General features: G+C 44.0%; 1 protein-coding gene across 1 annotated transcript; it reads right to left on the reverse strand.

Moving 5' to 3' along the window:
• Nucleotides 1-61,315: 61,315 nt before the first annotated feature.
• Nucleotides 61,316-97,899, reverse strand: LOC130362130 (cystatin-like). Its single transcript, XM_056566145.1, has 3 exons — nucleotides 97,447-97,899; nucleotides 65,287-65,400; nucleotides 61,316-61,839 (listed from the first exon to the last, which is right to left on the reverse strand). Exons 1-3 carry the CDS (start codon nucleotides 97,651-97,653, stop codon nucleotides 61,762-61,764), a joined length of 399 nt encoding a protein of 132 aa, XP_056422120.1. The 5' UTR covers nucleotides 97,654-97,899; the 3' UTR covers nucleotides 61,316-61,761.
• Nucleotides 97,900-124,093: the final 26,194 nt, after the last annotated feature.

A 124,093-nucleotide genomic window follows, 5' to 3' on the forward strand; every position in this document is an offset into this window, starting at 1 on the left:
GAAAAAATACAAATGTTATTGTATATTTAAGACCTGGATACAAATTTTATTTCTATAATTTTATTTGCCTATTCTTTCTTTTTTTTTTTTGCCTTTTTCATTAGGTTGCATGTAAGCTCTGAAACAGGAGCAGGAATTGTGTGTCTGTTGTATGTTAAATAAGTGAAATTTATGGAGGAAGTGGTAAGTTTTAGCCCATTGCATGGTTAAGAGAGGTGCGGCTAACCGGTTAGTCGAGAGATACTGTAGGGCCTCCTTTTGTTGGCCCTTTTAGAGCACTCTGGTAGTATATTTCTCAATGCTCTTCGAATAAAATGGTGTATGTGTGATTTTTTTGTTTTGTTTTTGACAATATTACAAATATCACACAAGAAATAAATAACATTATGCCCCACTCCCTATTAGCGTAGGTGTCAGAAAAAATGGTGAGGGCATTTGATAAATATGGTGGTCCATAATTCTCTTCAATACAATTACACTAGATGACTGGTAAAAATATCATTGACTACCCACTATAGGCTTCCCCTGGAATACACATTTAAGATATAAAAGCTTAGATGCAATTTCGTATTCAGTTGTTTCTACCAGGACTATCCTCCTTTAGGACTATCTGTCAAAGACCTGACCCACTACGGGAACTAAAAACGACACAAACAATGTGCATTTATTCATTCAGTTTGATATGAACATTTCTCCTGCACCGTAATCATCTGGATTCTTTTACACAGAAGGGGTGTTACATACACAACATACTGCATGTCATACTTAATATTAAACATTACAGGAAAAGTAAATTGCAGATATGTTGACAGTAGAATAAAGAAAGACACATAAGAAAATACAGTATTTATTTAAAGGTCAGTCTGCCAGAGTAAGTTCCACTCTTTGTTAGTGGCACTCCACTCTGATTAAAAAGGGGGTCCACAGGACACATGAAGAATGATTTACTGAATCAGAAATCTTATTATGGCTAGTTTTGCACATAGCAGAGGAAATCTAAGAATAGTGTTTCATATGCCAGCTGTAAGGAAAATTCCACTGGAGTAAGATGAGCAAATATGCACCAAAAAGGCAAATCTAGTATATTTTAAGCAGCATACAAAATTAGTGTTGCCTCAGCTTTTCCTAGGTTGTAGTGTGGCCAGAAACATTACATCACTAGTCAGGAGTTGAAAGGGAGCAATTCTGAGTTTCAATGGGTGGAGAAACTGCTGGGTGGGAGTGAGATCATTCTCCAAAGGGCTGCAGGGGATTGTAGTTTCAAACAGATCACAGCATGTAAGGCAGCTCCAGCTGTGCTGCAATGGGTAGGGTGGCTGATGTGTGAGAGAAAGAAAAGTGACCTCACACTTACAAGAAAGGTATCTTGGAAATTGTACTTTGAGGGAGGGAACTTCGACAGGAAATAGTCATTTCACAAAAAGAAAGCAGCAGCGATACGGTGGACTCATATCACAGCTATTTATCCCCAAGACCTACCTAAGCATGTCCATTACTGTCTGGCAGGTAAGTACTAAAGGCACCTTATTGTGGATAAGCCCTTTAAATGCTTACATAATTGACAGCCACGTACGAGCACTAACGGACAGGATTGTAGAACTCAGATCATTGCCAATTAAATTATTGGCATTTTAACCCCTTAACGACGCAGGACGTATATTTACTTCCTGCGCCGGCTCCCGCGATATGAAGCGGGATTGCGCCGCGATCCCGCATCATATCGCGTCGGTCCCGACGCTCATCAACGGCTGGGACCTGCGGCTAATACCACACATCGCTGATCGCGGCGATGTGTGGTATTAACCCTAAAGAGAAAGTGAAAGTGACCCGGCTGCTCAGTCGGCAGGAGCAGTCAAGCGCCGATAACACTGATCACAGGCGTGTTAATACACGCCTGTGATCTGTGTAAAAGATCAGTGTGTGCAGTGTTTCATATGCCAGCTGTAAGGAAAATTCCACTGGAGTAAGATGAGCAAATATGCACCAAAAAGGCAAATCTAGTATATTTTAAGCAGCATACAAAATGAGTGTTGCCTCAGCTTTTCCTAGGTTGTAGTGTGGCCAGAAACATTACATCACTAGTCAGGGGTTGAAAGGGAGCAATTCTGAGTTTCAATGGGTGGAGAAACTGCTGGGTGGGAGTGAGATCATTCTCCAAAGGGCTGCAGGGGATTGTAGTTTCAAACAGATCACAGCATGTAAGGCAGCTCCAGCTGTGCTGCAATGGGTAGGGTGGCTGATGTGTGAGAGAAAGAAAAGTGACCTCACACTTACAAGAAAGGTATCTTGGAAATTGTACTTTGAGGGAGGGAACTTCGACAGGAAATAGTCATTTCACAAAAAGAAAGCAGCAGCGTTATGGTGGACTCATATCACAGCTATTTATCCCCAAGACCTACCTAAGCATGTCCATTACTGTCTGTCAGGTAAGTACTAAAGGTACCTTATTGTGGATAAGCCCTTTAAATGCTTACATAATTGACAGCCACGTACCAGCACTAACGGACAGGATTGTAGAACTCAGATCATAGCCAATTAAATTATTGGCATTTAAAAAAAGTTTTTTTTCATGCATTTTTTTTATCTCCAGCAAAGGTGTGAAGGGAACTTTAACATTTTTCAAGAATTAAGTTGAGAAACAAGCTCCAGCATTTCAATTGGTTACGTTTTTGCATCAATACAGAAGGAACATAGCAGACTTTACCTTTACAACTTTCCAATTCTTCCTGATCTCATGAATATATTCATTTCGTGGAACAATCTACAGCACCATTTTATACAGAGTTGGGCTTCTCTGCTGCTTTATTAAGTAGAAAACTTGCTTCTCATTAAAGAAATATTTTATTGTAAGTGGTAGTAAATATTATAGTAGAATTGAACAGTGCTGCTCTTTGCTATGATCAAGTTCACTTCTGCTCAACTATCTGTGTTATTCTGACTTGATTACTATGACCTATTTTACATATTCAATGTAGGCAAGACTGTAAAATAGTAATGCTACCTTACAGTAATAAATAGTTTAAAGGAATGACTAGAAATATAAGTAGCAGAAGATTATGCATTTTCTATCATAGCCTTAACATAGAAAATATATGCCATGGTTACAGATATTTAAGGGGTACTCCACTGCCCCAGTATTCTGAACACTTTGTTCCAAATGCTGGGTGCGCGCTGCGGGGGTCGTGATGTCATGGCCCTGCCCCTTGTGGTGTCATGCCCCACCCCCTTAATGCAAGTCTATGGGAGTGGCGTAGCAGATTAGAAAGACAGAAGAAGATGCATATATAGTACATAACTGGCTAAAAACAGCATCAAGAATGGTTAAAACACTGCATATATATAATATAAAGTAAAGGTTAAGGAAACCATTGAATGTATTTTCTTAGTTATCACATTAGGGTACGTTCACACATACAGGATCCTGCGCAGATTTGATGCGCAGGATTTGTAACTGCAGATTAGAAGTTGTGCTCAGTCATTTAGTTTACATTGAAATCTGCAGCAGAAAATCCTGTGCATCAAATTCTACGCAGAAAATCTGCGTACGTGTGAACGTACCCTTATACTTCATAAATGGGCAATACATTAAACATAATAAATGGGCAATACATTTTTCCCATAGGTCTTTGCAAAAAAAAAAAAAAAAAAATGGCCACAGTTTCTCTCCTGCCACCTGAAGTTTTTATATACATACTGCAGGCTATTTAGAGGAAAATATATCCATCAGGAATCGAGGGTACATTATACTTGCGCTGTGAGGGGGGCACATTATACATGCACTGCGGGGGGTATATATTTATTAATACGCCGGTGGGGGGTATATATTTATTAATCCGCCGGCGGGGGGGTATGTATTTATTAATGCACCAGCGGAGGGTATATTTATAAATGCGCCGTGGGGGGTATAAAAGTATAAATGCGCCGGCGGGGGTCATATCTTTATTGATGCGCTGCAGGGGACATATTATAAATGCACTGGGGGGCTAGATATATAGGCTATATGTCTGCCCCCCGCTGCAGCGCTATATATCTTGCCCCCCAAAGCGCTTTTAATATACATATGGCCCCCCTGCTACTCATAATGTTCATTTTTAAATCTCCCGCTGAGAGCCCTCAATGGCTCCTCAGTACCGTCCATTCAGGGCTCCCCGCAGGGGATTCAAATTTGAAAGTTAAAACACACTATACATCGCAGGGTTGCGGAGCATGCCGCCCGCTCCCCTGCTTAATAACTTCGGATCGCATCATGTCTCAGCAGTGAAACCCGGAGTCTGCTGATGTCACCTCTTCTGAGCATGCTCAGAAGTAATAATGGATATTATAAACCGGGTGCAAACGGATGAAATAAAGGCTCATCCGCCAGCCATAGACTTCAATGTTAAATATACGGACATTAATTTACCTGTTTCTTGTGACGGAAGAAAAATTTGTGGTTGTGCCGTTATTTCTTCCGTCACAACTAACGGCCGTTATTCATGACGGACTATAACAGTTCATAATGGGTAATTAAAAAATACCATAGAATTGAATGGGATTGTTTAACGGCCATTTAACATGCCTTTTCTAACTGACATTTGTAACGGATGAATTTTTATAGTGTGAAAACAGCCTAAAAGTAAAGTATTTTTCTAGTTTTCTTCAGTTTTCTTAAGCTAAACCAACAAAAGGAACAGGAATTCACAATTGTTGATTGCATGATTGTAATAGGTGTTAAAGCAGAGTCCCCTTCCTTTTTCACATTATGCAATACAGGTAAAATATATAAAAAATCCAGATTTCAGGTTAATATGCACTCTTTTTACAATTATATAAAAAGTAAAAACACCTTTTATGTATTACATAACAACATTTTGATATTTGCTCTTTCTTCAAACAGTATATAAACATAAAGGAGTTGTAACTGAATAAAAACACTAATAAATAGACCTCACAACACTTTCTTGAATCCAAATTGTTCATAGATATGCCATTGTGCCAGTGTGAAATTGGACTAGGAGTTTGGAAAGAGATTATGAAAGGATTGCCAAACAATTGGACATAAATAATGTCATCAACATACGGCAAGCATTGCTGCCAGTTTGCACCTCAGCCAGGCCAGCAAGTTCAGTCTGACAGTAAAAAACAAGATACTAAGAGTCTTTAAGGGAAATATATCGTCTAAAATGTATTTTACTGATAAGAGCCAGATATTGAAATATGTTCTTTTTTCTAATGTGTTTCTATTTCTGGTTGTAAGAAATTTTTTAATTCATACTTAGCCCCATGGACATAGACAACAATAGACAGAAGCTGTTTTAATGATCTGAATTGGAAAATGTGTCTGGGTGTGCTGGAAAGCGATCAGTGCACCTTTCACTGTAACGCTGCACTGATCGCTTTCCAGCAGTCTCCTTCTTATCATCAAAGACAAAACAGAAAGTCTCAGCTAAGTTGTAGGCCTTGAGGACAAAATGAAAACTGGAAGATTCCAGGATTATTTTACAATACAGATGCTAAAATGGAATCATGTAGATAGAGGATAAGATGTTCTGTACTGGAGTTCCCCTTTAATCAATAAACTGTATCACCTTAATCGCATTAACACTGCATTTACAGGGGTAAAAATACATACATATACTTTTACCAGTTAGGTTTACACTATACGGTACAGGAAATGCTCCTGAATCCTGATGTATACACAGTTCACCTTTATAGCCTTGAATGCATAGCCAACTACACTCCTGCTAAAAAAAGACAAACAAAGTGGTATATGGTTTTTACAATGGAGATCCGTGGGTGAAATATAGAATATCAGGAATTCAATATGAATTCATATACTTTCAATAAGTGCTTTGTATCTGTTTCCTCTCTAAAATAAAGAAAAATGACGTCATGTGAATGGCCCATGTAAATTGAGAATTTCAATGAGGATTTTTGGTCTGGATTGAGCAGTGTCCCAGATGAGCTGTGGGGGATGGAGTGGATGTCTAGCGGGTTGAGGAAAGCCATCTGCAGAGACTGAGAGTTAAAGAGGTACTCCCCTGGAATACATTTTTTTTTTAAATCAACTGGTGCCAGAAAGTTAAACAGATTTGTAAATGACTTCTATTTAAAAATCTTAATCCTTCTAGTACTTATCAGCTTCTTTTCTTTTTTAATTTCATTTCTGTCTGACCACAGTGCTCTCTGTTGACATCAACTGTCTAGAGAAGAAGCAAATCCCCATAGCAAACCTATCCTGCTCCAGACAGTTCCTAAAATGGACAGAGGTGTCAGCACTGAGCACTGTGGTCAGACTGAAAAGGAAGTTGAAAAAGAAAATAACTTCCTGTGGGGCAAATAGAAGCTGATAAGTACTAGAAGTATTACGATTGTTAAATAGAAGTAATTTACTAATTTGTTTAACTTTCTGGCACAAGTTGATAAAAAAAAAAAGTTTTCCAGTGGAGTACCCCTTTAATCAGATAAGTCATCAGGGCCACAACTACAGTATAAACACTGAAAGTGCAACTGGAACATGTGAGAAAGTCACAAAATCTGCAGCGTTCATTTTTAACCCTATTGAGTTAAGTTGGTATTGCAAATTGTGCAAATCACCAATGAGCTATGACCTGTTTCTCCAGAGAGAAAGAGTAACGTAAACCAGTTGAAGACAACTCGTGAGGACTGAATCTGGACCAGCTACACCATCCCTCACCATGTCTAAGGGTTCTTCACATACCCAGATTTTAAAAGAGCATCAACTCCTCTAGTTTAAACCTACTTGATGTATTTTGCTAACATTTACTTACATATTCATATCAAAATAGTTGTGCTTAGAATGCAGTAATAAAGTATTTTAGCACTAGTTGTATAAGTGTTATGAATATTCACAAAAAGTACAATATGAATCTATGCAAATATACCCTTAAAATACTCAACAGAACCTGTCATGTCCTGACACAGAGGAGTACTATCAGACAGGGGAGAGCACAGAGGAGTCCTATCAGACAGGAGAGAGCACAGAGGAGTCCTATCAGACAGGAGAGAGCACAGAGGAGTCCTATCAGACAGGAGAGAGCACAGAGGAGTACTATCAGACAGGAGAGAGCACAGAGGAGTCCTATCAGACAGGAGAGAGCACAGAGAAGTGCTATCAGACAGGAGAGATCACAGAGAAGTCCTATCAGGCAGGGGAGAGCACAGAGGAGTATTATCAGACAGGAGAGAGCACAGAGGAGTACTATAAGACAGGAGAGAGCACAGAGGAGTCCTATCAGACATGAGAGAGCAAAGAGGAGTCCTATCAGACAGGAGAGAGCAAAGAGGAGTACTATCAGACAGGAGAGAGCACAGAGGAGTCCTATCAGACAGGGGAAAGCCCAGAGGAGTGCTATCAGACATGGGAGAGCACAGAGGAGTCATATCAGACAGGAGAGAGCACATGGGAGTCCTATCAGACAGGAGAGAGCACAGAGGAGTCCTATCAGACAGGAGAGAGCACAGAGGAGTCCTATCTGACAGGAGAGAGCACAGAGTAGTGCTATCAGACAGGAGAGAGCACAGAGGAGTCCTATCAGACAGGAGAGAGCACAGAGGAGTACTATCAGACAGGAGAGAGCACAGAGGAGTCCTATCAGACAGGAGAGAGTACAGAGGAGTGCAATCAGAAAGGAGAGAACACAGAGGAGTACTATCAGACAGGAGAAAGCACAGAGGAGTACTATCAGACAGGAGAGAGCACAGAGGAGTATTATCAGACAGGAGAGAGCACAGAGGAGTGCTATCAGACAGGATAGAGCACAGAGGAGTCCTATCAGACAGGAGAGAGAGCACAGAGGAGTATTATCAGACAGGAGAAAGCACAAAGGAGTACTACAAGATAGGAGAGAGCACAGAGGAGTACTATCAGACAGGAGAGAGCACAGAGGAGCACTATCAGACAGGAGAGAGCACAGAGGAGTCCTATCAGACAGGAGATAGCACAGCGGAGTACTACCAGATAGAAGAGAGCACAGAGGAGTGCTATCAGACAGGAGAGAGCACAGAGGAGTACTATCAGACAGGATAGAACACAGAGGAGTACTATCCGACAGGAGAGAGCACAGAGGAGTGCTATCAGACAGGGGAGAGCCCAGAGGAGTGCTATCAGACATGGGAGAGCACAGAGGAGTCCTATCAGACAGGAGAGAGCACGTAGGAGTCCTATCAGACAGGAGAGAGCACAGAGTAGTGCTATCAGACAGGAGAGAGCCCAGAGGAGTGCTATCAGACATGGGAGAGCACAGAGGAGTCCTATCAGACAGGAGAGAGCACATAGGAGTCCTATCAGACAGGAGAGAGCACAGAGTAGTGCTATCAGACAGGAGAGAGCACAGAGGAGTCCTATCAGACAGGAGAGAGCACAGAGGAGTCCTATCAGACAGGAGAGAGCACAGAGGAGTCCTATCAGACAGGAGAGAGCACAGAGGAGTCCTATCAGACAGGAGAGAGCACAGAGGAGTCCTATCAGACAGGAGAGAGCACATAGGAGTCCTATCAGACAGGAGAGAGCACAGAGTAGTGCTATCAGACAGGAGAGAGCACAGAGGAGTCCTATCAGACAGGAGAGAGCACAGAGGAGTACTATCAGACAGGAGAGAGCACAGAGGAGTCCTATCAGACAGGAGAGAGCACAGAGGAGTCCTATCAGACAGGAGAGAGAACAGACAGGAGAGAGCACAGAGGAGTGCAATCAGACAGGAGAGAGCACAGAGGAGTACTATCAGATAGGAGAAAGCACAGAGGTGTACTATCAGACAGGAGAGAGCACAGAGGAGTATTATCAGACAGGAGAAAGCACAGAGGAGTGCTATCAGACAGGATAGAGCACAGAGGAGTCCTATCAGACAGGAGAGAGAGCACAGAGGAGTATTATCAGACAGGAGAAAGCACAAAGGAGTACTATAAGATAGGAAAGAGCATAGAGGAGTACTATCAGATAGGAGAGAGCACAGAGAAGTACTATCAGACAGGAGATAGCACAGAGGAGTACTACCAGACAGAAGAGAGCACAGAGGAGTGCTATCAGACAGGAGAGAGCACAGAGGAGTACTATCAGACAGGATAGAACACAGAGGAGTACTTTCAGACTGGAGAGAACACAGAGGAGTCCTATCAGACAGGAGAGAGTACAGAGGAGTACTATCAGACAGGAGAAAGCACAAAGGAGTACTATAAGATAGGAGAGAGCACAGAGGAGTACTATCAGACAGGAGAGAGCACATGGGAGTCGTATCAGACAGGAGAGAGCACAGAGGAGTCCTATCAGACAGGAGAGAGCACAGAGGAGTCCTATCAGGCAGGAGAGAGCACAGAGGAGTACTATCAGACAGGAGAGAGCACAGAGGAGTACTATCAGACTGGAGAGAGCACAGAGGAGTCCTATCATACTAGCTCACCCTCACTTACTGGACACATGCCTGTGCTTCAGCTTGGACAAAGCCATGATTTTATAAGCCATGATTTCTATTAAAAGGAAATAACATTTTCTTATTAAAGGGGTTCTCCGGTGCTTACACATCTTTTCCCCTATCCAAAGGATAGGGGATAAGATGCCTGATCGCGGGAGTCCCGCCGCTGGGGACCTCCGGGATCATGCACGCGGCACTCCGTTTGTAATCAGTCCCCGGAGCATGTTCGCTCAGGGACTGATTACAGGCGACCCTCGGGCCGGCGGCGTGTGACGTCACGCCTCCGCCCCCGTGTGACGTCACGCTCGGCCCCAGCTATCACGCCCCCTCCCGTAGGCTTGCATTGAGGGGCGGAGCGTGACGTCACATGGGGGCGGAGGCGTGACGTCACACGCCGCCGGCCCGGTGGTCGTCTGTAATCAGTCCCGGAGCGAACACGCTCCTGGGACTGATTACAAACAGGGTGCCACGTGCATGATCCCGGGGGTCCCCAGCGGCGACATTTCTTTTTAACGTAGGATTTCAGTATATTACGTTTTTTTTTTTTGTTTTTTTTTTAACTACTGATAAGTCACATGATCATTTCTCTTTTTAATGTTCTCTTAAAGTCTCTGTGCACACTATATAGATGGATACCAATTTCACACCGCCACTTGCTGTATATTAGGATGATAATCACATAACCATAAACAGTATAAATCAACCGCTATCTTGACCATGTGGTATCCTATGTGTCCTAGGTTCACAGGTGTAATTTCGTTTTAATATTTACACCTCTCAGCTATTGTTTATTTGCAATGTATCCCATATTGGTAATAACATTATAGGCAAAACTAATTTCTAGTGTGCAGAGATTTATAGTTCCAAGAAGGTTCATATACATGGGGAATTGATGACTTTAAAACATTCTATCCATGTTAGGTAACAGTTCACATGGGATATCGTGTGCAGAGTAGAATGTTGTTATTTTGAAAAACCTGTGATCCGAAACTTGCTTCCGCCTCGGCAGGTCCGGATTGCGTAGCAGTCCAGGGCAGTAGTTCTGGTCCTCTCCGGTATTTGTATTCAGGTACCCTCGATACCCCGGCTATAGAGGTAAGCGTCAGGGTGTTGCTCCTATCAAATAGTCACCATGTTCCTGGTGATACCCCAGTCCTTCATGCGATTCAACGCTTTTCACACTGTAAATTTCATCAGGAATCAATGTACCGTATATACTCGAGTATAAGCCGAGTTTTTCAGCACGATTTTTCGTGCTGAAAACACCCCCCTCGGCTTATACTCGAGTGAACTCTCCACCCGCAGTGGCCATCGGCTGTCCGGGCTTGCTGGGAGTTGTAGTTTTGAAACCTCCGGAGGTCCGCAGGTTGAAGACCACTGCGGCCTTCGACATCATCCAGCCCCCTCTCACCCCCCTTTAGTTCTGTACAGTACTCACCTCCGCTCGGCGCTGGTCCGGTCCTGCAGGGCTGTCCAGTGGGGAGGTCGTCCGGTGGGATAGTGGTTCCAGGCTGCTATCTTCACCGGGGAGGCCTCTTCTAAGCGCTTCGGGCCCGGCCTCAGAATAGTCACGTTGCCTTGACAACGACGCAGTCACGTTGCATTGCCAACGTACTTCTGCGTCGTTGTCAAGGCAACGCCTCTATTCCGGGCCGGAAGCGCGGAGAAGAGGCGCCTCCGGGGAAGATAGCAGCCCGGAACCACTATCCCACCGGACCACCTCCTCTCCGGACAGCCCTGCAGCACCGGACCAGCGCCGAGCGGAGGTGAGTACTCAGAACTAAAGGGGGTGAGAGGGGGCTGGATGATGTTGAAGGCCGCAGTGGTCTTCAACCTGCGGACCTCCGGAGGTTTCAAAACTACAACTCCCAGCAAGCCCGGACAGCCGATGGCTGCCCGGGCTTGCTGGGAGTTGTAGTTTTGAAACCTCTGGAGGTCCGCAGGTTGAAGACCACTGAGGGCGGATGATGAGAAGAGGATGATGAAGGGGGGGGTGTGGGATGATGACAAGAGGATGATGAAGGGGGGGTGGGATGATTAAGGGGTGTGTGGGATGATGACAAGGGGATGATGAAGGGGGGTGGGGATGATGACAAGGGGATGATGAAGGGGGGTGTGTGGGATGATGACAAGGGGATGATGAAGGGGGGTGGGGATGATGACAAGGGGATGATGAAGGGGGGATGTGTGGGATGATGACAAGGGGATGATGAAGGGGGGATGTGTGGGATGATGACAAGGGGATGATGAAGGGGGGATGTGTGGGATGATGACAAGGGGATGATGAAGGGGGGATGTGTGGGATGATGACAAGGGGATGATGAAGGGGGGATGTGTGCGATGATGACAAGGGGATGATGACAGGTGATGATGATGAGGGTCTGGATGATGACAGGCGGTGATGATGATGAAGATGTTAATGACGGGTCTGGATGATGACAGGGGGGGATGATGTATTTCCCACCCTAGGCTTATACTCGAGTCAATAACTTTTCCTGGGATTTAGGGTTGAAATTAGGGGTCTCGGCTTATACTCGGGTCGGCTTATACTCGAGTATATACGGTAGTACAGATTCTGTTAAGCAAAAATGTTTTTGTCTGTATTATTCCATGTAGCCGATACAGCTCTGATGGGTGCAACCTACTCCTGGCAAGAGACATTTGTGTTGATACCGCATATCATAACACTTTCAGCTCATAAAGGTGGCGGCCGAAACCTTTTTTGCACTATTTATTAATAATTTTTTGTTCACAATTTTATGGGAAATAATAAAAGTGAAGTTTAAAATTTCTCACAATCCATCAGTGCATATTGAATTTGAGTGAGAAACTATCTCTACATACCGTGGGAATACACGGATCAGTGCAACATACACATGTTACTTATATGTCAAGAACAAACATAGGATAGGTATTTAACCCTTACTCATCCCATTTGCCAGGGTCGGGGTTTTCATTAAAAGTCCCATACAAGTCTATGGGAAATATATGTTACTGCATAACTTCCAAACAGCTGGAGAGATTTTGATAATACTCGGTCACATGTTACTTATATGTCCACTAAAAATAAAGGATAGTTAATTTAACCCTAACCTACCCTCATTTGCGAGGGTTGGGGTTTTTGTTTAAAGTCCAATGCAAATCAATGGGAAATATGTGTGTTCAGCATAACTTCCATACGGTTGGTGATATTTTGATAATACTTGGTCACATGCTACTTATATGTCAAATAAAAATATATACTAGTTAAATTAACCCCTAACCTACCCCCATATATGAAGGATGGTATTTTTGTTTCAAGTTCCATGCAAGAATATAGGACTTCCAGTACATAACTCCACAAGCTCCGCTCTGCATCTCCTGGTGAATGTGTCAGTCCGGCTGGCAAGCCACACCTTCCCTGCATTCCATGCCCCATCTTGCAAAGACACACCCACCATTTAAGCCACACCCCTTTTATTTTCAGCTAACAATATCTTTACAACAATGCATCCCCACCTGAGGACGGAATATGAGGATTAGAAATGAGGATTAGATATGGGGATGGCATATGAGGAAGGGATATGAGGATGGGATATGAGGTTGGGATGTGATAATGGGATATGGGAACGGGATATGGGGATGGGATATGAGGACAGGATATGAGGTTGGGATATGGGGACTGGCTGTGAGGATGGGATATGAAGTTGAGATATGAGGACAAAATATAAGGACAGGATATAAGGTCGGAATATGAGGAGGGGATTTGGAGTCAGGAAGTCAAGAATGAACCTAGCTGCCAATATTTATATGTTGGGAAATTCAAACACTTTACCAATAGTCTTAATTAAAGGGGCACTCCGGTGGAAAACTATTTTTTTTTTTTTTTTTTAATCAACTGGTGCAAGAAAGTTAAACACATTTGTAAATTACTTCTATTTAAAAACCCTTTGCTTATGTTCCACAGGAAGTTCTTTTCTGTCTGACCACAGTTCTCTCTGCTGACACCACTGTCCATGTCAGGTACTGTTCAGAGCAGGATATCATAGCAAATCCCCATAGCAAACCTATCCTGCTCTGGACAGTTCCTGACATGGACAGAGGTGTCAGCAGAGAGCACTGTGGTCAGACAGAAAAGAAATTCAAAAAGAAAACTTCCTCTGGAACATAAAGCAGCTGAGAAGTACTGGAAGGATTAAGATTTTTTAATAGAAGTCATTTACAATTCTGTTTAACTTCCTGGCACCAGTTGATTAAAAAAAAAGTGGAAGGAGTACAATAGTACAGGAGTACTATAGTTTTGTGTATACAGTACAATACAATACAGAACTATGTCCCTCAATAGTTACAGACTATGTACAAATGTGTGTGTAGTCTGATTCCCTACTTCAATAAGCCCTCTCTGATACTATCTGTAGGTCAGTAAGATGAGGGGTTGATGGCAGATTTTGAATAGCCGAAATGTAATACAAAATTTTCCTTACAGTGGTGTCTGCAAGAAATGTATTGCCAGCTATAGTCACTATTAGGTCAGCACAAACAGAAGGTCCAGACAGCACAATAAGCAAGACTTATAATACTAGCAAACAGTTTTCCTTTATGTAGAACAGGTCCAGAAAGGTTAATGATCATTAAAAGAGCGACCTCCATCTACTCCGCATAATGTTTAGAAAATGTTAATGTCAATTCTTCACCTTGAACCTCTGTAAAGCTATATTGGCGTGAAGAAATGCAGACATAGACTGCTGACAGATGGTCTGGTGTCACCATGAGACAGTGCCTAGACATATTCATGAGATCTTGAATTACCTGACACTTTACAAATATAAAATGATACCTTTTATTCACTTCTCACTGTTACTGTGACATTTATCAATTTCTAACAAGTCTTCTTGCAAAGAGACTAGTAAAATGAAAGTAACAAGAAAACATGGCTGGGCAGAAAGAAAGGCTGTAATGAAATCCATTCTGCACACAACATTGTAGATCAAAGCACATTAAAGGGAGAGGATGAATCCCTCTTTTTGTGCCACATGACAAATATATTGCTCTCACTAAGTATTCATTTATTACGGCTGGAATGTGAAAGGGTTTTGTTCTGATGAAACAGCAAAGTGTATCAGTTACACAGCCATTGTATCTCTGCAGCCATCTAAATGCCTTCTGACAGCATTCATATTGTTGTATATGAGGGCAGTCACCTTTAATTGGATGTGTAGTAAATCTCATCATCCAGGGACAATATTTGCAATATCCCACATTTCTGAGACGGTAGATGAATTAAGCTATTTTTTCAGCCATTTGGAACATAGAACTAGTGTCATTGCTCGTTGTGGCATTCAGATTATTCGGTCATCTCTTATATTATATCATTTTAAGGTGGAGTTTGAAGCCTACTTATTGGCATATCTTGTTAGGTGAAAAAAACATTTTCCAAGAACCTGCAAACCAGTTTTTTTTATTTAATTATTTATTTATTTATTTATTTAATTGTCTGCAGAAAAGTTCACACTCAGTAAGGCTGGGTCCACACTACGTTTTGTCCCATACGGGAGCGCATACGGCAGGGGGGAGCTAAAAGCTCGCGCTCCCGTATGTTACCGTATGCGCTCCCGTATGCCATTCATTTCAATGAGCCGACCGGAGTGAAACGTTCGGTCCGGTCGGCTCATTTTTGCGCCGTATGCGCTTTTACAACCGGACCTAAAACTGTGGTCAACCACGGTTTTAGGTCCGGTTGTAAAAGCGCATACGGCGCAAAAATGAGCCGACCGGACCGAACGTTTCACTCCGGTTGGCTCATTGAAATGAATGACATACGGGAGCGCATACGGTCACATACGGGAGCGCGAGCTTTTAGCTCCCCCCTGCCGTATGCGCTCCCGTATGGGACAAAACGTAGTGTGGACCCAGCCTCATAAATTTGTGGTGGGAGCAGTGGTGTTTTTACAAATAGGCCCCGAGGTAATGGCCTAAGGTGGCAGCCTAAGGGAAGGGGGGGGGGGGCTACAGAAATGTTGCCCCATTATACCCCACTGAGCTGCCTGTCTGGCAGTTGACACTGTGAAGTTGTAATCGTGGGCCAAAAGTGGAGCCACAGTTGCAAAGATGTGTGCAGCTTATGTTACAGGAAGATAGAGGGCTGCTGATCCTTTGCTACATAAACATATGGTGTCCTAGCACCAAAGGCTGTCCTGTGGCTTCAGACTGCCTCAGACGGACCTGCAGCACCGGTGTTGGACCCACTGAGAGATTATTGCTCTGTTTATTATGTCCCAGCACCTTGCTAAGAGTTAATATATTTTTTATAATTATTCTGTTGTGTTATTGTTATATGTGTTATTTAAATGTGTTATTGTACCTTTAAGCAGAGGAGCAGTGCACCCCATGTGACCCTGCCTGCCAATGGGAACTACTAAACTGTTAGCTGTATAGAATAGTGGGGGGATGAGTTGCCCAAGTTCAGCCTAGAGCAGAGAGCAGAGCACAAGTGTGGTAAAGGTGTGAGGTGTGTGGAGAAGCCTCAAGGGAAGGAACAGATCAAATCTATCTTATCCGGTCATTCTGCAAGGATCACCCACACAGTGGAAGTTCAAGCCCTGGCGGAAAAAGCTACAGGACCTTGACAGACCCTAGCTACCAGGATCAATCTTCAATTCTCTAAAGTCAGTATCAATTTATTGGGTGAAAGCAACACAAGTCCCAGCAAGGCGACAGGGCTCCCAAGGGGTTGCACTGCATCTTCTCACTCTGCACGATACTGTCTGTAATACCATCTGCACCCTGCTCAGCAAAGACAGTTATCCATAACTTGACGTCGATGTGTTCCCTTACTCCTCATGTCTGGCCCAGGAGAAACTGTGTCCAACCTCGGACCATGTATAACGGTGCCCTGGCGTCATAAAGTGATAAGGTATTTTTCCTACACCACCCATAGTACCTCAACTTTATATACAGTGGGGCAAGAAAGTATTTAGTCAGGCACCAATTGTGCAAGTTCTCCAACTTAAAAAGATTAGATAGGCCTGTAATTTTCATCATAGGTATATCTCAACTATGAGAGACATAATGAGAAAATATCCATTAAATCACATTGTCTGATTTTTAAAGAATTTATTTGCAAACTATGGTGTAAAAAAGTATTTGGCCAATAACAAAAGTTCATCTCAATACTTTGTTATATACCCTTTGTTGGCAATGACAGATACAACATTTTCTGTAAGTCTTCACAAGGTTTTCACACACTGTTACTAGCATTTGGCCCATTCCTCCATGCAGATCTACTCTAGAGCAGCGATGTTTTGGGGCTGTCGCTGGGCAACATGTACTTTCAACTCCCTCCAAAGGTTTTCTATGGGGTTGAGATATGGAGACTGGCTAGGCCACTCCAGGACCTTGAAATGCTTCTTACGAAGCCACTCCTTTGTTGCCCGGGGCAGTGTGTTTGGGATCATTGTCATGCTGAAAGACCCAGCAACCGTTCATCTTCAATGCCCTTGCTGCTGGAAGGAGGTTATCGCTCAAAATCTCATGATACATTGGCCTATTCATTCTTTCCTTTACACGGATCAGTCGGTCTGGTCCCTTAGTATAAAAACAGCCCCAAAGCACAATGTTTCCACCCCCCATGCTTCACAGTAGGTATGGTGTTCTTTGGATGCAACTCAGCATTCTTTCTCCTCTAAACACGACAAGTTTAGATTTTACCAAAAAGTTCTACTTAGGTTTTATCTGACCATATGACATTCTCCCAATCCTCTTCTGGATCATCCAAATGCTCTCTAGCAAACTTCAGATGGGCCCGGACATGTACTGGCTTAAGCAGGGGTACACTTCTGGCACTGCATGATTTGAGACCCTGGCGGAGTAGTGTGTTACTGATGGTAGCCTTTGTTACTTTGGTCCCAGCTTTCCGCAGGTCATTCCCTAGGTCTCCCCGTGTGGTTCTGGGATTTTTGCTCACTGTTCTTGTGATCATTTTGACACCAAGGGGTGAAATCTTGCATGGAGCCCCAGATTGAGGAAGATTATCAGTGGTCTTGTATATCTTCCATTTTCTAATAATTGCTCCCACAGTTGATTTCTTCGCACCAAGCTGCTTGCCTATTGCAGATTCAGTCTTACTAGCCTGGTGCAGGTCTACAATTTTGTTTCTGGTGCCCTACGACAGCTCTTTGGTCTTGGCCATAGTGGAGTTATGAGTGCGACTGCTTGAGGTTGTGGATAGGTGTCTTTTATACTGATAACAAGTTCAAACAGGTGCTATTAATACAGATAATGAGTGGAGGACAGAGGAGATTCTTAAAGAAGAAGTTACAGGTCTGTGAGAGCCAGAAATGTTGCTTATTTGTAGGTGACCAAATACTTATTTTCCACCATAATTTGTAAATAAATTCTTTAAAAATCAGACAATGTGATTTCATGGATTTTTTTCTCATTATGTATCTCATAGTTGAGGTATACCTATGATGAAAATTACAGGCCTCTCTCATCTTTTAAGTGGGAGAATACGCACAATTGGTGGCTGACTAAATACTTTTTTGCCCTACAGTGTGTATATATATATATATATATATATATATATATATATATATATATTGTGAAAGGGACAGCATCAAATGTCACAGGCAGAGACAGGGACACTAGGAAAAGTCCAAGTTCAGGCTGTGCCTGGGTTTATTTTAAGTGTCAACACAATAATACGGCCTTAACATCAGGCCAAACATACAAAATAAATACCTGCTCGGCTGAGCTCTGACAAAACAAGGTATGACCCTAACTATACTAGAGACACACTAGGTGCCCCCGAACGTGAAACAAAACAGTAGAACACGGCCACTTACATCACGGTTCTTAGCATTTCAGCAGCACCACACAGTTCTGCAGACCCAGGTTTATGGAGCCTGCAATCAGCCTCACCTTGTATGTGGGAGTGACCTCCCACCCGGCACTTCCAGGAAAAATTTAGGAAATTCCAGGAAAAATCGACCCGGATTAAGCGGGTTGGATCCGGTATACTACAACTAGAATGTGCCAGTAACATAGTATCACTGACACACATAACTTCGGTTTTCCTTCACCGAAACCCAGGCATTTCGGTGACACGTATCTGTCCACAAGCTGCCTAAAGCAGCATAGGAGAGCATCCTAGGAGAAATATAGATTCCCTCAATAACTCTGCCTGTCACTGTCTCACAATATATATATATATATATATATATATATATATATATATATTGCACCATATGGGTGAATAAAGGAATTTTTTTTCTTCTTGAAACTGCTGGAGTGCGGCTGTTTGCTTCCTATTGGATTCCTGCTGTTCTTATACCTGTGGTCGAGGTTGGAGCTGGCTGAGCACCCGCATTGATATTTTATAGGCTTTAAGCCTTGTTACGGTGCTCCATCATATTATTATATATATATATATATATATATATATATATATATATACACACACAGTACAGACCAAAAGTTTGGACACACATTCTCATGCAAAGAGTTTTCTTTATTTTCATGACTATGAAAATTGTAGATTCACACAGAAGGCATCAAAACTATGAATTAACACGTGGAATTATAGACATAACAAAAAAGTGTGAAACAACTAAAGATATGTCATATTCTAGGTGGAAAGTGTCCCCAAGTGCAGTCACAAAAACCATCAAGAGCTACAAAGAAACTGGCTCACATGCTTTGCTGTAGAGGATAAGTTCATCCAGCCTCAGAAATCGCAGGTTAACAGCAGCTCAGATTAGAGACCAGGTCTATGCCACACAGAGTTGTAGCAGCAGACACATCTCTAGAACAACTGTTAAGAGGAGACTGTGTGAATCAGGCCTTCATGGTAGAATATCTGTTAGGAAGCCACTGCTAAGGACAGGCAACAAGCAGAAGAGACTTGTTTGGGCTAAAGAACACAAGGAATGGACTTTAGACCAGTGGAAATCTGTGCTGTGGTCTGATGAGTCCAAATTTGAGATCTTTGGTTCCAACCACCGTGTCTTTGTGCGACGCAGAAAAGGTGAACGGATGGACTCTACATGCCTGATTCCCACCGTGAAGCATGGAGGAGGAGGTGTGATGGTGTGGGGGTGCTTTGCTGGTGACATTGTTGGGGATTTATTCAAAATTGAAGGCATACTGAACCAGCATGACTACCACAACATCTTGCAGCGGCATGCTATTCCATCCGGTTTGCGATTAGTTGGACCATCATTTATTTTTCAACAGGACAATGCCCCTAAACACACCTCCAGGCTGTGTAAGGGCTATTTGACCAAGAAGGAGAGTGATAGGGTGCTGCGCCAGATGACCTGGCCTCCACAGTCACCAGACCTGAACCCAATGAAGGCAAAAGGGCCAAGTGCTAAGCATCTCTGGGAACTCCTTCAAGACTGTTGGAAGACCATTTCAGGTGACTACCTCTTGAATCTCAACAAGAGAATGCCAAGAGTGTGCAAAGCAGTAATCAAAGCAAAAGGTGGCTACTTTGAAGAACCTAGAATATGAAATATTTTCAGTTGTTTCACACTTTTTTGTGATGTCTATAATTCCACATCTGTTAATTCATAGTTTTGATGCCTTCAGTCATGAAAATAAAGAAAACTCTTTGAATGAGAAGGTGTGTCCAAACTTTTGGTCTGTACTGTATATAGTTAAAATGCATCTTTTTGAAATCAGGAAATAAGGAAATGTCTCTAATTAAGTCACATATTATTATGAAATTATTAAAAGGTATGGGGGTCTTTTCTTTTTTATAAGTATATTTGTAGGTAAGGGGCTAAAGAAAGTCAATTTAAGAGTTAAGGGCTGAAGAATGAAGCTCAATGGAGAAAGTCCTACTATGGTGTCATCAACAAAAAATTATACTAGTGACTAGTGCAGTTCAGGATCATTCAAAGGCTATATTATACTCCTAGATGTTTGTTTAACACACCTCGGCCTGTCCCCATTGTGGGTCAGTCAATTCAGATTTCATACATATGATCTGGTTATGTAAGGATGTTAGACCTTTTTGAGAAGGTCAATCTGGGCTGTTTACAGTATGAAATCCTGTTTATAATAAATGTAGTTACCCTAGGGGGAATGTTGGGGGTCACTTTTTCTATAAGATAGTTATCTTGAAGTTTCTATTTTATGGTAGATTGATGATTTTAAGATCATGGTTCACTGATCTGGTTCCTTCATTGACAGCTTGGGTAAATCTGATAGACAAGATAAGAAGATATGAATTACTCTTTATAAAGAAAAGAAATAGGATAGATTGGCCCTCATTTACTATTCTAAACCCGACTTGTTTTGTTGGTTCTTTTTTGGCGCATCTTTGTCTGCGACATGTCGCAGACATCGTGCGCCAGTCTGCAACACGATGCGACATTTTTTCCCGACAGACCCGATGTGGATTCTCCCAAACCCGAAAAAGGGGCGTAACCCGACATTTCTGAGCTTTCCCACGTATTTATAAAGGTTTCCAACCAGAATTTATTGAATTGTTGTGGATTTTTTCCCGACAACTCAGAGGAGTTGGAAACCAAAACCTACAAAACCCACGTGCGACAAACAGGATGCGACATAATAAATACCAGGGGAAAAAAGCAGTCGGGTAAGAAAGCAAGATAGACTTACAACCCGATTTTCTAAGTAAATGAGGGCCATTGTCTTTTTTCTCTTTTTGTTTGTATGCTCAGGGGTTGGTGGAGATTTATTATTTGGAAGTAATGATAAACGTATGTTTCTGTGAGCTTAATTTTTTATGTATATTGTGTGTAATGGAAAAGGTAAAAAAAAAAGTTGAAAAAAAAAGAGAAAGCAGGATCACATGAGAGAGACATAGGACAAAGCAAGCTGGTATGCTGAAACATTGCCTAACTTCCTTACTACTATCACAGAATAATTTCACAGATAATTTACATATCCAACTTTAACGAAAAGTCGTCAAACACCTTGTTACGTTCCTTGAGGGTGCCGTTTCCAAAATAGCATGCCATGTGTTTTTTTTTTTTTTTTTGCTGTTCTGGCACCATAGGGGCTTCCTAAATGCGACATGCCCCCCAAAAAACATTTCAGCAAAATTTGCTTTCCAAAAGCCAAATGTGACTCCTTCTCTTCTGAGCAGTGTAGTGCGCCAGCAGAGCACTTGACGTCCACACATGGGGTATTTCCATACTCAGAAGAGATGGGGTTACAAATTTTGGAGGGCATTTTCTCCTATTACCCCTTGTAAACATTTTGGGGAAAACCAGCATTTTAGTGGAAAAAAAAAATAATTTACACATCCAACTTTAACAAAAGGCTTAGCAAACTTTCTGAATGTTTTGAATACTTTGAGGGGTGCAGTTGTTATAATGGGGCCATTTATGGGGTATTTCTAATATGAAGGCCCTTCAACTCCACTTCAAAACTGAACTGATCCTGGAAAAATTCCAATTTAGAAAATTTTGTGAAAAATTTGAAAATTGCTGCTGAACTTTGAAGCCCTCTGATGTTTTCCAAATGTAAACCATGTCAACTTTATGATGCAAACATAAAGAAGACATATTGTATATGTGAATCAATGTATATTTTTTGGGGATGTCCATTTTCCTTATAAGCAGAGAGCTTCAAAGTAAAAAAAAAAAATGCTAAATTTTCAATTTTGTTCATCAAATTTGGGAATTTTTCACCAAGAAATTATACAAGTATCGACGAAAATTTACCACAATGTTATAGTATAATATGTAACGAAAAAACGTTCTCGGAATCAGAATGAAAAGTAAAAGCATTCCGGAGTTATTAATGCTTAAAGTGACAGTGGTCAGATGTTCAAAAAATGCTCTGGCCCTTAAGGGGTTAAACATTATTATCTTTTGCTGCATTCGGAGTGATTGTCAATATTGTTTGTTGACTGCTAGGATATAACTCTGCTAGAATTCCTCATATTAATAGGTTGGCTTTGGGTGCTTCTGAATACATTTAGGCTCCATTAATGCTTAGTTAAAGGGGTACTCCACTGTTGCCAGAAAGTTAGATTTGTAAATTACTTCTATTAAAAAGTCTTAATCCTTCCAGTACTTATCAGCTCCTGTATGCTCCACAGGAAGTTATTTTCTTTTTGAATTTCCTTTCTGTCTGTCCACAGTGCTCTCTGCTGACACTCTTTTTATTATAAAAATACAAGACTTATCCAATACAACAACAACAAAAAAAAAAACAAGCTTAACCAGCTATAATATAAATCAAAAACAAAACCCTGCTTAACCGGCCAGCCCAGCTTTACAAAGCAAAAAGAAAACAACAAAACCACACTGACACACATACCGAAAATGAACATAAAAACAGCATAACTTGGCTTATCAAAATATAAACATAAAATTAGCACTACCTGGCTGTAACTCAAACCATCCATACTCGGGAAAAAATAAATAAATAAAATAAATAAATAAATAAATATAAAAAAAACAAAAAAGTAAATAAATAAATAAAAAACAGCCCAACTTGGCTTATCAACACATAAAATTAGCACTACCTGGCTGTAACTCAAAACCATCCATACTCGGGAAACAAAACTAAGGAAAATATTTTTTTTTAAATAAATAAACAAAAACACATATCAACACAACAACTGGTCCCACTGCCATGACTATAATATGAGACAATATAAAACAATATAGATACAAAACCATATAGATACAAAATCCCATTAATAGAAATAAATAAAATATAGTATATAAACATAAATATATGCACCCTATTTACAGAAACCTACAAAATCAACAAAAATCCCTAGGAAAATCCTTACACTAGAACTGTGCCTGTCACGATCCCGGCTGGTAGGAGGTGGATCCTCTGTGCCAGAGAGGGATTGGCGAGGACCGTGCTAGTGGACCGGTTCTAAGTCACTACAGGTTTTCACCAGAGCCCGCCGCAAAGCGGGATGGTCTTGCTGCGGCGGTAGTGACCAGGTCGTATCCACTAGCAACGGCTCAACCTCTCTGACTGCTGAAGATAGGCGCGGTACAAGGGAGTAGACAAAGGCAAGGTCGGACGTAGCAGAAGGTCGGGGCAGGCAGCAAGGATCGTAGTCAGGGGCAACGGCAGGAGGTCTGGAACACGGGCTAGGAACAAACAAGGGAACGCTTTCACTAGGCACAAGGGCAACAAGATCCGGCAAGGGAGTGCAGGGGAAGTGAGGTATAAGTAGGAAGTGCACAAGTGGAAACTAATCAAGGTAATTGGGAAGATTGGACCAGGCACCATCATTGGTGCACTGGCCCTTTAAATCGCAGAGACCCGGCGCGCGCGCGCCCTAGGGAGCGGGGCCGCGCGCGCCGGGACAGGACCGACGGAGAGCGAGTCAGGTACGGGAGCCGGGGTGCGCATCGCGAGCGGGCGCCACCCGCATAGCGAATCGCATCCCGGCTGGAGGCGGTACCGCAGCGCACCCGGTCAGTGGATCTGACCGGGGCGCTGCAGCAACGAGGATGAGGCGAGCGCTCCGGGGAGGAACGGGGACCCGGAGCGCTCGGCGTAACAGTACCCCCCCCCTTGGGTCTCCCCCTCTTCTTGGGGCCAAAGAACCTGAGGACAAAAAACTCAATTTTTCCGTGATGAGGTCCGAGGCACATTCGGAGGGGTTCCGTGCGGTAACGCACGGCACAGTCCAATCTTTCATTGTTAACACAATTGATGTAGAGGGGTCTGGCGAGACTGGTCACAGGGACGTTGAACCTGTTGATAAGAGAGGCCAAAAAAAAATTTCCTGCAGATCCGGAATCCAAGAAGGCCATAGTAGAGAAGGAGAAGGTAGAGGCAGAAATCCGCACAGGCACAGTAAGGCGTGGAGAAGCAGAGTTGACATCAAGAACTGTGTCACCTTTGTGCGGAGTCAGCGTACGTCTTTCCAGGCGGGGAGGACGGATAGGACAATCCTTCAGGAAGTGTTCGGTACCGGCATAGTACAGGAAAAGATTCTCCATGCGGCGTCGTGTCCTCTCTTGAGGTGTCAAGCGAGACCGGTCAACTTGCATAGCCTCCACGGCGGGAGGCACAGGAACGGTTTGCAGAGGACCAGAGGAGAGAGGAGCCGGGGAGAAAAAACGCCTCGTGCGAACAAAGTCCATATCCAGGCGGAGCTCCAGACGCCATCCGGAAAAACGCATGTCAATGCGAGTGGCAAGATGAATGAGTTCATGTAGGTTAGCAGGAGTTTCTCGTGCGGCCAGAACATCTTTAATGTTGCTGGATAGGCCTTTTTTAAAGGTCGCGCAGAGAGCCTCACTATTCCAGGACAACTCGGAAGCAAGAGCACGGAACTGAATGGCGTACTCGCCAACGGAAGAAACACCCTGGGCCAGGTTCAGCAGGGCAGTCTCGGCAGAAGAAGCTCGGGCAGGCTCCTCGAAGACACCACGGACCTCAGCGAAGAAGGACTGGACTGTGGCTGTGGCAGGATCATTGCGGTCCCAGAGTGGTGTGGCCCCAGACAAGGCCTTTCCAGAAAGGAGACCACGGCAGAGTCTAGAGTCCTCATCAAATTTGTCCGGCAGGGACAAGCAGGGGTTAGGAGCGGCCGGTTGCTGCGGAGGAGTTGCAGGAGCCGGCGGAGGAGATGGTTGTTGCAGCTGCTGTGTCGGTGACTGAAGTTGCTGTATCTGCGGCAGCAGCTGCTGTATCTGTGACTGAAGTTGCAGTGTCACGGTGGTCAAGTATGCCAGCTGGTGATTTCGTTGGGCAATCTGTCGGGCTTGCTGGGCGACCAGTCGGGCTTGCTGGGCGACCAGTGTGGGGAGGTCGGCGACAACTGGCAGAGGAACTTCAGCGGAATCCATGGCCGGATCTACTGTCACGATCCCGGCTGGTAGGAGGTGGATCCTCTGTGCCAGAGAGGGATTGGCGAGGACCGTGCTAGTGGACCGGTTCTAAGTCACTACAGGTTTTCACCAGAGCCCGCCGCAAAGCGGGATGGTCTTGCTGCGGCGGTAGTGACCAGGTCGTATCCACTAGCAACGGCTCAACCTCTCTGACTGCTGAAGATAGGCGCGGTACAAGGGAGTAGACAAAGGCAAGGTCGGACGTAGCAGAAGGTCGGGGCAGGCAGCAAGGATCGTAGTCAGGGGCAACGGCAGGAGGTCTGGAACACGGGCTAGGAACAAACAAGGGAACGCTTTCACTAGGCACAAGGGCAACAAGATCCGGCAAGGGAGTGCAGGGGAAGTGAGGTATAAGTAGGAAGTGCACAAGTGGAAACTAATCAAGGTAATTGGGAAGATTGGACCAGGCACCATCATTGGTGCACTGGCCCTTTAAATCGCAGAGACCCGGCGCGCGCGCGCCCTAGGGAGCGGGGCCGCGCGCGCCGGGACAGGACCGACGGAGAGCGAGTCAGGTACGGGAGCCGGGGTGCGCATCGCGAGCGGGCGCCACCCGCATAGCGAATCGCATCCCGGCTGGAGGCGGTACCGCAGCGCACCCGGTCAGTGGATCTGACCGGGGCGCTGCAGCAACGAGGATGAGGCGAGCGCTCCGGGGAGGAACGGGGACCCGGAGCGCTCGGCGTAACAGTGCCCTCACCCACACCACCCCTCCGGCACATGGATCAGAGTCCATACCGTTCCTCTACAGTTTGCAAAGTCCTGTCCTTAACTGACCCATGTCAGGTCCCCCAAAAACACAAAAACACACCACCACCCACAAATACACCCTCCCCACCTAGCATTCCACCCAACCAACTTATACACAAACGTATACATACTAACATACACACACACTAAACCACAACCCAATTTAGGCCCAAGTTTGGTCGCCTGTAAGCCCTTCATGCCATATCAGCTTAAAACAAAACAAAAATCTAGCGTGTGCATGCATTAGCCCACCACCAGGAAGAAGGATGACTTGATACATCAAAATAATTTTAAACTCTTTTTCTAACTCCCCTTACAATTCTCCCTAATTCTATCCCTCCATTAAAACTAACCCTACTCTCACCCTATCTCTATCCCTATAACACTTCCCTTATCCAAAATAAAGGTACTCTACCCAAAAGATCTAGTACCTAGGGCACATCAAAAGAAAACCTTCTCCACAGGAGAGAAGCCCTACTGGTACCAATAAAAACAAGCAATCTCCAGGTAGCAGAGCGAGATCAATGGAAGCACTGAGACCAGATAAGAAGTTAAAAGGATTTATTTCCCATAATGCAACGCGTTTCACGGTCACCCGCTTCCTGAGGAAGCAGGTGACCGTGAAACGCGTTGCATTATGGGAAATAAATCCTTTTAACTTCTTTATCTTGTCTCAGCGCTTCCATTGATCCCGCTCTGCTACCTGGAGATTGCTTGTTTTTATCGTGATCTTGTTTCAGCAGGACGAAGCTGCAGAGACCCTTTGATGATACGCCCTGTTCCATTGTTGTACTTGGTTGGAGTACAACTTCATGTGGTAAGCGCAATTCACACTTAACGTTACAAACTCACCTTTGGTGTTACACTACGGAGCGCATCCTTTTGTGCTTTTTTATTTCAGTCTACTGATACCAAGACTGCCATACTCCAAAGACCTGATCTTCCCGAGGTCACCAGTGATATTCCTACAGACCTCTACCTCGGAGGGGATCTTCTGCTGGGTCGACAATAAACACTGTGCGTTCCACATGTAGTACCTAACCACAAAGCTAACTAAGAATAAAGTGCCCTGGTCTTGGCCACCCAAGTTCCTAAATGCCCCATAAGCCCATTCCGTGTAGGTAAGGCCGGCAAGTTGACTCCAGCCGATGGAAGCGCCCACCCGGTTGTAGACCCCTATATTAAAGGGACAATGAAGCAGGAAGTGGTCCATGTTTTCCAGCGTGTCCCCACACTCTTCTCTGGGACATCCCCGGTCATCAGAGTTCCTGTACTTCAGGTTGTCCCTTACATATAGCTTCCCCTGAAAGCAGCACCAGGCCAAGTCCCAAAACTTCTGGGGGATCCTTTTCATGTTTAAAAGGTACAATCCCACCCTCAGATCCCGACCTGGGCAGTCCCTGAGCGCCAGAGGCTTCTGGAAGTGGGTCAACAGAACCCGTTTGTCAAGGAACTGCCTTGACTGGGTCCTGATCTCCCACACTCCCAGACCCCACCGACGTATCGCCTTCAGAGTCGGGGTAGCGTAAGCCGGAAGATATCCATGGGGTGTATGGAGGTCCTTCACTCGCCCTCCTCTCTCCCATTCCTGGAAGAAAGGCCGAAACCATTCCCTGCAGGAGAGTACCCACGGAGGAGCCCTCTCTTTCCAGAGGTTTGCGATGTTAGCATTCAAGAAGGTGTTCGTAGAGAACACCACCGGGTTTACCATAGATAAACCCCCTAGTCTCCTCGTGCGGTACGTAACCTCCCTCTTGACTAGGTTCATTCTGTTCCCCCATAACATCTGGAAAAACAGGCTGTAGATCCTAGTGTAGTAGGCCTCTGGCAAGATACATACACTGCCCAGATAGATAAACAAGGGGAGCAGGTACGATTTGATCAGGTGTACCCTCTTCCTGAGGGTCAAAGACCAACCCTTCCACTGGTCCACCATCTGAGTGGCATCCTGGAGCTTACCATCCCAGTTTTTGGTGGAATAATCATCCTGGCCGAATGTGATGTCTAAGACTTTTGCTGATTCTTGGGGCCCTGGAAGGGTGTCCGGGAGATCAAACGTGGGATCTCCCCCTCCCAGCCAGAGATTCTCACACTTATCCCGGTTGATCTTAGACCCGGATGCCTCCGAATAGCGTTCCACCTCCGACATCACCATATCGACCTCCTCTCTCTCTCAAAAATACATGACATCGTCAGCGTACGCCACTACCCTCTAGATGGCCTCCGGCTCCGCCAGACTCATCCTGACTCCCGCCAATGGTCCGCGACTCACCCTCCTAAGGAAGGGATCGATCGCAAACACATATAACAGCGGGCTCAAAGGACAACCCTGACAGACTCCGGAGACCACCCGTTCACCAGTGGGAAACTCTCTGCCCCTGCATACAAGATCTTAAGCCAATTAACAAAAGTACTCGGTAAGCCATATCTCAGGAGGACGGACCAGAGGTACTCGTGGTTCACCCGATCAAATGCTTTGGCCTGATCCAAGGACAGCAAGTACCACGAGAAGTTCGAGTTTCCTCCTCAGACCCTGATACAGGTGATACCTGTTCAGGGACCTTAGGCTCGAGAGCTGGCGGAAGAACCCCGCAATCCGCTTCTTGAATATCTCCCACCACTCTGACTTAAGAAAAGGTACCTGACTCTGAAGAAAATCCTCAAAGGACTGTCTTATCTCTGCTTCCTCCAGGAGGGAGGAATTCAGCTTCCAATAACCTTTTCCCATCCGGGGGGGTCTCTGAAACATTCAGGGAAAGCAAAATCATACAGTGATCGGAAAACTCCACCTCAACAACGGACACCGCGGAAGAGACGGCTTCCTCCTTTAGATAAAACCTATCTATCCTAGACCTGCGACTACCTTGATGATAGGTGACCCCCGCGTGGCCCGAGGGGCTCCGGATATGGGCGTCCTCTAGGCGAGCTTCTCTAGCTATGCTAATCAGTGCCACACTATCGCAAGTCAGCGGACCATTGGAGCCTCTCCGATCTTGGGACCTCGTGACATTATTAAAGTCCCCTCCAAAGATCACTTGCTGCGAATCTAGCCATATCAGACTTTATGCTGGCACAATTAATAGATGCCAGCGTCAATGGGGTGAGTGCTGCCATACAGGGTGATTGAATTAGATGGCCTCACCCTTTATTTCTTTTTCCCCTTCTTTTTCGCCCCCTCATTCCCCAAAGAAGACGAGAGGGCTGGACCACACTTAGACCTTTTTTTGGATTCCGATTGATCCATTTGATCCCCGTCTCCATCGGGCCCCAGTCTAGCCCTGCCCTCCGAGGAAGGTGCCTTGACAGGACAGGGCCCAGTTCCCCCCAGAGGCTCTTTCTTCCTAGGCACCCTGCCCTCACCTTCCCCCTCCAAGGAGGGGGAGGAGATGGTATCAAGGACGAGGTACCGGTTTGACAGGTCAATAAGAGGGGGGGGCAGTCAGGCTTTCGTTTTGGACCTGGCCCGTAGTACAAGGAACAGAGGATTCTGACCTCTTTCTCCCTTTCCTTTTGCCCTTATCTTTCTTTTTAGGCCTCTCCCCACTCTCCTCATCCACACTTTCATAGTGGGAGGAATCAGAAGCGTCGACCATATTGCCTTCCTCTTTGCGCAGCCTCCTGATCTCCTCATCCAGCACGTTCTCCTCCAGGGCTTCAGCGGTTACAGGGCCAGCTTCAGGAGCAGGGGCTGAAGCTACCCCCGCCACCTGGGCACTCTCCAGCTCCCTACTCCTTCTACGATTTTCCTCCCACCTTAGTTTGGCAGGGCCCTTTTTCCTCCTCACAAGCCCTGTTGCGCCCCCATCCCTGCCCATACGCTCCCCAGCCGAGGCAACTTCCCAGCTCTCCTCAGGCGGAGCGGCCGCTGCACGGACGAAGGCGCTAGGACAACGGCTGAAAGGGTGTCCAAGGACACCACACAGGTGGCACCGGATCTGCCGACAGGATGCGGCCAGATGACCCACCCCACCACACAAAGCGCAGACCTGCACAGTACAGGCTGCGCTAAAGTGGGTGGTGCTGCTACACCTGTGACAGACCTTAGGCTGCCCCTGGTAGAAGACCTGAATCCTATCACGTCCAAGGAAGGTGGCTGATGGAATGTGGGCAACTGTACTGCCTGAACGTTTGAGTTTGATGGAAAACGTCCAGGCCCCAGACCAGATCCCATGCTCATCAAAGTTTTTCTTGGGCATGTCCATCACATCCCCATACCGTCCGAGCCAGGTCATGATGTCATAACAAGAAAGCGACTCGTTACAGGTCAAAATGGTCACTTTCTTGACAGAGTTCTGATGGGAAATCGACTTTACGGCAAAATCCTGCCAGCCGGGCTCATTCTTCGCCACTTCGTAGTTTGACCTGAAGAGTTCAAGACCCTCTGGCCGAACGAAACTGACGTCAAACTCAAACGAACCGTAGGGGTGAAACAGGGCAAAGATGTCACTCGCCCTGAATTCCATCTGAAGGAGGAGCTCAACCACTTTAGCGCGAGGTGGACATGCATCCTCGCCCCTCCAAATCAGACGGACCACATTCCTACGATTATTGTCCTGCCCGGGTGTCGGGAGGGATCAGACCACCTCCCCATTCCGCTCTCGGAAAGCCCCCAAACCGTGCCTCTCTATCCAGAAAGACAGGTTGACCTCACCCCTTCCCTCTACCTGGATCGACCTGTCACCCCTGCGTATAGCCTCCAGGAGGCGCTGTTGCAAATGGCCCCTAGGGCTGGACGGAGACTGGGACCCCCTGAACTCTCTGCCACTGGTGCCCTGCCACTCCCCCCCCCCCCCCTCAGGGAAGTTCCCCGCAGCACCGTTAATGCCCACAGCACTCGGGGAACCGCTCCCCGAGCACACGGCGGCATAACTCTCCTCTGGCACTTGGACACGCCCCCTGCCACCCTGGGGCGGTCCTGTAGTGCCAGGGCTGCCCACCATGAGCCCATCCTTACTGGCAGGATGGGTGGGCTTTACATTTATTGCGTCTGCAGCCATTTCTGATGCCATGCTGTACCCCCATGCTGGCTCCGTTCCACCACAGAAACGGGGCCTGGCAGTCTGGAGGTCCAGCAGCTTGAACCAGCTTTGCAGCTGGTTTAGATTGCTGGAAAGGAACAAACACATACTGCACAGATTCTTGTGTCTTCTGTTTCTTTACTTTCCTCTTCACTGCCACATCCTCACATAGGTCATCACCAAAGGTAAAATTTTGGAGGTGGGCTGGGGACTCCTGCATGACTATAGCCCTCAATAAGCCCCCAGCCTCACTCTCCACATCCTCCTCCTCACTCTCACTCGAAGGAAGTGTGGTGTCCCAGTACCGCATTCTATACAGTACTTGTTTATTTATGGGTCCCCATAGCCAGAGTCCCTAGGACTTAGGGATCCCTGTTAGCCAGTCTACCCCTAGTCGCCTCTATTCTAGTGTATGAATCTATAATTTATGCATAGGTTAATGTAAATAGTATAGTATATGTAGATAAATGGTTAATTACTTGTTTCCATTAGCGTTGCAGGACCTGCGGGTCATGTGACAAGGTGAACTCTATGGTATTTGGCTTAAGGACCTTAGGAGGCCCTGTGACGTAAGCAATCCCATCACACCATGTAAGGTGAATGGCAGACGTTCGGACCAATCAGATCCGCCACGCCCCTGCCCATATAAGGGAGCGGCGGCCATGTTTCTCTCTCTTACCTCGTGGGCTGTCAAGCAAGCAAGACCTGTACAGCAGTAATCGCAGTGAGTTAGGCCCAAGCCTTGCAGCAACGGCTGAACAATTATAATTATAGAGTGTATCACCACCCAAACACTCTGCAGCATCTCCGGACCTAATACCTCCTCTAAATACGGACGGATCTGCAAATCTCTTCCTAAATTACGAGACTCATTGTCTAGCTCAAGGTCCGCAAATACTGCCAATCGCTAAGTAACCAAAGGACTGTTTGTACGAGACTGTTACTGTGCCGTGAATATTGCAAGCACTTCAGTAAACGTTATTCAAGTTCAAGTTCAAATCTCCTTGTGGACCTTCAGTTATTTTATGCACTTATCGTTATTGGGAAGGGCGGCGATAGGTCGGAACACTGATTCAGCATACCAGCCCTCAGCCTGGCGTCACAAACTCTTCTAGGGTTAACATTAACCCCTTATATACCTATACCATACCACCACTACCATACACCCCCCAAGGGCTACCACAGAAGCGTCACCTGTGCAGGTTCAATGTAGCTGTCCTGGGTGGTCTGGATGTCACAGGGTGCAGCCACAGGCACAGCATCTTCCTCCACCCTCTCCTCCTCCTTTTCTTCTTCACCACCATCATCACTATCTTCACCGCCACTACTCTCCCCATCATCCACCTCCACCTTACCTGAGGATTTCATGGCGGCAAACCGATCTTCATTCACAAGCATCTCCTGGAAGACACTGCTCCCCTCCAGGATTTCTGCCATCCTCTCCACCAGCTTTACAATCTCAGCTTTCAGGGCTGTGACTCTTTTCTTCAGCTCTGGCTTATTCCTCCTGGACCCAGAGCTTGTCAGATTCTGGGCCCCACGCAACTCCTCTCTCGCTAGCTTGAGCTCCTTACTGCAGCGGTCATATTCCGCAAACCTTGCGGCCATGCGGGAGCAGTAAGTGGAGCTGGACTCTTCGGGCCCTCTTTCAGCCCACATCTCTGGTTGGCACCCATTGCCGGGGGATCAGAGCCTGCATTACTGCAGACTCTGCCAGATCTTCTCCCCTGGCCTAGAATGGCTGTTGCTGTTTGCTCTCCACCCCCTGCCAGCCTTGAAGAACGGGAGGTGGAGTCCAGGGACGCCATGCAGGGAGGCTCCCCCGAGGAGGCTGCCACACTCCTTGGGAGGCTGATGAAACACCTGCTCTGGTCTGCTGGAAGTCTCTGGAGCACACAAAGAGACACACCCGAATGAGCTGCACACCAAACTGCTCTGGACTACAGGATGTGCTCTCTGCTGACACCTCTGTCCATGTCAGAAACTGTCCAGAGCAGGATAAGTTTTCTATGGGGATTTGCTCCTACTCTGGACAGTTCCTAAAATGGACAGAGGTGTCAGCAGAGAGCACTGTGGTCAGACAGAAAGGAAATTCAAAAAGAAAAGAAATTCCTGTGGATCATACAGCAGCTAATAAGTACTGGAAGGATTAAGATTTTTTAATAGAAGTAATTTACAAATCTGTTTAACTTTCTGGCACCAATTTATTTAAAAAAAAAAATTCCCAGTGGAGTACCCCTTTAAAGTTCTAATGTACCTGGGCTTTGTGAATATATTGTATGCACTGACCACATGGTTTGGTCAGACATTTTGGGTCTACAGTTACCAGGTGGTTGGCAGCCATTTTATTAACCCCTGAGGCACATGGCTTACCTCAAGCCATGAACCAAAACAGATGCCCATCAGTCTGTCTAGATGAATCAACATCTTTTAGGGGGAATTTATTATTTACGTTAAAATTTTCACAGTTTTTCTTTTCACAGTCTTCCCCAAATTACATTCTTCACTAAGAAACTAAACTGTTTTTAAACTCATATTAGTAGGAAAAACTTTAAAAACAGTAGCTTCTAAGTAAATTACAACAAAGGGCTCCCTTCTGAGAATACACTAGTCATAGAATTTAATTTGCTCTGTTTTCTTGAAATGCAACATTTAGCAATTTTCTCATTGATTTTAATGGAGTATAACCACAAAGTCATTTAGATGGGTACATTGGAGCTGGCATAAAGTTAAACAGCCATTGCAGTTACACATATCATGCTGCATTTAACAACAGTTTCAAAATGTAAATATGTTTTAAAATACTTCAAATTTAGAGTGAAAAATTATCACTGCCACAATAAAATAAATACATTAAAGTGTTATTTAGAATACTATTAACATTTATATTAAAAACATCTATTCAACGAAGTTATAATAAAGGCAAAATTCTAAGCTATTCAATCAGGGATAATGCTTGAAGTCATTCTGAGGGATGATTAAGATAAAGGAGAGATTGTCTCTATGGATGCTATGGTAGTAAGCGGAATGAAGATGGTGAGGTTTACCAGGGTGATTCCAATTCAGCGTGTCTCCTCATAGGTATGAGAGGAAATCCTGCACAACTATAACTCTGAATCATGTACATGCAGTATGAACCTAGCCTTTGCCAAAGAGAACATATGGAAAGTTGGATCGGCTATTACATATTAAAATAAAAAGTAAATACCTATATTGTGGATTAGTGTTCAGCGGGTAGGTGTAAGGTATACAGTGGAATAACAGCAAAAAGGTATGTGACCCATATTGCAGCATACTTGTAGCAAGCCCCTTGATCTTAAAAGGAATATGTCATCCCTATCATGCTGCCTGTCTGCTGCCTGTCACCCGGGCAGCCCTAGGTGGCTTATAACTGCCCAGCCATCTCAATAGATAGGTCTCTGCATATACCCAGACAGGGAGAGATCTACCAACCCAGGATGGTGTGGTGGGGAGAATGTACCTAAAGCTGCCCTGATCGCTGGTGGTTCAGGCAGCTCCTTTTAATTGACCGAATATAGTTTACTAGTAACTAAATTCAATCAATTTTCCCAAGTTATATTTTTTATTTTGTGGGAGTTCTGTAGTGAAATACAACTTATAATAAATCCTATATACACACTAGAACACCAATTTTATACATAAATAGTAAACTTTATTGAGAACATCATTTAATAAAAACAGTTAAAAAGGGACAGTATAGCCAGACAAAAAGGAGTTGGTAAGGCAGGTAGTATATTGTTGGTTAGTATAAATGCAAAAATGCAAAACATGACATAGTTATTCCTAACTACAGAGTAGGGCCACCAGTATAACAATAATTATAAGTTACACATAACAGTCATGTAAAAAATTGCACCAAAAAACTAAGCTAACCTAAATAAGGAGGTCACTGCATAAATAGCCTCCAGCGAGTGGTCAGGAGAAAGGGGAAAGGCAAGTAATGGTGTGCAATTAGAGCACAGAATATCAGCATTACCATAAGGCTTCCCCACTCACAAAGCACAGGCTGGGAGACATAGACAGTGTACCTACCTACACAACACCAGTACCCCAACGTCGTTTCGCCGTTTGGCTTCCTCAGGGAGTTGTGAAATACAACTTATGCCATATCCAAAGGATAGGGAATAAGTTATAGATTGCGAGGGGTCCAACTGCTGGGACCCCCTGCGATCTCCTGAATGGGGCCCCGACAGTCTGCTGGAGGGGGGTGCGCATGGAACGGCGGTCAACACGCCCCCTCCATAGAGATACATGAGATACATGAGATATCCCATAGAGATACATGGAGGGGGCGTGTCGGACGCAGCTTCCTGCAGGGGTCGGAATGGCCGCAGACTGCCAGGAGATAGCGGGAGGTCCCAACGGTCCGTGATCTATAACTTATCCCCTATCCTTATCCCCTATTTTACTGCACTACGCCTTTAATAACTGGAGTATCCCTTTAATAATACACTTTACCAGACATGATGTTTAATCTGCTTTATATAGATGATAGATATGCTTGAAAAAGGTGGCGAGAGGCCGCTAAAACGTTGCACTTGGTTTTTTTTGAGGATGGAATAAACACTGCACTTTATTTGAATCTTCTGCTGTGTGCTGCGATCCTTTCCCATGAATTGATGTTGGATTCCCTAACCAGGAACCATATGATGGCGTGCACCTTACTACTCTTAACACGAGGGCGAATGTGCTGTTCTTTGGACTTTTAGATAGATAGATAGTTAAATAGATACATAGATGTGGAAATTTTATATGAGGCAATTATCAGCCAAACATGCCGATTATTTCCCTATGTAAGAGACTCAGCAAACCGCTGATAAAAGAGTAAAGAGGTGTTGATAAAAGTGCCGTCGCTGCCAGACATTACTTCGGCCCCTCTGCTTGATTGACGGGCCGCGTCGTTGCTCTGCTCACTGAACAGACAGAGCAGAGCAATGGCGCGGCCCCTCAATCAAGCCGAGGGGGCCGTTGCTGCCGGACGAAGTAACGGGACCTGGTAAGAGGAGCTCCCCGCCCAGGGGACTACTTGCATGGCTGGCGGGGACTTATGACTTAATATCTTCACCATCCCTGGTGGCAGGAGCATCCCCCAGGGCCAAGCATTATATAGGGTGAAATCTGATGATTGGTTCCCTTTAAATAAGTGCTGACATGCTAAATTGGTGTTTAAATCAGGCAGATAGCATCCTGTCTAATGGTTTGTTCCCATGCATCTGGAAATCTGGCAATGTTTCCCTCTAGAATGGTATAAAGACACTAAAGGGAAACTGTAGACAGAACTGATCCCATTGTTAACAATAGGGTCATTCTTAGCATCCAATGTATCCATTTTGATACTGGACTGGTTTAGATGTTGGACAGAACGTACCTTTTTATTAGAAAATGGGTGAAAAGGGCAGATGACACCAGTTGTGGCATCAGTTGTGGTCAGTTTTTGGATTTAAAAAAAAAAGTGTCCTGATGCACCCAATATATGTGGACCCACCCTCAAAGGACTCCTATACAGATAGAACATAGACAGGATGAGAGCTTTAAAGAACTGATAAATATATCATTTGCAATCCAGATTTTCACCATTTTTATGCACACAACTACTTCTAATGTAATAATAATAATACTTTACAGCATGCTCCTTTTTCCTGCCATATCTGCAGTGCGCTTTCATAGTATGTTATTATTCATGGATGGTTTACAATGACACCTGTGAATTAAAATGAGCAATTACATTCTGACTGTGCACACAAGATATATTTACATCTGTAGTTTACGTTTACGTACACCATGCAATAATTGTTTATAATCATCCTATATAAACAACTGCCAACAAGCTGTATACCTTGGATACATTCATTTTTATGATACTTGTGATGCTTTGTTGTTCACATTTTATGAAGCCTGAGAAAACATTTTAGTTCATCTAAGCATAATGCATAAAGGGAAACATTGCTTATGCCGTCTTTTATTCCCTTTGTACACAGGGCAGGCAGGTGGATTGGATACACATTCCCCTTGTTCCCTAGAGTTTATTATTAAGGAAAGACAAATAAAGCGCTTCACAAATCACAATATAATATCCAGTTATGTTAAAAAAAAATTATCATTGCAAATGCACCAGAATTCTGGAATAATTTGCACAAACAAAAAAAAATGTCTTGCTCCACATTTATTATGAGATGAAGACACTTTTGAGACATTGCCCAAATGTCCGAAAAGGGGCGTGGTCCTGAAATAATGGCTTTAAATGCAACACTGGGAACCAGGAATTGCCATCATTTCAATGCAAGGTTCTGATGCAGTTTAAAGAAGTATTCTAGTATCATAAAACTGTACTTAAATACATTTATGATCTCAAAATATCTAACTTACTAATATAGTGTTATCACAAATTGCACAGTTTTTTCAGCATGTTTTTTGCTTGAAATACCCTTGATAGGAAGTTGTGTAGACCTTTCATTGCCAGTGTGGTATTGTCTCAGCAGCTCCCTGGCTCCTCCCTCTCATCCAAGATGATGTATCATCATCTTCAGTTTCAGAGGGCATAGCTGGATCTTATTTCTGAGCTCTAGCACTACACCGAGTGATGCCATCACCTCTGTTTAGCCTCTTCAGCTTACATCACATATACCCATATATTTTTATGCATGGCGTGGGAAAGGAGTTACTACTATCGAACTTACAGCTTTTTATTGAGGCAAATTCTTAAAATTCAAGCTTAGACCCCAAGAATACACAGCATTATTGATATATACTGCTTCAATACATATCAATTACTGGTATACACACATAAGTAACATAACATGAGATATATGATAGATAGATAGATAGATATTAGATAGATAGATATGAGATAGATAGATAGATAGATAGATAGATAGATAGATTTGAGATATATAGGATATAGATATGAGATAGATAGATAGATAGATATGAGATAGATAGATAGATAGATAGATAGATAGACATGAGGTAGCTGTTACGCCGAGCGCTCCGGGTCCCCGCTCCTCCCCGGAGCGCTCGCTACACTCTCCTCACTGCAGCGCTCCGGTCAGATCCACTGACCCGGGGCGCTGCGATACTGCCTCCAGCCGGGATGCGATTCGCGATGCGGGTAGCGCCCGCTCGCGATGCGCACCCCGGCTCCCGTACCTGACTCGCTCTCCGTCGGTCCTGTCCCGGCGCGCGCGGCCCCGCTCCTTAGGGCGCGCGCGCGCCGGGTCTTTGCGATTTAAATGGCCACTGCGCCGCTGATTGGCGCAGTGGTTCCAATTAGTCTGATCACCTGTGCACTTCCCTATATCACCTCACTTCCCTTGCACTTCCTTGCCGGATCTTGTTGCCATCGTGCCAGTGAAAGCGTTTCCTTGTGTGTTCCTAGCCTGTGTTCCAGACCTCCTGCCGTTGCCCCTGACTACGATCCTTGCTGCCTGCCCCGACCTTCTGCTACGTCCGACCTTGCTTCTGTCTACTCCCTTGTACCGCGCCTATCTTCAGCAGCCAGAGAGGTGAGCCGTTGCTAGTGGATACGACCTGGTCACTACTGCCGCAGCAAGACCATCCCGCTTTGCGGCGGGCTCTGGTGAAAACCAGTAGTGACTTAGAACCGATCCACTAGCACGGTCCACGCCAATCCCTCTCCGGCACAGAGGATCCACTACCTGCCAGCCGGCATCGTGACAGTAGATCCGGCCATGGATCCCGCTGAAGTTCCTCTGCCAGTTGTCGCTGACCTCACCACGGTGGTCGCCCAGCAGTCACAACAGATAGCGCAACAAGGCCACCAGCTGTCTCAACTGACCGTTATGCTACAACAGTTACTACCACAGCTTCAGCAATCATCTCCTCCGCCAGCTCCTGCACCTCCTCCGCAGCGAGTGGCCGCTCCTGGTCTACGCCTATCCTTGCCGGATAAATTTGATGGGGACTCTAAGTTTTGCCGTGGCTTTCTTTCCCAATGTTCCCTGCACCTGGAGATGATGTCGGACCAGTTTCCCACTGAAAGGTCTAAGGTGGCTTTCGTAGTCAGCCTTCTGTCTGGAAAAGCCCTGTCTTGGGCCACACCGCTCTGGGACCGCAATGACCCCGTCACTGCCTCTGTACACTCTTTCTTCTCGGAAATCCGAAGTGTCTTTGAGGAACCTGCCCGAGCCTCTTCTGCTGAGACTGCCCTGTTGAACCAGGTCCAGGGTAATTCTTCCGTTGGCGAGTATGCCGTACAATTCCGTACTCTTGCTTCAGAATTATCCTGGAATAATGAGGCCCTCTGCGCGACCTTTAAAAAAGGCCTATCCAGCAACATTAAAGATGTTCTGGCCGCACGAGAAATCCCTGCTAATCTACATGAACTCATTCACCTAGCCACTCGCATTGACATGCGTTTTTCCGAAAGGCGTCAGGAGCTCCGCCAAGATATGGACTCTGTTCGCACGAGGCGTTTCTCCTCCTCGGCTCCTCTCTCCTCTGGTCCCCTGCAATCCGTTCCTGTGCCTCCCGCCGTGGAGGCTATGCAGGTCGACCGGTCTCGCCTGACACCTCAAGAGAGGACACGACGCCGCATGGAGAATCTCTGCCTGTACTGTGCTAGTACCGAACACTTCCTGAGGGATTGTCCTATCCGTCCTCCCCGCCTGGAAAGACGTACGCTGACTCCGCACAAAAGTGAGACAGTCCTTGATGTCTACTCTGCTTCTCCACGTCTTACTGTGCCTGTGCGGATGTCTGCCTCTGCCTTCTCCTTCTCTACTATGGCCTTCTTGGACTCTGGATCTGCAGGAAATTTTATTTTGGCCTCTCTCGTCAACAGGTTCAACATCCCAGTGACCAGTCTCGCCAGACCCCTTTACATCAATTGTGTAAACAATGAAAGATTGGACTGTACCATACGTTTCCACACGGAGCCCCTTCTAATGTGCATCGGATCTCATCACGAGAGGATTGAACTTTTGGTCCTCCCCAATTGCACTTCTGAAATTCTCCTTGGACTTCCCTGGCTTCAACTTCATTCCCCAACCCTGGATTGGTCCACTGGGGAGATCAAGAGTTGGGGGCCCTCTTGTTCCAAGGACTGTCTAAAACCGGTTCCCAGTAACCCTTGCCGTGACTCTGTGGTTCCTCCAGTAACCGGTCTCCCTAAGGCCTATATGGACTTTGCGGATGTTTTTTGCAAAAAACAAGCTGAGACTCTACCTCCTCACAGGCCTTATGATTGTCCTATCGACCTCCTCCCGGGCACTACTCCACCCCGGGGCAGAATTTATCCTCTGTCCGCCCCAGAGACTCTTGCCATGTCTGAATACGTCCAGGAAAATTTAAAAAAGGGCTTTATCCGTAAATCCTCCTCTCCTGCCGGAGCCGGATTTTTCTTTGTGTCCAAAAAAGATGGCTCCCTACGTCCTTGCATTGACTACCGCGGTCTTAATAAAATCACGGTTAAGAACCGCTACCCCCTACCCCTCATCTCTGAACTCTTTGATCGCCTCCAAGGTGCCCACATCTTTACTAAACTGGACTTAAGAGGTGCTTATAATCTCATCCGCATCAGAGAGGGGGATGAATGGAAAATGGCATTTAACACCAGAGATGGACACTTTGAGTATCTGGTCATGCCCTTTGGCCTGTGCAACGCCCCTGCCGTCTTTCAAGACTTTGTTAATGAAATTTTTCGTGATCTTTTATACTCCTGTGTTGTTGTATATCTGGACGATATCCTGATTTTTTCTGCCAATCTAGAAGAACACCGCCAGCATGTCCGTATGGTTCTTCAGAGACTTCGTGACAATCAACTCTATGCCAAAATTGAGAAATGTCTGTTTGAATGCCAATCTCTTCCTTTTCTAGGATACTTGGTCTCTGGCCAGGGACTACAAATGGATCCAGACAAACTCTCTGCCGTCTTAGATTGGCCACGCCCCTCCGGACTCCGTGCTATCCAACGCTTTTTGGGGTTCGCCAATTATTACAGGCAATTTATTCCACATTTTTCTACCGTTGTGGCCCCTATCGTGGCTTTAACCAAAAAAAATGCCGATCCCAAGTCTTGGCCTCCTCAAGCGGAAGACGCCTTTAAACGACTCAAGTCTGCCTTTTCTTCGGCTCCCGTGCTCTCCAGACCTGACCCTTCCAAACCCTTCCTATTGGAGGTTGATGCCTCCTCAGTGGGAGCTGGAGCTGTTCTTCTACAAAAAAATTCTTCCGGGCATGCTGTCACTTGTGGTTTTTTTTCTAGGACCTTCTCTCCGGCGGAGAGGAACTACTCCATCGGGGATCGAGAGCTTCTAGCCATCAAATTAGCACTTGAGGAATGGAGGCATCTGCTGGAGGGATCAAGATTTCCAGTTATTATTTACACCGATCACAAGAACCTCTCCTACCTCCAGTCTGCCCAACGGCTGAATCCTCGCCAGGCCCGGTGGTCTCTGTTCTTTGCCCGATTTAATTTTGAAATTCACTTTCGGCCTGCCGATAAGAACATTAGGGCCGATGCTCTCTCTCGTTCCTCGGATGCTTCGGAAGTTGAACTCTCTCCGCAACACATCATTCCTCCTGACTGCCTGATTTCCACCTCTCCAGCCTCCATCAGGCAAACTCCTCCAGGAAAGACCTTTGTTTCTCCACGCCAACGCCTCGGAATCCTCAAATGGGGTCACTCCTCCCATCTCGCAGGTCATGTGGGCATCAAGAAATCTGTGCAACTCATCTCCCGCTTCTATTGGTGGCCGACTCTGGAGACGGATGTTGTGGACTTTGTGCGAGCCTGCACTATCTGTGCCCGGGATAAGACTCCTCGCCAGAAGCCCGCTGGTTTTCTTCATCCCCTGCCTGTCCCCGAACAGCCTTGGTCTCTGATTGGTATGGATTTTATTACTGATTTACCCCCTTCCCGTGGCAACACTGTTATTTGGGTGGTCGTTGATCGATTCTCCAAAATGGCACATTTCATCCCTCTTCCTGGTCTTCCTTCAGCGCCTCAGTTGGCTAAACAATTTTTTGTACACATTTTTCGTCTTCACGGGTTGCCTACACAGATCGTCTCGGATAGAGGCGTCCAATTCGTGTCTAAATTCTGGAGGGCTCTCTGTAAACAACTCAAGATTAAATTAAATTTTTCTTCTGCATATCATCCCCAATCCAATGGACAAGTAGAAAGAATTAACCAGGTCTTGGGTGATTATTTACGACATTTTGTTTCCTCCCGCCAGGATGACTGGGCAGATCTCCTTCCATGGGCCGAATTCTCGTATAACTTCAGAGTCTCTGAATCTTCCTCCAAATCCCCATTTTTCGTGGTGTACGGCCGTCACCCTCTTCCCCCCCCTCCCTACCCCCTTGCCCTCTGGTCTGCCCGCTGTGGATGAAATTTCTCGTGACCTTTCCACCATATGGAGAGAGACCCAAAATTCTCTCTTACAGGCTTCATCACGCATGAAGAAGTTCGCGGATAAGAAAAGAAGAGCTCCTCCCATTTTTTCCCCTGGAGACAAGGTATGGCTCTCCGCTAAATATGTCCGCTTCCGTGTCCCTAGCTACAAGTTGGGACCACGCTATCTTGGTCCTTTCAAAATTTTGTGCCAGATTAATCCTGTCTCTTACAAACTTCTTCTTCCTCCTTCTCTTCGTATTCCTAATGCCTTTCACGTTTCTCTTCTTAAACCACTCATCATCAACCGTTTCTCTCCCAAATCTGTTCCTCCCACTCCTGTTTCCGGCTCCTCGGACATCTTCTCCGTCAAAGAGATTCTGGCATCTAAAAAGGTCAGAGGGAAAACCTTTTTTTTAGTGGATTGGGAGGGTTGTGGTCCAGAAGAGAGATCCTGGGAACCTGAGGACAATATCCTGGACAAAAGTCTGCTCCTCAGGTTCTCAGGCTCTAAGAAGAGGGGGAGACCCAAGGGGGGGGGTACTGTTACGCCGAGCGCTCCGGGTCCCCGCTCCTCCCCGGAGCGCTCGCTACACTCTCCTCACTGCAGCGCTCCGGTCAGATCCACTGACCCGGGGCGCTGCGATACTGCCTCCAGCCGGGATGCGATTCGCGATGCGGGTAGCGCCCGCTCGCGATGCGCACCCCGGCTCCCGTACCTGACTCGCTCTCCGTCGGTCCTGTCCCGGCGCGCGCGGCCCCGCTCCTTAGGGCGCGCGCGCGCCGGGTCTTTGCGATTTAAAGGGCCACTGCGCCGCTGATTGGCGCAGTGGTTCCAATTAGTCTGATCACCTGTGCACTTCCCTATATCACCTCACTTCCCTTGCACTTCCTTGCCGGATCTTGTTGCCATCGTGCCAGTGAAAGCGTTTCCTTGTGTGTTCCTAGCCTGTGTTCCAGACCTCCTGCCGTTGCCCCTGACTACGATCCTTGCTGCCTGCCCCGACCTTCTGCTACGTCCGACCTTGCTTCTGTCTACTCCCTTGTACCGCGCCTATCTTCAGCAGCCAGAGAGGTGAGCCGTTGCTAGTGGATACGACCTGGTCACTACCGCCGCAGCAAGACCATCCCGCTTTGCGGCGGGCTCTGGTGAAAACCAGTAGTGACTTAGAACCGATCCACTAGCACGGTCCACGCCAATCCCTCTCCGGCACAGAGGATCCACTACCTGCCAGCCGGCATCGTGACAGTAGCTAGATATATATGAGATAGATGGATAATTAGATATTAGATAGCGAGATAATAGATAGATAGATGATATATAGATATGAGATAAATAAAAAGATATGAGATAGATAGATATGAGATAAATAGATAGATGATTGATAGATAGATAGATAGATATGAGATAAATAGATAGATATGAGATAGATGATAGATAGATAGATATGAGTTAAATAAATAGATATTAGATAGATGGATATTAGATAGATAGATATGAGATAGATAGATATGAGATAGATGGATATTAGATAGATACATATGAGGTAGATAGATAGATGGCACAGGCATAGATTTTCTAGTGCTAATGTGCAAGAAACAGTTACATGTGAGTTACAATTTCTTTTACCATACATTTTACCATATGTGTTTGTAGACACCGAAAATAAAATATTTGTGGGGTAAAATTGCAAAAAAAAATAAAAAAAAGATTTAAACTCTTGGGTGGGTTTTGTTTTTATGCAGTGTACTGGCATTTTATCCCCTTAACGACAAAAAAAACTAAATGCATGTCCTGATGCTCTGGAAGGTCCCTCTGGTAATGACGAACAACAGTGATAGTACTGATGTCCACCATTAACCCTTCAGATGTTGTGACTCGTGATCAGTACAGATCACAACATCTGTGGCAACGCGGCAATTGTATTGGCTGATTTGACCGCCCACAGCATGGCCGCGGGGATAAGATCAGCCAAGATGGCGCACAAAGGTCCCCTTTCCTGCCTCCACCACTCTCCCGCGGTCTTCTGCTCTGATCGGCTTTCTAGCAAACCAGAGCAGAAGATCACTGATAATACTGATCATAGCACTGAACAGTATTAGCACTCTAATGATTGCTATAGATCAGGGGACTCAAACTGGTGGCCCTCCAGATGTTGCAAAACTTCAACTCCCAGCATTCCCTACAGCCGTTAGCTGCAGCAAATGGCTGTCTGGGCATGTCCAGGCATGCTGGGAGTTGAAGTTTTGCAACACCTGGAGGGCCACCAGTTTGAGACCCCTGCTCTCCCCTATAGAGACATTTTGGGGCATTTACTAAGGGGTTTAGTCATTTTTTTCTGACTATTTTTGGCGCAAAATTGTCGCAATTGCGCCTACCCTATAAATTGTGCGACTTTCCCTAGCAAGAGCTAGAAAGTCAAAAAAAAATTTCCCGCTTAATTTACGCAAGTTTTCAGTTTTTACTTGCAGTGGTCAGGAAATTATTAACTGAGACAGTCGCAGTTGCGCAATAAACTGTCGCAACGGCCATAAAAATTGACTAAATTTACTCCAGCTCCAACATGGAGCAGGAAAAGCTACTGCCGCCCGGGCTCCGACATACTTTCTCCCCGCTACCCTCACTGCGCTACCGGGACACTGCAGTGATTTATATCCCCCCCTCTCACCTGCCAGCGCCACACAACTTCCATCTGTCTGCTGTTGCAAGACTACAAGTCCCAGCATGGCCTTACAGTGAGGACATGCTGGGAGTTGTAGTCTTGTAGCAGCGGGAGCTGAGCGGCGCGGGCGGGAGACAAGGGGAGGGGGGGGTAGCGGGGAGGCCGTATGAGGAGCCCGGGCGGGAGACAAGGGGGGTAGCGGGGAGACCGTATGAGGAGCCCGGGCGGCTGCACTGTAATGTCAGCCCGGGCTCCTGCCCTGAGAGCCATAGGCTTTGGCTGTCAGGGCATGCTGGGTGTTGTAGTTTTGCAACAGCTGGAGGGCCACAGTTTGCAGACCACTGGTGTGTGGTCTGTAAACTGTAGTCCTCCAGCTGTTGCAAAACTAAACAGCTGAAGGGGACCGGCGAAGAAGTTCACTTACCCTTCCGAGGCTCCAGCGACGATCGCTGACGGAGATCGTCGCGCGGCACTGTCGCGCGGCAGTGTCGCGCGGCAGTGTTGTGCAGCGCTGGATCCTACGGAAGCCGGTAAGTTGCGCAAGCTTCCCAACCAGGGTGCCTCCAAATGTTGCAAGACTACAACTCCCAGCATGCCTGGACACCCTTTGGCTGTCCGGGCATGCTTGGAGTTGTAGTTTTGCAACAGCTGGAGGCACCCTTGTTGGGAAACACTGGCCTAAAACAGTGTTTCCCAACCAGGGTGCCTCCAGATGTTGCAAGACTACAACTCCCAGCATGCCTGGACACCCTTTGGCTGTCCGGGCATGCTGGGAGTTGTAGTTTTGCAACACCTGGAGGCACCCTTGTTGGGAAACACTGGCCTAAAACAGTGTTTCCCAACCAGGGTGCCTCCAGATGTTGCAAGACTACAACTCCCAGCATGCCTGGACAGCCATTGGCTGTCCAGGCATGCTGGGAGTTGTAGTTTTGCAACAGCTGGAGGGCCACAGTTTGCAGACCACTGGTTTGTGGTCTGTAAACTGTAGTCCTCCAGCTGTTGCAAAACTAAACAGCTGAAGGGGACCGGCGAAGAAGTTCACTTACCCTTCCGAGGCTCCAGCGACGATCGCTGTCGGAGATCGTCGCGCGGCAGTGTCGCGCGGCAGTGTCGCGCAGCGCTGGATCCTACGGAAGCCGGTAAGTTGCGCAGGCTTCCCAACCAGGGTGCCTCCAGTTGTTGCAAGACTACAACTCCCAGCATGCCTGGACAGCCTTTGACTGTCCAGGCATGCTGGGGCTTGTAGTTTTGCAACATCTGGAGGCACCCTGGTTGGGAAACACTGTTTTAGGCCAGTGTTTCCCAGCCAGGTTGCCTCCAGATGTTGCAAAACTACAACTCCCAGCATGCCTAGACAGCCTTTGACTGTCCAGGCATGCTGGGACTTGTAGTTTTGCAACATCTGGAGGCACCTTGGTTGGGAAACACTGTTTTAGGCCAGTGTTTCCCAGCCAGGTTGCCTCCAGATGTTGCAAAACTACAACTCTCAGCATGCCTAGACAGCCTTTGACTGTCCAGGCATGCTGGGGCTTGTAGTTTTGCAACATCTGGAGGCACCCTGGTTGGGAAACACTGGCCTAAAACAGTGTTTCCCAACCAGGGTGCCTCCAGATGTTGAAAAACTACAAGTCCCAGGTTGGGAAACACTGTGCCCGGCCTCCGCCCCACCTTACTGTAAGGGCATGCTGGGAGTTGTAGTCCTGCAGCTGGGGGCAGGGGACAAGCTTGTCACTTGCCCACACATCTCCTGCACCACACAACTACAACTCCCAGCATATCCTTACTGTAAGGGCATGCTGGCAGTTGTAGTCATGCTGGGCGGGAGATGTGTGAGCAGGTGATAATAAATGTACTAACCCATTTTTTTTGTTTTCTTCTCATTTCAGATCCGTGTATCCTGTGGACTCCTTCGGATTCGGTGGACTACTTCGATGACCAGCGTTTTTCTTTGTTTGATTTTAATAAAATGGTTAACGAGGGCTTGTGGGGGAGTGTTTTTTGTAATAAAAAAATTTTAAAACCTGTTGTGTTTTTTTCTTACTTTACTAGACAGGCTTAGTAGTGGAAGCTGTCTTATAGACAGAGTCCATTACTAACCTGGGCTTAGCGCTAGCCACAAAAACAGCTAGCGCTAACCCCCTATTATTACCCCGGTACCCAACGCCACAGGGGTGCCGGGAAGAGCCGGTACCAACAGGCCTGGAGCGTCAAAAATGGCGCTCCTGGGCCTAGGCGGTAACAGGCTGGCGTTATTTAGGCTGGGGAGGGCCAGTAACAATGGTCCTCGCCCACCCTGGGAACATCAGGCTGTTACTGTTTGGTTGGCATTTGGCTGAGAATGAAAATAGGGGGGACCCTATGCGTTTTTTTTTTTAAATAAATAATTAAATATATAAAAAAAACGCATAGGGTCCCCCTATTTTTATTCTCAACCAAATACCAACCAAACAGTAACAGCCTGACGTTACCAGGGTGGGCGAGGACCATTGTTACTTGCCCTCCCCAACCTAAATAACGCCAGCCTGTTACCGCCTAGGCCCAGGAGCGCCATTTTTGACGCTCCGGGCCTGTTGGTACCGGCTCTTCCCGGCACCCCTGTGGTGTTGGGTACCGGGGTAATAATTGGGGGTTAGCGCTAGCTGTTTTTGTGGCTAACGCTAAGCCCGGCTTAGTAATGGACTCAGTCTATAAGACAGCTTCCACTACTAAGCCTGTCTAGTAAAGTAAAATAAAAATAAAACACAACAGGTTTTAAAAAAAATTTATTACAAAAAACACTCCCCCACAAGCCCTCGTTAACCATTTTATTAACATCAAGCAAAGAAAAACGCTGGTCATCGAAGTAGTCCACCGAATCCGAAGGAGTCCACAGGATACACAGATCTGTAGAAGAAGTAACCAAAAAAAAAAAAAAGTGTAAGTACATTTAGGGAGAAAAAAACTGTGTTAAAAAAATGTAATAAACACACACACACACACTAAACGCCGTTTACCACTTCTGAGCCATGACTACAATTTACAGTGATCCCTCAACTTACAATGGCCTCAACATACAATAGTTTCAACATACAATGGTCTTTTCTGGACCATCGTAAGTTGAAACCAGACTCAACATACAATGCTACAGACAGTCCAGATCTGTAAAACGTGTCAATGGCTGGAAGAACCAACCAATCAAAATGGGCATTCACTGGTATAACCCCTGTATTACTGAAGTGTATGCACTGACTGGTGTCTGGTATTACATGTTCTGTACACTTTACCTGTATCAGGGTTAGCTGCTCTTTTGGACACCAGGTGAGGGCGACTCCATTACTTGTTTGGGACATTGCCTGTACTGTACAGGACCCCTGAAGAAGCTCCTGTCCTCTACATAGACCAGTGTTTGCCAAGCAGGGTGGCCCCATCTTTTGCAAAACTACAACTCCCAGCATGCCCGGACAGCCTTTGGCTGTCCAGGCATGCTGGGAGTTATAGTTTTGCAACAGCTGGAGGCTCCCTGCTTGGGAAACACTGACATAGACAGTGATTTACAGCTCCCAGCAGATCTTTATTACTTTTATATGTAAGGATTTGCTTTATCTATATTAGTTATCTACTTATTTTTCTTTGTCACTTTTTCCTATTTTGGATGACATTTTGGTGCCTTTAGAACCAATTACCACGTTTCCATAGAGTTATGGTCTCAACATACAATGGTTTCAACTTACAATGGTTTTCCTGGAACCAATTAATATTGTAACTTGAGGGACCACTGTAGTTATTGAATTATTAAGATGTGGTGAAAAGCTAAAAAAAAAAACTCAAAAACAAAAGATCCAGAAGGAAACCTAGCAGCCAAACCTATTCAGACAGCAGGAAAAAGGAACAGACTATTTTTTCTACTACATGAAGTAAATTTCCCACTTTTGCCTATGTGTGCCAAATTTATTAATGCTGTGCAGCAATTTAGTAAATTTGTCGCACATAGTCAAAAATGAAGTAGAAAAAAACAGGGTAAAAACCAGACTACATAGTAAAAGATTAGTAAATGCCCCTCATAGAGAGTTAAAAATAAAGAAAACTTGTCATTTTTACCATAAAGTATACAGTGTGAAAACGAAACCCTCCAAAATTAGCAAAATTACAGTTTTCATTTAAATTTCCTCACACAAATAATAATTTTTGGGTTTATATTACATTTTATGGTAAAATGAGTGATGTCATTAGAGAGTACAAGCAAAAAACAAGCCCTTATATGGGTTTATGAATGGCAATATACAAGAGTTATGGATTTTAGAAGACAAGGAGGAAAAAATGAAAACGAAAAAATAAAATTGGCTTTGTTCTTAAAGGGGTACTCTGCCCCTAGACATCTTATCCCTTATCCAAAGGATATAGGATAGGATGTCTGCTGGGAACTCCTGCGATCTCTCCTGCAGCACCTCCTTTCATCTGGTGCATGGAGAATCTTGAAGTCACGCCCCACCCCCTTAAGTCTATGACACGCCCCCTCCCATAGACTTGCATTGGGGGGGCGTGACATCATGAGGGGGTGGGCCGTGATGTCCCGATCCTCTGGCCCCTGCATCGCCAGTCATCCGGCACAGAGATGACATGGGGTGCTGCAGGAGAGATCGTTCCCAGTGGCGGGACCCCCACGATCAGACATCTTATCCTCTATCCTTTGGATAGGGGATAAGATGTCTAGGGGTGGAGTACCCCTTTAAGGCCAAAATGTCAGACCAGCAGCGGTGCAGACGCCAAGACAGGATCATCCTCCAGCTCTCCCACATTGAACATAGAAATATGGGAATTGTTAAGTGGACCTGAGGAAGGCATCAGTGGATGCCGAAACGCGTTGTCCCAATTTATATAAATAAAAAAATCGTTATCCTGCACCGCCTGAGTTTCTCAGTAATTTCACCATTCGAGCAGCGCCTCCACTGTACCGGCTTCTTTTCACCCTTTCTCCTCACAGAGCAGGACAGTGGGTTGCCATGGCAACCCCCCCCCCCCCCCCCCCCCCCGTTCTGCCCACCCCTGGATGTCCACCCCTGGATGTCGAGGGGAACATGGACAGAAGATGGAGGCCAGTACCTGCAGGAGAAGATGCCTGGGGACCCCCCGATCTTCGCTGGAGACTGCTGGATACTGGCTCAGGTAGAGAAACTACTGTGGGGGGGGGGAATTGAAAGTGAAAGTAAAGGTAAAGTGATCTTTACTGTGGCAACCACTAGGATAGCCAAACTGCAACTCCCAGCATGCCCAGACAGTCAAAGGCTGTCTGGGCATGCTGGGAGTTGTAGTTTAGCAACATCTGGAGGGTCACAGTTTGGAGACCACTGTTACAGTGGTGCCCAAACGGTAGCCCTCCAGATGTTGCCAAACTACAACTCTCAGCATGCCTGGACTGCCCAGCATGCTGGGAGTTGTAGTTCTGTAACATCTGTCCCTTCGGATTTAGCAATTTTCATGAAATTTTTTAAAATTGCTGCTCTATTTTGAAGCCCTCTAATTTTTTCAGAAAGCAAAAATATGTCCATTTTATGATGCCAACATCAAGTGGATGTCAGGCCCAAGGCCTGATTATTAAAATCCTGTATGTGTATTATAAATTATAACTGTGTGTGATGGATAACCTAAGACCTGGGGCTGCTTCAATAAGAGCCTCTGACTTTAAAGGAGATGTAAACAAACAGCCAGACCCCCAATAAAATGCAATACTCAAAACACAGTCTGAATGACCTCATTCAGACTGTGTTTTGAGTATTGCTTTTTATTGGGGGTCTGGCTGTTTGTTTACATCTCCTTTGAAGTCAGAGGCTCTTTTTGAAGCAGCAGGAAGTCATGCAATCTGGTCTCATCATATAATCAACCAGATAAGAGGGCCAGAGACAGAGATACCCCCCCCCCCCCTGGTGGGATCAGAGGGGAGGGGGGAATGGAGTCTCCCTCCAAAAAGACAGATATATAATATTTAACAATGCTAGACTCAGAGGTGTTCAAGGACTTGCCTTGCTAAACTCTTTTATATATTTTTATACCTGTATGTCATTTGTTTATTTTTATGCATAGCACTGTGATACCTTTTTTCAGATTAAATGTTTAATTAATCAGCTCTGGTCATTGATCTCTAAATATATGAGCTCCCCTTTCTGAAGGCAGCTCTGGTGTAAACACATTTATCTAGGGGTTAATTTGGTGACTTGCTGGGACTAGTAGTGGATACCTAGAGGTCTGGCGGCTTTAACCCTTGCACCATCACACTCTCTCTAATGTCTTGGCTGGACCGATAGGGTGTGATCGTGACAGTGTATTGTATTTGTGAATTAAAATAAAAATTTATTGGGAATATCCATTTTCCTTACAAGTAGAGAGCTTCAAAGTTAGAAAAATGCTAAATTTTCTAAATTTTCATGAAATTTTGGGATTTTTCACCAAAAAAGGATGCAAGTAACGCTGAAAATTTGGCACCAAAATAATAGTAGAATATGTCACTAAAAAACAAGCTCAGAATCAGAATATTCGGTAAAAGCGTTTTCATGTTATTAATTCGTAAAGCGACGGTGGTCAGAATTGCAAAAAAGGGCTCAGTCCTTAAGGTGAAAAAGGGCTGCGTCCTTAAATGGTCACTCTCATTAAAACTAATTTCTTCTATTGCACTCCTTATGGTAAATGAAAAATATTTCTAATATACTTTATTTAAAAAAAATGAAGTTTTCTATGTTTTATTTGTGCTTAAAAAAAGCTCAAGAGCACATTTTCCCCCAACTCATACACAGACTTTGGACCAAAGTCCGAACACAGGAAGCGCCGCCTGGAGTGCTGAGGGGGGGGGGGGGGGTCCAGCCAACAGCATATGGCAGTTATGTGTGAGAGGAGCTATGATTGGATGAGGCTGGACACCCCCCCCCCCCCACCTCAGCACTCCAGGCGGCACTTCCTGTGTTCGGACTTTGGTCCAAAGTCTGTGTATGAGTTGGGGGAAAATGTGCTCTTGAGCTTTTTTTAAGCACAAATAAAACATAGAAATATTTTTCATTTACCATAAGGAGTGCAATAGCAAAAATTTGTTTTAATGAGAGTGACCCTTTAAGTAGCTTCTTGAAAAAAAAGATAAAATGTATTATTTTGTAGTAATTATTTCCGAGGTGCTATAGGGAGCTGATATGTGTTCCTCTAAGTAAATCGCCAATAATACTGATCAGTGCTATGCCTATACACAGCACTGAACAGTATTCGCAATCTAATGATTGCTTATAAATAGTCCACTATGGGGACATACAAAATTCAAATAAATGGTTAAAAAAAATTTAAAAATTAAAAAATAATTTAAATAAGCCCCTCCCCAATAAACATTTAATTTATTCATCCCATTTTAGGCATGAAAGTGTAAAAAAAAATTTATAAATGCATTTGTTATGTGGCCCGTGCGTATTTGGCATTTGCGTAAATGTCCGAACTATCAATATACGACGTTAATAATCCCATAGGGTGAATGGTGTTCCCATAAGAAAAGTCCAAAATTGCTGCTTTTTGGTCCTTTTTGGCTGCTTTGGTTGAGTTTCTCTTTTTTTTAAAGCAGTATAGTAATAGTTAAATATAAGTATCCATGGGTGTGGAAATTAAAACTACTTGTCCTAGGGACTAAAACAGAACACAATCTACTTGTCCCTCATAATGATACATTTGTCCTGGTACATCAAATCATTTCAACCAAAATAGTCTGTAAATAAGGTCTTTATTAATAGAAACTTAATAGGCAGACCAGTATGTCACCCCATTAGGTGGATGGGGCCCCTGATAAGTCTGCCCCATTAAATAGGTAGTCCCCCCTTCAGGTAGGTATGTCCCTTTATCAGGTAGGTAGGTCCCCTCATCAGGTAGGAGGGATGTAGGGCTCCCCTAGTATGTAAACAGGTTCTCAGATATATAAGTCCCCCAGTTGGTAAAAATGTAGGGCTCCCAGACAGAAATGACTCCCATTAGGTAGAGCTCCCCCTGTAGGTAGACAGGCCCCAGATAGATATGACCCTCCTCAGATAGGCAAGTAGGGCTCCTATTTAAACAATTATACTCCCTGAGTTGTAGCTTTCAAAAACATTTCATGGTGACACCCTTACTATAATGCCAATTGCATGCATCACGTTGCGCGTTGACAATGCACAACGTATTACCAGTATCAGCATTAGAAAAGCTGCTACCATCCTGTGCAAGTTCATCCCTCCCCCTTTATCACACTCTGTGCCAATATATCTCATCCCCTCCTGTGCCAATATATTTCAGCCCCCCCTCCCTCCTGTGCCATTATATTTCAGCCCCCCCCTCCCTCCTATGCCATTATATTTAAGCTCCCCCTGTGCCAACATATTTCAGCCCCCACCCGTGCCATTATATTTCAGCCACCCCTTCCCCTGTGCCATCATATTTCACCATCCCCTCCCCTCCTTTGCCGCATCATTCACTAATTCACCAACCCCCTCCCCCTGCTTTTACCTGTCCTCTGTCCCCATGTGCCCTACGGCAGGCTCATGGGCTCGGCGGTTATGTTGCTGGACCGCATCCTCAGTCCTGACGGAGGTGCGCCCGATGAGTGACGTCATCGCACGCGCCGATGTCCTGCGCGGATTGCTATAGGCTGCGGCATACAGCTGCAGTCTATAAGAGTTTAGAGACAGGGCGAGAATGATTGCCCAGTTATATGTGACTTCCGGAAGCAGGGCTAAATGCCTTAAGAATTCACCTGCCCGGTACTGCATGTCCCGGGTGTCGGACGATAAAATGATACTCACGGATGTGAAAAATTGTAATTGTTTTGACCCACACAAAAAAGAAAACAAGTAATTTTTACCGTAAAATGTACAGCATGAAAACAAAACCCAAAATTGTGATTTTCTTTTCAATTTCCCTGCTGAAATACTATTCTTTTGGTTTGCCGTACATTTTGTGGTAAAATAAGTGATGTATTTAGAAAGTACAATTGGTTGCAAAAAAATAACTAGCCCTCATATGGTTATAAGGATGGATATATAAAAGAGTTATGACTCTTAGAAGGCCAGGAGGGAAAAAAAACGAAAATGCAAAAAGCTTAAGGCCTGGTCCTTAAGGGGTTAAGCTAGCCAAGATTTACTTTCAAGTAACAATGAAGACAGTTAATGTAACATATTATATAAAAACATTTGTTCTGATTTGTCGTAGCGTATTTCCAGTTTAGAAGCCTCACTCAATTTTCACCATACAGGAAAGCTACAATCTGCGCTCCGCTTTGTGCAGGGACAAAAACTGACAGCTATCTGATGAACTGTTCTCTCCCAAACTATTCAGTCTCTCAGCACATGTTTTCATTTACAGAAGAGACATAGTAGATGACCTTTATTATATCCCTTTCTGCTGAGAATACAGACTTATCTTTGTTGAGATAAATAGATGAATTTAGGAAAAAGCTATTTGAACAACAGCGATGTGGTAATTAGATGTGGTCATTTGTCATAGCGATGACAATTCCGCCAGTCCTTACAAGCATGAATCAAATTGTGGAATGCCATCCACTGTGGGAATGAGAGGGTCACCGTCACCTTCATTTTCATCTGCAACACACTATTTGCACATTAGTATTTGAGATGACTGGGAGACAAACATGCGAAAAAATTGGTTGTCGGGATCTTCAAAAAGTTTTCCTTATTTTGGAAGATTCACAAGTCAATTGTGCGTAATTCACCCAGAAATGATACATTATTGTACAATGAGACTTCTTGTTCTCGGCTTTATTTTATCTAATACTGTAAAAATGCTACTTTGAAAAGGGTGACAGAAAAGGGATTCCCGATTCTAAACATAAAAAATGTAATTCCGTTTACTGCTCCTCTGTAAAAAGTTAAAGAAGGCACCAGATGCAGACCGGGAAAAAAGTCATATTTTATGTGAGCACCATGGTGAAAAAGGGGGAATGCCCTCCCCCTGCGCCAAATGTATCAAAATCTGTCCAGAGGAAAAGTTGCTGGGTTGCCCATAGCAACCAGATAGCTTCTTAACCCCTTAAGGACTCAGGGTTTTTCCATTTTTGCACTTTCGTTTTTTCCTCCTTACCTTTAAAAAATCATAACCCTTTCAATTTTGCACCTAAAAAGCTTATTTTTTGCGCCACCAATTCTACTTGTAATGACATCAGTCATTTTACCCAAAAATCAACGGCGAAGCAAAAAAGAAAAATCATTGTGCGCCAAAAAAGCAAAAACGCCATTTTGTAATTTTTGGGGGATTCCGTTTCTATACAGTACATTTTATATGTTTAAAAGTTTTTAGCGGTACTATTTTTGTACTTATTACTGGGACATGCAGGTAAAGCGGCTCCACGCCACACCGGGATGCCGAACACTAGTGCGTTAACCGATTCGGTTAACGCACTAGTGTTCGGCATCCCGGTGTGGCGTGGAGCCGCTTTACCTGCATGTCCCAGTAATAAACACGAAGATACTACAACGTGGTGAGTTGCCTGTACTTTCTTCTTGACTATTTGGATTTGCATTCATCCTATCACTATCGCAGTACATGAGCACCACCACATGAAGTTACGCTGCTAGAGCATGCACAGACTGTTTAAGGGAGAATATATAGAGGGAGAGCAGTGCCAGCACTTCAATCTCTGCTGTGAAGTCTTGTGACTATTTTTGTACTGATCGGACTTATTGATCGAAATTTTTTTGCGCATAAGCCATTGACTGTGCGGTTTAATGAATTAATTACATATTTTTATAATTCGGACATTTCCACACGCGGCGATATCACATGTTCATTTTTATTTACACAGTTTTGTTTTTTTTAAATGGGGAAAGGGAGGTGATTAAAACTTTTATTAGGGAAGGGGTTAAATGATCTTTATTAACTTTTTTTTTTGCAATGTTATAGCTCCCATAGGGGGCTATAACACTGCACACACTGATCTTTTACATTGATCAATGGTTTCTCATAGGAAACCATTGATCAATGATTCTGCTGCTTGACTGCTCATGCCTGGATCTCAGGCACTGAGCAGTCATTCGGCAATCGGACAACAGGAGGCAGGTAGGGATCCTCCTGCTGTCCTACAGCTGTTCAGGATGCTGCGATTTCGCAGCGGTGATCCCGAACAGCCCCCTGAGCTAACCGGCAATGTTTTACTTTCACTTTAGATGCGGCATTCAACTTTGAACGGCGCGTCTAAAGGGTTGATCAGTGCGATCAGTGCCGCGCGCTGTTAGCCACGGGTCTCGGCCGTTGTTAGAGGCCGGGCCCAACCCGCTAGAACGGGAGCGGACTCAGGACGTAAAGTAACGCCCTGAGTCCTTAAGGAGTTAAATTTTTCAGAAATAAAAGAAGCGCTCTGATTGGTTGCTATGGGCAACTCTGCAACTTTTCCTCTAGACAGGTTTTGATAAATATCTATGGAATTCATATTTTGGGGCTGAAATAGCCCTGTAAAATCCTGAGAACAAAAGGATCAGCATGTCGAATCTTAACATGGGCTACCCTTTTCTCGCTTTTGAGGGAGAGCTGAAATCAGTGTGTTTGGCCGACTTTAACCTATTGCGTATGGCCAGCTTAGGGCACTGACTTTACCAATCCAAACAATCAGAAACTATATCCTAGTCCTAGCGGTATCTACTTGCAGTATAACCACACAAGTGATGTCCTTGACTAACAAAATATTTAAAAAGCGTTGTTTTTTTGGGCTTATGCATTATTACTGGTATTTTCGGGAACTTCAGCACGAGGTGGACTATACTGCACGATAACTAGTAGACGCTTCTTGATTTTAATTTGTTTTATAATCACTGAAGAGAAGCAACAAAATCAAGCTCTAGTACGAGGCGGTATTTCATATTATGTCAATCTGCATATATATGCTCTGTCGGTAATAAGCATACAAATCACACAGGCTATTAACTTCTGCCATGGTTTACAATAACCTCTAGCAGTTACAATACCATTTAAAGAGGCTATGAATAAATAATTTGGTGTGTATTAATACTAAAAAAAATCCCACAACCTTCACAGTCTTAATACAAGCTTATTCAGACGAGGGATCTGCAGCTAGGAAATCCAGCATTAGTCATAGTGCAAGTTCTACATAAAAAACTCAAATATTAATGTTAAACTCTACATACTGTGCATACAAAGTGTCACTATACTTCACTGTATTTTTTTTTAATATTTGTGTAAATGTATTTTATGATGCAAGCAAAATTACTGGATCACCGACAGACCTCATGCAAGTGAATGGGGTATTTCAGGACCCGGTAGTTGCCGTTTGCATCCAACCAGTCTTAGGGTCCGATCAGCTCAAAATAAATAAATAAAGGAGGAGATTGGACCCTAACAGGTTGGGTGCAACCGACAATGTGAACCAGCCTTAAAATATTAGGTGGACATTCCGAGGAATAGCAGGGGTTCCAAAACAAGTATGTACCAGCAATATCTAGATAAAAGAACTCTTTCTAAAACTATTTCTATACATAAAAATATGTTTTGTGTGATCTAAGGCTAGGTTCACATTGCCATGGGGCTTGGGTACTTAGGTGAGATCCCTAATCTTACCAAAGTGTTAAAGAGAACATGTCATCACTTTCTTTCTGCCTGAACCACAAGTCATCGGAAAGGTCCCCAGTGGCTTCTCCCTGCCTCGAAAGCCTTGATTGATAGATCTCTCTATACTCATATACCCAAGTGACGGTATAGAAAAACAAAAAATTACCACAATAGAGGTACTCTAAATGTCCATATCCAAGTGATCAATGGTGTATATTGAGGCAAGTAGGATGTACACTCATCTTGTGGTGTTACACTGTCGGCACAATACCAACATGCACCTTGCACCACACTGGTGGGTAAATATATGGGATGCCTGGAGAAGCCTGCGTCCAACCACACCTCAAGGGTATTGAGGTGGTGAGTACAATCAAAGATGGAGACACTTGGGGAACCTCAGTGAGCCAGAAGATACTCAGGAGCCCTTAGAAAAGATTGATGTCTGGAGATGGCACTTCTGGCTATGAATGCAATATCTATTCCTGAATGACCAGACAAGATATATAAAAATAAAAGGTTTATTCAAGGTAAAAATGGGACAATTCATTTTTAGGGTCCAGTCCTCTTCGTCACATAATCAGTAAATAGATGCGGATCAACCAATCTGTTAATTTTAAGTTTCCGCTAACACAGGAATCTTGCATCAGTATTTTACTCTCAGAACTTAGATCACTTAGAGCCTGATGAAGGGCCTAGCCCCAAAGGGTGCAATATGCTATACAAATTCATTACAAAACAGACTGGATTTTCTGAGTTTTTACTGATTGTGACATGGTTAAAAGTTGTAATTCACTAAGCGTACACTTCACCTAGAGGGCTGAGACATTGTTGTCTCTATGTTCAATAGGATGGTTAAAGGGATGCATCTACCTAAATCTGGCAGCCAAGTAAGCATCTGAAATAACATATTCCACTAAAGAAACTAATCACTGCAACCACTCCTTATTATCCCACAGACATTAATGCATCCTGTCCCGACAGCTTCTCCCATAGCTATTGAAGTAAGTGGTTCTTACTTGCAATAAAGTCCAAATATAACATCACATCCAAGAAATGAAGAGGGCACTCACCATCCAGATGCTTCAGTGAAGCTTTATTAGATCATATAGATTACCACAGTGCAATGAACATAAGACAGATAAAGAAATGTCCGTTACACTGTTGTAATCTACATGATCTAATAAATATTCACTGAAGCATCTGGATGGTGAGAGCCCTCTTCATTTCTTAAGGGTGCGTTCACACGCTAGTAGCTAGCAGAGTTTCCCGCTGCAAGTTACGCTACCATTTAAATGGGTCAGCAGACAGTCCGCAAATCTGACACTATAGCGGACTGTCTGTGGACCCATTTAAATCAATGGTAGCGTAACTCGCAGCGGGATTCCCGCAGCAGCCAACCCGCTGCTAGTAATAGCGTGTGAACGCACCCTGAATGTGATGTGAAATAAAGTTGGGCTACCAAAACTGGAGTATAACATTTCTTGGTCAATCCTGTATGTGGCATTTATTTATTGTTGTTTACAAAAAATTTTTATTCTAAAATATGGGGAAAGGGGGCTTAATATTAAATTTTTTTTTTTTTTTAATTAAGGTTTAATGCTGCCATGGTAACCAATAAGAGCCCCCCTCTATCGCCTTAACCCCTTAAGGTCCAGGCCAATTTTCACTGTAGGACCAGAGCGTTTTTTGCACATCTGACCACTGTCACTTTAAGAATGAATATCTCTAAAACACTTTTACCGAATATTCTGATTCTGAGATTGTTTTTTCGTGACATATTCTACTTTATTTTGGTGGTAAATTTTCGTTGTTACTTGCATCCTTTTTTGGTGAAAAATCCCCAAATTTCATGAAAAGTTTGAAAATTTTGTATTTTTCTAACTTTGAAGGTCTCTACTTGTAGGGAAAATGGATATTCCAAATAAATGTTATTTTTATTCACAAATACAATATGTCCACTTTATGTTGGCATCATAAAATGGACATATTTTTACTTCAAAGTAGAGCAGCAATTTTCAAAAAATTCATGAAAATTGCTAAATCTGAAGGGACAGATGTTACAGAACTACAACTCCCAGCATGCCTGGGTAGTCTAGGCATGCTGAGAGTTGTAGTTTGGCAGCACCTGGAGGGCTACAGTTTGGGGACCACTAACAGTGGTCCCCAAACTGTGACCCTCCAGATGTTGCAAAACTACAACTCCCAGAATTCCCAGACAGCCTTTGGCTGTCGGGGGATCCCCAGGAATTTTTTCCTGCAGGTACCGACCTCCATATTCTCCCCATGTTCCCCGCGACATCCAGGGGATGTCCTGCTCTGCCATTAGTCAGAATCAGTTCTGACCAATGGCAGGGGATAGGAGGAGATCGCAGCACTGCGACCTCACTCCTACCCTGCAAGATGATCTGGGCTGTCACTGACAGGTCAGATCATCACTAGTTTCCGGGCTGATCGGGTCACCAGAGACCTGATCAGCCCGGAATAGCAGAAAATCGCATGTCTGAATTGACCGACATGGGGGGGGGGGTCGGTCCCTGGGGGCGCGCGGCGGGATGCGAAATTCCCACAGACGTCCTTAAGACCCAGGGCGCAGGGACGTACTCATACGTGCCTGGTCTTTAAGGAGTTAAAGGAGTTATCCAGCAATAGCAAAACAGATAATTTCTTACAAAAAACAGCATCATGCCTGTTTGTAGTATTATATCGTCTCCATTCACTCTAATGGAACTGAAATGGATAACCACCCTCAACCTGCAGACCGATGTGGAACGGTTTTATGAAGAAATGAGCTGTATTTCTAAAGCTGGATAACCCCCTTTAAATGGTCAACATCAGCATGCTGATGTCAGCAATTAAAGGGATCTCTCATTTGAGGCAGGTAGCAAGATCTGGTCTGGTTATGAGAAATTTTCGGTCTACTTTTGGAAAGTACTAACTACTGCATACTAGAAAAACTCCACAGAACTGCTATTTTAGAAAAGACCTGTCTTAGGCCATGTTTGTATACAGCTATTTTAACTGGGCACAAAAAAAAATAAAAGTCATACAGGGCTCAAAAAATATAAAAATAAAGTGTGTGAACATATCCTTAGTAATCTAGCAATCACAACTTATAGAAGTATTTATGCTTGTCCATATGTAAACTTCAAGAACTGACTGTTCACCTGCCGCCTAACACATCCTACCCCTGACAAATGCCATGATAATTCCCCTGCCTGAACGCTATGTCTAATCGGAGTATAGTTCAAGGGATATTACGTTTTTTGTCTGAAGAACTAAACACGTGTTTAAAATTGAGCATTTACTTTGCACAAGAAACTAAAAGCAGGAATAAAACTTCTGCATTTGGGTCATTATTATAAAAACTTGTGATGTCCTGTAATAACATCCTGGTCCTCCGTTATTTGGGGGAAAGGGGGTGTAGTGGACATCGGGAGCATGTGAAGTGTGTCCCTGTATTCCAACAAAAGGTAGAGGAATGATTAGTAGACGTTAGAGATCTATTAAATGTGATCTGAATATGCAAGAATGATAGGATAAGACATATACTCAAAAATGAAAAAGAAAAATTACATATTTCTATACAACTGTGTTGGGGAAAAGTTTGTTTGTATTGGAAGAAGCGGAAGACAGGTGATTTAAGGAATGGATTTTGGGGATTAAAGTGGTAGTTCCTTATGAAAGCAAAGATTTTTAACAATAAAACATAACATTTTGACAGGCATGGTGTAGACAATATGGTTTATTGTTATTAATAAAAGAAAACGTGCCATTATGTGCTGAAAAGATATGCAACATTCTTGAAGACTACCAAACAGAACACTTTAAACTGGTCGACTCTCCTGGCTTCTGCAATTGGCTGTAATGAAGGGCCACAACAATACAGAAAGTAGATTACAAAATGCTGTTCTAATTATTTATATTCTGCAAATCTAGTTTTTTAATAAGCTTAAATCTGTATACCAGCGCAAAGAAATGAAAGAATTTGACACTTTTCTTAAATGACACCAGTTCAATAATTAATAACGTTAAGGAATAAGAGCAAAAACATTATGTATAATACTAAAAAAGGTAAAAACTATAGGTGTCTATTATTTTTTTTTATTATGCTCTATGCTGTATAGGATGAAAAACCACGGTAAACGCTCTAATATGATGGAGAAGCAGAAACTAATCGCATTCAGATTTCTGCAACTGCTGTTGGGAAGTCCAAGGAACGTAGTACACTACAAAGTGGCAAGTGGAAACCTTAAAGACAAAGCAACAAACAAAATAATGGTTAGAACTAGCACAATATTTCTTCACAGTTTATCAAATACAATACACCAACAGTGGAGAATCAAAATTCTCGAACAAATCTATAAATCTTATTTACCGCATATACTCGAGTATACGCAGAGTTTTTCAGCACGATTTGTCGTGCTGAAAACACCTCCCTCGGCTTATACTCGAGTGAACTCTCCGCCTGTCAATCCCTTCTCAGTGGTCTTCAACCTGCGGACCTCCAGATGTTGCAAAACTACAACTCCCAGCATTCCCTGGACAGCCATCGGCCATCGCAGTTTTGAAACCTCTGGAGGTCCGCAGGTTGAAGACCACTGCAGCCTTAGTCATCATCCAGCTCCCCCCCCCCCCTTTTTGTTTTGTACTCACCTCCCCTCGGCGGGAAGTTAGGGTGAGCTGGTCCGGGCCATCTGTGCTGCAGGGACCGTCCGGTGGGGATGGTTAGTCGTTGCAGGCTGTCCATTTTCACCGGGTGGCCTCTTCTCCTCTCCGGGCCCGGACTAGTGACGTTGCCTTGATGACGACGCACAGGGACGTTGCGCATGAACGTCCCTGTGCGTCGTCATCAAGGCAACGTCACTAGTCTGGGGCAGGCCCGAAACGACTAACCATCCCCACCGGACGGTCCCTGCAGCACAGATGGCCCGGACCAGCTCAGCCTAACTTCCCACCGAGGGGAGGTGAGTACAAAACAAAAAGGTGGGGGGGGGAGGGGCTGGATGATGATGAAGGCTGCATTGGTCTTCAACCTGCGGACAGCCGATGGCTGTCCGGGCATGCTGGGAGTTGTAGTTTTGCAACATCTGGAGGTCCGCAGGTTGAAGACCACTGATAAAGGGTGGTGATGATGAAGGGGGGGGGGGGGATGATGACGGGGGTCTGGATGATTACATGGGGCATGATGTATTTCCCACCCTAGGCTTATATAGTCGAGTCAATAACTTTTCCTGGGTTTTTGGGGTGAAATTAGGGGCCTTTGCTTATATTAGGGTCGGCTTATACTCGAGTATATACGGTAAGACTAGTTGGTAACATCATTGTGCTCATTCATTTCTTAAAACTGGGCTATTTCCTTTCTTTTCTCTTGTTCTATATTCTGCAATGCTAAGCTTTCCACCTTTTCTGTGTGGTGGTGATGCGTTTATTAAGTGGTTGCTGATAAATACAGTGCTAGTATACATTTTTGAACACCACTTTGTATGGTCCCTCTGCTGTGACTATTTTAACCCATTGGGCCAAAATGTGTGACTTTTTTTTTTTTTTTTTTTTTTTTTTATGTACAAATTCTGTCCACAGCCAGTTTTGTAAGCCATGTCAGGGCTTTTCACCAAAAGTGGCCCATGATAAATTCATGGCCACTGCAGGAAAACAACTTTGTTTTGACATGCCTACATAAATCATGAGAAAATACTTGAAATGTATGAATCTATGAGAATCTACTTGAAATGTTCCAAAAAAAATAAAAATAAAACACACTGCGAGAAATTGAGAAAAATAAATTATAAACTCCCCCTACCCTATTTTCAAAACTGCCTGCCAACATATCCATGCAAGATTCCTTTTAATCTATTGACCCAAACAAAGTCATCTGGGGACGCAATTGGGGTAATTTTCAGACAGTATCAAACTTTTCGCCCAAGATGAAAACTGTGACAGATTACAATTTTTAGACTAACCCAAAAGGGAGATATGGTGCAAAAAGGACCTTAACTAGGTAACTCCATTTGGGTCATAGAATTGAATTGTCTGGCATGATTCCAGCATATATATGTTGGCAGGCAGTTTTGAGCTACTCTCAATGGATCTGTACCATGGAGTCAAATGGGGTGTGTCTTCCCCCTCAACGTACTGGATTAGCTATTTTATACAGATCTTTACAAGTTACAGCCTGTAGTCTGGTGTAGAACTGCATTCTGCTGGCTGTCACTGGAAACAGCGTACAATCGTGTCAGGCACTTCTCTTCAAAACCAGCAGTAGACAATAGGGATCGACCGATTATTGGTTTGGCCGATATTCACAATTTTGGACGTTATCGGTATCGGCAATTACCTTGCCGATAATCCGATAATGCCCCCAGCACCGCGTCCACCGCACCGGCCAGAGACCGCTGCTGCCGCATCACCTCCCCCATGCCATGTTTTATAATTACCTGTTCCCGGTGCCCAGGGTCCGCGCTACTTCTGGCTCCTGCTGCGTCCTGTGTTAGGCTGTGCGTTGCGCAATGACGTCCTCAACCCGACGTCCCCATCAGTGCGCACAGTGACAGCTCAGGAGGACGCCACCGGAGCCAGAAGTAGCGCAGACCCCGGGAACAGGTAATCATAAAACCGGGAATGGGGGAGGCAATGGGACAGCGGTGGCGGCGGTCTCTGGGCAGGGCGGTGCGGTGGTGGTGGGGGAGGGGTATTTGGCGTTGTTAAGACTCAGGAGGACCCCAGGACAAGCAGGGGAGAGAAGCGGGTGATGGCGGAGGTCTCTGGCACCGCAAAAGCCGCTGCAGTTAATTGATTTAAAGCGCCCGCTTTAAATCAATGATCTGCAGTGGTGTCGCCTGGGGGCGGGAAGAATGGGGATAAATAGCCGATAATTTATACCGGAATATCGGTATAAATTATCGGCTATCGGCCCTAACCGCCACAGGGTATCGGCCCTTAAAAAAAAAAAAAAAAAAAATAATCGGTCGATCCCTAGTAGACAAGTCACTTTTTTACATCAAATTAACTGTACATTAATTTGGAACTTTGTTACAAGTTTTCTCTTCTTCAAAGAATACAACAATATAAGTGGATGAAAGATGCACTGCAGATCCGCATGAGGATTATCCCCATTGTAAAGGAAGAAAAAAAAATTAAAAATAATACCTGTGCCTTCAGTATTTGTACAATAATATGCTGCTCCTGTCCCACTACTTGCCCATGTGGCCAGTGAAATGACTGCCCGAACCCCACAGGGACAGCTGGGTGGACACCCTTTCTCTACGCATCTCTAGATTAATATGCAGCAACAGCCATATTTTTGTGCATCCACCTTTGCTAGTACTTTTTGCAGATGAATTGTATGTAAAACCCTACCCAATACAAAAGTATGACACCTACTAAAATAAGGAACTTTAAAAAGGGTACTCCACCCACCAGCGTTCGGAACATTTAGTTCCGAACGCTGGGTAGCGAGCTTCGGGGGTCGCCAAGTCCCCTTGTGATGTCACGTCCCACCCCCTCAATGCAAGTCTATGGGAAGGGACATGCCCCCTCTCATAGACTTGCATTGTGGGGGCGGGGCATGACGTCATGAGGGGGGTGCGGCGAACCCCATAGCCCGATCCCTGCATTTGGAACTAAATGTTCCGAACGCTGGAGAGTGGAGTACCCCTTTAAGCATATAGGTCACACAAACCCTTCAGCTGACAATACCTTAGCATATGCAGGATCTGTATGAAGATCACAGACGTCCATATCTGTGGTTGGCTTCCTACACTGTGTTCGTCCAACATCGACATCCAAGAAATATTTATACCCGGATACAACCTTTTAGTGGAAAAACAAAGTAAGGGAGAAATTAGGCATCCTTACTATTATACAATATATATATATATATATAATTTTGGTGCTAAAGCAGCTGCTCTAGCACCAAAATTCCAGTTTCTAAGCATGGTCATGACTGGCCGCTTTAGCCTTACAGTGGCTACATATAATGAGAGTCATAAACCCCGCCTAACAGAAAAAAAAAAAAAAAAAAACTATTCCTGTTGCCTTGAAAATGTTTACTCTGAATCTGTACAGCTTTGTGCCTAAAAATAATATATATATATATATTTTTTTTTTGGCATACCTTAACGACGAAGGATGTAAATGTACGTCCTGGTGATGCAGTACTTAACGCACCAGGGCATACATTTACGTCCTAAGCATAACCGCGAGCATCGGAGCAATGCCCGGATAATGCGGGCAGGTCCCGGCTACCGATCGCAGCCAGGGACCCGCCGGTGATGGCGGAAATCCGCGATCCCGCGGATGTCCGCCATTAACCCCTCAGATGCCGTGATCAATACCGATCACGGCATCTGCAGCATCGCGGTCACTTAATTGGATGATCGGATCGCCCGCAGCGCTGCCACGGCGATCCGATCATCCAGCACGGCAGCCGAAGGTCCCCTTACCTGCCTCCGCTGTCTTTCGGGAGTCTTCTGCTCTGATTTGCCTTCCCGCAGACCAGAGCAGAAGATGACAGATAGCACTGAACAGGATTAGCAATCAAGTGATTGCTTTAAATAGTCCCCTATGGGGACTATTAAAAAGTGTAAAAATAAAAGTTAAAAAAAGTGAAAAACCTCCTCCCCCAATAAAAACGTAAATTGCTCCATTTTCCCTATTTCACCCCCAAAAAGTATAAAAAAATATTTTATATACATATTTGATATCGCCGCGTGCGTAAATATCTGAACTATTAAAATAAAATGTTAATGATACCGTACGGTGAACGTAAAAAAAAAAAAAAAAAAAAATAGCTGCTTTTTTATAACATTTTATTCCCCAAAAAATTAATTAAAAAAAATGTATTAAAAGTTTTATATACGCAACTATGGTATCAATAAAAAGTACAGATCACGGCGCAAGAAATGAGCCCTCATACCGCCGCTTATACGGAAAAATGAAAAAGTTATAGGTCTTCAAAATAGGGGGATCTTAAAAGTTTGTGATTCTTTTAAAGTGCAACAGTAATAGAAAAGTATGTTGTTATCACAGGTATCATTTTAATCGTATTGACCCAAAGAATAAAGAACACGTCACTTTTACCATAAATTGTACGGCGTGAAAACTAAGGATCGACCGATATTTTTATTTTTTTTAGGGCCGATAGCCGATTACTTATACCGATATTCCGGTATAAGTTATCGGCTATTTATCCCCCCGCGACACCGCTGCAGATCATTGATTTAAAGCGGGCGCTTTAAAATCAATGCACTGCAGTGGCTTTTGCGGTGCCATAGGCCGCTGCCACCCGCTTCTCTCCCCCTGCCTTTCCAGGGGTCCTGAGACCCATCACCGCCACCGCTCCCCCCACCGCTGTGCCGCAACGGGACCGAACCAGCCGCCCCGAACCGCCGCACCCGCGACCGCCCCCCCCCCCCCCCCCCGACCCGCTGCACCGCACCCGCCCCCCAACCCGCCGTACCGCGAACGCCCCCCGACCCGCCGCACCACGTCACTCGTCATTGCGCACAGCGTAACGCAGGATGCAGCAGGAGCAAGAAGTAGTGTGGGCCCTGGGAACAGGTAATTATAAAATCGGGGATGGGGGAGGCAATGGGGCCAGGGCGGTGCGACGCGGTGCAGTTATTATCGGCTTATCGGCAAGCTAATTGCAGATACCGATAATGCACAAAATCGTGATTATCGGACAATAATATCAGCCATACCGATAATCGGTCGATCCCTAGTGAAAACGAAACCTTTCAAAATTAGCAAAATTGCGGTTTTCTTTTTAATTTCCCCACACATAGTATTTTTTTGGTTGCACCATACATTTAATGGTAAATTGAGTGATGGCATTACAACGGACAACTGGTCGCGCAAAAAACAAGCCCTCATACTAGTCTGTGGATGAAAATATAAAAGAGTTATGATTTTTTGAAGGCGAGGAAGAAAAAATGAAAACGTAAAAATAACATTTTCTGCGTCCTTAAGGCCAAAATGGGCTGCGTCCTTAAGGAGTTAAAGGACATCTGTAGTGCAATATAACTTATCCCCTGTACGAAGAATAGGGGATAAGTTATAGACAGCGGGGGGGGGGGGGGGGGTCCGAGCGCTGGGGGCCCACGGATCTCCTGGACGGTGCAGCGGCAGTATGCTGGAAAGGGTGCGTTCTGTCCCCACATGACGCGGTGACCAACACGTCCCTTCCATGTACCCCATAGAGATACATGGAGGGGGCGTGTCTGCCGCGGGTTTCTGCTGGGGACGAAACTTCACTTCCTGCATACTGCCGCGACCCCGTCCAGGAGATCCCGGGGGGCCCTAGCGCCCGGACCCCCCACAATCTATAACTTATCCCCTATCCTTTGGATAGGGGATAAGTTATGTTGCGCTGGAGTACTCCTTTAAGTCCTCTAGTATTTACCAGCTGCTGTATACTACAGAGAAAGTTGTGTAGTTCTTTCCAGTCTGACCACAGCGCTCTCTGCTGCCACCTCTGTCAAGAACATGAGCAATGGATAAAAAAAACAAGAGAAAAGAACCAGCGCTCAAAGAAAACCAATAGATGCCACAAAAGAACACTTTTTAGGGTAATAAAATGTAAGCAGTGCACTCACTTCACAACGGGGGAAAAACTGGAAAGTGGCGGTATGCCTCAGACCAGACCCCCCTCCAGGACAGCTTCAGATAAATGCTCTTGGTTTCATAAAACCACAGGATCCAGCGGGTATACTCATGGTTCTTTTATTCGCGACGCGTTTCAAAGGTTAACATAAATCACCTTCTTCATCAGGCTAATCCAAGTATTAAAAAAAAAAAAAACCTCATTTATACTTACAGTTATTGCACTGAGGCTCACATGCACCAATTCCAGCGTTCTGCATGCGCGCGAGGCCCGCGTTGACTTCCGGTCGCATAATCATAATACAATATGTGCGCTTCAGCTTGGAACGCACAGTATGATCACGTACTTTCCTTCTCTGTGTTGTATCCGGAAGCGCTGAGTTGTTGTCACGTGTGCGTTCCAAGTTGGGACGCACACGTGACAACAACCCAGCACTTCCGGATACAACACAGAGAAGGAAAGTACGTGATCATATTGTGCGTTGCAAGCTGAAGCGCACATATTGTATTATGAAAAAGAAAAAATAGTATGTATAGAAATTGTGAAGTATTTTATACAGAGAAATTAGGAAAACACTACATTTCTTTGATGGGATCAGGTACAAAATACAACCTAACTAGATACACATGGTATTGCAGAATGTGCACCTCTCACATTTTAAAAACACATAAATATAATAAATACAATTAATACATACTACATATAAATATAACATTTAGTTGCTTGTAATCATGAATAAAAAGCTAAAAATACTGAATTTAATATATAATTAATTAGGTTTCAATAGACCTGCTCTAGGGTCTCATTTAAAGGGGTTCTCCCTTGTTTATACTGTTTTTTTGTTATGTTTGTGTATGATCTAGGGATCGACCGAAATCGTTTTTTTAGGACCGATACCAATAATCGGTGTAGGTTAGGGCCGGTATAAGTTATCGGTTATTTATCCCCCCGCGACACCGCTGCAGATCATTGATTTAAAGCGGGCGCTTTAAATCAATGCTCTGCAGTGGCTTTTGCGGTGCCATAGACCACCGCCGCCGCCACCCGCTTCTCTCCCTTTGCCTGTCCGGGGGTCCTGAGACCTATCACCGGTGGGGACGGGGCATTATCGGCTTATTGGCAAGGTAATTGCCGATAATGCCCAAAATCGTGATTATCGGCCGATAATCGGTCGATCCCTAGTATGATCACGTACTTTTCTTCTCTGTGTTGTATCCGGAAGCACTGGGTTGTTGTCACGTGTGCGTTCCAAGTTGGGACGCACCATTGGGCCACGTGACCCTCCCCAAACGTCCGGTATACGTCACTGCGTGGAGTCACACAGATGACACAACACAGAGAGGGCTATGAACGGGCCCGGTCATGTGATCAGAGGACTCCGGAAGGGAGCCTTTCAGAATCACATGATTATGCGACCGGAAGTCAATGCGGGCCACGCGCGCATGCAGAACGCCGGAATAGGAGAATGTGAGCCTCAGTGCAATAACTAAGTATAAATGAGGTGTGTTTTTTAATATATGGATTAGCCTGATGAAGGTGATTTATGTTAACCTTTGAAACGCGTCGCAAATAAAAGAACCATGAGTATACCCCCTTGATCCTGTGGTTTATGAAACCTAGGAGCATTTATCTGAAGCTGTCCTGGAGGGGGGGGGGGGGTCTGGTCTGTGAAGTGAGTGCACTGCTTACATTTTATTACCCTAAAAAGTGTTCTTTTGTGGCATCTATTGGTTTTCCTTGAGCGCTGGTTCTTTTCTCGTTTTTTTATCCATTGTATATACGGACCCGGAATACCTGGCGCTCTCCTTTCAAGTAGGATTATAGAAAAACCAAATAATTCTATCTACAGTGTAGAAGGTCCATCTGGCTTGTGGTGCTTTGTGGGAACTCATCCTTTATTGGGTGTAGTTTTCCACTTGCACCGGATGAGTTACTGTCCTTTTAAATATTTTAAAGGTGACGGGTGTTGGATTGAAGCACTACCCAACCTTTTTTGATTTTTGTATTTTCAAGAACATGAGCAAATCCCCATAGCAAACCTCTCCTGCTCTGGACAGTTCCTAACAGGGACAAGGATAGCAGCAGAGAGCACTGTGTCTAACTGAATAGAACCCACACCTTTTTGCAGGGCATACAGCAGCTGATAAGTACTCAAAGGCTTAAGATTTTTTTGTATAGGGAAACTGACAGATGGTTCAACCCCAACTGAATATACAGGTGGTTAGTGTGGGTGATCCTGAGTGCCTTCCCGCTCTTCAGTACTGATCTTCTCCTTAACAACAATGGACGTATATTTACGTCCATTGCCTGTTCCAGTTATATAAAGCACATTTCCCTTTAACTAGACGTAATTTACAAATCTGTATAACTTTCTGGCACCAACTGGTTCTTCTTATCATGGGTTTTTCAGCTTCCATTGAATTGTGAGCAGGGATGTGGAATTTCTATCGCCCGACGCCCGGGACTAGCAGTTTTGGGCGCCGGGCAGGTGAATTTGTCCGGCCCTTAGCCCGGCTTCGGGCAAGCAGGGCCGGACCTGACAAGTCGCCTGGACCTCTGCAGTCCGTATGGAGCGGGCTGCCGACTCCTGCCCGCTCCATACTAAGCAGCCTGTGTCCTCCGAAGCAGAGTAGGGGAGATGAGACGCTGTATATGTCTTCTCTCCCCTGCTCTGCAGACGTGCGGGGGGAAGGGAGATGAGGGGGCGTGGCTTATCTCTCCCCGTGCAGACCTGCGTCCTCTGCCTTCACTCCCCGCACGTCTGCACGGGGAGATGCATGCGGCGCTCACAGGGGAGTATGGAGCGGGCTCGGGATTCCTGCCCGCTCCGTACTCTGCAGCCCCCGGCTGTTCTCAGTAGCCGGGGGCCGCCGCTAATAGCCAGCATGCTGCGATCGCCGCGGCTGGCTATTAACCCTTTAGATCGCCGCTGTCAAAGCTGACAGCGGCGTCTAAAGGGAGATGTGAATGCTCCCTGGTGGGCTAGTGGGGTGGATCGCCCCCCCCGCAGATCGATCGCAGGGGGGCGATCCACTATAGAGGTAGCCGGAGGACTTACCTCTGCTTCCTCCTGTCCCAGCTCTGTCATTGATAAAACCTGGCTGGACCAGGCTCTATCAATGGATCACAGAGCACACAGATTAATAGAGTTCAATAGAATCTATTCATCTGTCTGAGGAATCGAATGATTCCTCCTATAAGTGTAATAAAGTGTAAAAAAAAAAAAAAAAAAAAAAAAAAAAAAGTTTTAATAAAAGTTTGAAAGACACACATTAACCCAGAGGTCTTCAAACTGTGCCCCTCCAGATGTTACAAAACTACAATTCCCAGCATGCCAGGACAGCCATTGGCTGTCCGGGCATGCTGGGAGTTGTAGTTTTGCAACATCTGGAGGGCCACAGTTTGAAGACCGCTGCATTAAAGGGAACCAATCATCAGATTTTACCCTATATAGATAGAGAAAAGAACCGATGGGCACCACCTCAATAAAGATAGGGTGCAATAGGCTGCAATGAACTATAAACCCAGAAGAAAAGAGAAAGCTAGCAGCCATATATACATTGCACACCACAAATAGTCAATATGTTCCAAAAAAATATATAAATCTTTATTTCTCTCAAAACAGACAGATGAGTACATACAATTAAAAACAGTTAAAAACACATAATCCAAAAGCGGAGGAATATAATCCTACTACGCCCACCCTGCAGTGGGTACACATTACCCTAAGATGTGAACCAGTCCCGGACTAATAGAGCACAACCAATGTATGCAGCAAATTCTAGAGATTATACCACTAAGTAGCACCTGGCAAATATAAATATAATATGTAGAACGCCTAGCAGCCTGACCAATGTAAATATAATAAAAAATATGTATGTAAATCACAGTGCATATAAATCTATATGCACTGTGATTTACATACATATTTTTTATTATATTTACATTGGTCAGGCTGCTAGGCGTTCTACATATTATATTTATATTTGCCAGGTGCTACTTAGTGGTATAATCTCTAGAATTTGCTGCATACATTGGTTGTGCTCTATTAGTCCGGGACTGGTTCACATCTTAGGGTAATGTGTACCCACTGCAGGGTGGGCGTAGTAGGATTATATTCCTCCGCTTTTGGATTATGTGTTTTTAACTGTTTTTAATTGTATGTACTCATCTGTCTGTTTTGAGAGAAATAAAGATTTATATATTTTTTGGGAACATATTGACTATTTGTGGTGTGCAATGTATATATGGCTGCTAGCTTTCTCTTTTCTTCCAGATTTTACCCTATAACACGCATGGCAAAGCGTTATATAGGGTAAAATCTTTATTTTCACCATTCCCGGGGGACGCTCCTGCCCCCAGGGATGGTGAAGATATGAAGTTATAAACTAGTCACCGCCGCCGCCGTAAGTAGTCACCTGGGCGGGGAGCTCTTCTCACCTACTCCCGTTCTTCGCCGGCAGCGACACCCCCTCCGCTTGATGGGCCGCGTCATCGCTCTGCTCCGTCTGTTCAGTGAGCGGAACGATGACGCGGCCCATCAATCAAGCGGAGGGGGCGTCGCTGCCGGCTGAAGAACAGGAGTAGGTGAGAAGAGCTCCCCGCCCAGGTGACTACTTACGGCAGCGGCGGTGACTAGTTTATAACTTCATATCTTCACCATCCCTGGGGGCAGGAGCGTCTCCCGGGAATGGTGAAAATAAAGATTTTACCCTATATAACGCTTTGCCAAGAGTTATATAGGGTAAAATCTGATGATTGGTTCCCTTTAACCCCTTTCATGTTAAAAGTTCAAATCACCCCCTTTTCCTATATAAAAACACGTAAACATAATAAAAATAAACATATTTGGTATCGCTTCGTGCGTAATTGTACAACCTATTAAAATATAACATTATGTATCCCGTACGGTAAATGTAAAAAAATACCAAACCACTGAATTGCAATTTTTATAATATCACAGAAAAAAAAGTTAAAAAGCGATTAAAAAGTCAGGTCAATACCAAAATGGTACCGATACAAAAAACAGATTATGGCGCAAAAAATGAGCTCTCATACAGCCAGGTATGCAGAAAAAAAATAAAGCTCCAGGGGTTAAAAAAATGGCAATTAAAAATTTTTTGAAAAAGTTCAGAATTAGTAAAACATGACGTAAACGATACAAATCTGGTATCGCTGTAATCAGGCGCCTTAAGTATAAAACTAACATGTTACCTCAACCACAAGGTAAATGGCGCAGAAAAGAAAACCACCAAATCTGCAAAATTATCTTTTACTATTTCAATTTCACTTCCCTTAATATATATATATATATATATATATTTTTTTTTTTTATGTATTATTTTTTTTGGTTCGGAGAATGTTATTGAAAAATTTAAAGGTATCATTATAGTAGGTAGGTATCATTATAGTAGGTAGTTATGGCTATTTTAGGGCGAGAGGGAAAAAACTAGAGCGTAAAAGCGAAAATTGGCCGGGAGAAGTGGATCGTCATGAGGGACAAGTAGATTTTGCTCCATTTTAGTCCCGTGGACAAGTAGTATTTTTATAAAATTTCCACACCCCTGTATATGGACATTCCGCAGCAGCAGAGGCCCATTGATTTCAGTGGGATTCTGTTGCTCTGTTCACACAGCAGAATTTCCGGGCAGCAACATGGAAATCTTGCTTCCGGTGATCGTAAAAAATTTAGCCTTTTTAATCTTTTTGTGGATTCCGCTCGGAATTGCCATCTATAAGTCACTGCTTTCCGAACGCTCCGCTGTCTGTGGAATGCTCCGTGTGGACATTCCACTGTGCGAACATAGCCAAAGCTGAAAACTATGTTTTGGGGGTGCTTATAATGCAGGTGACACTGATGAAAATGATACTTGCCCATCCCTGATCTGTGGCTACCTTTGTCCGTTGTTAGGATTCGGCAGGCTGGAGGTGGATCCTCTGTGCCAGAGAGGGATTGGCGTGGACCGTGCCGGCGGACCGGTTCTAAGTTGCTACTGGTTTTCACCAGAGCCCGCCGCAAAGCGGGATGGTCTTGCAGCGGCGGTAGCAACCAGGTCGTATCCACCGGCAACGGCTCTACCTCTCTGACTGCTGAGATAGGTGCGGTACAAGGGATAGACAAGAGCAGAAGGTCAGGGCAGGCAGCAAGGATCGAAGTCAGGGGCAACGGCAGGAGGTCTGGAACACAGGCTAGGAACACACAAGGAAAGGCTTTCACTGGCACAATGGCAACAAGATCCGGCAAGGAAGTGCAGGGGAAGTGAGGTAATATGGACAGGGGGCAGGTGGAAGCTAATCAGACTGATTGGGCCAGGCACCAATCATTGGTGCACTGGCCCTTTAAATCTTAGAGAGCTGGTGCGCGCGCGCCAGGACGTGACAGCCATGGACCGGGACAGGCGAGTGACTTGGGATGCGATTCGCGAGTGGGCGCGTCCCGCTATGCGAATCGCATTCCCGCCGGCAGAGTCAGTGCAGCGCTCCCGGTCAGCGGGTCTGATCCGGGGCGCTGCAGAGAGAGGAACGCCGCGAGCGCTCCGGGGAGGAGCAGGGACCCGGAGCGCTCGGCGTAACATCCGTTATATTTGGACGGCAGGTATGAGGAAGAAGCAGTGGTGATGCCAGTGTGCTACTGGAGTGCTGTCCGCGCACCAAACCTGCCACCCAAATAAGGGAGAGAAGAGGTAAATGGGACCATGGATCGGGGACAGGCAAATATCATTATCATCATTGTCACCCGCACTACACACCTGTACAAACAGCTTGGTGCGGGTGACACATGACAGATTCCCCTTAAAAAACAAGACACCACAATTTTTTTAATGTCATTTTTTAAGCTAAAGCCAGAAGTGGATCTGAAAGGAAGGAAAAGTACAACTTCAAACATTGTACTTCCTATTGGATCCATTCCTAGCCGAAAAAAAATAAAACTGGGTGTGAAGTTGCATGTTCAGACTTTCATATGAAAACAGGAGCCAAGAGTGTTTTTTCCTGTTATACAATCGGTCCTTTTTTTGCTTTTCAATAAAAAAAACTAGAGCAAAATCTACTTGTCCCTCATGACGATCCACTTGTCCGGGCCAACTTTCGGTTATACACTCTTGTTTTTTGCTCCTCGTCCTATAATAGCCATAAATAACTACTATAATGATACCTGTAAATTTTTCCATAACATATGCTCCGGAAAAAAAAAGAAAAAAAAAAGAAAACATTGGTGAAGTGAAATTGAAATAGTAAAAAATAATTTAGCAAATTTAGTGGTTTTCTTTCCTACACCATTTACCTTGTGGTTGAGCTAACATGTTATTTTGATACTTTAGGCCGGCCTGATTACAGTAATATCAGATTTGTATAGTTTGTCATGTTTTACTTATTTAAAAAAGATTCTGAACTGTATGAGGGCTCATTTTTTGCGCCATAATCTGTTTTTTGTATCAGTACCATTTTGGTATTTATCTGACTTTTTAAATCGCTTTTAACTTTTTTTCTGGGATATTTTAAAAATTGCAATCAGTGGTTTGGTTTATTTATTTATTTAATTTTTTTTAACATTTACATCATTTACCGTACGAGATACATAATGTTATATTTTAATAGTTCATACAATTAACCATGCAGCTATACCAAATATGTTTACATGTTTTTAATATATAAAAAGGGGGTGATTTGAACTTTTTTTAAACACTTTATTAGACTTAGGAGAATTCATTAGATTCCTCATACAGATCAATAGAATTCTATTGAACTCCATTGATCTGTGTGCTCTGAGATCCATTGATAGAGCCTGGCTGGATTAGGCTCTATCAATGACAGAGCCAGACACTCCAGGAAGGCAGAGGTAATCTCCCCCCCGCCGATCACGCTGCCCACCAGGGAGCATTCACATGTCACTTTAGACAACGCCGTTCGCTTTGACAGTGGCAATCTAAAGGGTTAATAGCCAGCCGCAGCGATCGCCACATGATGGCTATTAGCAGCAGCCCCTGGCTACTGAAAACAGCTGGGGGCTGCAGAGTATTGAGCGGGCAGTAGTCCAGCGCCTGCTCCATACACCCCTCTGAGCGCTGCCATGCTTGTGGGGGGCTTTCAGGTCTAGCCCTGCTTGCCCGAAGCAGTGTTAGGGTGCATTCCCACCTGGTGTATACACAGCGTATTTCACACTGCGCAAAATTTATGGCAGCAGCGGGAAATACGCTGCGTATTCCTTGCTCACTATACACACACAGGACTTTCCGGCAGCAGCCCCATGCGTGTAGTGAGTTTTGGAGGCCGTGTGCTGGCGTGACTGTGACGTGCGGCTCTGCCTCCAAAACTCACTGCACACATAGGTAAATTTTGCGCAGCGTGAAATACGCTGCATATACGCCAGGTGGGAACGCACCCTTAAGGGCCTGAAAAATTAACCTGCCTGGCACCCAGAACTGCATGTCCCGAGCGTCGGGCGATAGGAATTCCACATCCCTGCTTCTGTTAGTAACCGTTTGATATCTATTTTGTTAGTTGTTTGTTTTTCCTTCGTATTTGTAAATAAATGATTACCGATATAATTTGTTGTTATTTTGTAATCTTACACAAATACAGGTGATAAAAATATAGAATAAAACAGCCGTGAATTACACAAAGATGTGCTTTTTTTTAATCATGCTGCATACTAAAGACAACAGCACGTGCATAGATTTAAAAAGGTTAATTTCCATTCCTGTTTATTCTATGTAAAAAGTGTTATTTATGTGGCTCCATAAAGATGGGTTCACACTGTGGTTGTCTCCATTTCAGTTTTCATTACAGTCCTGCTTTGTATAAAAATGTAAAAAAAAAAAAAAAAAAATGGAATGTTTTACATTCGGTTGTTTTATAATGTTAGTCACCAGAGTCTGCTGTATGGCATATAGCAGCATCCATTTAGGTATACTTTATTTTCTTTTTCAAGTGCATAAAACATACGTTGAACAGAAACAAAAGTGCATTGTGAAGCCAGCCATGTCAATGAGCCAGGGGAAGGGGGACTGTAATTCTACAGAAATGTCCCCAAGGTGGATGACTGTCCCAGCAGGCCGGTGAGCTCTCCAGGAAATGTTCAGTCCCAGATTAGGTAGATCCAAGCCCTGCTATATACATACAGAACTATATCCTATTAATAGAGCTACAGTATATGGCCATGGTGCCACACTTCCTTCTACTACATCTTCACACTGCCTGCTATCAGGGATGCGGAATTCCTATCACCAGACACCCAGGACATGCAGTTGCATGCGCCAGGCAGGTGAATTTTCCAGGTCCTTTGCCCTTCTTCGGGAAAGCAGGGCCGGTGCAGTGCCGTAGAATGAAATTTGCCATGGAATGAAATGCTCCGCTTCCATCACATCCTATTGGCTCACACTTGTCACGTGACATATTTAACCGTCACGCATCAACGCGCACAGCAGTCTCAGTTTGGCTATCACAGGGAGAGGATCTCCTCTCCCTGTGATAGCTGAAGCTGCACAGAGCTCTCATGGCCTCTGTGGCCCGACTTTTTACTGTTCTAAAGGCTGCCCAGGCATGCTGGGAGTTGTAGTTAAGCTATTGGGACCACAACTCCCAGCATGCCCAGACAGCTGAAGGCTGCCCGGGTATGTTGAGAGTTGTAGTGCAGTGAAGTCACCACAACTCCCAGCATGCCCAGACAGCTAAAGACTGCCCAGGCATGCTGGGAGTTGTAGTTTTACACAGGTATAAAGTAGTTAGCGTAGCGTTAGCGCGATTTTAGCGTAGTTAGCGTAGCGTTAGCTCAATTTTAGCGTAGCTTTAGTTTAGTGTTAGCGCAGTTTTAGTTTTTAGCGTAGCATAGTGTTAGCGCAATTGTAGCGTATTTAGCATAGCGTAGTGTTAGCGCAGTTGTAGTGTAGCTTAGTGCTAGCGTACTTTTAGCGTATTTAGCGTAGTGCAAGCGCACTTTTAGTGTAGTGTTAGCGTAGTTTTAGCGTAGCTTAGTGTTAGCGCAGTTTGTGTATTTAGCGTAGTGTAGTGATAGCGCAGTTTTAGCGTAGAGTAGTGTAGTGTTAGCGCAGTTTTAGCGTATTTAGGGTAGCTTAGTTTTAATTTATTTAGTGTAGTGTTAGCAGAGTTTTAGCGTATTTAGCGTAGCGTATTGTTAGCGTAGTCTTAGAGTAGTGAGCTCACCATAGTCTCAGAGTAGTTAGCGTAGTGTAGTGTTAGTCCAGTTCTAGCATAGTTGGCATAGTTGTACACGGGTGTAGTGTAGCTAACTTAGTTTTACAGGCAGATGAAGAGTAGTTTAGAGAGTTTAGCGTGGGGTGTAGCTTAGCTTTGTCATAAAGTGAAGGGGCTACAACTCCCAGCATGCCCAGAGAGCCAACGGCCGTCCTGGCAGGATGGAAGTTGTAGTTTTGCAAAAGTAGCAGAGGCAGTTGCGCTCTGCTACGTTAATGCAGTATACGGCCACCTGTATAGATGGCTGGATACGGTGATCAGAAGGCCACTTACCCACCTCCGTTCCTGCTCCGTCACTGGAATTGTAGCAATGCAGGAAGATGACGGAGCTGGAACGGGGGTGGTAAGTTAGGCTCTCCAGGTACTAACCCATTTTTTTTGTGTTTTTCTTCTCGTTTCAGATACGGGAATGCGGAGGACTACATCGGAATCGGTGGACTACGACGATGACCTGCAGTTTTTTCTTTTCTTTTAATAAAATGGTTAACGAGGGCTGTGGGGGAGTGTTTTTCCTAATAAAAATGCTTTAACTTGTGTGTGGTTTTTTTCTTTGTTATTACTTTACAGGCTTAGTAGTGGAAGCCGTTGTGCAGACTGAGTCCATTACTAAGTTGGGGCTTTGCGTTAGCCCCAAAAACAGCTAGCGCTAACCCCCAATTATTACCCCGGTACCCAACGCCACAGGGGTACCGGGAAGAGCAGATACCAACAGGCCTAGAGCGGCAAATATGGTGCTCTTGGGCCGAGGCGTTAACAGGCTGGCATTATTTAGGCTGGGGAGGGCCAGTAACAATGGTCCCCGCCCACCCTGGTAACATCAGGCTGTTGCTGTTTGGTTGGTATTTGGATGAAAATGAAAAGACGGGGAACCACACACTTTTTTTTTTTCAATGTTTAAAAAAAAAAAAAAAAACGTGTGGTTCCCCGTCTTTTCATTTTTATTAGGAAAAACATTTTTTATTAGGAAACACACTCCCCCACAGCCCTCGTTAACTATTTTATTAAAAGAAAAGAAAAAACTGCAGGTCATCGTCGTAGTCCACCGATTCCGATGTAGTCCTCCGCATTCACGTATCTGAAACGAGAAAACACACACAAAAAAAAAAAAAAAAAAAATGGGTTAGTACTAACTTACCACCCCCGTTCCAGCTCCGTCATCTTCCTGCATTGCTACAAGTCCAGTGACGGAGCAGGAACGGAGGTGGGTAAGTGGCCTTCTGATCACCGTATCCAGCCATCTATACAGGTGGCCGTATACTGCATTAACGTAGCAGAGCGCAACTGCCTCTGCTACTTTTGCAAAACTACAACTTCCATCCTGCCCGGACGGCCTTTGGCTCTCTGGGCATGCTGGGAGTTGTAGCCCCTTCACTTTATGACTAAGCTAAGCTACACCCCACGCTAAACTCTCTAAACTACTCTTCATCTGCCTGTAAAACGAAGTTAGCTACACTACACCCGTGTACAACTATGCCAACTATGCTAGAACTGGACTAACACTACACTACGCTAACTACTCAGACTATGGTGAGCTCACTACTCTAAGACTACGCTAACAATACGCTACGCTAAATACGCTAAAACTCTGCTAACACTACACTAAAAACATTAAAACTGCGCTAAAACTAAGCTACGCTAAATACGCTAAAACTGCGCTAACACTACACTACTCTACGCTAAATACACTAAAACTGCGCTAACACTAAGCTACGCTAAAACTGCGCTAACACTACACTACGTTAAATACGCTAAAAGTACGCTAGCACTAAGCTACGCTACAACTGCGCTAACACTACGCTATGCTAAATACGCTACAACTCCGCTAACACTATGCTACGCTAAAAACTGCGCTAACACTAAACTAAAGCTATGCTAAAATTGAGCTAACGCTACACTAACTACACTAAAATCACGCTAACACTACGCTAACTACTTTATACCTGTGTAAAACTACAACTCCCAGCATGCCTGGGCAGCCTTTAGCTATCTGGGCATGCTGGGAGTTGTGGTGACTTCACTGCACTACAACTCTCATCATACCCGGGCAGCCTTCAGCTGTCTGGGTATGCTGGGAGTTGTGGTCCCATCAGCTAAACTACAACTCCCAGCATGCCTGGGCAGCCTTTAGCTGTCCAGGCATGCTGGGAGTTGTAGTCCCTTCGCTGTCTAATCTAAGCTAAACTACAACTCCCAGCATGCCTGGGCAGCCTTTAAACCAGTAAAAGTCGGGCCACAGAGGACATGAGAGCTCGATGCAGCTTCAGCTATCACAGGGAGAGGAGATCCTCTCCCTGTGATAGCCAAACTGAGACTGCCGTGCGCGTCGATGTGTGACGGTTAAATATGTCACATGACAAGTGTGAGCCAATAGGATGTGATGGAGGCGGAGCATTTCATTCTACGGCACTGCACCGGACCTGAAAGCCCCCGACAAGCACGGCGGCGCTCAGAGGGGAGTATGGAGCGGGTCTGGACTCCTGCCCACTCTATATTCTGCTGCCCCCAGTTGTTTTCAGTAGCTGGAAGCCGCCGCTGATCGCACCGGCTGGCTATTAAACCTTCAGATCTAAAGGGACATGTGAATGCACCCTGGTGGGCTAGTGGGGTGAATCGCCAAACCCACCTCTGCTTCCCTGGTGTCCGTGGCTCTGTCATTGATAGAACCTGGCTGGACTAGGCTCTATCAATGGATCGCAGAGCACACAGATCAATGGAGTTCAATAAAACTATTGATCTGTATGAGGAATCTAATGAATTCTCCTAAAAGTCCCCTAAGGGACTAATAAAGTGGAAAAAAAAAAAAAAGTTTTCATTAAAGTTTAAAAAGACACACATTAACCCCTTCCATATTAAAAGTTCAAATCACCCCCTTTTCCTATATAAAAACATGTAAACATAAAAATAAAACATATTTGGTATCGCTGCATGCGTAATTGTACAAACTATTAAAACATTATGTATCCCGTACAGTAAATTATGTATAAAAAATAAATACCAAACCACAGAATTGTAATTTTTATAATATCCCAGAAAATAAGTTAAAAGTGATTTAAAAAAAAGTCAGATCAATACCAAAATGGTGCAAATACAAAAAAATATATATACCGTATATTATGGCGCAAAAATAATTAGACCTCATAGAGCCTGGTATGTGAATTTTTTTTTTTTTTTTAAAGCTGCAGGGGTCAGAAAACGGCAATTAAAACATTTCAGATTTTTTTTTTTTTAAATAAGTAAAACATGATGGCCTAAAGTATCAAAATAACATCATGTTAGCAAGAAAAGAAAAACCCCAAATTTGCAAAATTAACTTTTACCATTTCAATTTCACTTCACCAATATATATTTTTTTTCAGAGCATATGTTATGGAAAAATGAAAAGGTATCATTATAGTAGGTAGTTATGACTATTATAGGACAAAGAGGAAAAAACTAGAGTGTAAAAGCGAAAATTGGCCCTGACAGGTGGATCGTTATGAGGGAGAAGTAGATTTTGCTCCGTTTTAGTCCCGTGGACAAGTAGTTTTTTTTTTTTTTATTAAAATTTCCACACCCCTGTATACTGCACATCTATATTCTAGTAATTGCGCTACAGTATGTGGCCATGGTGTCGCACTCGCCTCTGCTACATCATCACACTGCCTACTATATATCCGCACATCCAGGGCTCAAGGAACACATGGGAACGGAGTTCCTGCACTTTTTCCACAGCAGGAACACTTCCGATTAGCAGGAGTCCTGCAGGACCAGCATTTGAGTGATAATCTTGGTTGAGTTCCCACTTTTTGTTCCCAGGACTTGACCCGTGCACACATCTACAGTGTATAACCATGGTGTCACACTCGCCTCTGCTACATCATACTACTGCTATATACATACACATCTATATCCCAGTGACTGATCTACTGTATACTGTCATGGTGTCACACTCGCCTCTACTACATCATACTACTGCTATATACATACACATCTATATCCTAGTGACTGATCTACAGTGTATAACCATGGTGTCACACTCGCCTCTGCTACATCATACTACTGCTATAAACATACACATCTATATCCCAGTGACTGATCTACAGTGTATAACCATGGTGTCACACTCGCCTCTGCTACATCATACTACTGCTATAAACATACACATCTATATCCCAGTGACTGATCTACAGTGTATAACCATGGTGTCACACTCGCCTCTGCTACATCATACTACTGCTATAAACATACACATCTATATCCTAGTGACTGATCTACAGTGTATAACCATGGTGTCACACTCGCCTCTGCTACATCATACTACTGCTATATACATACACATCTATATCCCAGTGACTGATCTACAGTGTATAGCCATGGTGTCACACTCGCCTCTGCTACATCATACTACTGCTATATACATACACATCTATATCCCAGTGACTGATCTACAGTGTATAGTCATGGTGTCACACTCACCTCTACTACATCATACTACTGCTATATACATACACATCTATATCCCAGTGATTGATCTACTGTATACTGTCATGGTGTCACACTCGCCTCTACTACATCATACTACTGCTATATACATACACATCTATATCCCAGTGACTGATCTACAGTGTATAGCCATGGTGTCACACTCTCCTCTGCTACATCATACTACTGCTATATACATACACATCTATATCCCAGTGATTGATCTACTGTATACTGTCATGGTGTCACACTCGCCTCTACTACATCATACTACTGCTATATACATACACATCTATATCCCAGTGATTGATCTACTGTATACTGTCATGGTGTCACACTCGCCTCTGTTACATCATACTACTGCTATATACATACACATCTATATCCCAGTGATTGATCTACTGTATACTGTCATGGTGTCACACTCGCCTCTACTACATCATACTACTGCTATATACATACACATCTATATCCCAGTGATTGATCTACTGTATACTGTCATGGTGTCACACTCGCCTCTGCTACATCATACTACTGCTATATACATACACATCTATATCCCAGTGACTGATCTACAGTGTATAGCCATGGTGTCACACTCGCCTCTGTTACATCATACTACTGCTATATACATACACATCTATATCCTAGTGACTGATCTACTGTATACTGTCATGGTGTCACACTCTCCTCTGCTATATCACCATACTACTGCTATATACATACACATCTATATCCTAGTGATTGATCTACAGTGTATAGCCATGGTGTCACACTCTCCTCTGCTACATCCCCATACTACTGCTATATACATACACATCTATATCCTAGTGACTGATCTACTGTATACTGTCATGGTGTCACACTCACCTCTGCTACATCATACTACTGCTATATACATACACATCTATATCTCAGTGCCTGATCTACAGTGTATAGTCATGGTGTCACACTCGCCTCTGCTACATCATACTACTGCTATATACATACACATCTATATCCCAGTGATTGATCTACTGTATACTGTCATGGTGTCACACTCGCCTCTGCTACATCATACTACTGCTATATACATACACATCTATATCCCAGTGACTGATCTACAGTGTATAGCCATGGTGTCACACTCGCCTCTACTACATCATACTACTGCTATATACATACACATCTATATCCCAGTGATTGATCTACTGTATACTGTCATGGTGTCACACTCGCCTCTACTACATCATACTACTGCTATATACATACACATCTATATCCAAGTGACTGATCTACTGTATACTGTCATGGTGTCACACTCTCCTCTGCTATATCACCATACTACTGCTATATACATACACATCTATATCCTAGTGATTGATCTACAGTGTATAGCCATGGTGTCACACTCTCCTCTGCTACATCCCCATACTACTGCTATATACATACACATCTATATCCTAGTGACTGATCTACTGTATACTGTCATGGTGTCACACTCACCTCTGCTACATCATACTACTGCTATATACATACACATCTATATCTCAGTGCCTGATCTACAGTGTATAGTCATGGTGTCACACTCGCCTCTGCTACATCATACTACTGCTATATACATACACATCTATATCCCAGTGATTGATCTACTGTATACTGTCATGGTGTCACACTCGCCTCTACTACATCATACTACTGCTATATACATACACATCTATATCCTAGTGACTGATCTACAGTGTATAGCCATGGTGTCACACTCTCCTCTGCTACATCATACTACTGCTATATACATACACATCTATATCCTAGTGACTGATCTACAGTATACTGTCATGGTGTCACACTCTCCTCTGCTACATCATACTACTGCTATATACATACACATCTATATCCCAGTGATTGATCTACTGTATACTGTCATGGTGTCACACTCGCCTCTACTACATCATACTACTGCTATATACATACACATCTATATCCCAGTGATTGATCTACTGTATACTGTCATGGTGTCACACTCGCCTCTGTTACATCATACTACTGCTATATACATACACATCTATATCCCAGTGATTGATCTACTGTATACTGTCATGGTGTCACACTCGCCTCTACTACATCATACTACTGCTATATACATACACATCTATATCCCAGTGATTGATCTACTGTATACTGTCATGGTGTCACACTCGCCTCTGCTACATCATACTACTGCTATATACATACACATCTATATCCCAGTGACTGATCTACAGTGTATAGCCATGGTGTCACACTCGCCTCTGTTACATCATACTACTGCTATATACATACACATCTATATCCTAGTGACTGATCTACTGTATACTGTCATGGTGTCACACTCTCCTCTGCTATATCACCATACTACTGCTATATACATACACATCTATATCCTAGTGATTGATCTACAGTGTATAGCCATGGTGTCACACTCTCCTCTGCTACATCCCCATACTACTGCTATATACATACACATCTATATCCTAGTGACTGATCTACTGTATACTGTCATGGTGTCACACTCACCTCTGCTACATCATACTACTGCTATATACATACACATCTATATCTCAGTGCCTGATCTACAGTGTATAGTCATGGTGTCACACTCGCCTCTGCTACATCATACTACTGCTATATACATACACATCTATATCCCAGTGATTGATCTACTGTATACTGTCATGGTGTCACACTCGCCTCTGCTACATCATACTACTGCTATATACATACACATCTATATCCCAGTGACTGATCTACAGTGTATAGCCATGGTGTCACACTCGCCTCTACTACATCATACTACTGCTATATACATACACATCTATATCCCAGTGATTGATCTACTGTATACTGTCATGGTGTCACACTCGCCTCTACTACATCATACTATTGCTATATACATACACATCTATATCCAAGTGACTGATCTACTGTATACTGTCATGGTGTCACACTCTCCTCTGCTATATCACCATACTACTGCTATATACATACACATCTATATCCTAGTGATTGATCTACAGTGTATAGCCATGGTGTCACACTCTCCTCTGCTACATCCCCATACTACTGCTATATACATACACATCTATATCCTAGTGACTGATCTACTGTATACTGTCATGGTGTCACACTCACCTCTGCTACATCATACTACTGCTATATACATACACATCTATATCTCAGTGCCTGATCTACAGTGTATAGTCATGGTGTCACACTCGCCTCTGCTACATCATACTACTGCTATATACATACACATCTATATCCCAGTGATTGATCTACTGTATACTGTCATGGTGTCACACTCGCCTCTACTACATCATACTACTGCTATATACATACACATCTATATCCTAGTGACTGATCTACAGTGTATAGCCATGGTGTCACACTCTCCTCTGCTACATCATACTACTGCTATATACATACACATCTATATCCTAGTGACTGATCTACAGTATACTGTCATGGTGTCACACTCTCCTCTGCTACATCATACTACTGCTATATACATACACATCTATATCCCAGTGACTGATCTGCTGTATACTGTCATGGTGTCACACTCTCCTCTGCTACATCATACTACTGCTATATATACATACACATCTATATCCTAGTGACTGATCTACTGTATACTGTCATGGTGTCACACTCGCCTCTACTACATCATACTACTGCTATATACATACACATCTATATCCTAGTGACTGATCTACTGTATACTGTCATGGTGTCACACTCACCTCTGCTACATCATACTACTGCTATATACATACACATCTATATCTCAGTGCCTGATCTACAGTGTATAGCCATGGTGTCACACTCGCCTCTGCTACATCATACTACTGCTATATACATACACATCTATATCCCAGTGATTGATCTACTGTATACTGTCATGGTGTCACACTCGCCTCTACTACATCATACTACTGCTATATACATACACATCTATATCCTAGTGACTGATCTACAGTGTATAGCCATGGTGTCACACTCTCCTCTGCTACATCATACTACTGCTATATACATACACATCTATATCCCAGTGATTGATCTGCTGTATACTGTCATGGTGTCACACTCGCCTCTGTTACATCATACTACTGCTATATACATACACATCTATATCCTAGTGACTGATCTACAGTATACTGTCATGGTGTCACACTCTCCTCTGCTACATCATACTACTGCTATATACATACACATCTATATCCTAGTGACTGATCTACTGTATACTGCCATGGTGTCACACTCACCTCTGCTACATCATACTACTGCTATATACATACACATCTATATCTCAGTGCCTGATCTACAGTGTATAGCCATGGTGTCACACTCGCCTCTGCTACATCATACTACTGCTATATACATACACATCTATATCCTAGTGATTGATCTACTGTATACTGTCATGGTGTCACACTCACCTCTACTACATCATACTACTGCTATATACATACACATCTATATCCCAGTGACTGATCTACAGTGTATAGTCATGGTGTCACACTCTCCTCTGCTACATCATACTACTGCTATATACATACACATCTATATCCTAGTGATTGATCTGCTGTATACTGTCATGGTGTCACACTCGCCTCTGCTACATCATACTACTGCTATATACATACACATCTATATCCCAGTGACTGATCTACAGTATACTGTCATGGTGTCACACTCGCCTCTACTACATCATACTACTGCTATATACATACACATCTATATCCTAGTGACTGATCTACAGTGTATAGCCATGGTGTCACACTCTCCTCTGCTACATCATACTACTGCTATATACATACACATCTATATCCTAGTGACTGATCTACAGTATACTGTCATGGTGTCACACTCTCCTCTGCTACATCATACTACTGCTATATACATACACATCTATATCCTAGTGACTGATCTACTGTATACTGCCATGGTGTCACACTCACCTCTGCTACATCATACTACTGCTATATACATACACATCTATATCTCAGTGCCTGATCTACAGTGTATAGCCATGGTGTCACACTCGCCTCTGCTACATCATACTACTGCTATATACATACACATCTATATCCCAGTGACTGATCTACAGTGTATAGCCATGGTGTCACACTCGCCTCTGCTACATCATACTACTGCTATATACATACACATCTATATCCCAGTGACTGATCTACAGTGTATAGTCATGGTGTCACACTCACCTCTACTACATCATACTACTGCTATATACATACACATCTATATCCCAGTGATTGATCTACTGTATACTGTCATGGTGTCACACTCGCCTCTACTACATCATACTACTGCTATATACATACACATCTATATCCCAGTGACTGATCTACAGTGTATAGCCATGGTGTCACACTCTCCTCTGCTACATCATACTACTGCTATATACATACACATCTATATCCCAGTGATTGATCTACTGTATACTGTCATGGTGTCACACTCGCCTCTACTACATCATACTACTGCTATATACATACACATCTATATCCCAGTGATTGATCTACTGTATACTGTCATGGTGTCACACTCGCCTCTGTTACATCATACTACTGCTATATACATACACATCTATATCCCAGTGATTGATCTACTGTATACTGTCATGGTGTCACACTCGCCTCTACTACATCATACTACTGCTATATACATACACATCTATATCCCAGTGATTGATCTACTGTATACTGTCATGGTGTCACACTCGCCTCTGCTACATCATACTACTGCTATATACATACACATCTATATCCCAGTGACTGATCTACAGTGTATAGCCATGGTGTCACACTCGCCTCTGTTACATCATACTACTGCTATATACATACACATCTATATCCTAGTGACTGATCTACTGTATACTGTCATGGTGTCACACTCTCCTCTGCTATATCACCATACTACTGCTATATACATACACATCTATATCCTAGTGATTGATCTACAGTGTATAGCCATGGTGTCACACTCTCCTCTGCTACATCCCCATACTACTGCTATATACATACACATCTATATCCTAGTGACTGATCTACTGTATACTGTCATGGTGTCACACTCACCTCTGCTACATCATACTACTGCTATATACATACACATCTATATCTCAGTGCCTGATCTACAGTGTATAGTCATGGTGTCACACTCGCCTCTGCTACATCATACTACTGCTATATACATACACATCTATATCCCAGTGATTGATCTACTGTATACTGTCATGGTGTCACACTCGCCTCTGCTACATCATACTACTGCTATATACATACACATCTATATCCCAGTGACTGATCTACAGTGTATAGCCATGGTGTCACACTCGCCTCTACTACATCATACTACTGCTATATACATACACATCTATATCCCAGTGATTGATCTACTGTATACTGTCATGGTGTCACACTCGCCTCTACTACATCATACTACTGCTATATACATACACATCTATATCCAAGTGACTGATCTACTGTATACTGTCATGGTGTCACACTCTCCTCTGCTATATCACCATACTACTGCTATATACATACACATCTATATCCTAGTGATTGATCTACAGTGTATAGCCATGGTGTCACACTCTCCTCTGCTACATCCCCATACTACTGCTATATACATACACATCTATATCCTAGTGACTGATCTACTGTATACTGTCATGGTGTCACACTCACCTCTGCTACATCATACTACTGCTATATACATACACATCTATATCTCAGTGCCTGATCTACAGTGTATAGTCATGGTGTCACACTCGCCTCTGCTACATCATACTACTGCTATATACATACACATCTATATCCCAGTGATTGATCTACTGTATACTGTCATGGTGTCACACTCGCCTCTACTACATCATACTACTGCTATATACATACACATCTATATCCTAGTGACTGATCTACAGTGTATAGCCATGGTGTCACACTCTCCTCTGCTACATCATACTACTGCTATATACATACACATCTATATCCTAGTGACTGATCTACAGTATACTGTCATGGTGTCACACTCTCCTCTGCTACATCATACTACTGCTATATACATACACATCTATATCCCAGTGATTGATCTACTGTATACTGTCATGGTGTCACACTCGCCTCTACTACATCATACTACTGCTATATACATACACATCTATATCCCAGTGATTGATCTACTGTATACTGTCATGGTGTCACACTCGCCTCTGTTACATCATACTACTGCTATATACATACACATCTATATCCCAGTGATTGATCTACTGTATACTGTCATGGTGTCACACTCGCCTCTACTACATCATACTACTGCTATATACATACACATCTATATCCCAGTGATTGATCTACTGTATACTGTCATGGTGTCACACTCGCCTCTGCTACATCATACTACTGCTATATACATACACATCTATATCCCAGTGACTGATCTACAGTGTATAGCCATGGTGTCACACTCTCCTCTGTTACATCATACTACTGCTATATACATACACATCTATATCCTAGTGACTGATCTACTGTATACTGTCATGGTGTCACACTCTCCTCTGCTATATCACCATACTACTGCTATATACATACACATCTATATCCTAGTGATTGATCTACAGTGTATAGCCATGGTGTCACACTCTCCTCTGCTACATCCCCATACTACTGCTATATACATACACATCTATATCCTAGTGACTGATCTACAGTGTATAGCCATGGTGTCACACTCGCCTCTGTTACATCATACTACTGCTATATACATACACATCTATATCCTAGTGACTGATCTACTGTATACTGTCATGGTGTCACACTCTCCTCTGCTATATCACCATACTACTGCTATATACATACACATCTATATCCTAGTGATTGATCTACAGTGTATAGCCATGGTGTCACACTCTCCTCTGCTACATCCCCATACTACTGCTATATACATACACATCTATATCCTAGTGACTGATCTACTGTATACTGTCATGGTGTCACACTCACCTCTGCTACATCATACTACTGCTATATACATACACATCTATATCTCAGTGCCTGATCTACAGTGTATAGTCATGGTGTCACACTCGCCTCTGCTACATCATACTACTGCTATATACATACACATCTATATCCCAGTGATTGATCTACTGTATACTGTCATGGTGTCACACTCGCCTCTGCTACATCATACTACTGCTATATACATACACATCTATATCCCAGTGACTGATCTACAGTGTATAGCCATGGTGTCACACTCGCCTCTACTACATCATACTACTGCTATATACATACACATCTATATCCCAGTGATTGATCTACTGTATACTGTCATGGTGTCACACTCGCCTCTACTACATCATACTATTGCTATATACATACACATCTATATCCAAGTGACTGATCTACTGTATACTGTCATGGTGTCACACTCTCCTCTGCTATATCACCATACTACTGCTATATACATACACATCTATATCCTAGTGATTGATCTACAGTGTATAGCCATGGTGTCACACTCTCCTCTGCTACATCCCCATACTACTGCTATATACATACACATCTATATCCTAGTGACTGATCTACTGTATACTGTCATGGTGTCACACTCACCTCTGCTACATCATACTACTGCTATATACATACACATCTATATCTCAGTGCCTGATCTACAGTGTATAGTCATGGTGTCACACTCGCCTCTGCTACATCATACTACTGCTATATACATACACATCTATATCCCAGTGATTGATCTACTGTATACTGTCATGGTGTCACACTCGCCTCTACTACATCATACTACTGCTATATACATACACATCTATATCCTAGTGACTGATCTACAGTGTATAGCCATGGTGTCACACTCTCCTCTGCTACATCATACTACTGCTATATACATACACATCTATATCCTAGTGACTGATCTACAGTATACTGTCATGGTGTCACACTCTCCTCTGCTACATCATACTACTGCTATATACATACACATCTATATCCCAGTGACTGATCTGCTGTATACTGTCATGGTGTCACACTCTCCTCTGCTACATCATACTACTGCTATATATACATACACATCTATATCCTAGTGACTGATCTACTGTATACTGTCATGGTGTCACACTCGCCTCTACTACATCATACTACTGCTATATACATACACATCTATATCCTAGTGACTGATCTACTGTATACTGTCATGGTGTCACACTCACCTCTGCTACATCATACTACTGCTATATACATACACATCTATATCTCAGTGCCTGATCTACAGTGTATAGCCATGGTGTCACACTCGCCTCTGCTACATCATACTACTGCTATATACATACACATCTATATCACAGTGATTGATCTACTGTATACTGTCATGGTGTCACACTCGCCTCTACTACATCATACTACTGCTATATACATACACATCTATATCCTAGTGACTGATCTACAGTGTATAGCCATGGTGTCACACTCTCCTCTGCTACATCATACTACTGCTATATACATACACATCTATATCCCAGTGATTGATCTGCTGTATACTGTCATGGTGTCACACTCGCCTCTGTTACATCATACTACTGCTATATACATACACATCTATATCCTAGTGACTGATCTACAGTATACTGTCATGGTGTCACACTCTCCTCTGCTACATCATACTACTGCTATATACATACACATCTATATCCTAGTGACTGATCTACTGTATACTGCCATGGTGTCACACTCACCTCTGCTACATCATACTACTGCTATATACATACACATCTATATCTCAGTGCCTGATCTACAGTGTATAGCCATGGTGTCACACTCGCCTCTGCTACATCATACTACTGCTATATACATACACATCTATATCCTAGTGATTGATCTACTGTATACTGTCATGGTGTCACACTCACCTCTACTACATCATACTACTGCTATATACATACACATCTATATCCCAGTGACTGATCTACAGTGTATAGTCATGGTGTCACACTCTCCTCTGCTACATCATACTACTGCTATATACATACACATCTATATCCTAGTGATTGATCTGCTGTATACTGTCATGGTGTCACACTCGCCTCTGCTACATCATACTACTGCTATATACATACACATCTATATCCCAGTGACTGATCTACAGTATACTGTCATGGTGTCACACTCGCCTCTACTACATCATACTACTGCTATATACATACACATCTATATCCTAGTGACTGATCTACAGTGTATAGCCATGGTGTCACACTCTCCTCTGCTACATCATACTACTGCTATATACATACACATCTATATCCTAGTGACTGATCTACAGTATACTGTCATGGTGTCACACTCTCCTCTGCTACATCATACTACTGCTATATACATACACATCTATATCCTAGTGACTGATCTACTGTATACTGCCATGGTGTCACACTCACCTCTGCTACATCATACTACTGCTATATACATACACATCTATATCTCAGTGCCTGATCTACAGTGTATAGCCATGGTGTCACACTCGCCTCTGCTACATCATACTACTGCTATATACATACACATCTATATCCTAGTGATTGATCTACTGTATACTGTCATGGTGTCACACTCACCTCTACTACATCATACTACTGCTATATACATACACATCTATATCCCAGTGACTGATCTACAGTGTATAGTCATGGTGTCACACTCTCCTCTGCTACATCATACTACTGCTATATACATACACATCTATATCCTAGTGATTGATCTGCTGTATACTGTCATGGTGTCACACTCGCCTCTGCTACATCATACTACTGCTATATACATACACATCTATATCCCAGTGACTGATCTACAGTATACTGTCATGGTGTCACACTCGCCTCTACTACATCATACTACTGCTATATACATACACATCTATATCCTAGTGACTGATCTACAGTGTATAGCCATGGTGTCACACTCTCCTCTGCTACATCATACTACTGCTATATACATACACATCTATATCCTAGTGATTGATCTACTGTATACTGTCATGGTGTCACACTCGCCTCTGCTACATCATACTACTGCTATATACATACACATCTATATCCCAGTGACTGATCTACAGTGTATAGCCATGGTGTCACACTCGCCTCTGCTACATCATACTACTGCTATATACATACACATCTATATCCCAGTGACTGATCTACAGTATACTGTCATGGTGTCACACTCGCCTCTACTACATCATACTACTGCTATATACATACACATCTATATCCTAGTGACTGATCTACAGTGTATAGCCATGGTGTCACACTCTCCTCTGCTACATCATACTACTGCTATATACATACACATCTATATCCCAGTGACTGATCTACAGTATACTGTCATGGTGTCACACTCTCCTCTGCTACATCATACTACTGCTATATACATACACATCTATATCCTAGTGACTGATCTACTGTATACTGTCATGGTGTCACACTCACCTCTGCTACATCATCATACTACTGCTATATACATACACATCTATATCCTAGTGACTGATCTACTGTATACTGTCATGGTGTCACACTCGCCTCTGCTACATCATACTACTGCTATATACATACACATCTATATCCTAGTGATTGATTTACTGTATACTGTCATGGTGTCACACTCGCCTCTGCTACATCATACTACTGCTATATACATACACATCTATATCCTAGTGATTGATTTACTGTATACTGTCATGGTGTCACACTCGCCTCTGCTACATCATACTACTGCTATATACATACACATCTATATCCTAGTGATTGATTTACTGTATACTGTCATGGTGTCACACTCGCCTCTGCTACATCATACTACTGCTATATACATACACATCTATATCCAAGTGATTGATCTACTGTATACTGTCATGGTGTCACACTCGCCTCTGCTACATCATACTACTGCTATATACATACACATCTATATCCAAGTGATTGATCTACTGTATATTGTCATGGTGTCACACTCGCCTCTACTACATCATACTACTGCTATATACATACACATCTATATCCCAGTGATTGATCTACAGTGTATAGCCATGGTGTCACACTCGCCTCTGCTACATCATACTACTGCTATATACATACACATCTATATCCAAGTGACTGATCTACTGTATACTGTCATGGTGTCACACTCTCCTCTGCTACATCATACTACTGCTATATACATACACATCTATATCCAAGTGATTGATCTACTGTATATTGTCATGGTGTTACACTCACCTCTGCTACATCACCATACTACTGCTATATACATACACATCTATATCCAAGTGATTGATCTACTGTATACTGTCATGGTGTCACACTCGCCTCTACTACATCATACTACTGCTATATACATACACATCTATATCCTAGTGATTGATTTACTGTATACTGTCATGGTGTCACACTCGCCTCTGCTACATCATACTACTGCTATATACATACACATCTATATCCTAGTGATTGATTTACTGTATACTGTCATGGTGTCACACTCGCCTCTGCTACATCCCCATACTACTGCTATATACATACACATCTATATCTCAGCGTCTGATCTACAGTGTATAGCCATGGTGTCACACTCGCCTCTACTACATCATACTACTGCTATATACATACACATCTATATCCTAGTGACTGATCTACTGTATACTGTCATGGTGTCACACTCGCCTCTGCTACATCATCATACTACAGCTATATACATACACATCTATATTCTAGTGATTGATCTACTGTATATTGTCATGGTGTCACACTCGCCTCTGCTACATCATACTACAGCTATATACATACACATCTATATCCTAGTGACTGATCTACTGTATACTGTCATGGTGTCACACTCACCTCTGCTACATCACCATACTACTGCTATATACATACACATCTATATCCTAGTGACAGATCTACTGTATACTGTCATGGTGTCACACTCGCCTCTACTACATCATACTACTGCTATATACATACACATCTATATCCTAGTGACTGATCTACTGTATACTGTCATGGTGTCACACTCGCCTCTACTACATCATACTACTGCTATATACATACACATCTATATCCTAGTGATTGATCTACTGTATACTGTCATGGTGTCACACTCGCCTCTGCTACATCATACTACTGCTATAAACATACACATCTATATCCCAGTGACTGATCTACAGTGTATAGCCATGGTGTCACACTCGCCTCTGTTACATCATACTACTGCTATATACATACACATCTATATCCCAGTGACTGATCTACTGTATACTGTCATGGTGTCACACTCGCCTCTGCTACATCATACTACTGCTATATACATACACATCTATATCCCAGTGACTGATCTACAGTGTATAGCCATGGTGTCACACTCTCCTCAACGACATCATACTACTGCTATATACATACACATCTATATCCAAGTGACTGATCTACTGTATACTGTCATGGTGTCACACTCGCCTCTACTACATCATACTACTGCTATATACATACACATCTATATCCCAGTGATTGATCTACTGTATACTGTCATGGTGTCACACTCGCCTCTGCTACATCATACTACTGCTATATACATACACATCTATATCCTAGTGACTGATCTACTGTATACTGTCATGGTGTCACACTCACCTCTACTACATCATACTACTGCTATATACATACACATCTATATCCCAGTGACTGATCTACTGTATACTGTCATGGTGTCACACTCGCCTCTGCTACATCATACTACTGCTATATACATACACATCTATATCCTAGTGATTGATTTACTGTATACTGTCATGGTGTCACACTCACCTCTGCTACATCATACTACTGCTATATACATACACATCTATATCCTAGTGACTGATCTACAGTGTATAGCCATGGTGTCACACTCTCCTCTGCTACATCATACTACTGCTATATACATACACATCTATATCCTAGTGATTGATCTACTGTATACTGTCATGGTGTCACACTCACCTCTGCTACATCATACTACTGCTATATACATACACATCTATATCCTAGTGACTGATCTACTGTATACTGTCATGGTGTCACACTCACCTCTACTACATCATACTACTGCTATATACATACACATCTATATCCTAGTGACTGATCTACTGTATACTGTCATGGTGTCACACTCACCTCTGCTACATCATACTACTGCTATATACATACACATCTATATCCTAGTGACTGATCTGCTGTATACTGTCATGGTGTCACACTCTCCTCTACTACATCACCATACTACTGCTATATACATACACATCTATATCCTAGTGACTGATCTGCTGTATACTGTCATGGTGTCACACTCTCCTCTACTACATCACCATACTACTGCTATATACATACACATCTATATCCTAGTGACTGATCTTCTGTATACTGTCATGGTGTCACACTCTCCTCTACTACATCACCACACTAGTCCACATAACGTAGACGTACAGAGCTAACGGTCCGAACTGACCTGTCTCTCCGCCTTCCTGACGGTAACCGGGCGGGAGGCGTACATGTCGTTGCTGCCCCTGTTGTACTCGTACATAGCGAATGACAGAGCCTGCTTCACCCCCGAAGAACTGACATCCACTGGCTCCCGACCACCGAGCAGCCGGCCGGCCTGTGTGACCGCAGCCCAGCAGACGAGCACCGCCACCGTAATCCACAACTGCGCCATGACTATGAGGGGAACACTGGGACGATGTGGTCACGGGGACAGGTGGTCTCTCACTGTAATGCGAGCGCCATATTTATTGTGGGCGCTTCAAGGGGGCTTAGTGGTTCTTGGGTGAGGGGGTGACCGCCGTATGCCTCTGGGATATCCCTAAAGTTTAGCTATACGTTATCTGTCGAGCTGTCATGTACCGGAGGAATTATGTAAAAATAATGAAGAAGGCTTTGCCCTAACTAAAGATGTCTGAAAACATCAGCTGTGGGGATCACATGACTGGTTAGTAAACAACAGCTGGAGGAGGGTACGGCTGGACATTCCATTACTGCTCATACCAACGTTTCCCAGTCAGGGGGCTGTTGCTGCACAGCATGCTGGGAGTTGTACTTTTGCAACAGCTGCACTGGGAAGCCCAACAGCATTAACCCCTTCAGGGATAGAATGAAATAAAACTTTGAATTTTTAATCTCCCATCAAAACAAATCACTTTTTTTTCTATTTTTCTTTCTTCTTTAAAGCCGCTTCATGTTTTTTTTTCTTATTTACATAATATATGAACTCTTAACTACATTGTTGTTATTTATTTATTTTTCGAATACTTATACTTATATCCCATAAGGTTGGGTTCACCCAAACAGAATCTCCAGCCGGAATTGTGCTCCGAGATTCCAACAGAGGGCAAAGCGGATGCACAAAAGAATGTTCGTTCGTTTCAAACGTTTTCATCAATCGGGTCTTTCAGGGTTTAGTCCCTAACCGGTCCCTAAAACGAGCTGGGAGAAGTGCGCACTAAGCATGTTCTGTCCTAGCTCTTAAAGGGGTTATCCAGGAAAATACTTTTTTTTATATATCAAATGGCTCCAGAAAGTTAAACAGATTTGTACATTACTTCTATTAAAAAAATCTTATTCCTTTCAGTACTTATGAGCTTCTGAAGTTAAGGTTGTTCTTTTCTGTCTAAGTGCTCTCTGATGACACCTGTCTCGGGAACCGCCCAGTTTAGAAGAAAATCCCCATAGCAAACCTCTTCTAAACTAGGGCGGTTCCCGAGACACGTGTCATCAGAGAGCACTTAGACAGAAAAGAACAACCTTAACTTCAGAAGCTCATAAGTAATGAAAGGATTAAGATTTTTTAATAGAAGTAATTTACAAATCTGTTTAACTTTCTGGAGCCAGTTGATATATATAAAAAAGTTTTTTCCTGGAATACCCCTTTAAGTCCTAGCCATCACAGCCACGCGCTTCACTCCCTGCTCATTGTAATGGTCAAAAAAGTCCAAAGAGAATGTACAGTCGGCACTGCCTATCTTCCTCTGTGGCACAGTCCTGTAAATCAGCTCTGACCAGCCAATATTCATCAATAACTGATTGCTCCCTGGTGCTCAGTGGTAAAAGACGTAGCTCAATGCAATGTACCTTAAAGGGGTACTCCGGTGAAAACCTTTTTTCTTTTAAATCAACTGGTGGCAGAAAGTTAAACATATTTGTAAATTACTTCTATTAAAAAATCTTAATCCTTCCAGTACTTATTAGCTGCTGAATGCTACATAGGAAATTCCTTTCTTTTTGGAACACTGATGACATCACGAGCACAGTGCTCTCTGCTGACATCTCTGTCCATTTTAGCAACCATGCATAGCAGATGTAAGGAAGGGCAGCATGGTGGCTCAGTGGTTAGCACTGCTGCCCTGCAGCACTGGGGACTTGGGTTCAAATCCCACTAAGGACAACAGTAAATAAAGCATTATTATTATTATAATAATGTCAGCAGAGAGAACTGTGCTCGTGATGTCATCAGAGAGCATTCCAAAAAGAAAAGAATTTCCTCTGTAGTATTCAGCAGCTAATAAGTACAGGAAGGATTAAGATTTTTTAATAGAAGTAATTTACAAATATGTTTAACTTTCTGCCACCAGTTGATTTAAAAGAAAAAATGTTTTCACCGGAGTACCCCTTTAAGTAGAAGACCACGGGACTCGCTCCGGATGCAATTAAAATTCTTTATTCCCGCTTGAGGTACATAAGAACGTCGAGAGGGGGAGAAGAGACGGACGACATCCGTTTCGCAGCTCACGCTGCTTCATCCGGTCCCTGCGGGACCGGTGGAAGCAGCGTGAGCTGCGAAACGGACGTTGTCCCGTCTCTTCTCCCCCCTGACGTTCTTATGTACCTCAAGCAGGAATAAAGAATTTTTATTGCATCCAGAGCGAGTCCCGTGGTCTTCTTCTATTTAAGGTTCATTGTAATGATCACTTGTGGTCTGGACACACAACAAAAGTAGGTTCACATGCTTGTGACTAGCAGCGGGTTTCCCGCCACAGGAAATCTGCTGTGTGTTATGCTACCATTCTTTTCAACTGGTCGACTGGCAGTCTGCAAATCTGCCACTATTGTGGCATCTTCACGGACCCATACAAGTGAATGGTAGCATAGTTTTTAGAGGATTTCCTGCAGAGAGAAACCCGCTGTTAGCTACGGGTGTGTGAACTAACCCTAAAGAGTTATTCAAGTGCTACATTTCCTTAAGGGTGCGTTCCCACAGGGCCTATACGCAGCGTATTTGACGCTGTGCAAAATTTACGGCAGTAGTGGGAAATACGCTGCGTATTCCTTGCTCACTATACACACAGGGCTTTCCGGCGGCAGCCTTATGTGTGTAGTAAGTTTTGGAGGCGGGGCCATGTGCCGGCGTGTCTGTGACACGCGGCTCCGCCTCCAAAACTCAGTGCACACATAGGGCTGCCGCAGGAAAGCCCTGTGTGTATAGTGAGCAAGGAATACGCAGCGTATTTCCCGCTGCTGCTGTAAATTTTGCGCAGCGTCAAATACGCTGCGTATACGCCCTGTGGGAACGCACCCTAAAACTTACTTCTTGTGGTAAAAATAAACCAAACTCTTCTGTCCCAATCCCCCAAAGCCCCCATTCTGAAGGCTTCCACTACCTGCTATTCCACTTCTTACCATTTTCCGTGACGTGTTGCGTGTTGTTCCAGCAGAAACTGCTTGTTCAGTCAATCACTGGGTGCAGTGATGACCTTAGCAAGCACACACAAAGTCACAAGTTATTCAGCTCACCTCCGTTAGGAACAATACGATCCAGCGTCATTCGATAAAACTTCACATTTTTATTGAACCATTTAAAATCCCATGATACAGAGCAATGCACACCACCTAACTGTGACCACACCACTGAAGCCAGAGGCATTTTGAGGCGCATGCGCACCATTGATCACTGATCGGGGATCAAAACACGTCCGGCTTCAGTGGTGTGGTCACAGTTAGTGCATTGCTCTGTATCATGGAATTTTAAATGGCTCAATAAAAGTTTGAAGTTTTATTGAGTGACGCTGGATTGTATTTCTTCTTTCTCATGGGCAGTGATGACCTACCTCATCCAGCGATTGGCTAAGTAGGCATTTCCTGCAAGGACAACATGTCTCACAAAGCATTAACGGACCAGGAAACCTTAGAAGGGCAGCCGTGGGGGATCTGGGCAGGTGAGTATGGTTTTTTTTCAAGACAATTTTGCCAGTAGACCCTAACAGGCATACCTCTCCCTATATCAGAGTTTGCCAACCAGGGTGCCTCCATCTGTTGATGTTTTTCTACTGCTGCCAAGCTTGATCGTGGCACAAAGAGAGTCAAAGGGGTTGTTAAGAAGAAAAAAAACACTGATTCCCTGCTGCTGCTAGTGGTGCAGCCCTTCCTGGTCTCCTCTCAACAAAAGGAAGTGCCTGCTCAGTCAATCCATGGCTTAGGCCGGTCACTGCTGTGGTCCGCAGCCTCCATTCACACTACTATCAGTGTTTTCTTTCAGTCAGATCTTATGAGAAGAAAGATTATAAAAACATGCATAATGTTTATGATCTCACTGGATAAACATTGTAAACATAAAAAATAATACCAAATGCCAGAATTTTTGTCATATCATATACAAGGAAAAAATTCAAACATGATCAATTAGTCTGGTCTAAACAAAAAATGATAAAATGTACAGATCACATTGAAAAAAAAAGTGCACAGTTTGGAAACGAAACCCCCCAAAATTAGCAAAATTGCATTTTTTTTCCTCCACAACATTTTTTTTGTTGTTTTTTCGCCATAGATTTTGTGGTAAAATTATTGATGTCATTACAAAGAACAAGGAAAGTATTTCTCCCATAAGGGAGAAGTAAAACACCAATGCGTTTTGATACGTCTTTTTGAAGCCTTGAAAAAGACATATTGAAATGCGTTGGTGTTTTATTGTCATTTTTGTGGTCCATGTTGACATTGTAATGGATTTTTGAATAAAGATGTATAATTTTTAAATTTTCTGAGAGTGCTGGATTCGTCTTCTGATGGGAGAAATACTTTCCTTGGACTAACTGCCACAGAGTGGCTAAGTGTTGTCCTGTGCACCTTGGAAGGAGGAAACATTGAAGCTGGTCTCCTAGATGGGGTGAGCTGTAAAAACCTTTTCTTTTTGTGTTTCTTTTACAAAAAACAGTTGTTCTTGCTATTTTACAGGCTGAAGCTAAACCTAGGTAAGTGTTTCCCAACCTTTTTCGGCTCGGGGCACCCCTCCGAAAAAACATTTTTGGCGGGACACCCGACCGAAGTTGACGAGCAAAAAGAAAAAAAAGGGTGGACATGGGTGACAAAGGGACAGAGGGGTGAATAAGGGGTGGACATGGGTGAAAAGGATGTGGTCAGAATGGTGGTCAATGGAGGGTGAACATGGGTGACAGGAGGGTGGTCATGGGAGACAGGGGTCAGAGGAGTGGACAAGGGGGTAAAAGAGGGGTGGACAGGAGTGACAGAGAGGGGTGGACTGGGGTGACAAAGGGACAGAGGGGTGAACATGGGGGGGTGAACATGGGTGACAGGGATGGACAGGGGGGGTGGACAAGGTGGACATGGATGACAGGAGGGTGGACATGGGTGACAGGGATGGACAGGGATGTGGACAAGGCAGACATGGGTGACAGGGTGGACATGGGTGACGGGAGGGTGGACAAGGCGGACATGGATGACAGGAGGGTGGACATGAGTGACGGGGGGGTGGACATGGGTGACGGGGATGGACAGGGGGGTGGACAAGGCGGACATGGATGACAGGACAGTGGACATGGGTGATGAGGGGTGGACACAGGTGACAGGAGGATGGACATGGGTGATAGGAGGGTGGACATGGGTGACAGGGATGGACAGGGAGGTGGACAAGGCAGATATGGGTGACAGGGATGGACAGGGGGTGGACAAGGCGGACATGCATGACAAGAGGGTGGACATGGGTGATAGGGGGGGAGGGTGGACAAGGGTGAGGGGGGGATGGATATGGGTGACAGGGATGGACAAGGCGGTGGACAAGGCGGACATGGATGACAGTAGGGTGGCCATGAGTGACGGGGGGTGGACATGGGTGACAGGAGGGTGGGCAAGGCAGACATGGATGACAGGAGGGTGGACATGGGTGATGGGGGGTGGACATGGGTGACGAGGATGGACAGAAGGTGGACATGGATGACAGGAGGGTGGACATGGGTGACAGGAGGGTGGACATAGGTGACGGGAGGTGGGGTGGACATGGGTGACAGGGATGGACAGGGAGGTGGATAAGGCGGTTATGGATGACAGGAGGGTGGACATGAGTGACGGGGGTGGACATGGGTGACAGGAGGGTGGACAAGGCGGACATGGATGACAGGAGGGTGGACATGGGTGATGGGGGGGTGGACATGGGTGATGAGGATGGACAGAAGGTGGACATGGATGACAGGAGGGTGGACATGGGTGACAGGAGGGTGGACAGGGGGTGGACAAGGCGGACATGCATGACAAGAGGGTGGACATGGGTGATAGGGGGGGAGGGTGGACAAGGGTGAGGGGGGATGGATATGGGTGACAGGGATGGACAAGGCGGACATGGATGACAGTAGGGTGGACATGAGTGACGGGGAGTGGACATGGGTGACAGGAGGGTGGACAAGGCAGACATGGATGATAGGAGGGTGGACATGGGTGATGGGGGGGGGTGGACATAGGTGACGAGGATGGACAGAAGGTGGACATGGATGACAGGAGGGTGGACATGGGTGACGGGAGGTGGGGTGGACATGGGTGACAGGGATGGACAGGGAGGGGGATAAGGCGGACATGGATGACAGGACAAGAGTGATGGGGGGTAGACAGGGTTGAGAAGGGGTAACAGAGGGGTGGAAATGGTGCAGTACCTTAAGCAAGCCGGCACAGGAATCCGGCGCCGGCATCTTAAAGTTGTAGCAGGGCACCATTTTTGAATCACTGCGTCGCAAGGGGGAGGGGGACGCTGTGTGCGCACACAGGTTTCCCTTCCCCCTCGGGGCGCCTTGAGTCATAGGCGCGCAGGCTGGGGCTGGACATTTAAAAAAAAAATCAAAAATTCATGGCAAAATTCCGCGGGACCCCAGGCAGACAGCTTCCACTACAAAGCCACACATGTCAGAAAAACACACACAAGTAAAAAAAAAAAAAAACTTTATTGAAATAAACCCCTTGTTCACCATTATATATAAATATAAGTACAGTTCGAAGTTCCTCGCTTACTGTCCCCACTGTAGTTTCCACAGCATCCTACACTATTAGCATAGGATGCCATGGAAACAATACAAAGGAGTATGGCCAAAGTCAGATGTCCCTACTACATGCAAAGCACACTACTCTTTTAGCATAATGCATTTTGCATGGCGTAGTTTTATTATACAGATCTGGCAACATTAACCCTTTAATGACAGAGGGTTGTTTTGGTGTTAATGTCGTTACTGCTCAAACATGCACAAATTGTGAGAGCAAATGTGTCTGGATAAAGTCAACGCTCATCGGCGGAGTTCGGAATCACAACAAGCTGCTTTCACTAGGCCTTGTTATTCAGACAAGTTGTATAGTGAACGGGCCAATCATAAAGAAGTTTGTGAAAGAGAGCATGGTGGCCACTGTGGAATTTTAAAGGGCTACTCCGGTGGAAAACAGTTTTTTTTTTATCAACTGGTGCCAGAAAGTTAAACAGATTTATTAATTACTTATTTTAAAAAAATCTTAATCCTTCCTTATCAGTTGCTATATGCTACACACGACATTCTTTTCTTTTTGAATTTCCTGACACAGTGCTCTCTGCTGACACCTCTGTCAATGTCAGGAACTGTCCATAGCAGGATAGGTTTGTTATAGGGATTTGCTCCCGCTTTGGACAGTTCCTGACATGGACAGAGGTGTCAGCAGAGAGCACTGTTTTCAGACAGAAAAGAAATTCAAAAAGAAAAGAACTTCCTGTGGAGCATACAGCAGCTGAGAAGTACTGGATGGAATAAATAAATATAAAGGATAAGTCAGGTATCCAAATACCCAGATATGCAGTGCTCCCAGTCAATATCAATATGGCATATGGTGGGGAGTGACATAAAACATAACTTTTACTAGTTCATCACTAAAACACATGTAATATATTGTGAGTAAATAATTGGGCAAGTGGTTTGCCCTCCAAAATGACGCAAAAAATAGACTCCTGTTAAAGTGAATATTAACGAATTGCATAATCTAAATGCTAGTGTGTATAGTCACTATCTCAGTCTACACGTCTCCAATAATAGCCCGACGTGTTTCTGACAACAGTCAAATGTCTTCCTCAGGGGCATAAGAGGAGACAGTGACTCAATCAATAAGGTTTAGCATATACTAATCAATACTCTGTTAATAGAGCAAAAATGAAATCAAGTCCCAGTCATCGATACAGTAGCGACTTAGGTTGTGTCTGACATAGTTAGATACAGTACAGAAATGAAAAAGTGAGCTGGGAATGCCTCATGTGGTCCATTCTGTAGACCTGTTTGAGTTCCTGTGTCCCCGCTTGTCTCCTCCACAAACCCGCTGTGGCGGGGAGCCGTGCAATTGTGACATCATGGCTCCGTGGGGTGCTTCAGGAAAGATTGCGGGGGGGGGGGGGGTCCCCACGATCAAACATCTTATCCCCAATCCTTTGGATAGGGGATAAGATGTCTAGGGGTGGAGTACCCCTTTAACAGTAGCATATGCATATATTTTGTCAAAAGAAAAGGGTTAAACAATTGCCAGTTTAAGGAGATACTGAATAATCTTGACTGTGAGTACGGCAATCTTGTTTGTCACTCTGAAGTACGGTGGTACGGGAACATGCTCATGAGGTTTTATGAACTGCGGTCAGGCAGTTCATGAAGATGAAGGGAAAACCTGTCAGTGAACTCAATGATAATAGTGGTTGTGTGATTTAGTTTTCATGGTGGACATTACCAAGTACCTCCCAGAGCAGAACATCAAGCTGCAGGGCCCAAACAAGCAATACAGCTCCCTGCTTTCAAATTATTTAAAGCAAAATTAAGACTGTGAAAGTGCAACTGGAAATCAATAGCATTTTTTCATTCTGGAAGGACAAAAGCATTTTACAACAACAGGGATGAATTACTAACCTCTTGGGGACGCAGGGCGTACATGTACACCACCATTCCCGAGTCCTTAAGAACTCAGGGCGTACCTGTACGCCCTGAGTCCCGTTACTGGGGTTAATGCGTTCTCACAAGCGGAGAACACTTCAAACCCTGTTAGTCCCGACTGCTATCAGCAGCCAGGACTCAGGGTTAATGCCGGGTACCGCTGATCAGGTCGATGCCTGGCATTAACCCTTTAGATGCTGCGATCAATCTTGATCGCGGCATCTAAAATGAAAGTAAAAGTGTCTCGGCAGCTCAGCGGAGATGATCAGGACTATTTCGACAAAATTGCGATGTCCCGATCAGCTGAGAGGACGGTGGGAGGGTATTTACCTCCTTTCTCGCTGTCCGATCGGTTCTCTATTGGTCCAAGCCTGCCATGCAGGCTAGAGCAGCAGAGCGCCAATAACACTGATCAATGCTATGGCATAACATTGATCAGTACATGCAATCAGAAGATTCCATGGTATAGCCCCCTAAATAGTAAAAAGTGTAAAATTCCATCGTGGCTAAACAAAATAGTAAAAAGTGTAAAAAAAAAAAAAAAGTTAATAAATGTGAATAAGCCCCTCCCCTAATTAAAGTTTGAACCCCCCCCCCCCATTTTTTCAACAAAATAGTGTAATAGAAAATAAAAATTATCATATTTGGTACCGTGTGCATTTATGTCCAAACTATTAAAATATAAGGGTAGCTAAACTGCAGAGTCGATGGCGTACAAGTAAAAAAATACCAAAGTCCAAAATTGTGTATTTTTGTTCACTTCATATTCAATAAATATATTAATAAAAAGCAATCAAAAAGTCCCATCAAAACTGGTAACAATAAAAATTGCAGACCTCATACAGCCCTGTATGTGGAAAAATAAAGTTATAGGGGTCAGAATGTGACAATTGTAAAAATACTAATTTTGGTGCTTGTATTTATAATTCTTCTTAAGTAGTAAAATAAAATAAAATCTATATAAATTAGGTATCCATGTAACTGTATGGACCTACAGAATAAAGATAAGGTGTCATTTTTACCGAAAAGTGCACTGCATGGAATCAGAAGCTCTAAAAAGTTTTTTTATTTTTTTTATTTCACCCCACAAATAAGTCTTTTTTGTTTTGCCGCATAGTATAATATAAAGTATAAAGTAAGTGATGTCATTACAAAGTACAATTGATGATGCAAAAAACAAGCCCTCATATGGGTCTGTAGGTGCAAAATTGAATGTGTTTTGATTTTTAGAAGGGGAGGAGGAAAAATCTAAAGTGCAAAAATGAAAATTAGTCCTTAAGGTGAAAATGGGGTAAATTTTTCGGTAAATAATTTTGTATGGCTCTCGAATTATCGTATAAATACCCAAATGGCCCTAAGCAGAAAAAAGATTCCCCGCCCCTGTTTTAGGCCATGCTCACAATTAGTATTTTTGCCCTTTTTTTTTTTTTACCGTAAAACACCCATAAAACTTGCATCTCAGCCACTTTTCCTTTGGACAGGATTTTATAAATCTCCCCCTTCAGTCCTTAGTCATGGCTGTGGCTCAATTAAAGCACACATGCATTGTAGGTAAAGCCATGCTTCCAAACAGCCATGTGTTGGGAAAACATGTGCAGAATGTCCTCCTGAAAAAAGAACACAGGCGGACACTCCGCACATTTGAATGTTCCGGCGCGCTAGGACCGCTCGAAAATGCGCTGTCTCATAGACGGCAATGCATTTACGAGCAGAATCTGCATTTCTGCAGCAGAAACATCTGCTGCGGAAATTCAGTTGTGTGCAAAGTGCAGCAGAATCCCATTGAAATCAATCGGACTCTGCTGCAGCTGAATTTCCAAACAGGATTTTCCTGCTGAATTCCGCTCTGAAAGTTGGCCATGTGAACATAGCCTGAGACATCTAGCAAAAACTATGGACATCTGCCCCTTATGCCAGTTCCTACCAACACCACAGACTGATGTCCATATACAATGTGTGTATCAAGTTTCTAATACCAGCTATAGGTTCAAATGGGTGGAGGAAACTTTTTTTTATTTTTATTTATGTGTTGTTCTATTATGTATTATGATTTCTATCTATTCATTTTTTGATTTTTAAACTGACCATAGTAATATCGGTTATTTTATACACATGATGACGTATACCCAATGCTCTGTCCAGATTTAGTGTTGCCAAAATAAAAAGAAAGACGCTATATGCAATTTCACCAATCTGTTCCTGAAAAGAACTGTGTGCACGATCTCATAAAGAAAGATGCGGCTCTCCGGTAGCTCAGCTAGCAGTAGTCAGCCAGGAGGGGGCGCAGTACAAAGGACACGGTAACTATTGTACTACGTGGGCAGGCTTCATATATGCAGTTTTGGGCCACGAAACCAAAGATGCATGAAGACAAGCTAATGGCTTAGTGTCCCAAATTCAAGTGACAGGTTCCCCTTAAGGCTATGGCTACATGTGATGTGTTGCAGATTTTCCACCTTCAATTTTGTTAGGACAATTCGCCGTGTGTGGCCATACACTTAAAGGGGTACTCCTGTGGAAAACTTTTTTTTTTTTTTTTTTTTAAATCAACCTGTGCCAGAAAGTTATACAGATTTGTAAATTACTTCTATTAAAAAATCTTAATCCTGGGGGTGGAGCCTAGCCGCGGACTGAAATGGACGTGTGAGCCGCAGCTCTCCCATCTGCTTAGCTGATTATCGCCTCTAACTACCACGTTACTCACCCGAAATGGTCAAGATCGGCCGTGGAAACCCGGGTGACTCCAGTGACTCCCCCAGACTGGGCAAGAATCAAGCCGACATGGCTAAATTTCTCAAAAAGAAGGGCAGAATATCCCCAGCGCAGCTGCTCAAAATGGCGCCGGACACACACTCACAGCATGGCTTCCAGGAAGATGGTGAGCCTGATAGCGACGCTGAAGCAATGCAGAGCTTTCTGAAATCCTTTAGGAAAAAGGCCCTTGCTCAAACGGTGAAACCGGTGTTGATGGAACTAGCGGAGATAAAGGCGGAGGTACTCACAGTTGAAACCAGAATGGAGGCCCTTGAGACCGCTTGCACAGCGCTATCCTCCTACATAGCTGCAGTGGCCGACCGCATGGAGCTCATGGAAGCGCACCTCAATGCCACATACTCCCTCATTGAGGACCAGGAGAACTGGAGTCGGAGGAAAAATATCAGGTTTAAGGGCATTCTGGAAACATGGGCAGCGGACGCTCTCCCGAAGGTCGCCCGTGACATTTTCTCCGGCTTACTGGGTCAGGACCGCGCCAAGTCTATTGTAATTGAGAGAATTCACCAGGCACTGCGCCCGGAACTGAAGCCCTCCAACCCTCCGAGAGATGTTATTTGTGGCCTTCTCTCCTACGTTGATACCGCTGCCATTTTACAAGCCACACAAGAGAAGAAGTCTATCAACTACGGAGACGCCGACATCGCCTTGTACCAAGATATCGCCCCGACCACCCTCGCCAAGAGGCGCCTGCTGCACCCGTTCCTGGAGCAGCTGAGAAGCATGGGCCTCCAATGCCCCTGGTTGTTCCTGTTTGGACTATCCATATCTCGCGGTAACCGCCGCATCACGGTCAAGACTCTGGCGGACCTAGCCTCGGTGTGGCATACAGCCCATGGAAATACCATCCTGGTTGCCGATTGCAGACCTGAAACCCCTACCCCTGTTACCGAAAATGGATGAATGGAGCCTCGTTTCCCGCACCAAGGCCAGCAAGCGGAAGAACACCCGTCTAAAGGATAACCCACCTCATCGCTAAGGGGCTTGCTTCCCGACCCTCGGCTCTGGCTTCTACACAAGCGTCCCATGTCTCCTCACCGGTGGGACACCTCCGAAGTTTCTGATGGTGTGTTCGTTCCCATCGATGAAGATACCAGGTTTTGCAGTCTTAGCCCTTCAGTTTTCAGTTACTGGTTGCTCCCTAATATAACTACAGTAACTACTCATACTATCCCTAATCCCCTGGATCACCTTTATGCCTTCGGCTGTTTGCCCTTGACACTGTCACCCCCCCCCTGCTTCCCCCCCCCCCCCACCTCAATTGAAATCCCAGCCACTGGGAAGTGCTATGTCACCTTCTCCCCCATCCTCCCCTGCATTGTTGTGGACTGTGGATTGTGACTGTGGCTACACACATTGCTTTCCCCTTTCTGCACCATCCTGCTGTCACCAACCCCCCTCCCCCCCCCCCCCCCCGGACTGCGGAATTAGACCGTGCTCCCTGCGGTTCATGGCCTTTTCATCTACAATGCAGTTACATCCCCCCAAACTCCTGTGCCAGCGACCCAAGGAATAATTCTCATCTGCACGCTGCTTGTTAGCTGCACTCAAGAAACTCGCTGAGGATCCACGGTTCAGCAGTTTTACGTTTGTTTGTATACTTTATATGAATGTGTGGTTATTTTTACTGTGATACTTCATGCCTCTCTAATTGACTGTGCCTCATGGTGATGCCATTTCTGCCTCCCTCTCTGCCCCTTATTTGAGGCAAGATGGTGCTAGTCTACCCTTCCTACCTCTTATTTCCTCATGTTTCTCTTACTTTTCCCCATTCCCGTGGGCGAAGACTGCTTACTGAAATACAGCTTCTTCTCAAGGACTATGATAACCCTCTGATTTCATGGATTGGGAGGCGCAACGTCTTACAGACGTGTGTGGTCCCTAAAATATTGTATAAACTTCAAATGATCCTTATTGCCCTTCCCCCATCCTTCTTTTCTTCTATATGAAGGATGTTCTCTTTATATCTATGGCGCTACTAAAAACCTTGGATGGCACATACTTTCCTCACAAGGCCAGTGAGCAGAGACGGTATAGGCATACCTGACATACATTCACTCTACAGAGGCATTCAGCTTCGTAGATGGTGTACTTGCTCTTCCCCCTTCTACTGTCTCCGCTTCTACGTACTCCAACTCTGAACTAGCATGGTCCCAGTGGGCGTTTAGTCCTCATTTTCTTCAACATCTTTGGCTAACTAGAAGGAGGCGTTCCTCCCACTTGGACTCATCTCTCTCTCGAGCATTTTTCATGTCTGGTCCTCTCTCTCTTCTACACTGTCTGCTCCTATATCTCCCCTGTTACCTTCTGCGTTCATTCTGCGTTCACCAACATATGCCTCTATTTGGGCTAAGCTCTCTCATATTCGTGTTAATCAGCTGCTTCAGGGCGGGGGGTTCCGGCAGGCGACCAGTTACAATCCTTCCTCCCTACTACTTGTTTGTCTTTCTTGCATATCTGACTCATGCAACTCTGTTGTACACTGTTTCTGTCCAAGGTGGGTGCTTTGAGAGGCTTGACAGACTTTGAAACCCTTTTAGTTACTCCTCCTCAAAGTTCCCATAAACTGTCTTTTGCGAGGAAGTTGTGTTCTGAACCAACACACTCTTCCCAATCGGGCTATATAGCCTCTTGGGAAAAGGAGCTGGACATTCAGCTTTCCGGTTTGGAGACTGAATACATTCTGTCTCACTCCCAGGGCTATTCTAGATGCATACGCCTGAGAGCGTCCCACTTTAAGCTGTTGGCCAGGTGGTACAGGACGCCTGAGTTTCTGCATGCCCATGGTTTATCTCCCTCTAGCTCCTGTTGGTGTTGCGGGACGCAGGTGGGAAGCTTCACGCACATCTGGTGGACCTACCCCGTCATTGCACCTTTCTGGAGGGACCTGGAGGTATCCATTAACTCTTTTCTACCCACACCGATTACTCTTGACCCCGCTATGGTGCTCCTGGGACGGCCATCCCAACATTTTCGCCCTCATAAAGATGCCTTACTTGCACATCTATTGGCAGCAGCTAAATCACTGATTCCACTAAAATGGCTTAGCCAGAACCCCTTGACTGTCACCGAATTGATATCTAAAGTAGACAAGTTGTGCAGATTTGAAGAGATGTCCAGCAGATCTGACAGATCCGATGACATCTTCCTGCGTACCTGGGAGCCCTGACTGGGGTTTATTGGTCGCCGGGGAGGTGTCTGAGGCTTCCCATCTATATGTGCCCCCATATCTTTATACCCTCATATTCATGTCAGTTTTAAAGGGGTATTCCAGGCAAAAACTTTTTTTTATATATCAACTGGCTCCAGGAGCTGTGCATGATGGGAGAATATCCCCATAGGAGCTGGACAGCTCCCAGGACGTGAGTCATCAAAAAGCAGTTAGACAGAAAACAGCAGCTCAACTTCAGAAGCTAATAACTATTGGAAGGATTAAGATTTTTTAATAGAAGTAATTTACAAATCTGTTTAACTTTCCGGAGCCAGTTGATATATAAAAAAAAAAGTTTTGGCCTGGAATACCCCTTTAATTGCTGAGTCCTCTCTTCATGGGATAGGAACGCTGTTGTTATTTATTTATTTCTGTATTGTCTGTAAGAGTGGGTATTACCCTCCTAATATACCCACAGGTGACTTTTCTGTATTTCCATCCGACATCCTCCTCTCCCTCTCACCCTCTCCCCCCCCCGCACTCACTACTGGCAGAGCTCCCTGCTCGGGGGCGCTCTGCTCCCTGCTAGCAGCGCTTTATTATTGTTATTGCTCTGGTTTCCCCAGGTAACACTTGCTTATATTTGTTATGGTGTGAAAACCTTTGTTTATGTTGCTTGACCTCTGATGAGGTTTGTTTGTATTTATGTTTAACCAATAAAAACTTAATTGATTAAAAAAAAATCTTAATCCTTCCAGTACTTCTCCATAGGAAGTTCTTTTCTTTTTAAATTTCTTTTCTGTCTGACCACAGTGCTCTCTGCTGATACCTCTGTCCATGTCAGGAACTGTCCGGAGCAGGATAGGTTTTCTATGGGGATTTGCTCCTGCTCTGGACAGTTCCTGACATGGACAGCGGTGTCAGCAGAGAGCACTGTGGTCAGACAGAAAATAAATTAAAGGGGTACTCCGGTGAAAACTTTTTTTTTTTAAATCAACTGGTGCCAGAAAGTTAAACAGATTTGTAAATTACTTCTATTAAACAATCTTAATCCTTCCTGTACTTATTAGCTGCTGAATACTACAGTGGAAATTCTTTTCCGTTTGAAACACAGAGCTGTCTGCTGACATCATGAGCACAGTGCTCTCTGCTGACATCTCTGTCCATTTTAGGAACTGTCCACGGTAAAAGGAAATCCCCATAGCAAACATATGCTGTTCTGGACAGTTCATAAAATGGACAGAGATGTCAGCAGAGAGCACTGTGCTCGTGATGTCAGCAGACAGTTCTGTGTTTCAAAAAGAAAAGAATTTCCGCTGTAGTATTCAGCAGCTTATAAGTACAAGAAGGATTAAGATTTTTTAATAGAAGTAATTTACAAATCTGTTTAACTTTCTGGCACCAGCTGATTTTTTTAAAAAAAGTTTTTCACCGGAGTACCCCTTTAAAAAATGAAAACAACTTCCTTTGGAGCATACAGCAGTTGATAAGTACTCTAAGCATTTAGAGATCTCTGAGGAAGGAAAGCGTTCTTTCTGAAACACGTCAGATACCTTTTTGGCCCATTCTGCGTTCAGTAGTGACGTCACTGACTAACATCAACACCAAAATCTTTTGGGGGTCATAGTACTTTTTTGCACGAACAGGGAAACGAACCAGTGAGACGCTTGCTGCCGGAGCAGTTCTCCCGGTGCACGGCTCCCTGCCACGTCGGAACTCCGTACCTGTCCAGCATATACCGGTAACCGGAAACACACTGGAATACAGTAAAAGACTACAACCCGATACCAAAAGAAAAATGTACAACCATCAGCTATTTCGGGGTAGAGTAACATCTATGGACATATGTTTTACTAGATACCATAATAACAGTGCTGCACCTTGGACTAACGGAACATATGTTTAAAGGGGTTCAAATCTATGTGGAAATAGTAGGTATACTTGGGAGTGGAGGAGGATACTAATGGTTACTTTTATGCCTTTTCTTTTTGTGTAGTGAAATGTATCAATTTTTTTGAAACTGAACTTGCAGGCTCCTGTTATGTATCAGAATAGAAGTAAGTAAATATATACTGTGAACTGCTCTCTCCCTTAGAGCCAATACACATATCTGTATATTTTTATGGAGTATTATATTTTAGGTGGTGATACAGGGATCCACCTAGTTGTATATAGGCTGCTTGGATTTGCATCACCTGCTCCGATGCTATATATAAGATTTAATTTACAAATCTGTTTAACTTTCCTGCACCAGTTAATTTGAAAAAAAAAAATAAAAAATTGTTTTCCACTGGAGTACCCCTTTAACCCCTTCAGGACCAAGCCCATTTTGGCCTTAAGGACCAGAGCGTTTTTTGCACATCTGACCACTGTCACTTTAAACATTAATAACTCTGGAATGCTTTTAGTTATCATTCTGATTCCGAGATTGTTTTTTCGTGACATATTCTACTTTAACATGGTGGTAAATTTTTGTGGTAACTTGCATCCTTTCCTTGTGAAAAATCCTAAAATTTGATGAAAAATTTGAAAATTTTGCATTTTTCTAACTTTGAAGCTCTCTGCTTGTAAGGAAAATGTATATTACAAATAAAAATTTTTTTTATTCACATATACAATATGTCTACTTTATGTCTGCATCATAAAAGTGACGAGTTTTTACTTTTGGAAGACACCAGAGGGCTTCAACGGTCAGCAGCAATTTTCCAATTTTTCACAAAATTTTCAAACTCACTATTTTTCAGGGACCAGTTCAGGTTTGAAGTGGATTTGAAGGGCCTTCTTATTAGAAATACCCCACAAAAGACCCCATTATAAAAACTGCACCCCCCAAAGTATTCAAAATGACATTCAGTCTTCATTTTAACCCTTTAGGTGTTTCACAGGAATAGAAGCAAAGTGAAGGAGAAAATTCACAATCTTCATTTTTTACACTCGCATGTTCTTGTAGACCCAATTTTTAAATTTTTACAAGGGGTAAAAGGAGAAAATGTTTACTTATATTTGTAGCCCAATTTCTCTCGAGTAAGCACATACCTCATATGTCTATGTAAAGTGTTCGGCGGGCGCAGTAGAGGGCTCAGAAGGGAAAGAGCGATAAGGGGATTTTGGAGAGTACGTTTTTCTGAAATGGTTTTTGGGGGCATGTTGCATTTAGGAAGCCCTTATGGTGCCAGAACAGCAAAAAACCCTCACATGGCATACCATTTTGGAAACTAGACCCCTTGAGGTACGTAACAAGGAATAAAGTGAGCCTTAATACCCCACAGGTGTTTTACGACTTTTGCATATGTAAAAAAAAAAATTTTTTTTTCACTAAAATGTGTGTTTCCCCCCAAATTTCACATTTTTCCAAGGGTTAATAGCAGGAAATACCCCCCAATATTTGTAACCCCTTCTCTTCTGAGTATGGAGGTACCCCATAAGTTGACCTGAAGTGCACTATGGGTGAACTACAATGCTCAGAAGAGAAGGAGTCATATTTGGCTTTTTGAGAGCAAATTTTGCTCGGGGGGCATGTCGCATTTAGGAAGCCCCTATGGTGCCAGAACAGCAAAAAATACCCACATGGCATACCATTTTGGAAACTAGACCCCTTGAGGAATGTAATAAGGAATAAAGTAAGCCTTATTACCCCACAGGTGTTTCATGACTTTTGCATATGTAAAAAAAAAAAAAAAAAATTCCACTAAAATGTGTTTCCCCCCCTAATTTCACCTTTTTGCAAGGGTTAATAGCAGAAAATACTCCCCAAAATTTGTGACCCCATCTCTTCTGAGTATGGAGGTACCCCATAAGTTGACCTGAAGTGCACTATGGGCGAACTACAATGCTCAGAAGAGAAGGAGTCATATTTGGCTTTTTGAGAGCAAATTTTGCTCGGGGAGCATATCGCATTTAGGAAGCCCCTAAGGTGCCAGAACAGCAAAAAAAAAACACACATGGCATACCATTTTGGAAACTAGACCCCTTGAGGAACGTAACAAGGGGTACAGTGAGCATTTGCCCCCCACTGGTGTCTGACAGATCTTTGGAACAGTGGGCTGTACAAGTTTTCATTTTCATGGACCACTGTTCCAAAGATCCGTCAGACACCTGTGGGGGGTAAATTCTCACTGCACCCCTCATAACATTCCGTGAGGGGTGTCGTTTCCGAAATGGGGTCACATGTGGGGTTTAGTTTTTTTTGCGTTTGTCAAAACCGCTGTAACAATCAGCCACCCCTGTGCAAATCACCTCAAATGTACATGGTGCGCTCTCCCTTCTGGGCCTTGTTGTGCGCCCCCAGAGCACTTTGCGCTCACATATGGGGTATCTCTGTAGTCGGGAGAAATTGCGTTACAAATTTTGGGGGGCTTTTTTCCCTTTTACCTCTTGTGAAATGTAAAGTATAGGGCAACATCAGCATGTTAGTGTAAAAAATAAAAACATTTTACACTAACATTCTGGTGTAGACCCCAACATTTCCTTTTCATGAAGGGTTAAAGAAGAAAAAGCCCCCCAAACCTTGTAACGCAATTTCTCCCGAGTACGGCGATACCCCATGTCGCCCTAAACTGTTGCCCTGAAATACGACAGGGCTCCAAAGTGAGAGCGCCATGTGCATTTGAGGCCTAAATTAGGGATTTGCATAGGGATGGACATAGGGGTATTCTACGCCAGTGATTCCCAAACAGGGTGCCTCCAGCTGTTGCAAAACTCCCAGCATGCCTGGACAGTCAACGGCTGTCCGACAATACTGGGAGTTGTTGTTTTTCAACAGCTGGAGGCTCTGCTTTGGAAACAGTGGTGTACCGGACGTTCTTATTTGGGGAGGGGGGCTGTGTAAGGGTATGTGTATATGTAGTGTTTTTAACTTTTTATTTTATTTTGTGTTAGTGTAGTGTAGTGTTTTTAGGGTACAGTCACATGGGCGGGGGATTACAGCGAGTTTCCCAGCGCAAAATTTGCTGCATCTCAAGATGCGAGAAACCCACTGTAAAAGCCTCGCCCATGTGAATGTACCCTGTACATTCACGGGGGTGGCGGGGCGGGGGGGGGGGGGGGCTTGCATCAGCTGTTGCAAAACCACAACTCCCAGCATGCATGGTCTGTTAGTGCATGCTGGGAGTCATAGTTTTGCAACAGCTGGAGGCACACAGGTTAGGAAACACTGAGTTAGAAACAGACAATGTTTCCCAACCAGTGTGTCTCCAGTTGTTGCAAAACTACAACTCCCAGCATGCCCAGACAGCTGAAGGGCATGCTGGGAGTTGTAGTACGGCAACATCTGAAGGGCCAGATGTTGCTGAACTAAAACTCCCAGCATGCCTGGACAGTCAGTGCATACTGGGAGTTGTAGTTTTGCAACAGCTGGAAGAGCACAGATTGGAGACCATTATACAATGGTCTCCAAACTGGGGCCCTCCAGATGTTGCAAAACTACAACTCCCAGCATGCATGGTCTTTTAGTGCATGCTGGGAGTTATATTTTTGCAACAGCTGGAGGCACACAGGTTAGGAAACACTGAGTTAGAAACAATGTTTCCCAACCAGTGTGTCTCCAGCTGTTGCAAAACTACAACTCCCAGCATGCCCAGACAGCTGAAGGGCATGCTGGGAGTTGTAGTTCGGCAACATCTGAAGGGCCAAATGTTGCTTAACTAAAACTCCCAGCATGCCTGGACAGTCAGTGCATGCTGGGAGTTGTAGTTTTGCAACAGCTGGAAGAGCACAGATTGGAGACCATTATACAATGGTCTCCAAACTGAGGCCCTCCAGATGTTGCAAAACTACAACTCCCAGCATGCCCAGACAGCCAAAGGCTGTCTAGGCATGCTGGGAGTTGTAGTTTTCAGACTCCTAGAAGCAGCAGTGAAGATCTTCACTGCTGCCTCTGAGGACCACATACTTACCCGTCGCTGCTCGTCCACGTGGCCGGTCCCGCGCTGCTCCTCGGTCCCGCCGCTGGATCAGGTAAGTCCGCCGGTCCCCACGTGTTCCCCCCGAATGCCGCAGGTCCCCGCGAGCCCCTGCAGCCTTCGTCCCCCGTTCTGCCCGACTTCCAGGGGCGGGCAGTGCGGGGGATCTGAACTTTCACCCCAGATCACTGTGATTGGTCCACAGGGACCAATCACAGTGATCGCTGACCAGGACCATCAATTGATGGTCCTGGGGGTGAAGCAGAAGTTGTCCCCTGCTGGAAACAGCGGGACTTCTGCCAGTTAACCCGTGCGATGCTGCGCATCGCCGGGTTAACTGCATGTCATTTATAAACGCCGGGATGCGCGAACGCACTGCACAACCCGGCGTTTATATATGACATTCTGCGGGAAGGGGTTAAAGGGGTAGTCTAGTGCTGTAAAACTTATCCCCTATCCTAACAATAGGGGAGAACTTTAAGATCGCGGAGGAGTCCGACCACTGGGGCCCTCCGCGATCTCCTGTACGGGGCCCCGGCTCGCTGGCCAGATAGCGGGTGTCGACCACCGCACGAAGCCCCCTAACATTGCTATGGCAAACCGGAGATTGCCGAAGGCAGCGATCCGGCTCTGCCATAGAGTAGTATTGAGGGGGTGTGTCAGACGCCGCTTCGTGCGGTGGTCAACATGTCCCCTTCCCGCTGGCTGCCGGGGCCCCATACAGGAGATCGCGGGCGGGGGCAGCGGTCGAACCCCTGCAATCTGAAAGGACCCCTGCGATCCTTAGGATAGGGGATACGTTTTTCAGCACTGGTTATCTCCTTTAAGGACTTTTATTTTTGAGTTTTCGTTTTTTCCTCCTCGCCTCCTAAAATCCATAACTCTTTTATATTTCCCTTCACTGTTCCATATGAGGGCTTGTTTTTTTTTTTGCACGATCAATTGTATTTTGTAATGACATCGCTCATTTTACCCTAAAATGTATGATAAACCCAAAAAATTATTTTTGTGTAAGGAAATTTAAACGAAAATCCCAATTTTGCTAATTTGGGGGGGTTTCCTTTTCATGCTGTACACTTTACGGTAAAAATGACATGTTTTATTTATTCTGTGGGTCGATACAATTAAATGATCCTCATGGTTACATACTTTTCTATTTTTGTGCTTTTAAAAAATCTCAAAACTTTTTTATACAAAACCGGTCTATAATGTGGGGTCACATAGTCGGTCGGTCCCAGCAGCTTATGAAAACCGGGACCCTGGGCTAATAGCGTCCAGCACTGATCCTTGTGCGGTGTGCTGTTAACCATTTTGACGTGGCGATCAAAGTTGATCGCCGCATCTAAAGTTGAAAAAAAATTGCATCCCGGCAGCTCATTAGGGCTGATCGGGAACACCGCGGTGAAACTGTGGTGTCCTGATCAGCTAGGACGCAGCAGGAGGGTCCCTTACCTGCCTCCGGCGATTGACTTCTCCATGCTCAATAACACTGATCATCTGCATGTAGTTCATGCTGATGATTAGTGTTAGGAATCAATGTAATGCTTGTTATAGCCCCTAAAGGGGGCAATAACATAGCAAAAAAAAAAATAAATTGGGGAAAAAAAAGTTACTAATGATGAATTACCCCTTCCTTAATGAAAGCAACAATCACCCCCCTTTTACCATTTTCAAAAAAAAAAAAAAACTGTGTAAATAAAAATAAACATATGTGGTATCGCCGCATGTGGAAATGTCTGAATTATAAAAATATATTGTTAAATAAACCTCACGGTCAATGGCGTACACGCAAAAAAAAACTCCAAAGTCCAAATTAGCGTATTTTTGGTCACTTTTTATAGCAAAAAAAAAGGAATGGTACCAATATTCAGATCACGGTGCAAAAAATGAGCCCTCATACCAGCCTGTATGCGGAAAAATAAAAAGTTATAGGGGTCAGAAGAGGACAATTTTAAACATATTTATTTTCCTGCATGTAGTTATGATTTTTTTATACAAGTACGACAAAATCAAACATATATAAGTTGGGTATCATTTTAATCATATGGACCTACAGGATAAAGATATGGTGTCATTTTTACTGAAAAATTTACAGCTTAGTTATGATTTTTAAAAGATAAGGAGGAGAAAATGAAAGTGGGAAAAACCCTGCATCCTTAAAGGGTTAAAATTGCCCTATTTTGACCACCTCTAACTTTGTTTTTTCTGTATACAGGAATGTGTGAGGGATAATTGTTTGCACCATGATCTGCAGTTTTTTTATTACCACTTTTGCATACATGTAACTTTTATTAATCGTTTTTTATAAAAAAACAAAAATTGCAATGTGAACAAAAAGCAGAAATTTAGATCTTTCTTTTTCATGTTTTTTTTTTTTTTGTATTATGTATACGCCATTCACTGTACGGGATCATTAACATTATATTTTTATAGTTTGGACATTTAAGCACGCGGCTATACCAGATATGTTTATTATTTATTATTTTTTACACTTTTGATAAAAATGGGGAAAAGGGGTGATTTAAATCTTTATTGGGGATGGGCTTTTTTACATTTTTTTTTTACTTTTTCTTAAACTTTTTTTACATTTCTTTTACACTTTTTTAGTGCCCATAGGGAACTATTTCTAGCAATCATCCGTTTGCTAATTCTTTCCAGTGCTATGCATAGGCAGATGGTAGGCAGATCAGAGCAGAAGACCCTGGGAGAGCATCAGAGACCGGTGAGGGGACCTCCATCCGCCATCTTGGCTGATCTGATCCCCGCGGCAGTGTTGTGGGCGATCAGATCAGCTATTTAAAATGCTGTACTGCCGCAGATGCCGTGATCTGTATTGATCACGGCATCTGAAGGGTTAATGGCGGGCATTGGCGCGATCGCTCATGTCGCCATTACCAGTCGGTCCACGGCTTGGCAGCCGCCGGAACCCGCTGTGCAGGAAGCGAGTGCATCTTCATAGCCGTGCCGTAAATGTACAGCACTGTGCTTGCAGTTACTCACTGAAGCGCAATACATTTACGGCGCATGTGCTTAAAGGGTAAAAATAAAAGAGTTTGTTTTAACAAAAATTGCAGAAGAGGCAACATTTTTGTGCAAAGCTACACCTCCCAGGAACTGTACTCACAAACTTGTCTATTTCACAGACACTTCTTTACCTACACTGTGTTGTCAGCATTTTTTTTAATTTTTTTTGTAATGTAGATGTGCATTGCAAATGAAGTAGTTCTTCATACCGGTACACCCTTGGTCTTTGGTGCTTAAAGGGGTATTCCGGGCAAAAACATCTTATCCCCTATTGAAAGGATAGGGCATAAGATGTCTGGTCGCTGGGGGTTCCCCCCCCCCCGCCCCCCCCGCGATCTCCCTGCAGCAGCCCGCATTCTAGCTGCGTCTGAAGTTTCGGAAACCTCCGGGCTTCCGAGACGGGGAAGTGACGTTGTGCCACGCCCCTCCATTCAAGTCTATGGGAGAGGGCATTGTGGCCATTACGCCCCCTCCCATTGAAATGAATGGAGGGGGCGTGGCGTGACGTCATGTCCCCATCTCGGAAGCCCGGAGGTTTCCGAAACTTCAGACGCAGCTACGCATAGAATGCGGGCTACTGCAGGGAGATCACGGGGGGGTCCCAGCGGCGGGCCCCCCGCGATCAGACATCTTATCCCCTATCCTTAAGGACCGAGGGCGTACCTGTACATTCTGGTCCCGTTATCGGTGTTTGATTCGTGCTCACAAGCTGAGCATGCTTCATACCCGGTGGCTACCGACTGCTATCATCCAGGACCCATGGTTAATGCTGCTCGGGCCGATGCCCGACATTAACCTTCTAGATGCCTCTAAAATATGGGGTTAATGATCCTGGCAGCTCAAAGGAGCTGATCGGGACCATCACAGTAATATCCCGATGGCCTTATCAGCTGAGTCGATGGTGGGAGGGCCCTTACCTGCCTCCTCCCCATCCGATTGGTCCTCTACTGCTCCAGAAATCTTCATCAGGCTGCAGCAGCAGAGCACCGATAACACTGATCAATGCTATGCTATGGCATAGCATTGAACAATGTATGCAATTGAAAGATTAAATGGTATCGCCCCTATGGGACTTTAAAAAAAAAGTGTTAAAAAAAAAAAGTTAATAGAAGTAAATTAACCCCTTCCTAATAAAAGATTGAATCCCTCCTCCTTTTCCAATTTTTAAAATAATGTAGTAAAAAATGTGGTGCATAAATGTCTGAACTATTAAAATATAAGGTTAGTTAAACTGCACGGCTTATGGTGTACACGTTAAAAAAAAAACAAAAACAAAGTCCAAAACTGCGACACTTCATTTACCATAAAAAATTTATAGAAAACAATCAAAAAGTCCCATCAAAATAAAAATGGTACTGATAAAAATTCAGATCACAGCGCCAAAAAAATAGCCCTCATACAGCCCTGTATGCGGAAAAATAAAAAAGTTATAGGGATCAGAAGATGAACTTACTAATTTTGGTGCATGTAGTTATAATTTTTTCAAAGTAGTAAAATAAATATAAAAACCTACAGAAATTGGCTATCCTTATGACCATATAGACCTACAGAATAAAAACAAGGTGTAATTTGTACCAAAAAGTGCACTGTGTAAGCTCCCACAACTTAAAAATGAATTTTTTTTATTTCCCCCCACAAATAATGTTTTTTTTTTTTTTTTTTTTTAGTTTTTCTGCCTATTTTGGTATAAATAAGTGATGTTATTACAAAGTACAATTAGTGATGCAAAAAACAAGACCTTATATGGGTCTATATGTGCAAAATTGAAAGCATTATGATTTTTAGAAGGGGAAGATGAAACACTAAAGTGCAAAAACAAAAATTGGCCTCGTCCTTAAGGGATTAGAGAGGTTATTCAGGAATAAAAAAACAGGCCTTTTTTCTTTCAAAGACCTCTCCCTGTCTGTCTCCAGATTGGGTATGGTTCTGCAGCTCTGTTCCATTGAAGTGAATAGAGCCAAGTTGTAAAACCACACCCAAAGTGCAGACACATAGGGAGAGGTCTTTGAAAGATAAAAGGCCTGTTTTACTTTATTCCTGGACAACCCCTTTAAGGCCTCTTAGTCTAGTTTCTTACTAAAGAATCTCTATGTGCAGCCAGCATCGACTAAATCAGTTGGCCCTCGGACTGCGCGAACATTGCCATCTCTCCATAGAAGGCATTGCATTCTACTGAAAGAATGACCAAGATCGTTCTTTCAGCAGCAGAAATTCCGTAGTGTGGACAGTGCAGCGGAATTCCATTGACAGCAACCGGAATTTCCAGGCATAATTTCTAAGCAGAATTAGGCTTAGAAATTCCATAGTGTGAATCCAACTTTACACTTGACAAATTGTTCTTAACAGTGGCAGCCATTCAGTGAGCTCCTCAGCCCTTTCCAGCTCACAGGTACAATCAATATAAACACAAATATTTGATGTAACAGAAGGGACAGAACATTAAAAGCATATGCAATAAATGACTAGCTGAGCGTTCATCTCTGATAGTGGAGGTCAGATAAACTAAATAGACCCAACACTATGCTATATTGAGCTGCTGAGTGACTGCTGTTTTTAGTGCCCAGAAATACTGACACCTTGTGGCTTTAAGTGTAATTACAAGTTTAAACTGTATCTAGTAAAATAGTTTTTAGGTGGGGTTCTTAGTTATAGTTTTTTTTTCTCAAGGGGTTCTCCCCCAAGGTTCTCCCAAAGGGGTACTCAGCCCCTTAACATCTTATGTCCTATCCAAAGACTAGGGGATGTCTGTTCGCGGGGTCCGGCTTCACGGCAGTGATGGGGCGTCATGTCACGATCACAGCCACCCGCACCAAGAATTCTGAACATAATGTTCAGAACCCCGGGTGCTACACGGAGATCGCAGGGGGTCCCATGGACTGGACCCCAGCAATCATCTTTTTCCCTATCCTTTGGATAGGGGATAAGATGTCTAGGGGTGGAGTACCCCTTAATTAATAAGCTTAAGGGGTTAAAATGTCCTCTTGTATAGTTTTTCTTCTTTTAAATATACTCTCCTCCTTTACCATGTTGATCCCCTTTATGTAGTTAAACATTTCTCATTAACTCATAGACTACCAGGAAAGGTAGCCCAAAAAAAAAAAACCTTTATTTCCC

Source organism: Hyla sarda, chromosome 3 (assembly GCF_029499605.1).
Source record: "Hyla sarda isolate aHylSar1 chromosome 3, aHylSar1.hap1, whole genome shotgun sequence".
In the NCBI taxonomy this organism is placed as follows: Eukaryota; Metazoa; Chordata; class Amphibia; order Anura; family Hylidae; genus Hyla; species Hyla sarda.

Excerpts from the sequence above, each read along its gene's own strand:
- LOC130362130 (XM_056566145.1), bottom strand. The coding sequence starts at position 97,653 with ATGGCGCAGTTGTGGATTACGGTGGCGGTGCTCGTCTGCTGGGCTGCG. Across the intron at positions 65,401-97,446 it reads TCAGGAAGGCGGAGAGACAG|GTTGTATCCGGGTATAAATA; the intron begins GTCAGTTCGGAC and ends TTCCACTAAAAG. Across the intron at positions 61,840-65,286 it reads CAGATCCTGCATATGCTAAG|GTTTCCACTTGCCACTTTGT; the intron begins GTATTGTCAGCT and ends TTTGTCTTTAAG.